Source organism: Lytechinus pictus, chromosome 5, assembly GCF_037042905.1.
Source record: "Lytechinus pictus isolate F3 Inbred chromosome 5, Lp3.0, whole genome shotgun sequence".
Lineage (NCBI taxonomy): Eukaryota > Metazoa > Echinodermata > Echinoidea > Temnopleuroida > Toxopneustidae > Lytechinus > Lytechinus pictus.
Window position 1 is genome coordinate 34684695 of NC_087249.1, and position 144179 is coordinate 34828873.

At 36.9% G+C, this 144179-nt stretch overlaps 2 protein-coding genes across 4 annotated transcripts; both read left to right on the forward strand.

Annotated features, from left to right (window-relative positions):
• Positions 1-33496: 33496 nt before the first annotated feature.
• On the forward strand, positions 33497-51160 carry LOC129262038 (sterol-4-alpha-carboxylate 3-dehydrogenase, decarboxylating-like). Of its 2 annotated transcripts, none has more exons than XM_054900073.2 (8): positions 33497-33645; positions 34471-34646; positions 35162-35235; positions 37926-37998; positions 38499-38627; positions 40708-40850; positions 41379-41484; positions 47840-51160. In XM_054900073.2, the coding sequence occupies exons 2-8, from the start codon at positions 34491-34493 to the stop codon at positions 48170-48172; spliced, it is 1014 nt and encodes a 337-aa protein (XP_054756048.2). In that variant the 5' UTR covers positions 33497-33645; positions 34471-34490; the 3' UTR covers positions 48173-51160. The 2 variants fall into 2 exon arrangements, with proteins under 2 accessions (XP_054756048.2, XP_063956386.1); XM_064100316.1 differs by having other exon boundaries at positions 33503-33531.
• Positions 51161-52799: 1639 nt separating this feature from the next.
• LOC129261499 (alkylated DNA repair protein alkB homolog 8-like) lies at positions 52800-84320 on the forward strand. Of its 2 annotated transcripts, XR_010293739.1 has the most exons (11): positions 52800-52981; positions 62038-62278; positions 62933-63058; positions 64602-64802; positions 65761-65831; positions 68151-68257; positions 68625-68749; positions 74438-74496; positions 79410-79578; positions 80437-80758; positions 81425-82850. XR_010293739.1 is itself a non-coding variant. In XM_064100318.1 (10 exons), exons 1-10 carry the CDS (start codon positions 52823-52825, stop codon positions 80595-80597), a joined length of 1419 nt encoding a protein of 472 aa, XP_063956388.1. In that variant the 5' UTR covers positions 52800-52822; the 3' UTR covers positions 80598-84320. The 2 variants fall into 2 exon arrangements, 1 of the variants encoding a protein (XP_063956388.1); XM_064100318.1 differs by having other exon boundaries at positions 80437-84320.
• Positions 84321-144179: the final 59859 nt, after the last annotated feature.

The following is a 144179-nucleotide window of genomic DNA, read 5'->3' on the forward strand; positions in this document are numbered from 1 at the left end:
TCACTGCTGCTGGTAGCGAGCGGGACGCTGCTCTAATTTTCCCCGGAACTGTCGGGCTGGATGTAAGGTTCTGTTGGCCCCCCACGGGTCGTTTGGAGAGCGAGAGGTGAGTATGTACCGGAATGTCATGTGGTGCCATAAATACTAGTTTCATGTCCTAAATTCTTATTGTAGATTTTGCGCCGTTGTAAATTTAGCTGAATTAGATTTTTTTTAGCAGAGCACTCAAAAACATGAATGATTTGAGCATATCTTTGTGCTTGTTTTTAGTTTGAGTTTGACTGAGTGGGCCCTTAATTTTTGTATTTTTTATTTTATTTCTGATATTTAACATGTTTAAATAGGCCACAGGGCGGCACATATCATCAACTTGGTTGTTATCCATGTGGCCCTATTAACAAAAAGTAGGCCTACAGCAAAAAATGTTTCTAGATCTAGTATTAATAATTAATACCAAATAGATCTAACCATAACGTTAGATCTAGATCTACAGTACATGCAGTGAGTTGAAATAAACATGACAAAATGTACAGGCAAAAAATGTATGCAAACATGTTATAAGAAAGATTATTGGTATCCTTAATTGGGAATTATGTTCATTTAATATTAAAATCAACTATGAGTGTATGACAATTTGAATCAAGCTTGTGAATTTAGATTTTGAAGATGAAACATATATTGCCTATTAATTGATGGAAAGTGAGATAAGTGCTGTGCAGAATGCAGATATTCAATTCTACTAACCTTATTTTTAATAAGAACAAAATTAATTTTAAGAATTCAATTCATTTTGGGGGCTTGGGGCCAATGCATAAAATGAATTTACAACCAGGACTGTACCAAATAGTGAAGAGCTTTATCCAGTTTAGATCAAAAGAACATAAAAAAAGAAAGTAAATATTTATTCATTTCAATCACCACACAGCACAAGGTTTACAGGATAACGTTAGGTTACTTAAATAAAATTTTACATTGGATAAGTGGTCTTGTCAGTTGTCACCAGAATAAGGCTAGTGCTAGTTTCCCCTTATAATAATTATATTCCTATCGCTACAGAATTTTTCATAGCATTCTTAATATTTCTACCCTTTATGCCCTGTAAAAACATACCATGGTGTTCTTTGGATTCTATACCATTTCAATGCCTTAAATACATGTACCTCGTTGCTCTCGAGATCAACATGCTTTATTTTATTTTCATATATGATACAGGCCAGGGTTATCCTTATAGTTGCCACCGTGATGTAAAACTATTCCGAAGGAAAGTGAAATACCCAAGTAGGCCTAGTACAGTACTAGACCAAAAGCTTTAGTATCTGTCTTTGGTTGTTTTGATGAACTGTGTTGGCTTCTCTCACTTAGTAAAATGTCAGAAATTGTTAAATAAATCCCTAGAAATGGTTATTCCTGTCTAGCCTAGTACCAATTTGGCTATAAACTCTTTGTTGTGTACTGGGTGAGTTCAATTCTCACGAGGCATATTCGAACATCATTGACCACCAAGTCTATGATAACCCTAAATGCTTTCATGGTGTCAGTACATGGACAAATGAGTTTAGTAATCCAGTTGGTTTGCATGTAGCTTCTTTTTTTTTAAATATTACTTTCATTTCTGCACTGCCAATACTTTGCACATTTTCTAGACCAAAAATCTTCAATCTCTGTCCCATCTCAGATGTTGTTCTGGAAGTGTCCATGGCAAAAAAGAATAGTGTAGCAAAAAACATCTGAGATAGTGTAGTAGGTTTCATGGTCATCATGTATCTTTCTTGGGCAAATGTTGGTCCTGAAAAGGACCACCCAATCTTGACGTTGCGACAAGTGTGTTCTTGTCGTCCTACTCATGCCTTGTGTACTGAAAGCCCTCTAGCTCAGACAGCAAGTATTGTATGTGCTAGTCCTTGCGTGGAGCCACACTTAGAACAAGTTTCATTCGGTCTGTGCCTGCAGACTAAACTAATGTGGCCATGGCACCTCCTCACCCATCCAATGCCATATAAAGTTCATATTGGCATTAAAATGTATTTGCTTAATAAAACAACCTCTTTACAACTATCTAAATTAACGCATGATCCAACTATATTATCATTACATGTACTCTAAATATGAAATAAAAGAAACAATAGGTAGAGAGTGAGAGATTGACCCTCATTTTATGCTGTTGCCACCAATGAAAGTTCTTAATTTAAATTTGGAACTTCATGAGAGTTGAACTCATCCAACATTGCACAAAATGCGGTCAGAAGACAGGCGGAATGATACATGATGAAAGATTTAAAGGAGAACATTTCAAGGAAATAAGAAAGATTGACTGCACAATGTAGCCCTACATGTATGTAATATAATCACATCTTATTACAATCATGATGGAAATCAAACAATCGTACTTACACAGCTTACTGGCTTATCCAGTAGTTCCTCTCATCCAAAACAGATCAATCGGCAGCAATTACATGTAGGGCCTATTTTATTTTCCACAATCAAATTGAAAAAAAAATCTACATTGAGATCTAACTTAGATAAGTTTGGTGCATCAATGATTATCTTGTCAACTAAGCACGTATTATCATTGGCTTTTGTACTTACTTAGTTATCACACCATACATATCAACAGAGTAGAGGTCTACATGTGCATGTATGCTAAATTAGGCCTTTAAAGTTTCTCAGAAAAACTACAAAGAATTGATTTTAATTCCAAACCATTTCAAATTACTTGGCCTGGTTGAAGAAATTTTTGGTCTAGATACCCAACCTGTCCGGACATGCAACTAGTGGTATGATAGGGGCACTTGTCCAATACTACAAGGTTGTGATAACATCCATGTGGTCTTAAACCACTTTTAAAAAATGCAGTGCTAAGCTAACACCACTTTTATCACAAGGTTGTGATAACCTTGTCCACAGTTAATAACCTGTGTGGTGAACAAGATTGTCAACAAGATTGTCAATTTTCTCTTGATCTAGACTGGATGAATACTTGATATTTTGGAACAGTCAATTTTGACCATACAGTGAATTCATCATCATAAAAAAATGCCTTGGCACAAAACTAAATTGAATTCTTGAAATTTATAATTTTTTTTCTAATTAAAAAGAGATTAAAAGAGAGTCTGTGGAGATGAAAATCTGCATCAGTCACAGAGGGCCTCACAAAAATATGCTCAAAATTAAAAGTTTTTGAGCGCTCTTGTGAATAAAAAAGATCTCTAAGTCTAGAATGAAAACAGATAACTGAATGGATCTGTCTTTTTGAGTGTGCATTGTACATGAATGTTGCATAGACTCAAGACAGAAAGAGTGGTTGGAGAGTGCAAGAGGATGGGGTGCTTCCACTCTTCCCGCAATTCGAGAAATTTTTACTTTTTCCAGGAAAGGTTCCAGAAATGAAAAAAAATTCCAGGAAATTCAGGGAAATCCAAAAATTACAAGGGGGGCCCCTTGAGAAGCAAAATTAAAAATTGTAATGTAGAAATGCAGAAGTGTGCCCCCCCCTTTGAACTTGAAGTCCCTTTTATTTTTGCATGTCAATTTTTTCCTCAGGAAAATGTGCCTCCCCTTTTGGAAAATCCTGGATCTGTCCATACTCCATGATTAAAATTAAATGACAATTTACCGTAGCAACTTTAAAATATTAATGTAATATTTTACAAAGATTTAGATCTAACATTAGATCTTCCTCCGGATCCAGATATAGGCTCCATCGTCGGAGCTCAAAATTTTCTGCGCTCGTCATTTTGTAATTTTGTTCCCATTTTTCAAGAGGACAAGATGACCAAATTTAGGCTCACTGTATTAATTATTATTGCCAGATTTTCATTAAAAATCAAAATGGAAAATTCCAGGAATTGTCTATGAATTTCAGAAAATTTGGGATTCATTTTCAGGAAATTTGTTTTGGATCTGTGGAACATCGATGAGGGGTTTGGTGTCCGGACACTGAAAAATGAACTTAATGAAGCCTTGTATTTGTAGAAGTTTAGGCTTGCTGTTGTTTATCTCACTTGTTTTTTTTTTATTTTATCTCACTTCTCAGCAAAATAAAGCTTGAATAATGCTTATCACCATCATTATTTGTTCTTTATAATATTTTCTTACATTCTGTGCTAAAAAAAATCTAAGACATTGCTTGTATTTTTGTAAACTTTTCAAAATTAAAGGAGATGTCGTGAGTCCGGACACCCAACCCGTCAGGAAACACAACCACAGCGTATATCGGGCTACTGAGCCAGCCGCACTGCCGGCTACGGTTGCCAGTCCCATACCGTATCTTTACTGTCATGTTTACGCCGTGGAACTATTAAAAATTAGTAAAAAAGCATGTTAAAATTCAAAATTATTGCAAACCAAACATATCAAAATGAAGCACATAAAATTCTCTTTAAAAACTATCATCCATGAGCAAATGACGGCTACTTCCGGTGTCGCAACCTTGTTTATATAGGGCCTTGACGCTTGTGTGTTGCTGCCCTCTACGTTCGTTGGTTGAGTTTATAGTGTGAAGGTGGCGCTATCCATCGATATACGATGATTTCCGCCAGGCTAAGCGAGAGGGATTCCACCCTCCCCTAGCCCTGTACAGCTCTAGTCATTCGATTTTGCTATTAATTGCACTGTGTGTATTAGGAAAGGCGTTGTGGAATATTCAAATCTTATGAGTATTTTGTTTAAACGTCATTTGTTAGATTGAACAGTTAGTACTCGTGCTTGTGTTTCCTTTCGGATGTGGGTGTTAGTTTATTGGTTTTAATAATGTGTCTTTCAAAAGCATTTATAAGCGCTCCTTACTTCGGTTTATTAAAAAACCGAGTAAAAATATAGAAACAGAAGTAGAAAGAAAATTGTATCTATATGGAATTCCCAATAGAATCTCCAGATATAAATGTTTTTTTTTTTTTTTTTATTCTCTTTTTTTCCCCTCCCTATTTACATATATATACATTATAATGCGACATACTACTACAAAATCGCCTAAAAATAAGCCTGAATATATACACACAACAACAAAATAATAACCAGCCTCATATATAGGTATTCACATGTATTAGTACATGCACATATATGTATGTTTATATATTCTCTACAGTTGATTATATTTTCCGCTGCCTTTTATAAAGGCTTAAATGGCCGGAAAATTTTCTTCTTTGGCGAATAATGTCTTTAGGTTCGGGTTCGTAACTTTCAATTTGCGATAAAGTCGATCCCTTTGTCTGGCATATAAAGGACAAAATAACATGAAATGCTCAATGGTTTCATCCCGGGGGGGCCACTTCCATTCACGAGTGGATACCATGCGCGACCATGGGGTCTCGAAAAGCACCCTAAACACGTAATTTCCATATTCTGAAAATGCGCCCCTTAACAAGTATTGGCGTGTGAAACCCTACCCTTAACAAGTATTGGTAACAAAACGATACTCTTGGCAAATGTTCCCTGAAATGAACCCCTAAACAAGTACAGGAATGTTTTATTGTTACGGGTCCTTAGGTCGTCGGCTTTACCTTATTTGGTTTAGTACGACCCCACCTTCTACAACTCGCGCAAATCGGACTCTAAACACGAAGTGTTGGGGCAAAAAGGACATCCTTTATAAAACCTTTTAATTTTATTTTATCATCCCCGCGAATTCGACCCTAAACACGTAATTTTCCTAGCGAAATAGATACCCTTTTTTCATTATTTTTGTGTTTTTGACACCCTTATCACGTTACGTACGTAACGTGCCCTATCGTGAAAAAGACATCCTTTTTACGTGTTTTTTTGGTCGCGCATGGTATCCATTCGTCAATGTAAGTGGCCCCCCCGTGTTTGACAATTATTACAAAGTCCTGTATCGTGTTTTTTCATTATATAATTATAATAATTTAATCTGCATTTACCCGGAATTGATGCAATATTCGTTCATCTTTCCTGCAAAACCCTTTTATAATACATTTATATTTCACCTCTGCATGGTTGTATGTTAAAAAGGTGCCTGCCTTTTTCCGTGTTTTCCCATGAACTCTGTCATTCATTTTTATAAAAATCTGACCTTAATTCACTCAAGTATTCTTGTTTATTTTTGTTAATGTAAACATCAATGTTATTTTTTGAAGCCGCATGTTTTGCTAAAGCGTCTGCTTCCTCATTGCCTGCTAGGCCACAGTGTGCTGGTACCCATTCGAAATTCACTTCTATTCCAAATCTGTTTATTATCATTAATTTTTCATATATTTCAACTATCATACTACTTTCCTGATTTGACATCATTGAGCTATAATAATAAAAGGAGATTAGATTTGAGCTGAGGGACGATTTGACGCTACTTCTTCAACCATTTGCAGACACCCAAAATGGAGGAGAGGATGGGAGCCCCAAATAGGAATTCATATGTTTTCTGACAATAAAAATCTGAGTTTCATATCCATAAGAGTCCTTATAAGGACACCTATGAATATTAACCTCCACATTAGGCTTCAAAAATATAGTTTCAAATTTATTCCAATCGCCGGCCGGAGCTGGATCCGCCCCTGAATTACTGTTAAAAGGGCATCCTCGCGAGAAGTTGCGAGCGCGAATCGCAAGCTCAAACTTTTGGACATTCCATTTGATAAGACATGAAAATTAAACATTCCAAGCAGTTATTGTCATCATGAAAAACTTGTGTATCTAATTGAAGATTACTGACGCGAGCACGATCGAAGCGCGAGCTGAAATTTATAATTATACTGACCCAGAAAGGGACCTGAAAAGGACTGCATTTAGTGACTGATAAATATATAGGATAGGCCTACATAATTATCTTACCAATCAAATAATGCGAGCGCGAAGCGCGAGTTTAAAATTCGTGAGGATGAGTATTTTACTAAACAATAGTTGATGCGATGAGCGCGAAGCCAAATTCTAACCTAAAATGTATTAGGCCTATATGTTTTACTTAAAAAAGGGTAAAAAGGGCACATTACCCGATTCTCAAATAAGCAAATTGCAGAGAGTGCAAAACACATGTGCACGTTTTATCTGTCGTCTCAAAGTTATCTCAAGCTAGTCACCCCCATTCAAAAATTACAGTCTGGTAACCTGTCCGCAGGGGCGGATTCAGGATTTTCCAAGGGGGGGGGGGCACATAATTATTTCCGAGGAAAAATTGACAAGGAAAACAAAAAGATTTTCAACCAAAAAATAAGGACATTTCGTCTACAAAAAGGTCTTCACTTTCAAGGGGGGGGGGCACACTTCTGTTTTATAACGGCATTTTTACATTACAAATTTTAATTGTGCATGCCTCTCACGGCAGGGGAGGGGCGCACGGGTCGGCTGTTCCCCCCTAGATCCGCCAGTGCCTGTCCGGCAATCGAATTACAGGCAGGGCCGTAGCCAGAAGCATTTTGTTGGGGGGGGGGTGTACCAGCTAAATTTGCCAACTAAATTTGGCGTAACAGCGCCAACGTGAGCACAGGGGGAGTCTGATGGGGGATGTGCCCCCCTTCAATAATCACATGCTAAAAGATTTTGAATTTTCAGAATTGAATTAGTGTCATTTGGTGAATACTTTAAGGTAAATTATACAAAGATATACAAAGATATTTGCAATAAAAAAAAACATTTTGGATCAAAATAGAAAGGCTAGAGTGCCGTAGTTGCTAACTTGCAGTATAATCATGGAGCTATTTGTTAATAGCTCTATGGTATAATGATATACTCTATGCATTAACAATATCAAAATCAAAGATTTGTTAATTTTTAATTGACCTTCTGTGCAAGATGTCTCAACTAAAATTTCAAGAGTGCTACGGCTAACAGTGGCGTACCGTGGGTCACGGCATGGGGGGGGGGCACCAGCAAACATTTTGAGTCATTAAGTGGGCGCGCGAAGCGCGCTCAATTGCCAGGTATACTGACCTGATAGAGACATTTTAAGGACTGTGCCATTAAACGGATATATATCTTAGTGATCAAATAATGCGATCGCAAAGCGCGAGCTGAAAATGTTTGATATTCAGTCTTAAAAAGGGACGACATTATAAGCAAAGTTTTGTAATCATGATACTTACCTGTCTTACAAAACAAACAATGCGAGCGCGAAGCGCAAGCTGATTTTTTTTGTATAACTTAACCCTAAAAAAGGACATTTTCAGGACTATCTTTTGGAATTTATGAAGTGCGTACGTATCTCATCATAGTCATCTAATGCGAGCGCCAAGCGCTTGCTGATTTTGTTAGAATTACACTGGCACATGAAGCACTTTTTGTGGTCATTGTAATCATGAACATGATATGTATTTCACTAATGAAATATTGCGGGCGAGAAGCGCGAGCTGACAATTTTTGAAATTCAGACCTGAAGAGGGGCATTCTATGGCTTGTTTGTAGGAACTATTTCACTAATTAAGTGATGCGAGCGCGAAGCGCGAGCTGAAAATTTGTTATAATTAGATCAGAAAAAGGGAAATTTTAAGGACTGTCTTTAGGAATTCGTGCACTGCAAAAACGCCGGTGTTGATTTAACACCAGCCCGGCATCTATATCGGTCCACACCAATGCGAACGTAGGCACAGACTGGAAATGTTTTATTAAGGCCTTAAAAGGGGGCAATCACTTTAAGCAGTATATAATATAGTCATGAAAAAAGCATATGTCACTACATAAAACAATGATAACTTGAAGTGCGAGGAGATAATTTGGTGCATAATCTTTATGGACTTAAAATACAACAGGACTATACATCTCATTAGTCAGACAATGCGAGCACCAGGAATGATGCAACCCCAACCTGCCCCCATCCCCACCCGAAGCACATTCTGACACCATAGATATAAAAAAAAAGTTTAGTGAAAATAACATTTTTGTGTTTTTTGCCAACTGCAAACTTGTAGACAAGTCTAGAAGTTGTAGATGTGTCTTCATGAATTTACCAACTGCAGAGTTACCAGTTTTTTAAGTCTTGTGTTCTGTTCTTTTCAGGGGGGCGTTTCATGAAAGGACTTGTCGGACGTTTTATCCGACAAGTCCCATTTTATCCGACAGTTACCATAGTGACAGTACCTCTCAGCCAATCAACATCAGAGAAAGATGTCAGATCTGACAACTTGTCGGATGAAAATGTTGATGAAACACTCCCCAGATCTGAAACGGGGCAGAACTTGTACATCACTTTGCTGACTGGTGGAGCGTATAGTGTTCTGCCACTTTAATAGGCCCACTTTATAATTTGCCAACTATACTTTGGCTTTGATTATTCAACTTAAACCTTGGAAATTCATCCCACCCAATATTTATGTACCTTGTCTTGCCTCTAATTTTACAAAACTAATGTGTTTGTTAAATCGTCAATAATTGTGGTATAATTTGCAAACTAACAAGCTTGTTCATATTGGGGGAGGACCGGGGGCTTACTTTGTGTGTTATTATAGCTCCCTCTGTTTTTTGTCCTTTGTATTTTGCTGACTAGTAGGGCCCTAAGCCTGGCTACATGGACTTGGATTTGCCAATTGGTTGTCTTTACTCTAAAAGCAGGGGCCGCGAAACGGTTTTCAAAGTGGGGGGGCTGAGCCAAAAGTGGGGGGGGGGGGGGCTGACCATGCTAAAAATCACAATCATATGGTAATTTTTACGTTTTTGTACACGGTTTTGGAAAAAAGTGGGGGGCTGAAGCCCCCCCAGCCCCCCCCCCGGTTCCGCGGCCCCTGAAAAGTCGTAACCTTCTTCGAAGTCAGTTAGTTCCCCTATTTTTCTTTCCTTTCCTTTCTTTCTTTCTTTCTTTCTTTCTTTCTTTCTTTCTTTCTTTCTTTCTTTCTTTCTTTCTTTCTTTCTTTCTTTCTTTCTTTCTTTCTTTCTTTCTTTCTTTCTTTCTTTCTTTCTTTCTTTCTTTCTTTCTTTCTTTCTTTCTTTCTTTCTTTCTTTCTTTCTTTCTTTCTTTCTTTCTTTCTTTCTTTCTTTCTTTCTTTCTTTCTTTCTCTCTCTCCCCCTCTCTCTCTTTCTTTCTTTCTTTCTTTTTCTCCCCTATCCTCCATTTTGCCAACTGGTACATGATTTTGCCGACTGCCACGAATGTTGGGGGGTGTCACACCCCCCCCCCATACCCCCCCTCTAGCTACGGCCCTGATTACAGGCCCCAAGTTATATATCAGATTTCTTGAAAGTAAAATCCCGATCTCATATGCCCATCACCTTCGTATAGCTCACAATTAGATACAAACTAAAGCAACACTATATGAGATAGGCCATTTGCCTCACAGCTATGGAACAAACTTCCCCTTGACATTAATTCAACAACTTTACCTGATTTCAAACTAAAATTAAAACCCCATTTATTCCAGTAGTTTATGTACATCATCTGGGGAGCATGTATAGAAATAGTTTTTGTGCAGGCTATAATAGTAAAGGCATGTTAGCATTATATTATTACACTGAAGAGCGAGCTGACTTTTGTTTTCATTCAGACGTGAAAATATAACATTCTATCACTTGAAAAGCTTAATGGGAGCTGAGATTTCTCATCGAACGACTGGCGAAGGAATAAGGGGTAGGCCTTCTCCGCGGCTGAAAATAATTTTCTTTTAATAAAATCAGTTGGCCTAAAAAGAAGAAAGCTGATATCCACTAAAATCTAATAGGAAAGTTATTTAATTTTAAACTTTTGTGAAAACAAGTATGATATGCAGATCGTCATAATCATATTCAGGGCTAATGATATCATGTCCCTACCTTCCTTTTCTTATAATAGAAATACATGAAATCATAAATATTTGATATTGTAATACAAGGTTATGAAATATCTTCCTTATAGTAAAATAACCCAGAAGGAAAAACCAGTTCCACTGGACCAGTTAGACCAGTAGAATTTTAACTGGTAACTCTGGAAATTGGAACATCGGTTTACTGGTCTAACTGGTCATACTGGTCCAGTTAAAAATTAAACTGGTCTTGAATAACTGGAATTGTATACTGGTCTTTTTTCTGGTGGTTGTTACTGGTCTCACTGGTCTTCATACTGGTATCCAATTCAAGCTGGTCTTTACTGGTATTTTTTACTGGTCTGACTGGTCCTCGAACTGGTCCTCGTACTGGTCTTACTGGATCAATTTATTACATGCATTTGGTTTGTTATATACCATGGTCAGTGAAATGTGATGGAAAAGATGGTTAATAATTTATGTTTCTGCTGTTATTTTAAATGTGATATATGAAATTACACGTTTTCATTGTGAATTAGTTCACACACTTATTTGGAAAGTTTTTAAACAACAATGAGTGCCATTGCAAGGATATTCCATTCTAAATCCTGATTATTCTTTTTATAATAGGAAATATGCAAATGAGGTAAACCACGTGATCAGCATCATCAGAATTACTGGTATTACTGGTCTTGACCAGTTCAATTTCAAACAATGAATTATTTTAGACCAGTTGACTATATATCAGAGGATTATATCTTGCTTTGATCTTAATCATAATTAAAGGAAATAATTATTTTAATGATAACGTTAATACTTGATAATTATGATAATATTAATAATAATAATTACAATATCAATAAAAACGATAACAGTAATAAGAATGATAAAAACAATGATCATAATAATCATAATGATAATAATTATGATAATTATAAGAAGAATGATGATAACAATGATAACGATAATAACTTTCTCTGAATTGCAAGATTCATATTCCATAATTCGTCAAATTATCTGACTTGAAATAAAGTCATTATTTATTGGACCAGTAACACCAGTTTGATGAAAAACAATTTAACTGGTATTACTGCTTTGCTTCAACTGGAATGCAATTGTTTGAACTGGTCTCCAGTTGATTTTTACTGGTCCAGTTAAAAATCAACTGGTCCAGTAAACATATACTGGAAACCAGTAAAAATCTACTGGAAACCATTTATTGGACCAGAAACACTAGTTTGGCGAAAAAAAATTTAACTGGTATTACTAATTGCTTCAACTGGAATGCAATTGTTGGAACTGGTCTCCAGTTGATTTTTACTGGTCCAGTTAAAAATCAACTGGTCCAGTAAACATATACTGGAAACCAGTAAAAATCTACTGGAAACCATTTATTGGACCAGAAACACCAGTTTGGTGAAAAACAATTTAACTGGTATTACTAATTGCTTCAACTGGAATGCAATTGTTGGAACTGGTCTCCAGTTGATTTTTACTGGTCCAGTTAAAAATCAACTGGCCCAGTAAAAATATACTGGAAACCAGTAAAATTCTACTGGAAACCAGTAAAAATTCTTACTGGTCTTACTGGTTTTTCCTTCTGGGAAGTTGCAGTATAGTCTATATTTCCTTAATTTTTTAAATTCCTGACTGGACTCGAAGAAACAATTGAATAAAGAAAGAACAAGTGGCGAAGGCATCACGGGTTTGGTCACCAACTATTCATGAATAAATGCCAAGAACTGTTTCAATTAATTAATTAATCAATGAATTAATTGATAAATTCATTGATTAATTATCATTATTGTTATCATAAAATACTTTATCATTTTTTTTTTTGGGGGGGGGCATTGCATATTGTGTAGGCCTACCAATGCCTATTTATTTATTTATTTAGTTAGTTATTTATTTGTTTATATATTTATTCATTCATTCATTTATTTATTTGTTTATTTATTAATCTATATATATTCATTATTCTATTTTATCTGTTCTATTTTTTTTTTGTGGCGACGCTCTGTCCCCTCCCCCTATAGTAAGGCGCCCCAAATTCCTCCCAAGATATATAAACACATTCTCCGAATCCAGAATGGGAGATAGGATAGTATAAACTCCCCATTCACGTTCACTTCTCTTCCATTTTCCCATTAATATTTTCACATGAATCTTAATTTGTTTTTTTCACCAGAACACTGTGTTGACTCGGTTGACTCCGATCGATCACTGGCAAGCAATGCCTTGAGCAATGTTTTCTAGCGCCCTCTAGCTGTAGCTAGCTGTACCGTACGCGTACTATACTAGAGTACGAGCGAAGACGTCTGCTAGCGCTAGTTATTGCATAATAGTCGATAGGGCTCGATCACGCCATGCGAGCTGGGGTCGGAAGTCAAGTCAAGACAAGCCAAGCCCAAGGATCTCTGTCTTTAATTTCTTGGTCAGTGTAAGTTTATTTATTTATTTTATTTATTTATTTCGTCTTTATTCAACAGGGTAGCCCCATCAGTAATTACAATACTGTTATACTTGGAGGCCTAGACAGCTGGCAGCCGTCTGTTTCGAGGAGTTTTTTAACATTTTTAAATTTCTCCTCATAGTCATACATACACAGACGGCTCGCTATCGTGCAGCCACCATTAGGGGACTTACAATGCAAAATCCCCCCGTCGGGGCTCTTCAATTTTTGTCTTTAATGAATCAAACTTTTGAAAATTAACGCGACCGAAATGCAAATTAATATTCCCTCTTGGCATTAATTGCCAAAAAACGGGGAAAATCAAGTTAAAAGGAACAAAAACAGTGACTTACCTCGGCTGTCGCACAACTTCACTGCCCTGTTTTATCCAAACTTAATACACATAAACATATGGCCATTGAGTCCCCTGTACAGATCGCGCTAGAACTTCGGTCTCTGTATTTGGTGAGTGAAGCCAACGGAGTTCAGCTGAACAACCAACATAACAGAGACAGACTGAAGCTTTTGGTCTATTGGAGGCCCTGCATAACATTAAAATACATATACCGGTACATAAATATACATGAAAAACATTCGAAGGTGATATGAAAGATCAGTACAAAATGATATAATATTGCATGCTAATTGTCAATGCGTAATGATAGAAAACAAATATTTACAACATAATTCATGACTACAATAGATGTTCATTTTTGTTAAGTTATGGTCAACGAAAATATAAAAAAACAAAACAGTTCATTTTAGGCTAGCAACAAAATAAAGTATAACTATAATAAGAAAAAAAAAGACATTTGGTAGGAGCAAATCCGGTCTAAACTAGTCATGTAACTGATCATATTACAATAAGCTACTTTCAGAAATAATATTAATGAATGATATAAATTAGAATAGGATATGTGTGATTGTATACAATTTGTAGTTAATTGTTATATTTACCTAATTTCTATTTCATCCATCGTAATTGCATTTATATGGCAGGAAAGGCATGAAAAGGGATTCTTTGCAGTGTGAAAGATGATCAAAGTAGAAGATTGGACAGAAGGTATAACGAGAATAATAGAGAAGTGACATAGAAAGAATATAAGGAGAGTGAGAAAAATACAATAGAGAAAAAAGGTACGTGGAGATAAGAAGAACATGTATCATCCAGTTACTAAGAGACTGAGTTACTAGCATGGCTCAATAAATAGTCTTCACTTGGAAGTTGGATAACTTGGAACACGAAACATTAGCATATACGTATCATGTTAAAATTTGATTAAGCCTGTATCGCCAATACGATGTTGTGAATGAATTTATTGACGTCGAATTTCTTACATCATTGGGGAGTTGGTTCCACAGGCACGCCCCATGGTGAGAAAAGGCTTTCTTACCGGCTTGGGTACGTGCCTGTGGAACCAGAATACCACAATTAGTAGCATTTCTTGTATTATGTGAGTGAACATTACTCGATCGGGAAAACATTTCTGACATATAAGTTGGTGCCTCAGCCAGTAGTGAGTTGAACACCATTCTACAGGTATGGAAGCGCCACCTCTCTTCTATAGGCATCCAGTTCAGTTTTCGAAAAACTTCAACAGTTGGCACATTATGGTCAGTTTGCAGTACAAGACGAGCAGCTTTCTTGTGTTGCTTTATCAAAATATCCTTCAGGTTTTGGGAGCAATTTACCCAAGCGAGACTACAATAGTCCAAGCAAGGTAAGATCAAAGAATTCGCCAGTAGTTTTGAGCTTGAAATTGTCATGTACTTACGAAGTCGACCCAAAAGTGCCAATCTGTTAAGTTAAGTTGAAATTAGCAAATTGTGCAAGCAATAATTTTCTATTAATTTTGGTATTGAAATATAGAATTAGAAAAGTGAGGGATGGAGGTAGGTTAACTGTCCCTGATACCTACTATCAGGCAGTATAATTAGTTAATTACTAAATTAGGGCCTAGGCTAGATCAAGAATGTGGCGCCGGTCCATAACCTCGCAGACGCAGTGCCGTGAAGTATATAGTCACGTATTGTATTACCGGACACTATTATGATTCCGGACGCGCATATTACTGCGTTCGAAAACCATTTCGTACGGTAAGACTTCCGCAATTCAATTTCACAGAGCAATACATAGAACAGGATTGCAAAAACAAGGGCTTGGTCAAGGGAAGCTTGAAATAGGACTGTCAGAACAGGTGCGAGTTCGCGGTCCAGGTTTTTCAATAGCCGTGAAGACAGTTCATCGGGCCCAGTGGCTTTATGGATTTGTAGGCCAGACAGAATTTTCTGCACACCATCGGCATCGGATTGTATGGTGATGGGTTCCATACAGGGATAGGGAGAACTTCCCATGTCCTTCATGTTAGTCATGTCTTCATTTCTAGTAAAGACAGATGAGAACTGTCTATTCAGGATGTTACATTTTGAAGCACTATCCGAGTATGTAAATCCATCGCTTGACTTCAGCGATTCTGAGCAGATGTTGGTAATAAATTCGTGTTTGATAACTTATTTTATTTTTTCTTGTTAGCTGCATGTTTCATGGAACTTTCCAATATTATGCTCGTTCGTATCGTGACGCTCATCAAGTTCTATCGATGCGCTGCCGATCGTCGACGGCTCTATAATCACGGTAAACCTCGCGCACGGGTACCTTGAGAACTAGCCATCGACGATCACCCATTATTTTACACCACACCTCATCATTCGATCGAAGGATCTAGGAGCGGACGAGATTGAAATTCGGCAGATCAGACCCATATTTCCGTTAGAAAATATATCAATTGTTAATGCAAAACTATGTTATTTGATATTTTAAGCATTTTCTGTCATTTTAGAGATAATAAGTTAAAAGTTTGATTTTTTTCGCCTTGACCAAGGAGTTGTTCCAGCTGACTGGAAGAATGCAAACATTGCCCCTGTCTTCAAAAAGGGTGAACGATGTAAGCCAGAGAACTACAGACCGATCTCATTAACATCAATGACATGCAAAGTTCTGGAACACATTGTCCACAGCAATATTATTTATGGACCATCTTGAAGACCATGACATACTCTCTGATGCTCAGCATGGTTTCCGTAAAAAACGATCCTGTGTCTCACAACTTGCTCTTGCGGTCCAAGACCTTGCGAAGGGTATAGACAACAGAGAACAGATCGATGTCATCCTGCTAGATCTTGCCAAGGCCTTTGACAAGGTGCCACATGGGAGACTTCTTCATAAGCTCGATTTTTATGGTATACGGAACTCTACCCATGAATGGATAGCCGACTTTCTTGACAGTCGCACGCAACAAGTACTACTTGAAGGAACCATCTCTACCAAGACCCAAGTGACATCGGGAGTTCCGCAGGGTAGTGTCGTCGGTCCGATGTTGTTTCTGATATTTATCAACGACCTACCAGAGTACCTGTCTAATGACACCACTGTTAGGCTTTTCGCAGATGACTGCCTAGTCTATCGCAAGATAAGGTCAGAGGAAGACGGTGCTCACCTGCAGGAAGACATCAAGTCCTTGGAGCAATGGGAGGCTGACTGGCTGATGGAGTTCAACCCCAAGAAATGCCAAGTCCTCCATGTAACCAACAAACGGAAGCCTATCATATTGCCATACATCCTTCATGGTTACACCTTGGACAAAGGAGACACAGCAAAATATCTTGGAATCTACCTCCATCAAAAGCTCAGCTGGAATCATCACATCAGTCAGGTAGCAAAAAAGGCTAATTCCACCAGGGCTTTTCTTCAAAGGAACATTAGATCATGTCCTCGCAAAGTCAAGGTGCTCTGCTACCTCACTCTACTTAGACCAGTCATGGAATATGGAAGCATCATCTGGGATCCTTTCACTCAAGCTAACATCATGAGGCTTGAAATGATACAGAGAAGGTATGCTCGCTTTGTTTGCAATGACCACCGCAGAACAAGCAGTGTCACCTCCATGCTCCAACAACTGCAATGGCCATCCCTGCAAGAAAGGAGAGCCCAGGCAAAGGTTGCGATGATGTTCTGCATTAAGAACTCGTTAATATCCGTCCCCGAGGCGACTCTGATCCCATCTCTCCATTCCTCACAAAGAGGTCATAACCAGAAATTACAAGTACCATTTGCTAGGACACAGACACTGCAAAAAAGCTACTTTCCTGACGCAACCAGGCTATGGAACGCTCTTCCACAGGTCGCCGTCTCATGTACCTCTCTTCCAAGTTTCAAAAGGGAGGTACAGAAAATCCAGCTCCGTTAACTTTCTACGGATGTCTTTTTAGCTGCACACTCTTGAGTTTATTTTAGACCCCTCATTTGAGACACTGTACATACATTGCACCTGCACAACAGTACGACAATACGCCAGACGGTGGCCTGTACTTATAGAGAAGAAGAAGAAGAAGAAGAACAGCAAACAAAAACTTAGAATTTACTCATGATATGATATAAGAAGAAAAAATCACACAAATCTTACATCATTATAATCAAGAATATCTTTACCCGTCCGGCGCGCGTCCGGAATCATGATGTAATTTGTCACGCACGAAAATAACTGTTTTTCGTGGAGGGGTATGCGGCAAGTGCGATGCAAAGAAAATAATTGGTAAATATAAAATAATTTTACCATATTCATAATTTTCATAATATTTGGAATATTTGGAAGTGCGAATTTTTCTTGATTGTATTTCCTCTAGTTGTTATTTTTAAAGCACTGAAATAAAGGTGTCCGGCAATAGGATACACTGCCATACGTGTGAGTGGCGCCGGTGTGGTAGAATATTTGGACCGGGGCCCGCCAGTCCAAAACGGCTAGTACCGGTACTATACACTCACACAAGCATGCGAGGTTAGTTGTACTGAGTACTATATTTGGGCTGCCAGTACCAAACGACTAGCCGATTGGGGCTGCCAGATCCAAAACTCAAAAGACTGGTTGAAATTTTTGCCGATACGAACGGAAAGCCGCTGTTTGGTTCCGTATTCGTCAGAAGGTTCGAATGTACCGTACTAGTGACTAGTACTACTACTAGTATATTCTATAAATATCTGCTTTGGTGAAATGTTTCTCAATATACCATATATATTGGTGTGATTTTTAATGTAATTTCATCACAATTATAATTCGTTCTAAAATTAAAAATGTTGGTCTAGGTATAGATCTAGATAAGGTATTTCAGCCTCGCGTTACGGACGGTACACGATGCGATGTACCGCGGTACCTTTTTTGCGCACGTGCAGCGCTGGACTGCCTGGACAGTTGACACGTCACGTGTTATAAAGACATATATCCTGTCGTCGGCTCTTCAGATCCATGGGGTTAATTAAAGCAGGCTGGTACTCAGTAGAGGCGCACGGCCAATATGGGAGACTCTCTCCAATAGGGGAGACAATCTCCCACATTGGAGACTTGCTTTGCAAAAGGACAAAAGAAACAACACCAACAAAAGCATGATTTTTTCCACCCAAAATTTTGTCTCACTGAGGTCAGAAGCCCATTTGTTTTGTGTGTGATTGACAACAAAAATCCTTATCAAAACAAAAGTAGATGGTGAATTTTTAAAGTAGACGGTGAAAAGGGGCAATTTTTCATGAGGAATCTCCTAATCACATTTTTATTTGCCGCCAAGGTAATCCTTTTGCAGCAAATGTAAACAAAGGAAATTGGTCTCCAAAACTGGAGACTGTCTCTGAAATTGGATACCCAAATTCTTAACAAAAGTCTCTGATATTGGAGATAATCTCCCACATTGGAGACAGTCTCCAATATTGGCCGTGCGCCTCTACTGGTACTAAAGCGAAGAGATTCCTATCCTTCCTAATATCCCTGGTCTGAATATTACGTCAAAATCTATAGATCACAAATTATATTTTTTTTATTAAACAGTCAAAATTTTGCTCGCACCTTAAAAAAAAAAAAATGCGTTGTAACGTTAGTTGTACGCCATGTCTGGCCCAAACTTTTGCCTCATTATGCCACTGGGGTAGATAGTATACTATTTTTTTTAAATTGTTCTTCATATTTAAGTGCACTTTTTGCCTTTTTGCCCTGTGTCCCTCTCCCACTTAAAAATTTGCCCCGTCGCTCCTGAATACTTTCCTCTGTACGTCTTCATATTTCTATAAATTTGGTAAAATATATAGCGTGAGAAACACGCGCAGGCATGTTCACTCAGATACGCAGCTTGTTTTGGGGGTACTCCGGGCTGAAAATATTTATATCAAATACATTTTATCAAAATGAGCAAATTTTATCAAAATCTGATAACAATTAGTTAAAGGGTGATCCGGGCTGAAAGTATTTATAGCTTAATAAATAGAGTAGAATTCACTGAGCAAAATGTCGAAAATTTCATCAAAATCGGATAACAAATAACAAAGTTATTGAATTTTAAAGTTTAGCAATATTTTGTGAAAACAGTTGTCATGAATATTCATTAGGTGGGCTTATGATGTCACATCTCCACTTGTTCTTTTGTACTTTATTATATGAAATTAGGTTTATTCAATTTTTTTCCTCCAAGAACTAGAAAAATTGGATTGACAACTGATTTAGTGCATTTGATATTTAATTATTTCATTATAATGGAGACATATTATTCACACGAGTATGAAATAATAAAAAAAAGATGATGTTATGTAATAACATAAGAAAACGAAAAGTGGAGATGTGACATCATCAGCCCACCTAATGAATATTCATGACGACTGTTTTCACAAAATATTGCCAAACTTTAAACTTCAATAACTTTATTATTTGTAATCCGATTTTGATGAAATTTTTGGCATTTTGCTCAGTGAATTCTACTCTATGTATTGAAATATAAATATTTTCAGCCCGGACCATCCCTTTAAGTTATTTAATTTTAAAATTTAGCAATATTTTGTGATATTCCGATCTGAAAAGGGGTGAACTTAAACACTATTTAAAGTACTGTGCCAGATTTCCAGGAGGTGCTGCCTATGGAAAATAACACACGCAGCACACCCAAAGTTTGGGGGTGCTTCACCCCCCCCCCCGTTGTCTGCAGGCACAGACCCTGATTGAAACTTAAATCAACAAATGTGTCTCCACGCAAACACTAGCACATACAAAACTTGCTGTTTCAATTCAGGTGAGAGGGCCTTTAGTACACAAGGCATGAGTAGGTTGCAGTTCAGACCCTTTACTCGAGTGAAGGGTTTGCACAACAGACTAGCACCCATGTCCCTCCCTGCTTGATTGAGTCGCGTTAGGAGGGATACATGTTATTGGAATATGTGAAAGACAGTAGTAAATGATTTGTGATTGTCTTGTTTTAAAAACAACATACTTTTATTTATATGAGAAATAATAAAAAGATTTTTAAAATAAAAAAAGCATAATTAAAAAAAAAAAGCAGAAATTGTATTTAAATTGGAAGTACAAAATATGTTTATGACTAAGATTTTATAGGTGGGGAAAATGATGGCATCACTCACTATTTTTTTTTTCTTTTGTATTTTATTCTATGAGAGAATATTCATTTAAATACCAAGGGGTCTATGCTTATTTTTTTATTGTCGGAAACAATGTTTGATTCACCCCTGAACATTGCTGCACCTACCGTGATTTGGCAATCTCATTATTGTCAAAATAAAGTGCAAAAACAAAATACTATATGATGCTAATAAAATAAAATAAAGAAAAATAAGTCATATTTCCTGTATAAGTACACAATTTCTGTTTCCTTTTTCCCTCTTTTCTAATTTCTTTATTACCAAATATAGTCCCTATTCCTTATTTTACTTGTTTCTATATACCACCTTATTTCCCTTAATTATATTCCCTTTTTATACCTTTCTCCTTTATTCTCTTCCTTCCTCCTAATTTTGGTCGCAGTATTAAACCGATTTCATGATATTTATACGAAATGAAAGCCACATTTAGCAAGAGATGATGAGGCTTAATGGACCTCTTATCACCATTATCTTTCCCCATTGGAAAGTCCGCTAATTGAGCGCTATGAGACTTTTCAGAATACCAAAAGTCTCGTAACTGCTCAATTAAGTCTTCGCGCGCTCATAACGCGTACTATTGCGAGTGCGCGTAACGCAACCCTGCCAAATAAGGAAAGGGGCACTTAAGTGACTTTTCAGAATACCAAAATGCTAATTGAGCTTTCAGAATACCGGCCCTGGCCTGCATGTCAATAGAATCGGCTCAAATTTTGATATTTTGCAGATCAATAGTAACAGAAAGAGTAATTATCCCTGTTTGGAAACATATGAATCTACTTACCATTACAAAATTTCGATCATTTACACATCAAAAAATTTGATGGACTTTCAAGCGGCGATATCCGTATTTGACAAGTGGATATCCATATTGAAACTTACATGTACAGAAAGTGCACATCGTGCACTGTCTGAAAAAAGGCATAAGATCGCATGCCACTATGTGCGCATATGCAGTAAAATCCATTTTCAAGGGGAGAGCCAGACAGAAGCGATGCCACTTGCATGGAAACCGCGCTCAGCCGATGCAGCCAAAACCAGCGCTCGCGATGCGGCGGCATTTGCACATACCTTAGATAAGGGGTTTTTAAGGGGAGGGTGTAATTTTTACAGCTTCTGCTGGTTATGAACAAACAAATCTGCATAGGTAAAAAATCCCTTTTTCTAAAGGGAAAATTCCTTTTTTTCAAAATGAAATGTGCCCTTTTTCGAAATTGATTACTCTTTTGAAGTACAACATAATGTATTTTAGGTTAGAAAATCCCTTTTTTTGCTCGCACTCGCCTCAATTATTATGTAGTAAGGAACTCACCATTTTTCTGTTTATAAAAATGCTCAGAATGTCCAAAAAATAGTGAGTGGGGGACATCATCGACTGTCTCATCTGCATTTCACTGAGTTGTGCATATCACTGTTTTGTGAAAAATAAGCGAAACTTTAAAATGTCATAACTTTCTTATTTACCTCCGTTTTAGATGAAATTTTTAGTGTTATGCAAGTTTGATTTTTCTCTATATATTCTAATCAACATGTTGCTGGGGTGGACATCTTTTTCATGATATTGAATTTAATTTCTTATTGAAATTTCCAAAAGTTTGAGCTAGCGATTAGTGCTCGTAACATTTCGTGTGGGATGCCATTTTAACAGTATGGCCTAATTAGCCCCATAATTGACCAATAAGCGAATTTTGGATCTTCAGATTCGAAACATTTTCCAAACCTTGTAAAAAAGCCTAAATACATAATGATAAAATTAATAATCATAAATCACTTCAAAAAGGCTTTGCTCAGCCTTATTACAACAAAACATACAACATCACAGTCAGACTGCAGGTCCCAAGAAAGTGGCTTCTTTCATCCAAGTGATATTCATGACTTGAGATGTTTTGCATATTTAATGAGCTTGATGCGGACCAAAACACCTCTTTTCATTTGGTCATTGCTGCTCTAATTATGCATCGAATTTCATGAATTTGGTACCATTGAAAAGAAGAAGAATCATTCTTTCAGGTCATGTGTTTGGATTTATTCAAAGATTTTGTAATATAGGTTAAAATTTTGATCTAAAATATGCTACAAAATAAATATTTTCACCTGACAAAAGCTGCTATTTTCACACTTTATTTTTGTTTGAGCCCAAATGATTTTTATATCATGATAAAGCTGAATATGTATGCTTTGAAATGATATAGGTTTCAAAATAAGAATTGGTTTAATCGGGTCAAGATCACACTTTTCATTTGCCAAGTACATAAAGCAGCTTGAAAACAAGTATACTGCACTCTGATTGGTCAAAAAGACCACACAATGGCAAATTCCAACGGTTCCAGTGCCTGGGTTCGTGGGAAGGTCACACTTCCCATGTGGAAATCTCCTCAAATACCCCGCGCCTGTTGTTCTGTGAACCTTATCCAGCCAATCAGAACTCTGGATTTCATGCAAGTACAAAATTTCAGAAATCTCGTCTTGTACCTTGGTGGGAAAAGTGTGATCTTGACCCGATTAAAAGGTGCCGCATATCAAGAGTGGCATTGTGAGAAAGTACAGAAGTTCAGCTTTATGGTGATATAGATATCATTGAGGCTCAAAATAAAAGGTTTTGCACAATTTGCAAAAGAAAACATAGGAAGAAAATTCAGTTTTGAGGCACAATTTTAGGCCAGAAATTTACTTATTTAACAAAATATTGTATACAAAATAAATGACCAATATGAAAGAGTACCGGTAACTTTTACTCTATCTGATGGTGCAATAATATTTCATTTAACTTGAGGTTAAAACAGGTAAATTCTTAGAGAAAGAAAATCTCACGAATCACGAGATTTTGCAAGGAGGAGGATTCAGCCACGAGATGATTTGGATGAATCTGGCCTTTTTGCTCATTAGCATAGGGACCTGCGGTCTGACTGATCACATAAATGATAATCTTATGGTGAAAATAACACCCAAAGTGTGTGTGTGTGTGTGTATTTGAGTTTTGTCAGACGTGTATCAATCAGATATGATTATTTACGTCTGGGACCGACCTTTAACGTCACCATCCGAAAGACGTGACCAGGGCTCGAACCTTGAACCTCTGCATCAATTTGTAACTGCCCCGCATAGCTTGGATTACAGGCGCACGCCACAAGGCCCATTTTAACTTGTAATTGCCCCTTTTTGGCTCCCCCAATAAACTTTTCTACAGGGTGCACTTTCCATTTAATATTTGGATAGTTGAAGTCACCCATGGAGTTGGGCTGCGATAGATAATTCCTAGTAGCAAAGAGTCTCTTCCTCTCAGTTGCACCTTGATCCAAACGCATTCAGTGAAATATGTACTATAACAGACTTATCTAACCTGATCTGCAAAGCTTTCATGAACATAAGTGACAATTCCACTGACACTTTTTTCTCCAATGTTTGTAAAGACAACATACGTAGGTGTTTATTTGGAATTTTTTTGGTGTTGGCTTAACCGCATAATTTTTTTGGAAGGCATTCACAAACAGATACAGGGCCTGACCTTTACTTTTTGTCTCGCCCACCAGAGGTGAAGCGAGACTTAGGGATCCAAATGTCGTCCGTCCGTCCGTCACAAACCTTATGACACATAACTCCACAACCGTAAGTCGCCTCTCAACCAAACTTGGATGGTAGATGGACTTGGGGGACCTGCATGTTATTCTGCAATCGGAGGTCACATGGTAAGGTCTAACAGACCTGCCAACCAGTACGTTTTTGCAACCAAAATACGGCAGTACGTTTTTTCTTTAAAAAATATGTTTTTTTTTTTTTTTACAAAATCGTAATTTATTGAGAAAAATCATCTCTATATGTCTCTATTTCATAAAACGTACACAAATATTGTTATTAGATCAATGTAATTTCAGGTAACTTGTTTTTTTTTTTCAATCATTTTGTAAAAACCAGGGTGAGATATACACAACTGGGCGTTGTGGCGTGCGCCTGTAATCCAAGCTATGCGGGGAAGTTACAAATTGATGCAGAGGTTCGAGCCCTAGCTGGTCACGTCTTTCGGATGGTGACGTTAAAGGTCGGTCCCAGACGTAAATAATCATATCTGATTGATACACGTCTGACAAAAACTCAAATACACACAAGTTTCAATTTTTTTTTCATCGGCAAGAGCAGTGCGCATTTTAGCTTGCATGCAGCTTGAGCGCCGTGATGGGCGAGTGCGCCAAGCATTTTATTTTGAAATACACCTTTTTTTGGAAAAATACAAAATATTTGTCTCAGACGGTAAAAATACTGATATTTTGTCAAATACTGATTTTGGGGGATAAGAATACTGAAAATGCAAAATACAACTTGGCAGCTCTGGTCTAAGGTCATTTTCAGGTCAACGTTAAAGTTTACATGCAAGACACTCTTATGACACCTAACTCCGCAACCGTAAGTCACTTTTTAACCAAACTTGAAAGGTAGATGGACTTGGGGGACCTGCATGTTATGCTGCAGTCGGAGTTCACATGGTAAGGTCAAAGGTCATTTTTAGGTCAATGTTAAAGTTTACATGCAAGACTCTCTTATGACACCTAACTCTGCAACCGTAAGTCACTTTTCAACCAAACTTGGATGGTAGATGAACTTGGGGGACGTGCATGTTATGCTGCAGTCAGAGGTCACATGGTAAGGTCAAAGGTCATTTTCAGGTCAACGTTAAAGTTTACATGCAAGACTCTCTTATGACACCTAACTCCGCAACCGTAAGTCACTTTTCAACCAAACTTGGAAGGTAGGTGGACTAGGGGGACCTGCATGTTATGCTGCAGTCGGAGGTCACATGGTAAGGTCAAAGGTCATTTTTAGGTCAATGTTAAAGTTTACATGCAAGACTCTCTTGACACCTAAGTCCGCAACCATAAGTCACTTTTCAACCAAACTTGGATGGTAGATGGACTTGGGGGACCTGCATGTTATGCTGCAGTCGGAGGTCACATGGTAAGGTCAAAGGTCATTTTCAGGTCAACTTTAAAGTTTACATGCAAGACTCTTATGATACCTAACTCTGCAACCGTAAGTCACTTTTCAACCAAACTTGGATGGTAGATGGACTTGGGGGACCTGCATGTTATGCTGCAGTCGGAGGTCACATGGTAAGGTCAAAGGTCATTTTCAGGTCAACGTTAAAGTTTACATGCAAGACTCTCTTATGACACCTAACTCCGCAACCGTAAGTCACTTTTCAACCAAACTTGGATGGTAGATGGACTTGGGGGACCTGCATGTTATGCTGCAGTCAGAGGTCAAATGGTAAGGTCAAAGGTCATTTTCAGGTCAACGTTAAAGTTTACATGCCAGACTCTCTTATGACACCTAACTCCGCAACCGTAAGTCACTTTTCAACCAAACTTGGATGGTAGATGGACTTGGGGGACCTGCATGTTATGCTGCAGTCGGAGGTCAAATGGTAAGGTCAAAGGTCATTTTCGGGTCAACGTTAAAGTTTACATGCCAGACTCTCTTATGACACCTACTGTAACTCCACAACCGTAAGTCACTTTTCAACCAAACTTGGATGGTAGATGGACTTGGGGGACGTGCATGTTATGCTGCAGTCAGAGGCACATGGTAAGGTCAAAGGTCATTTTTAGGTCAATGTTAAAGTTTACATGGAAGACTCTCTTATGACACCTAACTCTGCAACCGTAAGTCACTTTTCAACCAAACTTGGATGGTAGATGTACTTAGGCGACCTGCATGTTATGCTGTAGACGGAGGTCACATGGTAAGGTCAAGGGTCATTTTCAGGTCAACATTAAAGTTTACGTGCAAGGCTCTTATATGACAAGTGTTATTCCATACCAGTCATTTCACAATGCAGTTACGATACAATTCTGTTGCGTACCCTCGCAAGTCACGATATTTCTGGTTATTTTTATAAGTGGGCGAGACACAAAATTGCTTTTGCCTTGTTTCTTAGGGAGCCAGCTGGGCTCCTCAATCACTTTTTAGGGAGCCTGCAAGGGTATGAAGGAGCCCAAGTTTATCACTTCTTTTTTTTGCATCATACTGGTCATTTACTATTGAAAAGTTAAAACACACTGTCACGATACGTTTTTCAATAATCATCACCACCCAGTGTATTTATTGAGGGTAAATCAGATTTTAAGTGTTTAAGTGTATCCAACACCATTACAGTTTAATACACACCCGTATACAACACAAAAAAAGACACTAGCTTATTTTTTTCCCCCTTTTAATGACCCCACCCCCCAAAATATGTATTTAAGTGTATTTGACACCCCAACACCCTTATACAGTGCGTATCAAAAAAAAGTTTACACTTAGGAAAAATCCTGTAAAATTATATATTTGTAATATCCTGAAGATTTTTCCACATTTTAGCATTGGTACAGATCCATTTAAACAAATGACGATATAACTGTCGAAAAACATTTCCGCTTGAGTGAGCACCACTTACTTTTGAAAAGTTAGTGAAAAATTATTTGCGCAGAACTTTGAAATAGTTATGCGAATAAAAGTAGACCTTAATCATGAAGAACACGTGGAATTTAGCTAGTAAAATTGATTTGATGATATCTTTTACCTTGTTTAACTTGTTTCCTTGCCCAAAACACTTCGAAGAGTGCATTGCGCTCCACCTCACTCCCCCACACACCGAAGCCATTGTGGCGATATTTGCTTTACACTGAGTTGTGATTTACATGAAATGGCTTAGGCTTCATTTTCATTTTGTTAATCATTGTCAAGCTTGGGGAAAAGTGTGGAGAAACAAGTATCAAATGAAAAATGAAATGTAAACCCACTTTAACCCTAATTCTCCCGGGGGGGGGGGGCCATAATGGCCCCCCCCTCAACAATTTTCACGATATATCTGCTGCGCGAAATTTTTTGACCTCGCTGCTCACTGACTTTTTACTTTCAAGTCTCGTGCAAATTTTGAGACCAAATTTGTGACACCCGGGTACGCGGTTACGACATTACGCAACATTATGTAAGTGCATGTCAGACCCAAAATTGCTCATAAACGTGATTTCATGTACAATCCAATGCAAATTGTGTATTTAGCCAAAATTCATAAATGTATCATTATTTCTACTTTTACTGATTAAACTTAATCAATTTTGCTTTGTTTATGATCAGAATTAAGTCTGGAATGATTTCCATTGAAAAAACAATAAAAAACAAAAAAGTAAAAAAACAAAGAAATACATAAGAAATTCATAAAACAATAAAATACATAAGAAATTTATTACCAAACCAAAGTTTTTTTTAATTGCGATTGTTAAGAATGCTACAAAGAATATTTTTACCAAAAATTAGCATTCTAGGAGCTTTATTTAGTGAATTAGAGCAATAAGTATGATTTATGCATAAATTAGCATAATTAATTCATATAAAATAAAATCTCAATATTTTGGAAAATTTTACCATACAGCCTTGTAGATTACATCGCACACTACCAGCGTGCAATTTTTTGCGTCGCTCGCGCGATCGGCGGCCGAGATCTTAAGGGGGGGCCATAATGGCCCCCCCCCCCCGGGAATGACAAGAATCAAAATACCCCGGGAGAATTAGGGTTAAATGATACAAACTTAGTGAAAAAATGCTGGAGATGTCTGATATAAACTTTTGTTCATATTCAGTTATGTCCTCAGATTCAGCTGGCACAAAAAACGGTAAAGGTTTTGCTTACTAATTTGGATGGCAAAATTGTTACAAAATGCTTGAATGTATCCGTTTTATTTCAATTGACTAAAAGTGCAAAGGAAATGTATGAGAAATGTTTTGCAGGGTAAGTTTGATTTCGCCATTTCCCCTTTACACAGCGTGAAAACGAGCATTTCTGCGCAAACAGATTTCTGCGAGCTTTACAAAAATGGACAGTGCTCACTCAAGTGTAACATTCTGTCAAAAATTTTACTTTCATTAGATAGATGAGACCCAAACCCAAGATTATATGTGAAAAAAATACCCACATGTTGTATATTTTTTAATTCCCAGGGCTTTTTCAAAGTGTAAACTTTTTTTGATACGCACTGTATAACACCAGTATACAACATGAAAAAGACAATGGCTTATTTTTTTCATTTTTAAAGGCCCCCCAAAAGATAAATAATTATAAATACATAAACAAAAATGAAATAAATGAACAAATTGAATATATAGAGTCTGATCTACTACTAATGAATTATGATAGATCTAGAACTCTGAATCATTTGTTAAAAATGATTTTTTGTGGGTTGGTGTGTGTTTGTGACTGTGAGGTGGACTTGGATACATGTTTGAGTTAAGGAAACTAATTTATTATCTAATTTCTACTCCATAATATCCTGTTTATATCAGTACAAAACCACAGAGGCTAAGTATGTCACATGTAGGCACATGTTACAAGTACATGTACCCTAACTTTTCCTGCAGTTCTTTGAAAATCCTGATTTCCACAGAAATTGTATTTCTCTTTCGAGGAGTCTAAATTCAGTGAAAAAGTATTCATTAATCACAATGAAGAAATCATCCAACGTTATCGGTAGCAAAAAAACATTTTTACTTGAGAGCAACGCTAAAAACAGAAAGAAAACTACGAAGGAGGTATTATACCCATGTTTAATTTACGGCCTCGTTACGGCCGGCCCAATCCCCACAGGCCTACTCGCAGTTAGTCTGCAGGCACAGACCCTGATTGAAACTTTGATCAGCAAGAGTGTCTTCATGCAAAGACTAGCACTGTAAACAAATCTTGCTGTTTCAATTCCTGAGCGAGGGCCTTCAGTACAGAAGGCATGAGTAGGCTGCATATTCTGACCCTTAACTCGAGTGAAGGCTTTGCACAGCAGACTAGCTCGCAGTTGCACCACATTCTGTTGGTTCACATGACTTGTAGGCAAACCACGCTACTGCAACTGCGCGCGCATCAAGACATTCTCCTGCACATAGGTCTCTTGCACTCCATCAACGGCCGATATGCTCTGCATAGGAGGATTACCATATGCTCACAAGTAGGCCGTAAAACAATTCAAAAATGCTAATAAGATGTCTGGTTTTCAGGTCTTGATAGCAACAGATTTCGAGCTCTCATTAATATTGATAAATAAGGTAACAGTTTCATGAATGATATCATGAATGCCATGATGCATTTACTATTTATAAGTAGACATAATAAGTTGTTTCTCTTTTTGACGAAATACTATTTTGTTTTTGTTTATCCGCTTATATTCCTTAAATTGTATATTTGTTTTTTGTATTATTTTGTACCTCTTGTTTTGAACAAAATATTGGCAAATGCCAGTGACGTTATAATAAATTCAATTCAATTCAATTCATGAATTTCTAATAATGAAATTGTCCCTTTTTTCAGAATGAAATATTGATATCGACAAGTTCCATCTCGCGCTTAGGAAGAGGAAAACAGTCATTGTATCCCCCGAACAGAGTTCGGAGGATACTATGGATTTGGCCTCGTCGCGCCGCGTCTGCCACTGCGTCCACCGCCGCCGCAAAGATTTCCTTGTGATCCTGTCAGCTGCATTTCTTCTCCGATCATCTTCAAATTTGGCATGAAGGTGGAGTATGGTATAGCGAAGCCGCCTATCGATTGTGGTGTGGGCGGAGACATCGTTGCCATGGTAACAAGAGTTTTTGTAGAAATAGCAGAGATGTCCTTGTGAGCACTCTACCAGCTGCATTTCTTCTCCGGTCGTCTTTGAATGTGGCATGAATGTCCATTATGGAAAAGCAAAGCCGCCTATTGATTTTGGTGTGGGCGGAGATATCATTCCCATGGTAACAAGAGTTTTTGTGGAAGAGCAGAGATGTCCTTGTGAGCGCTCTACCAGCTGCATATCTTTTCCGATCATCTTTGAATGTGGCATGAAGGTCCATTATGGTAAAGCGAAGCCGCTTATTGATTTTGGTGTGGGCGGATAGGTTGTTGCCATGGTAGCAAGAGTTTTTGTGGAAATAGCAGAGATGTCCTTGTGGATGCTCTACCAGCTGCATTACTTCTCAGATCATTTTCAAATGTGCATGAAGGTCCATTATGGTAAAGCAAAGCCGCCTATTGATTTTAGAGTTGGTGGAGACATCGTTGCCATGGTAACATGTTTTTGTGGAAATAGCAGAGATGTCCTTGTGAGCGCTCTACCAGCTGCATTTCTTCTCCGATCATCTTCAAATGTGGCATGAAGGTCCATTATGGTAAAGCAAAGCCGCTTATTGATTTTGGTGTGGGCGGAGACTTCATTGCCATGGTAACAAGAGTTTGTAAGAAAATAGCAGAGATGTCCTTTTGAGCGCTCTGCCGGCTGCATTTCTTCTCCGATCTTCGTCAAATGTGGCAGGAAGATCCATTAAGCAAAGCCGCCTATTGATTTTGGTGTGGGCGGAGACATCGTTGCCATGGTAACAAGAGTTTTTATGGAAATAGCAGAGATTTCCTTGTGAGTGCTCAACTGGCTGCATTTCTTCTCCAATTATCTTCAAATTTTTCATGAAGGTTCATTATGGTAAAGCAAAGCTGCCTAATGATTTTGGAGTGGGTGAAGACATGGTTGCCATGGTAACCATATTTTTGTGGAAAATTTGGTAAAACCTGTAACTTCTGTTTTTTCCCAGTTTGTCATAACAGTTGGCACACAGAAGCATTATTAGAAGGTGCCTATCATTTTTGGTGGAGGGTGTTAGGGTTAGGTTGACAAAATATATCCAGATTACTCTATAATTGTATTCCCCAACAGGTGATACAGGACATTACATTTGGTTCTGCAGAGTCATGCTACTACATCATATTATTGTCACCAAATTTGTTACCCACAAAATGTGGGCAGGGTCATTGTCGCCATGATAATTGTATTTATTTGTCAAATTTCTGCGTGAGCTCTATCGCAATGACGGATGACGCGGTGGGTTCGGGGGATAAATGTGCTCAGCTGCGCGACCCGCCGAGCATCTCTAATTTTCATATGATGACAAAATGTCCTTACAATTTCCCCGGATGTTTGGTCTAAATAATAATTTTAAAAAATCGACTCGCACTTCATGCTTGCATTATTTGTGAAGTACGATCCATATCCACTTCACAATTTTTCTACGATGCTTAAAATAGTGCTTAAATTGACCCTCTTCAGATCACCAATTTTTTGTCTCACCTGCAAAGCAGAGTGAGACTGTAGGCGCCGCTTTTCCGACGGCGACGGCGGTGTCAACACCAAATCTTAACCGAAGGTAAAGTTTTTGAAATGACAGCATAACTTAGAACGTATATGGACCTAGTTCATGAAACTTGGCCATAAAGTTAATCAAGTATTACTGAACATTCTGCCTGAGTTTCAGGTCACATGACCAAGGTCAAAGTTCATTTAGGGTCAATGAACTTAGACCATGTTGGGGGAATCAACATCAAAATATTAACCTAAGGTTAACTTTTTGAAATGTCATCGTAACTTAAAAAATATATGGACCTATTTCATTAAACTTGGACATAAGGTTAATCAAGTATTACTGAACATCCTGCCTGAGTTTCAAGTCCATGACCATGGTCAAAGGTCAATGAACTTTGGCCATGTTGGGGGTATCTGTTGAATTACATTCATGACTTTGAAAGTTTATGGATCTGATTCAAGAAACTTGGACATAAGAGTAATCAAGTATCACTGAACATCCTGTGCGAATTTCAGGTCACATGACAAAGGTCAATGAACTTTGGCCATGTTGGGGGTATCTGTTGAATTACCTTCATAACTTTGATAGTTTATGGATCTGATTCACGAAACTTGGACATAAGAGTAATCATGTATCACTGAATATCCTGTGCGAGTTTCAGGTCACATGATTGAGGTCAAAGGTCATTTAGGGTCAATGAACTATGGCCAAGTTGGGGGTATTTGTTGAATTACCATCATAACTTTAAAAGTTTTTTGGTCTAGTTCATAAAACTTGGATATAAGAGTAATCAAGTATCACTGAACATCCTGTGCAAATTTCAGGTCACATGACCAAGGTCAAAGGTCAATGAACTTTGGCCATGTTGGGGGGGGGGGGTATCTGTTGAATTACCATCATACCTTTGAAAGTTTATTGATCTGATTCATGAAACTTTAACATAATAGTAATCAAGTATCACTGAACATCTCAATTGAGTTTCAGGTCACATGACCAAAGTTCATTTAAGGTCATTGAACTTTGGCTATTTTGGAGATAAGATTGCTGTCATAACTTTTAAAGTTTATAGATATAGTTTGGATATAGGGGTAATCGAGTATCACTGACAAGTCTTAAGTCGCATGATCAAGGTCAAACGTCATTTTTTTTCAATGAATGTAGTATTGTATCATTATACGAATGTTTTTTTGTGTGAATAATTTTATAGTAGTTTTCAAAGTCAGCACTGCTGCTATATTGAATCGCGTAATGCAGGTGAGACTGCCAGAGGTGCTCCTCTTGTTATATACATTGCCATAAGAATTACCATGGCTCAACTTGCCCCATGTTGGCTGGCTCAACTTACTCCAGTCCGAACTTAATGCGATAATTTTGCATCCACACATTTCTTATGCATCCATCATGTAAAAGACTATGACAAGAATGAAGATCCATGCCTGGACTAACAATGTTGTTCCTATGTCTTTATTACGTGTGTGTGTAAAAAGCACTTATCTATTTCACACCCTTTTTTTACTTTTTTGGCTGAAATTTGTATTTTTCCCTCTAAAAGAGTTGAAAACAATGTGCTGGGGTTAGGGGTTATGCAATGGGTCATCAACACATGACACCATCACTATGTCTGACTCATTCATTATTGGCCTGGGGGTGGTGGCTCAACTTGCCCCTATGCTCATCTTACCCTGCCTTCCCCTACTGTTAGGGAGTGTGGCTTGATGGTAACTCTCCCATGCTTTAAGTTTTGAGATTGCTGGAGTGTTTTGTAATTTTACTCCCATTATCTCTTTCTATTTCAATTATAAAAGGACTACTTTTGGAAGGAGAAGGAGAACAAGGTACGTGTATCCCCTTCAACCTTGCCTTGGCTTCAGTTGACTTCGACTGCAATATCTGTCTTTTCTGGAGATTTATTTAATAATTTCAGACATTTGACTACCATCCTAGACTAGGTGAGTGTAGCCAGTGTAGTTCAGCATAGCGACTGATTGTATAGACTGAACTTGAACAGCCGAAAGGTACACAACTTCCAATAACGGCTTTCTATTTATGTTTTTTTTTTTTTTGGGGGGGGAAAGAAATGGAGAATAACTGCCTATGATATGATTCAGTTAGACTGGAATGTTATATGGTACTTGGTACTATAGATTAGGGCTGAGTCAAAAAGTATGAATACCGTTCATACAACATTAAAAGCATTATGAACAAATTCCTATTTTGACAACCGTTTGACCAAAAGTTCCTGAAATACTGCTAAGAAATGTAAATTTATTTCCCATATTTTCTTGGAAGTTGGAATGTATCAATAAAAATGAAGAATATTATTTCCTTTCATGCATAACATCACAAACAGCTTTATGGAGGCAGTGTTGCTATATCAGTTAGAGTGTGTGTTTCGGATAAGATTATATGATTTCAATGAGAGGGATATGGGTCCCGCTCATGCAGAAAGACGTCTAAAAAATATCTGAGGCTATCGCATGTGTTTAGCTGTATTCATCTGTGCAGGTGTGACTTTTGAAAACGCTATCAGAAAGTATGCCAATGTTGGTTCCATGTGTGAGAGAGTCACAACCTATGCATGTTCAAACCAAACACTATTTATCAAAGAGTAGGGTGTTCATCCGATATATTGTACCTGCCAATCCCTGGCAAAAATTCTCAGAAGGTCAAGTCAATATTCAAGTTCAATTACCACAATAATACTATGATTGTGGGCATTAATTGTCCAAAAGACAAAGAATCCATAGACTAGTAATTCTTTCTCATTTGTACAGATCCTGTCTTGAGTATCATCATGTTGTGCCTTGTGATTGGAGGATGTGGATTCTTAGGAAGACACATAGTAGAATCTCTACTGGTCAAAGGACACACAGTTAATGTCTTTGATATCAGAAAAACTTTTGAGAATGACCAGGTGAGATTCTTCATTGGTGACCTGTGTAGCAAAAAGGTAAGTGTACAGTCAAATCAAACACCTGTCTGCCTATCCACAGTTCAAACTCACTGGCATTAATCCATGCAACTTCTTAAATAATATGGTTGGATATGAGAGATTGAAGTGGAATGCTTTTTAGTAGAGGGGTCTATCTGTTATCTTGGTTTTGTGGGATTACAAATAATAAGGAACTTTACTGCATGTTGAAAATGAAATAGGATAGAAATTTGGAACAATTATAGGTGGATTCAAGCAAAAAAGAAGCCGATTGTTCTTGAGGATGAGCATAATTTATTATTAAAAACTTATATTAAACTATTCCTCCAGTCATCATATATATTCAGGAATTCTACTCCACAAATAAGTGTTCTAAATTAAATTAATGGTATGGTAATTATAATTGATATTGTGTGAGAGAAAAGACATTCTATTTATTCACTCTTTGACCTTGTGCAATCTTTGTATCACCTCACACATGTCTACTTGTATTCAGTATGTATGTATTGTTTGATTTGTTCTTTCTATCTAAGGATCTGAGTCCAGCATTGAAGGATGTAGAGGTTGTTTTCCATGTTGCATCTCCATCACCACTCAGTAATAACAGGTATTAACGGCTCATTCTCTCTTTCAACCAATGGGGATATTTACCAGTTTACTTGTCGCTTAAACATTACAGATCCACAACACAAAAATCGAATTTCATGTTCTTAAATTATATTCAATATCCCAGATTTAATTCATCATTACCTTTAATCTCATAGGTTTATTCTTGTTATATCAACTGTTATGTTATATTTTGTTTTTGCTCATATCCTGCTCTTCTATGGGTATCTTTAACATAACGTCTGAATGAGATGTTGCCTATCACCAATAGTGATAGCTGGGCAAAGCCTGTAGATTGTGCGTATTTAATACTGATACACTTTGCTCTTTGTGATGAATTGAATTAAGATAATTGAACCTCATTAGCATTTGCCAATGTTCTCCCCCCCAAAAAAAAATACAGTACAGAAACATGTAAAATACACAAAAGATATATATAATTTGAAAAACATTATTTTGTGAAAAAAAGAGGTAAGACAAGCGATTTTCAAACATTAAAAATTGGATCAATTATATGTACTCATAGAAGAGCAGGATGAGTGAAAACAAAATAAGCAGGTTGTCCATCTTGGACAATGCATAAAATTTGTAAATAACTTTCATAGTACATATGAACATAATACAATGTATAAGCACGTTCACAGACAGTTCATATGAACATGTATGTAATAGAACCCTATGTTCACACAGTATGTATGAACATACTAAGACAATATGTACAGTGAGTAGTAACAGTGAGTTTGTTCACACAGTACATAATTACATATGGACATAATATTCACACACGGTACGAATTAAACATACGCATGGTCACACATACACAGTACGTATGAACATTGTACAATATAAGCATGTTCACACCCACACACTACATATGAACATAATACAAGAATATATAAGCATGTTCACACCCGCACAGTACATATGAACACACAGTACTAGTAATACAACAACATATAAGCATGTTCAATTACAGTACATCTGAACATACAGCAAAATATAAGCTTTTTCACAAATAATACCTATGAACATAATGCAACAATATTGACAGCTTTTATTATTATTATCGTTGTTGTTATGATTATAACTTCTTGCTGATATAATCATAATCATCAGGAATTACCCCTAAGAGCAACTATGTTTCGAATAAATGATAGCAGTCCTAGGGACAGTGATTTTACGCGATCACGGAAAATGGACGGAATTCACTGAAACAGCCTTTTGAAATGGAAAGTGACTTTTCAAACGGAAAATCAAGAAAAGCGTAAAATTTTTCCTCAAAATGCACAGTGCATCGATATTGGTACACATTACCACATAGATGACATGAAGACGAACACAGCAAGGAGAAACGAGTGAACAGAAAACATCACAAAACCAACAAATAATACAGAACACAGCCAAAAAAAAGGTATCCATAGCAAAGACAACAAAGCTCAGAACAGCAACAGAAATTACTCCCAAATCCTCAACGAAATACGAATACCAACTGGCTACAAAACATGATCTCACTTTGCTACAATCATGACAATCCACACATTGTGACTGCACTTGACTCCAACCGACTGTGTACTGTTGTACACTCAAATTTTTTTGTACTACATGTATGTATACGAAAGAAATATGTTCTTACTAAGAAATCTGTTAATATTTTGTAATATTTGTATTGATTTCTATGTGAATGGATTTGTCTCTTTTTTCATGTACACAAAGTCAACAGGGAAATGGAATTTCTGTTTTTCAGACATGCTGAAATGCTAAAATGGAATTTAAGATTTTCTGAAATGGATAAGGCCATTTTTTTAAAACGGAAAATCACCGTCCCTTAAGTCCATATCAATAAACCTTACATCCATAGTATTAGGTAGTCTTTTCAAACAAATTTTACTTCAATTATTAAATTTTATGTAAATATGTCACATTTCATTATAATATTTAGCGCAATCGGACACATTCATGTTTAACATCAAGAACTTCAGTATTTGGTGAATTTCTCTAATCAATATTTGCATACCTTTAGGAGATTTCAAAAGAAAACAGGATCATCAGCATATCTTATACAATTATCATGTAGAGTTACTGGATCGCTGGGTGATTGTATCAGTAATGTCATATTTCACCATGGACAATATGCATTGCCATTGTGATATGTTATACAAGTATTTCATAATGCTGTCGATGAGGAGCATGGAAGATGTAACCTATTGCTAGTGGTGATATGACATCATTAATGATCACCACTGGTGATTGATAGCACTAACCATATTACTCTTGCTGGTAACATCTGAAATAGGCCAAAGTATTCCTTTTATTTCTCCAATTAAGATAATGTCAAGTGTGGAATATGAAGCAAATAATGACGTTTTGTTTGGATGAGACAAATCATCACTTCCTTGTCAATACAAATGTTCATCAGTTTTATTCATCTTTTTCAAAAAAGGAACCATTTTATATTTGATCAGTATTGTAAATGATCACTCTTGATTTAGGAATAAAATCTTCAATTACTAACAAAATCACATTCATCATACTTAAAAGTGATGGTAAACATTGCAATTACCAAATAGTTCTGTATTTTTGATTGTCTTTGCTAAGCCTTATTTGTTATCAGGGTTGAAAACAGGTCCCTTGCAGATAGCATAAGACTTCATTAATTGTTGTGTATGTACATGTATTTTATTATTGCTACAGAGAGCTATTCTACAAAGTGAATTATACTGGAACCCAGAACGTGATATCAGCTTGCAAAGACTTTGGTGTCAAGGTATCAGCTTTGATCAAGTCTTTATTTGATTTTTTTTTTCCTTTTGAAAAATGGGCATTATTGATGCATGTTGTTTTCTTTTTAATGTCTACATTTTAAAGGTTTACTTCAGGCTGAAAACAATCATGTCTAATTTCTAAGTAAATAGAGTAAAACTCAACAAGCAAAAGGGAAACACTGACAATTTCATCAAAATCTGACAAAGAATGTAGAAGTTATTAAAAAGGAAAGTTCACCCTGAAAAAAAGTTCATTGTAAAGTTAGCAGAATTAACAATAAAAAAGATGTGAATGTTTGAGGAAAATCCATCAAAGATAAAAAAAAAGAAGATTATTATAAAATGATGAAGGACCATGTTTCACAAAATGGGTATAATGAAAATTTTATTGCCATCCCAATGAAATGTGTGACAAGCCTTGTAATACAACTGTATCAATTGTGGTGGGTAAAATCGTACCTCCAACTGCTTTGTGAATATTTCTCCTTTCTTTTGTTTTCAGAGATTAGTACTAACAAGCAGTGCTAGTGTGGTATATGAGGGTGCTGATATCAAGAATGGTGATGAGTCTCTACCATATGCAAAGGATTTTGTAGATGCCTACTCAGAAACAAAAATACTTCAGGAAAAGGTGTGTAACAATTTTAATAGGCAAGTAATCCTCATAACATAACATGGCTTTAAAGCCCAGGGGGGGGGGGGTCACTATTCACATGGACTGCTACGCACCCGCGTCCAGAAAAAGCGTCGAAAAGGGTCCCGTTTCAGGCACTCGGGCGTCGTCAACGTCTTTGGCAAAAAGGGTTGCATTTCAGCACCATTCACTGGTAAATCGCCTTTTAGGGTAGCCTTTTCTCTCTCTCTTCACGCCGTTTAGGGTTGCTAATTTGGCTATGAAGATGATGCCATTGAGGGGTGCAAATATGAATAGGTCCACGCCATTTAGGGTTGCAAATTTGAGATTTGGGAGCAGACCTAAGCCATAAACACCATGAAGGGCATGATTTTAAGGGATACAAAATAATCCTCGCACACGCCGGCCAGCGCATCACTTATGAGAGAATACCCCTGTACAGTATAGTCTCTAGTCTTACACCCGGCTCTATACTAGGCAGCACGCCTATAGGGTTTAGGCCTATTTTTCTATACCATTTTGTTTGATTCATACCGGGGATTCCTATATTGATTTGTTTTTTTATTATCAATTAAAACATAAAAAAGAAGATACAGGCTTAATTAATGTACATGTATGTATTTTTCAACACATTAACTGGTATGGATTCCATTTTTTCAAGTTTTGATGAAATTGGTAAAACGAATGGTAAGTGATGCATCAGTCAGTCAAGGCAAGCAACATTTTTCACTTGCATTCATTAATTTAGGCTAAAAGATGGCTATTCAAAGTGGCTAAGAGATGTGTCATTGAGAGTAAATTATGCTGGCCTTACTTGCAATAACTTTTGAAAAAATGGCGAAAATTTATATCTGTTGTATGTAACATCAATTTAACATCAGTAATCAGTATGGTATCAAATTAATCGATTTCAACATGTTTACGCCACTTAGGGTATCAAATTAGGGGGTTATCCCTGTTATCGCCACTTAGGGTGGCTTTTCTCATGGGTTACCCCAATTATGGGTTGCAAATTTAGTTAAAGGACAAGTCCACCCCAACAAATAGTTGATTTGAATAAAAAGAGAAAAATCCAACAAACATAACACTGAAAATTTCATCAAAATCGGATGTAAAATAAGAAAGTTATGACATTTAAAAGTTTCGCTTAATTTCACAAAACAGTTATATGCACATTCTGGCTGGTATGCAAATGAGGAGACTATGACGTCATTCACTCACTATTTCTTTTGTATTTTATTATATGAAATATGAAATATTCTAATTTTCTCCTCATTGTCAAGTGATACAACGATTAATTCCTCCCTGAACATGTGGAATTAGCATTGTTTAATACTATATGGTTCAGTCAAGTTGGTCTTTAGTGTCAATCTATAAAAAATGAAATATTGTATAATTCAAACAATAAAAACAAAAGAAATAGTGAGTGATGGACATCATCGACTGACTCACCTAGTTGTGCATATCACTGTTTTGTGAAAAATAAGCGAAACTTTAAAATGTCATAACTTTCTTATTTTACATCCGATTTTGATGAAATTTTCAGCACTATGCTAGTTTGATTTTTCTCTATTTATTCAAGTCGGCATTTTTTCTGGGGTGGACTTGACCTTTAATGTAGTTACGCCGTTTAGGGTGCATTTCTGAGGTTGTCGGACACGGGTGGGTAGCAGTCCATGTGGTGAGTGACCCCCCCCCCCCCGGGCTTTAAAGAAATGTGATAAGATTGTGAAATTGTATGGTCGTTGGAAAAAAAACATTCATTTTGAGGAAGACAATATTTCGAAGATATCACTCAAGTTTTGTGTTCCTTTTAATTCACGTGTCTCATGATGAAATTTGTGTTTGATATCCTCATTTTAAACCTACCTAACATAGCAACCTCATTCGTCATCGCGACCTTATTCCCATTGTCGGTTTCGATCTAAAGCTTATACCTATATGTGATGATTATATCTTTTCAAATCACATCATCTCAATCATTGTCATGGGAATGTATGTGTTGGCATTGAAAACAAACAGTATTTTTGAAATGTAAAATATATGAATGAATTTTTTTTTTGCATGATTGTCTGAGGTTGTATTGGAAGCAAACAACCCAGGTGATGATTTCTACACAGCAGCCATCAGACCACACTCTATCTTTGGACCTGGGGATGTACACATGGTACCAACATTGGTCCAGACTGCTAAAGCTGGCAAAACAAAATGTATGATTGGGTGAGTGCATTACTATGACACAATCCTGGGAATTACTTATATGGTAACAATCATAGGAAATAATTAAGAAAGGGGGGGGGGGGGAAATCACCACCCAAATTCCAAAAAGAGACCTGGGAATGCTTAAGAACCAGTCAAAATCAAGAATTGCATTGAAGTAATGGTTGGATGACAATTGGCAAATGAGCTTAAAATTAACCTTCATGCTACAGGCCCAGCACTTTGGAAAGTAAAACATGAATTAAAACATTGTAGTCCAATATTCTGAACTTGTGTTTACCGTAAGTAACGGTGTATTAACCGCACCCGTGTATAAACCGCACCCCCAACTTTGGACTAAAAAAAAAAAAAAAAAAAAAAAAAAAAAATCCTCACATTTACATGCATATTTGAGGTACGAAGAAACAAAACAAACCTTTTACACTACAGACTCTACTCATATACACATTTTTGACATCCTATTTCAAACTTCATTCCTGCATGCCATCACTGTAGAATATTATCCCTGATTGGTTATGTATTTTACAGGAATGGTGAAAACTTGGTTGACTTCACCTACGTGGATAATGTTGTTCATGGTCACATCCTGGCAGCTGAGAAGCTTCTATCACATCCAGATAGTGTAGGAGGCAAGGTAAGCTTTACTGCCTCAAATATATACATGTACCTACCAGTGGTGGCAATTTCATCTAACAAGCTGGGGTAAATTCCTTCAGCACGCATCATAATCACCAAAGTATGTTTATTATAGTGCATGCATGCTTTCTTTTCCATTTTAGGTGTTGGCAGTTGTCTTTCATGAATTCATGTTTATTAAAAGCTGAAGAAAGTGTTAATCCTCCCTCTAGCATTAAAAAGCTTAATTTTATTTTCATCGCATTTATCTTTTAGACACGTGGGCATAAACAAAATCAAAGAAACCGATAAGCTTTTGAAAATCAAAGGGGGGATGATTCCTCCCAGAAAAAGAAAATTGAGAGGGAGGGGGCACATTTCCTTAGTCTCACTGAATCTATGATACCTACCATGATTATAAATTTATGCCAATAAGTTCCCACTTTACTTTCACAGTAAAAAAGTGTGGAAGGAAAATTCTATCTGTAATCTTTGCCAATTATAAAGAAATAGTTGCTTATGTAGTCTATATCACTATCATCCTAGTATATAAATCCTACTGTATGTACATGTTTAATATGTTCCATGGTAATCACAATTTGAAATATTGAAATAGTATACATGTAAGTAATGATTGTGTTTAGTCATATTTGTCTCGCCTGCATAGCAGAGCGAAACTATAGGTACTGCTTTTCTGACAGCGGCGGTATCGTCAATATCAAATCTTTACCAAAGGTTAAGTTTTTTAAATGTCATCATAGCTAAGAAAGTATATGGGCATAGGTCATGAAACTTGGACATAATGGTTATCAAGAATTACTGAACATCCTGCCTGAGTTTCAGGTCACATGACCAAGGTCAAAGGTCAAGGCCAATTTGGGGGTGTTTGTTGAGTTCCATCATAACTTTGAAAGTTTATGGATCTGGTTCATGAAATTTGGACATAATAGTAATCAAGCAATCAAGCATTACTAAATATCCTTTGTGAGTTTCAGGTCACATGACCAAGGTCAAAGGTTATTAAGGATCAATGAACTTAGATTATGTTAGGGGAATCAAAACGAAATCTTAACCAGGGTTAAAGGTCCAGTCCACCCCAGGAAATTGCTGACTTGAATTAATAGAGAAAAATCAAACTAGCATAGTGCTGAAAATTTCATCAAAATCGGATGTAAAATAAGAAAGTTATGACATTTTAAAGTTTCGCTTATTTTTCACAAAACAGTGATTATGCACAACTAGGTGAGTCAGTCGATGATGTCCATCACTCACTATTTCTTTTGTTTTTTATTGTTTGAATTATACAATATTTCATTTTTTATAGATTTGACAATAACGACCAACTTGACTGAACCATATAGTATTAAACAATGCTAATTCCACATGTTCAGGGAGGAATTAATTGTTGTATACTTGACAATGAGGAGAAAATTAAAATATTTCATATTTCATATAATAAAATACAAAAGAAATAGTGAGTGGATGACATCATAGTCTCCTCATTTGCATACCAGCCAGGATGTGCATATAACTGTTTTGTGAAATACAGCGAAACTTTAAGATGTCATAACTTTCTTTTTTTACATCCGATTTTGATGAAATTTTCAGTGTTGTGCTTGTTGGATTTTTCTCTTTTTATTCAAATCAACTTTTTGTTGGGGTGGACTTGTCCTTTAAGTTTTTTAAATACAACTCTGAAAGTATATGGATCTAGTTTATGAAACTTGGACCTGCGAGTAATCAAGCATTAGTGAACATCCTGCGTGAGTTGAAGAATAAGTATGTACTGTATACAGTATGCACAAGTCAATTTTCTATAAGCTATTTTTTTCACCCAACTTGAGAAATTTAACCAAACTAAATTTTGCAAACATGTGTTTTTTTTTCTTGTAAGTCAAATTTCTCCCAAGCCAAACAGGTTTCTGCTTCCCCAAGAGACTTGACCTTGATAGATAGAGTTACCTGCATTTACTTCTATATCTTTTTTGTACTAGAATGAGGAAAGCAAATATTTTAGTGTCAGAGCAATCATCATTATCATCCCTCAAAATTATGTGCAGACTTATACTTTTAGGGCTCCTTAACCGCATTTATGAACTCTTTCAGACAAGGTTTTATGGGAGGGGAGAGCGGTGTCAGTTTGACCCCCCTTCAGATCTTGAATGCCGATAGCGTGACCCCCTTGAAAATTTGCATGTGCGTAGAGCCCTATCTAAACTACAAAACTGCATGGTAACAATTTCGAAAAAAAAGTAAATGTATAAATACCTAGCAGAATGCTAATTTTGGGTGAAAATATTAATTTTGACATATGGAAGAAAAAAAAGATGCTGAAAATTGTTCCTAAGTATTTCCATATTTTTGTTTTGCTTTTGTTTTATTTTTTAAAATGAACTATGTCAGTGACCATTTTGTGATCATAAACAGCAATATTTATAAATCCATTTATACCAGTAAAATAATTAATCGTTGTATGAGCTCACTTTTGACTTGTATGCTGGTCAATGGATGCAAATTTGTGCACTTCATCTAATCACAAGTAGCATACAAACAATATGCATCACAATTACTACACTGAAGATAAGATAAAAGAAAATTATTTTCAGAATACTTGCCCAGGAACAAAGAAGAATTATTCTTCATATTTTCAATTCATGGTAAACCACCTTCTCCTTCCCCTTCTTATCTTCCTCCTCCTCCTCTTCTTCCTGTTCCTCCTGTTCCTCTTTTTCCTCCTTTATTCTGAACATATTTGTATAGTTGCAAACCATGCTCATCATGTAAATGTATTGCTCACAATTTACGTTCAAGTGCTTTATAGATGTACATTATTTTAGTTTTTGTCTCACCTGCGAAGCAGAGTGAGACTAGAGGCGCTGCTTTTCCGACGGCGGCGGCGGTGGCGACAACACCAAATCTTAACGGAAGGTTAAGTTTTTTAAATGACAGCATAACTTAAAAAGTATATGGACCTAGTTCATGAAACTTGAACATAAGAGTAATCAAGTATCACTTCACATCCTGTGAGAGATTCAGGTCACATGATCAAGGTCAAAGGTCATTTAAGGTCAATGAACTTTGGCCAAGTTGGGGGTATTTGTTGAATTACCATCATAACTTTTAATTTTTATGGATCTGATTCATGAAACTTTGACATAAGAGTAATCAAGTATCACTTCTCATCCTGTGCAAGTTTCAGGTCACATGACTAAGGTCAAAGGTCATTTAAGGTCAATGAACTTTGGCCATGTTGGGGGTATTTGTTGAATATAATATCATAACTCTGTAAGTGTATTGGTCTAGTTCATAAAACTTGGACATAAGAGTAATCAAGTGTCACTGAACATCCTGTGAGAGTTTCAGGTCACATGACCAAGGTCAAAGATCAATGGACTTTGGCCATGTTGGGGGTACATGTATTTGTTGAATACCATCATAAATCTGTAAGTGTATTGGTCTAGTTCATAAAACTTGGATATAAGAGTAATCAAGTATCATTGAACATCTCATGTGAGTTTCAGGTCACATGACCAAAGTCAAAGGTCATTTAAGGTCATTGAACTTTGGCCATTTTGGAGGTAATTATTAGATTGCTGTCATAAGTTTATAGATATAGTTTATAAAATGTGGATATAGGGGTAATCAAGTATGACTGACAAGTCTTTGGTTGCATGATTAAGTTCAAATGTCATTTATTGTCAATGAACGTAGTATTGTATCATTATATGAATGGTGTTTTTTTTTTGGAATAATTATTAGGTGGTCTGTCTATGACAGATCACCTCTTTATTTCGTCAGAATTTTCTTTCTTTATTTCTTTATTTTTCGCACCTATGTTTGTCGCCAACTTTTCTCAGAATCGGCTTTATCAATTTTGCTGAATTTTTCATCATATATAAAGTCTATCATAGAGACCCTCTACTAAGCTTTTCAAGGTCATCTGGTCATGATGACGTCATCTACCCGCCATTTTGTAAAATTCTTAATTTGATCATATCAACATAACGGATCATCAATAATCAATCATATTCACATCAAATAAACTTTAGGTCAAAGGTCAACTATCAATGTCATCAAAGGTCATGTAAAGATCATGACGCGCGCTTCAAAGCTAAAAAAATTCTCAAAATGGCCTATAAAAATTTGTGGGTACGTTTCAGGTCATTTTAAGCATTTCAACATTTTGCGCACGCGCACATATGTGCGCGCGTTTTCGTGCGTAACAGCGTTACGCAGCATAAATTCGCTGTTTTTTCTATGCGTATCTATTATTAATATAATTCTGATCAAATTGATACCTCGATCACTGAGCTCTCCACGATCATTAATGAGGGAATGAGCACCCATTAAAGTTTGCAGCACGCGTGCGCGCGAGCTATTTCCATAGGTTCTATATGGGCAAAAACATGCCTATTAAAAATTCACTGTAGCTCTTCAGAACGAACGGGGACCCCCAATTTTTGTCTCGCCTGCGTAGCGGAGCGAGACAAAGGTATCACTATTTCCGGCGTCGGCGTCGTCGTCGTCATCAACAATTGTGTTGTACACCCAATAACTTTCTATAGCTTCGAGGTAGTGGGATCACCAAATTCATACCAGAGGTCTATCTCCTGAAGGCACAGGTCAAGTTCGAATATGAGTCAAATTGGAATAAGGTCAAAGGTCAAAGGTCAATGAACTTTCCATGACTGGCACTGTGCTGTGTTGTACACATAATAACTTTGTACACCCAATAACTTTCTATAGCTTCGAGTTAGGATTGCAAAATTCATACAAGAGGTCCATCTTTTGAAGGTGCAGGTCAAGTTGAAATGTGAGTTGAATTTGATTAAGGTCAAAGGTCAATGAACTTTCCATGACTGGCACTGTGCTTTGTTGTACACATAATAACTTTTTATATCTTCGAGGTAGGATTGCCAAATTCAAAGAAGAGGTCCATCTGTTGAAGGTGCAGGTCAAGTTCGAATGTGAGTTGAATTTGATTAAGGTCAAAGGTCAATGAACTTTCCATGACTGGCACTGCTGTGTTGTACACACAATAACTTTCTATAGCTTTGAGGTGGTATCGCCAAACTCGTAACAGAGGTCCATCTAAGTCATATAGCATACATGTAGTTTTGACATGCAGTCTCTTCATGACTGCAATATGCAGGCGAGACAACGCTTGGCGTTTGCCTTGTTTTTTCATATTCTGATAGAGTATGAGTCATACATATGATTTCATGTCTCATTGGACCCTAACGTATATTATGACGTCATCAAAATGGCGTCGGAAGTCAAAATATCCATTTTGCGTGTTATGACGTCATTATAATTATGAAAATTTGGCTCTAACTCCTTGAATATTGGTCAATTTTCGCCCAATTTTGGATATGTTGTAGCTTAGGTCTTACTCTTTCTGAGTTATTGCCTTTATTTTTCATTCTAATAAACGGATCATCCTGAAAAATTGCAAATTAAAGGCATGTCATTTTAATTCATTTTGCGTGTAATCTCTATGGGACATGACTTTTTCTCAAAACAAGATTCTACATTCCTCTATTTCGTGAGCCATATCTCTATTTTTTCTTGTCAGTTTTCCCTAAGCTTTTAGTATGTTGTAGCTGAGATTCTAAGCTTTTGTTAGTGTCATTTTTGCCTTCATTTTCCGATCAGATGCCGGGATCATGCCCGTATTTCACTTGCAAAATTGGATTTGAGATTCTCGTATTTTGCATACGTGTAAAGTCTATGGGAAATATTGTAGCTCAATCTCATTCAGTCATGTGGGCGGGGGTTTGAGTCCGAGGGTGAACATCATTTATAAGAATTCCAATAAATAATAGTTAAAATATTGCAAAATAAAACAGATTATAATTACATTTTTCATATTATATCTATCTAATCATATACGTTTATCTATCCGCGATCTATGTTATAAATCTATCTTTCTATCTATTTATCTGTCTGTCTTTCTATCTACCTACATGACATATCTATCTATCTCAACATAATACATGTATCTGTCTGTCTATCTATGTTTTATTAATATAACCACCTATCTTTTATCTCTCCATCCATCACTCCATCCATCCATTCATCCATCCATCCATCCATCCATCCATCTATATATAAAATTATCTATCTTATATGTATCTGTTTGAATATGTATGTATGTTTTTTCTGTTTATCTATCTATACGACAGACCACCTAATTCGTCCGCATGACGAATTAAAATCTAGTTTTATAGTAGTTTTCAAAGTCAGCACTGCTGCTATACTGAATCGCGTGATACAGGTGAGACTGCCAGAGGCGCTCTACTTGTTTTACAATTATTTATAAGTGCATGCATCATATTTGATCACTCTGCTTTTTTTTTCATTTCTTACCCCAGTCATTCTTCATCACCAATGATGAACCTGTTCCATTTTGGTCGGTCATGACTCGCTTTCTAGTCGGCCTTGGCTATGATGCTCCGAAGTACCACCTCCCCTTCTGGCTCATTTACTACATCTCTCTCGTCATTCAATTTATCTGTACCCTACTCAAGCCATTCACCAACATCAATGTCACCTTCACACCAATGAAAGTGGCTATAGCAGGGACCTACCATTACTACAGCTGTGAACGGGCCAAGAAACTCCTAGGGTACAGGCCTATTGTTAGTCTGGATGAAGCCATTCAAAGGACAGTAGAGCACTTTGGGTATCTCAGAAAAGGAAAATGATATACATGTAGCTTAGGTTCAAGTAACTTGGACTTTTGGTATGAATGTTAAGAATGTCATTCAAAGGACAGAAAATCATGTTGACTAATCAAGATGGAAATGTATTGATGCAATGTTTTGCTATATATAATATTTATTTATGGATTGGGGAAAGAAACGTTCTGTCAGCTAACTTCTAAATTTGCTAATTGACCTAAGTAGATATGAACAGAATGTCAATGCCAGATTAAATTGTGATCAAACTTTTTATTGAAATTAACAGGCCTTGAATTTCAACATTTTAAGTTAAGGACAAGGCCACTTTTCTTTAGGGTACACCTATATATTGCAAAACAGAAAAACAGGCTCAGCAAATCTTCAAGGTCAATGAAAAGGACATCTTGGTGTTGACCTTGGATGGCCTTGGACTGATTTAAGACCTGAATCAATATATCATAAGCGTTCATGCAGTAAGTCTTTGGACTTTGAACCACAAGGTCTGGGGTTCAAATCCCGCCGCAGCACTCGCATCCTTTGGCAAGGAGTTTATCTAAATTTGCCACTCTCCACCCAGGTGTAGTAAGCGGGTACCCAGTAGGAAGGAATTCCTTGAATGCTCGAGCGCCTGATCAGGGTAGCTGTGCTAAAGCTGGGGTAATAGTATGCAGCGCTTAGAAAAAATTGTATTAAGCGCTATGTAAATTTTGCATATTACTAAAAATATTATTCAAATCTCATCCGATTCTAAAGAAACTTTAAAACCTAATGTCAATTAATATCGTAGTAAACTTCCTCAATGAATCGCGTTGTATATTCATGTTTGATTTTATATTTTTCTTCTTTACTGTGTATTATGTTGAACTGTTAGGTGCCTTGAGCATTCCTTGGAATGATATGTGTGCTTAAAAATATGATTATTACTAGTGTAACAAATATTTGTTGCTTTATTGATGGCCCAGTTTGTCAGTAGTTGGCTCATCAATTTCATTGAATAGTTAATCCTGTTTATGACAAATAGAAAAATCTAAATAATTACCTCATTCTTCTATGTACTGGAGAAGCTGAATATTGGCTTGAGTGATTGAAGGAAGTAAATAACTTTGTCCATGATTGTGAAAATTAAAATTCAAATCAATAGTCAAGCTCGGAGTTATCTCATGGGCAAGTTTATTCAAATTGCCTTTCCTTTCTTTTGTTAGGATAGTCAAATTTCAAAGCAAGATATTGGGCCAGATGCATAAAAAGTAGCAATTGCTGACAAGCAATTGCTTCAAGCACAAGCAATAGCTAGCCAAGCAAAAGATCATGCTTCAGCGATTGCTTTATTTCATATGCATGACCCTTTGCTACTGCTTGAACCCTTTTCTTGCCTTCAGAAAGCAATTGCTAGCGGTTCGAACAAGAGCGACGTCACCCTGGTGCGAACACGACTCACAGAAAAGGCAGAGCTTGAATGCAAAGGTGTGGCAGTGCAAATTACCGCTCCTTTCCTATAACATCTCTTCCTCATACGTGTCAAACTAAGTTTTGTTTTGATAGATTAAAATATTTGGCATTTGGTTTGCACTTATTTGGAAGAAAACATGTACATGTAGGTTATGGTACACCTTGGGGTTCTCTGTCAGGTGCATACACATGACAAAAAGTTGAGAATGCCCTGATCAAGCAAATGCACAAGCTGCTCTAAAGGAGCTTTAAAAAACCCAAGCAAGTGCTTGAACGCACAAGTTAAATGTTCGCTTTATGCATACACTTTTTAGCAATGGCTTAATCGTAAAGCAAATACTAGCAGGCAGTTAGCCATTGCTTGAGCTTACTAGCACAAGCATTTGCTTGCTCATGTTTATGCATACAGAATCAAGCAAAAGCCAAGCAAAAGCCTAGCCAAAGCAATTGCTCCTCTTTATGCATCTGACCCAACATGTGAGCATGCCTGACATAGCAGGATTAAAAGATTGCATAGACCTGGTGATTAGAATAGCATATCATTGAACAATTTATGAAGGTCTTTGTTGCATTTCTACTTTAAAGGCATATGGTGTTTCTATTAAAAGGTGAATGTACTTATCCAACACTTTAATACCAGTCGCTTATGGCTGCATCATTACTTTATACAGTGCATATTAATAAACAGTTTACACTTTTAAAAAGTCCCCCTAATTTACTAAAATACAACATGGGGATATTTTTCCAGTTATATTGTTCTGCCCTGATCCCATCTACCAGATAAAAGTATAGTTTGTGGCAGAATGCATGAGTGAGCACTGTCAATTTTTCTACAGCTAGCAGAAATCGGTTTGCAAAGAAATGATGATTTTTCACGCTGTGTCAAAGGGAGAAGGCCAAAAGTCAATAGAATTTTGAGTCAATAGAATATAACAATTCGCAACTTTTTATTACAACCCTTTTTCACTATTTAACATTATAAAGTCTAGGTGAACATAATTTTTACCAGAATTGAATAATACAATTGTAAAGGTAATTTATTCTTCTATTACTCCTGTTGACTCTGCAAGGAACTTGGGGATTAGGTTTGACTTGCATCTGTTATCAGTCCAGGGATGTGATTTTATTTCATTTATTTCCCATTTCCAAGAATCATTTACAATAAGTTTTGTTACATACATCTTGATATAATTATAATCAATAAAACAAGGAAACTTTATATGCATAATAATCAACTCAAGATAACCATGTATCAGGTCGGAAATGGAGGAAGCTGCTAAAAAGCGAGGCTTGTAGAATGCAGCCTCCTATTACATATTCGTATGAACAATGTAAACAAATCACAAATACAACATGGTAGAAATTTGAGCATGAATCCATTTGAATGTCTAGATAAAAAAAAATTATGAAGCTCTATGCATTTCCATTAGATAATCTGTTTTTGTCCAAAATGAACTAAAAAAACAAATTAATGTTTGAGATGTCAAAGATTATTTACAAATATAATTAAGAAGAAATGGTTATTTTGATGAGACATTAAAGAGAATTATGTCTTGTATGAAATCACCTGTGTGTTCTGGTAATCATTATGACTTGAATGACATCACCTGTGTGTTCTGGTTATCATTATGACTTGAATGCAAACACCTGCTTTATCTGGTAATCATGATTTGGATTGGATGCAATAACCTGTGTGTTCTGGTTATCATCATAACTTGAATGCAATCACCTGCTTTATCTGGTGATCATGATTAGGATTGGATGCAATTGTCTGTTTGTTTTCACAAAATATACTCATTTCGAACACACACAGGTCACAGAGGGACCTTGAGTGCGATCAGCTGACTGTGTTTATAAGTTTAGAGTGATACACTCTCAAAAAATAGGGGTGATCACACTCTCTGGAGGGACTTTTGCTCACTCCTAACACAGAAATGTTCATTATTATGATCATGTTGTATTCTCTGCTCAAAATTGAATCACATGAATTCACATTCATTTGAAAGAGGGGACAATATACAGTGCGTCTAAAAAAACTATACACTTTTGAAATGGCGGCCAAATAAAAAATATATTCCTTTTTGGGGAAAGGCTTGTATATATATATATGTATATAGAAAGCCAGATGACACCAAAAAAATGGAGAACTATTCATGCATGAGTGAACAATGCCTACTGAAATAAAGGGTATGAACATTTGGGTGGAAGGAAATCGCCTTCCAGCTTCTTTAAGTTTTTGAGAGACGAGTCCTTTGGAACTTGGAAAGTTGAAGGTAGGGTAAATTGTTGGTGATAGAGGCCTCAAATGTGGCCCAAATCCAAATTGACTACTAGTTACATCTTAAAAAACATGGACTGAATATATAGGCCTATGCACACTGGCCGATCCAAGGAGGGGGAGGGGGGGGGGACGGCCGTTTTGGTCACGTGTGTGTACAGCAATATATTTGACTGGCCCCCCCGGGATAATGCAAGTGTTTTTGTTAGAATTACAACTAAACACATGAAGCACTCTTTGTAGTCATTGTAATCATGATCATCATGCGCATCTCACTAATCAAATATTGAAATTTAGGAAATTCAGAACTGAAGAGGCACATTTTAAGGCTTAATTGTTTGTAGGAATTCACGAAGACCATACGTATTTCACTAACCAAATTAATGATGCAAGCTGAAAATTTCATTATTTTCAGATCACAAAAAGGGACATTTTAAGGACTGATTTTAGGAATTCATGAAGAGCAGACATATCTCACCAATCCACTCATGCGAACGTAACAGCAAATGTTTTAAATTAAGACCTTAAAGGGCAATCACTTTAAGAAGTCATAAAAAAGAAGCATATAATACATAAAACAATAACAAATATAACATTATAATGAACAATAATTTCTTCTTTCCTACTACATTTCTCTTCCTTTTTTTCTATTTTTCCCCGTTTTTTTTTTTTGCCAGCCGATGGGGGGGGGGGGGGGGGGCGGGGGGCACGTGTTCCCCCCCAAGACCCCCCTCCCCGTAGTTAAGCCGCTGATTTCTTGAATTGGTTTTGTATAAATTATGAATATTTTGTGAACAAATTGAAGCCTGATGAATATTTTTGAAAAGTCCGCGAAGTTTGGACGGGAGTTTGGACACCCCATCATATTTCATTAATGTCTTTTTATTTTATGTACAAGTATCCCAGCGCGGCTTTTCCTTTTTCAATTTGTCTCATTGATCTTGAGCATGGCGGAGCCGGAGGAGAATTCCCTGACGTCCGCCTGCGGCTGCGACACGCCGACAAAACTATCAAAATCAGAAAGAAAACTTGCGAGAAAGCAGGCAAAAGCATGCCATGTGTTACTGAAGCATGATGGAATTCTTACAGTTACCAATCCAACTCCCGTAAGTTCTTAGATTTCATTCTATTTTAAACCAAATTTGGTTTGGGGTTCTCGTTTTGTAATTGTAGTACTTGTTGTCTTGTACCCACGTACTCATTTTCACGTCATGTTAGAAAGAAAAAAAAAAGATTTCGGTGTGATGCCTAAGTAAGGCTTAGGGCTAAGGCTATACTAGGCGATAGACATCGCAAATACTAAAATAGCGTTTGTCGCGTGAGGGCGTATGTCACCGCAAAGGAGGGAGCGGCGCTATTGTAGTTTCGCACCTCCCCGTTTAATGGTTTTCAAACGTACAATCTCACCCTAAATAATTCACAACCTAAAAAATACTTGCATCTGAGCCTCCAAAGTCCAGTAGAAGTTGAATATTTGCCATTTTGACACTTTTTTACAAAGACAAAGTTTTACACCTATTTCGGAATCACTCGGTCGCTTGATCAAGCTCAGCGCTGCACATAAGCAGTCGGTACGCGTACAGTACGTACCACCTAGTGAAGTGCAAGGAAGAGCGAGTTTTTCTACGGTATCTTCAAAAAGATTTTTTCCCCTCTTTCAGCCCTCACCAACTTGTATTACGGTAGTGGTTGTGCAGAGTGGTTGATGTTTGTTGTGTGAAGGTATGTGTGTGGGGTGTGCGTGTGTTTGATTTTTTGAATGAAATAAGAAATGTGAAAAATGTGAATACACGTAGATTTAGCGATGAAAATTGAAATAAGAAATAATAATGTAGATCGAGCCTTGTTTTGAACTCTAGGCTAGCCTAGGTCAGAGAACTTTCCTTCAGTTTACAATTGTATGCTATGTTGATTGTATGCTATGTTGATTTCATGCTAGTACTAGTAGATTACATTTTTCAATTTTTCACACGCCGTACCATCTCCATCCATACCACCTGGGACATGCAATGTACATTTCATCCTTTTGTTTGCATGCGCATACACTCACTACATGCAGGGAGGTGATCATATTACGTGTATGTCATTACTCTCAGTCTCGCACACTAACTGCACCTGATATCCATTTAGGTTTACCCTTCGTATAACTTTGATGATTTCTGATTGGTTCCTTATACTCATCCATGCTTATGTTCATCTATGATTGGTTGATTATATACAAATGAATATTTATGTTTGTGCAGTCGGATGGAAAAACAATAAAAAGTGGCAGAGAGAGCCAAGGCCCTGGGAACAATTTTTTTTTCACCGGGGTGCTGAGATTTATATACATGTATATCAAGGGCGGATCCAGGATTTGTGAAGGGGGGGGGGGAGGTGGCGGAGACCAGCTTCCCTACCTGTTGAGAAACGTGGGCATGAATCAGTACTTGAGCGTAAAGAGGTCACAAACAGCCGCTCAAGAGCTGATGAGCGGGGGGGGGGGGGGGGGGGGTGGGGGGGGGGGGGTGGTAAGCATAAAAAAAATAATTTTTAACCGTCAGTTCGTAATGTTTTCTGCAAAAGTGACCAATTAGAAATTCTGTCAGTGGGGGAGGGCAGGGTGGGAAAACAATTTTTTAAAAATTGGTAATTATTTTTTTTTTAAAGGGGGTCCAGCGGATTTTTAAGGTCTAAAAAAGGGACTTGGGCGCAGCCGCAGCCGATTCGGCCCCCCTCTAAACAGCCTGAACCCCTCAAATCAGCCTGAAAGGGGGAGGGGGCGAATCGCGGCCGATTCGCCCCCCCCCCCCCCCGGATCCACCCCTGTGTATATATATATATATATATATATATATAAACAACACATTTTGCAGGGGGTTGCTGTGCATCCCCTGAAAAATCTGCAGCACCCCCATCACCTCCGCTCCCCAGGGCCCTGGAGAGAGTCATATGCTCAGAGAGAGAGAGAGAGAGAGGCCACAGAGCCGTTGCAACCTGAGCTAGAGAGTTGTTGGACTAATTTTTATTCGTCTCCAAAGTATAACACCTATGTAGTGAACCCAAAACGCATAAACCATCAAAGCAATCCCTAACAATAATTAAAAAACACATGAAAACAAAATGTTTATTAGGGCCTTTGGTATATTAAAAAAATAAAGAGAAAGAAATAGAGAGAGAGAGAGAGGGGGGCGGAGAGAGAGAGGCGGGAGAGAGAGAGAGGGGCGGAGAGAGAGAGGCGGGAGAGAGAGAGAGAGAGAAGTGACGAAGAGAGGAAAAAAGACGGAAAGAATAAGGAGAAAGGACGGGGGAAAGAGTAAAAAAATGTAAATACAAAGATGGCACTAAAGAGAGAAAAAAATAAAACAATAGATTTACAAAATACAAAATAGCCTTAAAAGGAAAGAACGAAAAGATATATAGATAGAAAAAGAAGAAAGATAAATTTGACAAGGGAAGAGAAAAAAGATGAAAAGATAAAATGGAAAGGAAGAAAGAAGGGAGAGAGAGTGATTAGAAAGAAAGAAAAAGAAAGAAAAATAAGGAAAAAGAAGAGAGGGGTTGATTAAAATAGAAAGAAAGAAAAGATGGATAGGAAGGAAAGAAAGAGAAAGAAAAGATGGGTAGGAAGGAAAGAAAGAAAAGACGGATAGGAAGGAAAGAAAGAGAAAGAAAAGATGGATAGGAAGGAAAGAAAGAAAAGATGGATAGGAAGGAAAGAAAGAAAAGATGGATAGGAAGGAAAGAAAGAAAAGATGGATAGGAAGGAAAGAAAGAGAAAGATGGATAGGAAGGAAAGAAAGAGAAAGATGGATAGGAAGGAAAGAAAGAGAAAGATAGATAGGAAAGAAAGAAAGATACTTAAAAAGAAAGGGAAGTTATATGCTTCTGTATGTGTGGATGTAAAGGTGTGTTTGTGTATGTGCGACATCATCATCCCCCTCCGCCCCCCCAGGTCTGAGGACGTGTCTACGCCACTGCAATCATTCTGTCTTCTAAACATACACTTTCGAAATTCACATTTCAATCGTAGCCGCTAATACATTTACACTCACAAAACAAACACATTCATCAGTGATCAGCACACATCTACAAATATTGCAAATCAAACGTTTAAATGAAATAATGACTGCAAACAAAAGACAAAATAACACAAAATATATTTGTCTCATTGATTTTAGAAAATATATATTATTGATGAACCTTCATGGAAGGAATATATAAACTTTGAGCAACAAAATGCTGAAAGGAATTATACAGATGGTTCTAATAGAATACACGAAAGAAAAACAATATAGATCATGTCATGAAGAAAACAATATGTAACTTTAAGACGTATACTGTAACATAAACATAGGTTTTTAAAAAATGATACGTAACTAATTACATTGAGCAAACTTTAACCGAAAACATCATGATGTTGTAATGCCCGACCCTTAAAAATGATACATGAAATTATGTCTACAACTCGTGTCCTTTCTGAAGCTGATATCAAAATTAAAACTGATCAAGTACTTCGCAGAATGAACTGCGGATCACCTAATAACAATGTCAATAATTATTGTCATAATGATACTAAAAAAGTAATAACAAAATATTGGTATTTGGAAAATCATAACTGGCAATATCAATAATAGTAAAAAATAAAATAAAAATGATTAAATAGGAAGACGAGCATGTAAGATAAAGTTAATTGACGGGGTACAAGTCTGTGGCAATCTGTGTCCACAAATGAAAGAGTGGACTTGCCGAAAAGCGCTGTGACCACATGAACTCACAAAGGTAGTCGCCTATCATGGCTCTGTTGGTTGGACCTTGTTGTGCCTTGAACTTCGCCTTAGCTCTCTGCCACATTGACTCGACTCTGTTGGTAGTCACACCGGTGTTCGGATCAACGAAGTTGAGTGTGTGGTTTACCACCCCGTGTTGGTATTGTCCCGGCAAGTTTGGTAGGTTGTTGTATGCTCTCCACATATTGGTCCAGACAATGCTGCCGGGTGCCACCCATTGTTTGATGATGGGCAGCAGGGTAGCCGTGTCCCGCTGCTGGACCTCGACCAGAAAGCCTATCTTGCGGGCGGGCTCGTAGCCACCGAGGACCCACTTTTCTGGTCGGGCGCGTCCTAAGTTGTTTTTCCTTCTCGCAAAAAGAGACTCGTCAATCTCAACTAGGACACCCGGACCCCCGATCTGCTGCTGGTGGTTTTGGAAGTACTGGACGCAGATGTCGCGAAAAAACTGCATCCAGTCCACCGTCGTTTTGTTCGAGACTCCAACTTCCTTCGTGATGATGTCCTGAGACAGCCCTCGAGCACGACCGCAGTTGGTTGACCATACGTAGGAAAGGGCAACTATCTGCCAGAGTTGAAGATGGCTCCTTTCAAAGAAGCTGCCCTTTCTGATGTTCACCGTCTTCCGACAGGGATTTGCGCAACGCCATGTGATGCCATCAACGGCCCTGTTATATGCCCCTTCCCGACATGGATGACCGCAGGTAGGACAGTCCATATGTGTTGCAAGAAGTCCATGGTTTCGGCACCAGAGAACCATGCCGTCGATGTCGTATTTGAATCTATGCCCAATCTCGGTCAGACTGATTCCCTCAAACTCTGCCTGGTCAGGCAAATTGCCGCCCTGAGGCTGAGCAGCAGCCATGATAAAAATTCAACTCGAGTTTTGACGCCAAAGATGTTTGGTCAACGACTGATCTGACACTGGGTTTTCTCGAGGGTTTTTATTTGGAAGTGGGGGGGGGGGGGGTCATTTTTATCATTCATCTTTGGAGTTTCTCTGATGATAACATTTTTGCCGCAATCAAAAGGTATCCCGCTTCATTCTCACGCCCCTGGGGGCCACTCTATATACAACGCTGTAACCATGCGCGTGCACAAATACGCGGAATAAGTGGCATTTTTTTCGGGCAGGATCCCTTTAAGGGTATCAAAATCGCTCATTTAAGAGAAAAGGGTTTTTTCAGAGCAAATTCCGCGCTAAGGGTTATCTTTTCCCTATCTGAAGCAAAATAAAAATGTTCCTAATTGATAATTAAAAGTGATTTTCACTCCTTTTTCACTGACTTACAATTTATATACGGTCGCATCATATATATATTTTTTTTTTACAACAATGCAAATTCTTCTATAGTTCTATCATGCAAAGTTTTTAGGTACTATGTAGAAACAATGTTACCGTGCACAAGGTTGGGGGGGGGGGATGAGGGCGAAGATAGTAGCTTTATCGGTGGGAGCAAAGCATTTTTTTTTCTTCTTAGCTTCAGTGGGTCCTTTCCAAAGATATAAAAAGTAATATAGGCACTAGAATATAATAATGTTGTACTATAACGATCTGTAAAGAGCTGTGCCCAAAATGCAAACTTTCTATATACCAAAATGTAAAATGTATAAAAATTGAAGGAAATAATGTGCTTTCAGGACAGGGGGAGGGGAATTAGGGGCATGGTTTCCAGGTTATCTGCAGGGAGTAAGGGTCGATACATATCGGAGCTACATTTTGGGGATTCTTTGAGATGACCCCCCCCACCCCCATGCGCGTATCCAGTATTTTATACCCCTGGGGGCCCGACCAGATTTTGGGCGCCCTTAGGTAAAATTTGGAAAATGCCGCCCCCCCCACATGCATGATCAAAGTAAACTATATCTCGACACATTTTTTTCAAATTATAAAAAGATTTAACCCTAAAAAGGCAGAGTAATGTTTGTTTGGTTTTTATTTTTGGGGGGGGGGGGTGTTCTCAGACATGGAGCGACAAACTGTTCTGAAACTTGGCATGTAGTGTACATAGAGCATTATATATTAAATAAACCTATAAGGTCAAACGTCTCTCTGAGCACATGACTCTCTCCAGGGCCCTGGGAAGCGGGGGTGATAGGGGTGCTGCAGATTTTTCAGGGGATGCACAGCAACCCCCTGCAAAATGTGTTGTATATATATACAGGGGCGGATCCAGGGGGGGGGGGCGAATCGGCCGTGCCCCCTCCCCCTTTCAGGATGATTTGAGGAGTTCAGGCTGTTTAGAGGGGGCCGAATCAGCCGCGGCTGCGCCCAAGTCCCTTTTTTAGACCTTAAAAACCCGCTGGACTCCCCTTTAAAAAAAAAAAAATCATTACTAATTTAAATTTTTTTTTTTTAATGCTTACCACCCCCCCCCCACCTGCTCATCAGCTCTTGAGTGGCTGGTTGCGACCTCTTTACGCTCAAGTACTGATTCATGCCCACGTTTCTCAACAGGTAGGGAAGCTGGTCTCCGCCACCTCCCCCCCCCTTCACAAATCCTGGATCCACCCTTGATATACATGTATATAAATCTCAGCACCCCGGTGAAAAAAAAATTGTTCCAGGGCCTTGGCTCTCTCTGCCACTTTTTATTATTTTTTCATCCGACTGCACAAACATAAATATTCATTTGTATATAATCAACCAATCATAGATGAACATAAGCATGGATGAGTATAAGGAACCAATCAGAAATCATCAAAGTTATACGAAGGGTAAACCTAAATGGATATCAGGTGCAGTTAGTGTGTGAGACTGAGAGTAATGACATACACGTAATATGATCACCTCCCTGCATGTAGTGAGTGTATGCGCATGCAAACAAAAGGATGAAATGTACATTGCATGTCCCAGGTGGTATGGATGGAGATGGTACGCGTGTGAAAAATTGAAAAATGTAATCTACTAGCATGAAATCAACATAGCATACAATCAACATAGCATACAATTGTAAACTGAAGGAAAGTTCTCTGACCTAGAGTTCAAAATAAGGCTCTACATTATTATTTCTTATTTCATCGCTAAATCTACGTGTATTCACATTTTTCACATTTCTTATTTCATTCAAACAAGCACACACACGCACACCCCACACACACCTTCACACAACAAACATCAACCACTCTGCACAACCACTACCGTAATACTTGGTGCAAGCTGAAAGAGGGGAAAAAATCTTTTTGAAGATACCATAGAAAAACTCGCTCTTCTTGCACTTCACTAGGTGGTACGTACTGTACGCGTACCGACTGCTTATGTGCAGCGCTGAGCTTCAAGCGACCGAGTGATTCCGAAATAGGTGTAAAACTTTGTAAAAAAAAGTGTCAAAACAGCAAATATTCAACTTCTACTGGACTTTGGAGGCTCAGATGCAAGTATTTTAGGTTGTGAATTATTTAGGGTGAGATTGTACATGTTTGAAAACCATTAAACGGGGAGGTGCGAAACTACACTAGCGCCCAAAAATGTTTTCTCCACGGAATTTTTGCGAAATAAAGAAACTGTTGAGGATAGACAGAGAGAGTTGGTCGTGTCAGCGCCAGATGCCACAACATTCGCCAAAGTTTTTTTCATCGCATCTGAAGAGATCGTGGTACAACAACGTTAAATGCATATGCGTACTCGGGCCGCAAGGGGGCGCTAAGCTTATTTTCACTGTGAAACAGCCGTGATGCAGGTGAGACCGCTAGAGGCGTTCCACTTGTTTTCTTCTCCTTTTTGTCTCGCCCACCAGAGGTGAAGGCGAGACTTAGGGATCCAAATGTCGTCCGTCCGTCACAAACCTAATGACACATAACTCCACAACCGTAAGTTGCTTTTCAACTAAACTCGGATGGTAGATGGACTTGGGGAACCTGCATGTTATGCTGCAGTCGGAGGTCACATGGTAAGGTCAGAGGTAATTTTCAGGTCAACGTTAAAGTTTACATGCAAGACTCTCTTATGACACCTAACTCCGCAACCGTAATTCACTTTTCAACCAAACTTGGATGGTAGATGGACTTGGGGAACCTGCATGTTATGCTTCAGTCGGAGGTCGCATGGTAAGGTCAAAGGTCATTTTCAGGTCAACGTTAAATTTAAAAGACTCTTATGACACCTGACTCAGCAACGGTAAGTCACTTTTCAACCAAACGTGGATGGTAGATGGACTTGGGGACCTGCATGTTATGCTGCAATCGGAGGTCACATGGTAAGGTCAAAGGTCATTTTCAGGTCAACGTTAAAGTTTACATGCACGACTCTCTTATGACAACTAACTCCGCAACCGTAAGTCACTTTTTAACCAAACTTGGATGGTAGATGGACTTTGGGGACCTGCATGTTATGCTGCAGTCGGAGGTCACATGGTAAGGTCAAAGGTCACTTTCAGGTCAACGTTAAAGTTTACATGCAAGACTCTCTTATGACACCTAACTCCGCAACCGTAAGTCGCTTTTCAACCAAACTTGGGTGGTAGATGGACTTGGGGGACCTGCGTGTTATGCTGCAGTCAGAGGTCACATGATAAGGTCAAAGGTCATGTTCAGGTCAACGTTAAAGTTTACATGCAAGACTCTCTTATGACAACTAACTCCACAACCGTAAATCAATTTTCAACCAAACTTGGATGGTAGATGGACTTGGGGAACCTGCATGTTATGCTGCAGTCGGAGGTCACATGGTAAGGTCAAAGGTCATTTTCAGGTGAACGTTAAAGTTTACATGCAAGACTCTCTTATGACACCTACATTGTAACTCCGCAACCGTAAGTCACTTTTCAACAAAACTTTGATGGTAGATGTACTTAGGCGACCTGCATGTTATGCTGCAGTCGGAGGTCACATGGTAAGGTCAAAGGTCATGTTTAGGTCAACATTAAAGTTTACGTGCGAGGCTCTTATGACAAGTGTTATTCCATCCCAGTCATTTCACAATGAGTTTCGATACAATTCTGTTGCGTGCCCTCACAAATCACGATATTTCTGGTTATTTTCATAAGTGGGCGAGACACAAAAATCGCTTTTGCCTTGTTTTTCCTCCTCTTCCTCCTTCCATTCCTACTCCCACTTCTCCCTCTTCATCTTTTCCTTACCCCTATTATCATTCCTATTTTCCTTTATATTTTCTCTGTCCACTCCTCCCATTCTTCATGTACATGTACATGTACTTTCCCTCCCAACTCTTCACTTTCTTTTTCTCTTTTTTTCTCTTTTTTATTAATCCTCTTTTTCTTCTAGTTCTAGTTTCGAAATATATTTAATACTTTCTCTGTTTTGATCTATTCCTATTATCTTGTGTTTACTTTATTTTGAGAACAATGAAAGTTGATGCTGGACCAACAAAAGGTTTTTTAGGATTTTATTATCAGCCATTTCAATACCTTACTATCATACATCTGTGATTACAGAATCTGCTGGTTGCCAATGGAGGCCTAGGTAATGGGATTCAACGAGGTGAAATTCTCAGTATATTCAGCAGTATAGGCCCTGTGGAAGATGTTGTAATGCTGAGAGGAAAACCCTACTGCTTTGTGAAGTATAGAAGCTCATCTCATGCAATATCTGCCATTCAACGACTAAATGGCTACTGTATGAGAGAAGGCCAGGGACCATCCAATGTTACACTCTATCTTTCCTTTGTTCAAAGTGGTGAGTTTCCCTACAGATGATAAAATGAAAATTACATGAAATCAATGAACCCTGTATGTCAAGCACATTTTATTTGTTTTGGGGGTGTATTTTTTTAAAGAATTCATTCATAAAAGGAAGGATTAATTTTGTGTAAAAAAATGATTCTAAAGAAATGAGAGGTATCTCTCATAACTAGCGTATCATCAAAAATAAGGAATAGAAATCATTAACTACTTGAAAAATGGGCTATGTAGTCAAGGTTGTTCTACTCCTTGTGTGAAAGCACCAAACATCCCCTTGTAGGTCTCAAAGTTGCTTTTGCTTGAAATCTTCAGCCACAATTCAATTATAATTTTTTTTTGGATAAATATCAAATTCTGAGATTTAATTTAATTCAACAAAAGCTTAATCTGCATGAATGTATCTCTCTTTGTACATGTTTGGTTTACTGTATTTTATCATGGCTATACTCCAGCAATGTAGAAAGGTACTCAGTTTTCATGTTGATGGATGTAAATATACAGATGTGTGGTCTGGCATGTTCTATCTGATTGGTTTAAGCCAGGAGGAAAATAGGTTTTCTTTCCAGTTCTGCCCTTCCTGTGGTTCTTCTGTATTAGGTGCACTCTTTGTTTGTATGAAGTTTTCTTGTTTGATTGTTTTGATTGACAGTACCAGTTGATAAGCCTCAGGCCATGGTACCACCATTAGGTCTTGTAATTATACCTGACTTCATAGATGAAAGCTTGGAACATAAATTAGTGAATAGCATTGATTGGCAAAGTTCTTCAGAGAAAGGTAACTGTATTCTTATCTGTTTATTAATTGATAATGATATTCTTTATCTATTTCACTTTATTTGTTGAAGTAAATCCACCCACCATAGAAAGCTGTGTATGTTTACATGTTTCCTCTTTTAATAATCCTATTTCTTCATATCAAGCATTCCATTCATGATATCTAGAATGACATTTTTAGCTCATCTGGCCCGAAGATGGGCTTATGCCGTGGCGTCCGGCGTCTGTCGTCAGTCCACAATTTTAAAATGCTTGGAAAATTCTACTCAAACAGAGGCAATCACTCATTCCAAACTGATAATGTTACAGGTCACTGAAATGTTGAGCCTAGCATTGAGACCAGCACAACATTATTTATGCTAATTTATGCAAAATTTATTCATAAATCACAGAAATGCCTCTTCTTTATTTGTTGACCGATTTTGATTTTTTTTCTTCCATCTGGTAGAGCTTCATGAGGTTCACCAAACATGTACACAAAATTTTGAAATTTTGTCTAGAAAATTATTTATGCTAAATTTATGCAAAATTTATTCATAAATCACAAAAAATGTTTTTTCTTCATTTATTGATCAATTTCAATTTTGTTTGCTTTATATGATAGCTCGAGGTGGTGATACAAAATTTCAACACAGAATTTTGAAACTCATTAAATATGCTAATTTATTCATATATTTTCTAAACTCACAAAAAATAATTATTTATTTGTTGATTGATTTTGATTATTTTTGTTCCATCTGAGAGCTACATGTACATAAGGTTCACGAAGGTTCTACACAGAGTTAAGAAATTTTTACTAGAAAAATATTTATGCTCAATTTATATGAAATTTATTCATAGATCACAAAAAATTATTCTATGTCATTTCTTCATCAATTTCAATTCTATATCCTCAATTTATGTCACCAATATAATTCACTACAGTGTCAACTGGGCTGAAATTAAAATTGTGTTAAATTTCGTTGCGAGATGCCGGATGAGCTCCACATCATTGATGTGCTAGTTTGAAAAGTCTTTGCCCACTTTGATTGACTGTACAGCGGACTGCTAACTTTGAATCATGTTTCATTCACAATACACACAGAGTGCATAAAGTCTGTTTGACATGTATACACCCAAACTTAATAGTGATATGTGCATCGCTTATTTCAGTATATACAGAAAGCCTTTTGATAAAATAAATCACAAGGTATTAACTATAAAGGTTGCATTCTAAAATTAATGTGGCACAGGAGGGAATATGTCCTAAAGAATTAACAATAAAAGATATCAAGATTCAAATTATTTTTATGAAGAATCATTGGTGTTGTTACATGTACAAAGGGCAATTCTTGATAACCAAAGAAATGGGATTATGAAAACAGCTTGCAATTGTTTTAATCATTATACGCCTGCATATGCTGGCTAAACGTTCATCTGTGAGGCCCCATTTATCTCCATTAGCCTCATTAAAAAGACAGTACATATAGTATCTGAAATTGTGTTGCATTTGTGCCAAATGTTAATTTGAAAAGTACAATCAAATTGTTTGAATTCCCTCACAGTAAACCAGAGTTTGAAGCATCGTAAGGTAAAACATCACGGCTATGAATTCAAATACACTACCAACAATATAGATAGAGATCAGCCTTTACCAGGAGGAATGCCAGAACTATATGATCATGTGATTAATAGGATCATGGAAACCGGTCATGTGCAGTTCAAACCGGATCAGCTCACTATCAACCAGTATCAACCAGGTCAAGGTAATTATATGGTATATTGAAATCAATGTCTGTATTGTTTAAACTGCTAGTTACTGCTTTCTGAAGGCAAGAAAATGGTTTAAGCACAAGTGTAAGGTTAAGCATGCAAAATAAAGCAATTGCTAAAGGCATGATCTTTGGCTTGGCTAGCAATTGGTTGTGCTTGAAGCAATTGCTACTTTTTATACATCTGACTCATAGTGTCTTTCTTCATATTGTTGTGGGATTTTCTCATTCCCTGAAACTAAAAGGTGATCGATTGTTGCATACTTGTTTTCCATACCAAATACAATTTACTTATGATTTAAAAAAGAAAAGAAAAAGGAAGCATATTCTTTTGATAAACACCTCTATTGAAATCATATGGCTAAATTCAGATCAATCTCTCCCTGTCTCTGATGGGTGCTCCTGATTACTTTTAGTGCACACATGTGTTTGATTTAAATCATGCAAGTGTGTCATGCAAGCTTTTTAAGTGCACTTATGCTACCAACCTTATCCACAACGGTTAGACGTGTTCATTTGGTATACAAAATGAAATCTGGGCTTTTTGTGGTATAATAAGGAAAAGGTTGTGGTTAGGAGGGTGTTTGGAGAAGGTGATGGTGGACAACAGCAACTCTTTAATACTTCTATAATATAAATTTCATTTGTATCGTAGTTGTATGTGAGTACAGAGTGTATATATATAATTCATTAATGTTATTTTTTTCAACGAGACAAATATTTTGTATTTGAGCATTTAAAGGTACCAGACCCGACTAGCATTCATGCTAGTTATTGGTTCCTGTTATCCTGTAAACTATTATATTTCAATATACATGTACTTCTTTGATGTATGGTTTTTATGCTCTAATTCTTTTTTGGACAATAAGATTCAAGTTCAAGTTCATATTAAATACAATAATCTATAGACAAATATGATACTGTAATTTTTCAAAATTCTTTCTATGTCCAGGTATTCCTCCTCATGTAGACACACACTCAGCCTTTGAAGATGCTATCATATCCCTCAGTCTGGAATCACAGGTAGAGTTTCTCTCATATTTTCCAGCTCTTGGTATGCTCCTTAGGGAGTGGAAAAAGTTCTTACATTGTGTGCCAGCACGTCATCTGCTGACCAGGGCAATAGTTACATGTATATAATATTGACTGGCCTTGAGGGGAACATCAAAGATCTTGCAAGCAACAGAATCATATTGGCCTGAGTCTTTAGATGAGGGCAATATGGTTCTTTTAAGGGCAATATATTTGATAATCCTCAAAAGAAGAGCCAATCAATATTTTTATTTTCATGCTATATCAGGGGCTGGGCTCTGCACTTTACCATTATGACGTACTTGTAATTATAAGATCGCGTCAGTAGGGACGCATATCCATCAATGCATAAGGTCTATTTTTCTTATTGTGATTTTAATAATTTTTAACCATGATAAGTTTTTATTTGGGGGGGGGGGGGTGTCATAATGTCATCCAAAATACATGATCAGGGTTTGAACCTTGGACCCCTGCATCAATTTGTAATCTCCCATTTAGCTTGGATTAGAGGTGCAGGTCACAATGCCAAGTTTTCCATTTAACAATAAAGCTATAATAAGAACCCCAAAAGTTACCAGGGGGGATGCTTGATAGGTATTATAATACAGGTAACCCAAGTCTTTTCAGGGTTGTGACAATAAAGCAATATTGACTGGCCTGGGGGCGATATGACAAATCGCCCAAACTAGATTTATATCGCCCGAGTCGTAGCAAGGATGATATCAATTTAGTGAGGGCGATATATGTCATTTTGCCCTCAGGCTAGTCAATATTGCTGTTCTTAACCAAATCAGACATCGAGAGCAAAAATCATGAAAATTTTGATAATTTAGAGTTTAAGAACGAGAATCGATTTTGTCATGTTGAGCAGACTGGGCCTCTGAACTTTACCATTTCGACGCACTTGAAATGACGCGTCACTAGCCTGGGACGCAGTGTCCAGCGTTGTCTCAACTTGATTATCATTATGACGTATAGCACTGCGCGGTTCAAGGACGCGTTCAAAAACGTGTAGAATACCCGGATGTTAGCTCTGCCTTAGTGCCTGCTACATTTCCAAGCATTTTCTCATTGACTTTCCTGAGCGGGCAATAAATTGGGTTCGTGGATAAACAATTGGAAACTTATTGACCAACCATTTGATCACAGTCATAAGCAGGCAATAATGTATTAAATTTGCCCTGCTCAGATGTCTGATACGGTTAATAATAATTTTTATATCCCTGTTATGAATATTCATGAGTATTCTAGATAAAAGATTGGTCAATTCGTGATCATGTGACAAAGTATAATTTCAATAGGAAAACACATCGCTGCAATTAGCTCCGTATAGTTTTCTTGTAGCTCCGTTTATTTTTCGATATACTTTCATGGGCAGAACTGCGCATGCTCATGCTCGATATTTTCTCTCAACTTTGAATTGCGCATGCTCCCTGACTTGACCCAGATATCGATCATCCGCAAAAAGTAAATAAAGTAAAATACAAACTCTCGCCCAAATTACCGTACCGACAATCTGAAAAACAGTGTGGAATTTGGTCTAGATTACAGTGCAGAAAATCTAATTCCGACGGCCATTCATACAGGATCCTTTAATTTTGAATAAAAATACCTAAAAGGGTGAGTCAAGATCCGATACTAATTTTTAGAGCATATATTTTAACTGCGCGTATTTTATTTTGAGTGCCACTGCAGCAACGGCCAATGCAGCACAGCAGGCGGGTAGAAGCCGCGCGCAGCCTACCCAGGAACTGTCTAGCATTAGCTCAACAGGCCTAACTTAGAGTAGGACTAGGTCCGGCAACGTTAGATTTGGTCGAGATTGTTTAGAAATCTAGGTTCACAAAGTTAAAGAGGGATATAAAACAAATATATCAGGCGTTTCTTTCGAAAGCATAGTGGGAATTATTAATCCTCGGTTGGACTAGCAATGTAACTATTTTCCCCTCGGGAAAAATAGTAATTGCCAGTCCAACCTCGGATAAATAATTCCCACTATACTTTCTCAAAGCCTGATATATTTGTATAATATTTATCATTATAATTTTATTAACTTCTAGACTACCACTCATTGTATTCCTTGAATATCATGGAGCTCAATAATATCTCAGGCTGTCATTGTTATAAGTCATCATGTTTCAAGTTCAAATACATGTACCTCAATAAAGTTTAACAATGATCGCAGATCTGGATATTTTCTTACATATGAATGGTCAAGACATGGCTTATTGTAATATTAGTGCAATTTTTTCTGTGATGTATTTTTGTCCTCGTTGAGATGATCTATGAATTTCTCTTTCTTTTTTTCAGGTTGTAATGGAGTTTACCGATCCTGAAGGTCGTCAAGTACCCATAGTCCTTCCAAGGCGTAGTCTTCTCATCATGACAGAAGAAGCAAGATATAAATGGATGCATGGGTAAGAGACTAGCTGCACATCTCTACCAACTCTTAAGACCTATGTTACTACGTGTTGATGCTCAGATACCCCATGTGTTTATCTATCAGCATTTGTGATTTACCACTACTTCAATTCCCATTTATATATTGCACAGATGTCATAGGTAATCAAGTAGGAAATAAGATAAGATAAGCATTTATAAAACAGTGTGAAATTAATTTGACAAATAGTTTGTAAAATAGCGTATGATCTTGCACAAGTTTAGGGTAGATTTGTTATTTGTCCTATATGATTAGTTCAGGATAAAAATCTGTCTGCTGTCAGGACTATGAAATTTGAATACTGTTCTATTTTTCGTTCATCCATTTAACATTTATTATTTCAGGATAATTCCCAAGAAGACAGATATCATACCAGATCCTACATCACCTGAGAGTCTTACGTTGCATCCAAGAGCACAGCGGACATCCTTTACATTCAGAGCTGTCAGAAAAGGACCATGTAATTGCAGTATGTAATCTTTTATAAAATCCTTGTAAAGGTTGATCATCTCATACCTGCCAACTCTTTCTATTTATTAGTAGGAGTGGGCTATACATGGGTCAAAAATACTTTTAAAAAAAATTTTAATATGGCAACAGTTTTTTTTCTATCCCTTTTAATGTATCTGAACATGAAATGACAATATTTTTTGTCTCAGGTCCGAGAAAAAGTGTGCGGGGCCAAAATCCAAAATGGCCGCCAAAACCCCCCAAAATCACATTTTTGGCCACAACTTCTTCATTTGGTGGTCTTTTTCTCTGGTTTTGGTGTCTATTCATATGTTTTGGGGGGCAGGCAATTTGTTTTTCCCAAAATTAGTACTTTTAAACCATTATTTATATAGTTAAAAGGTGATTTTACCTAAATTTACAAGTTTTTAGAACCTTTTTTCAGCAAAAAAGTAGGTTTCATCGTCTTGTGCTTCTTGGATATTAGACGATGTGAGTTCAACAATATCAAGCAGTTTCATATACATGTAGCTATATTGCTTTTATTCCTCTACTTTGGGTTTTACGGATATTTGCGAAATATATCTTATTAAATAAAGAAATGTCATTTATCCATAGGGGCTACATGTACAGTATACATGGGCGGAAATCCCAGGGGGGACGCGTCCCCCCTACCCAAAATACAATGTAGTAGGGGGGACACAATATCAAATGTCCCCCTGCTATTTTTGGTCATCATTCAAAATCGAAATAAAACCTGTATTTTGGACGAGGTGACCTTACTTTTTGGGTGATAACCATTTTTTTGCTTGTCAAATATATTTTGGTTGAAATGACCATACATTTAGGGTGATAACCTTTTTTTTTTTGCTTGTCAAAATTTTCCAGCCCCTGGTCCTCCAAACCTTTTGGGAGAGATTTCCGCCTTTGACAGTATATACAATATACATACATGTACTGCGTTGCATACATTTATGTCCGTACATTGGCAACCATGACATATAACAAGGTCTGTATATCAACTATAGTGTCATAGAAATTAGCTCTTAGGTTAAGAATTAGATGCCCAAGAAATGGAAGATATGTTTTGTCTCAGAAATTGAGGACATGTTTTGTCAAATATGCTAATTCAGGGGCTGGAGAGAGGTAAATATTATCAACAATGGATTATAATCAACCCCACATTACGGCATTTACACTGACTGTATCTGTAGCTATTCTGGGCCCCTGTTGCATAAGTTACCATTACGGTAACTTTTCCATCCATTGGTAACTTGCATGGAATCCTTGATTCTGATTGGCTGTTGATCAGCGTGACCATGGTAGTAACCTGACCCCATAAACATAGGTTTAGACACCACAACTAGTTAAAAACTCTCAAAAAGACCAAATGAAGAAGATACGGTATGGCTAAAAATGTGATGTACATATACATGATACATGTATGTGATGTTTATGTGCAATTGATGTTTCATCGGGTTACATCATGTAAATCAGCTGACAAGCAATCAAATCACAATATAATTCTAAACTTCTGGCTCAGAAGCTCATTTCTATGACACTACAGATAATACAGGCCTTCTTATGTGGTGGTCAATGCATGGATATATGCAGTGTAGTATGTACAGTACATTGTATACCTTAAGCCCCTATGGATGACATTTTCTTTTATTTGATAAGATATATTTCGCAAATATCAGTAAACCCCAATTTATAGGAATAAAAGCAGTATAATCGCTAGAGGGTATTCATTTGTCTCGCAATCTACTATGGTCAACAAGGAAATTCGTGATCACTCTCGCAAAAAGTGTTCACTGGCTTTCTAGGAAATTCGTGATCACTCTCGCAAAAAGTGTTCACTAGCTTACAAGTTCACGAGCTTTCGAGTGCCGCTGCAACTCTTTATCAAGTGACGAAAATTATCTGATGACGTACTCTATTTATACTAATCTCCAGGACCGTACGCACGAACGCGAGAACAATAGGTGGGTATTGATCCGTTGCGTCGGTATGCGGCGCGGCCGGTAATCCGTATATGCAAATAAGCCGGGGGTATATGCAAATACGCCGTGGGTCGGCGATATGCAAATTAGACAAAATTGGCGGGCTCGCTAGTTTCCCGTGGGCGGGGGCTGACTAGCTGAGCGGTCCCTCGTTCGGGGCCGGGAACGATCGGGTCGGCGTGCACTGCCAGGCAAGGGGGTAACCGAATACCACAAGAGAGATGCGTGATGCTCTTAAGACACTCAAGAATGATGATAGCATCACAATCCTCCCTGCGGATAAGGGTAGTGCCACAATCATTCTAGATAGTACCGCCTACGAAGACAAAATGACCGAGCTTCTGAGCTCTGGTCCGTATAAAATGCTAAAGAAAGACCCCACAGATCGAATGTGTCGCAAACTGACCAGTACGTTACTGGCACTAAAGAAAGACAAAGTTCTAGATGAGGCTACATACAAAAAGATAAAGCCCACACAGAAACAGCCACCTAGAATATACGGGTTGCCCAAAATACACAAACCCGGGATACCTCTCAGACCAATAGTATCATGCATAGGTTCATTTGCCTATAACCTACCAAAGTACCTGGCGGACATCCTGTCCCCTCTCACTAACTGCTCAGAACACACGGTTTCCAACTCCAGTGAATTCGCTGAATTCACATCGGAGCAGACAGTTAACGAACAGGAATCCATGATCTCTTTTGATGTAGTCTCCCTCTTCACTAACGTACCGATAGAGGGCGCATGCAGTACGGCCCTGCAACGCATGCAATCCGATCCCACATTATCAGAACGTACCACACTTATGCCCGAACAAATAGCCGAACTCCTGGAGTTCGTCCTCAGATCCACATATTTTCTGTACAGAGGCTCTTTCTATGAGCAAACAGAAGGAGCAGCAATGGGTAGCCCAGTCTCAGCGGTTGTGGCTAACCTATATATGGAAGGTTTTGAACAGAACGCTTTGCCCAAGTGTCCTTCCACATGCCACCCTCGGGTGTGGAAGAGATACGTCGATGACACTTTCATAATCGTAAATAGATCCGAAACAGACAGCCTACTCTCATACATGAATAGCCAGCAACCGTCCATCCAGTTCACTCTGGAGACTGAGCAAGGAGGGAAATTAGCATTCCTTGACACGCTAGTCCAAAGACACGAGGGCGGGAAACTCTCCACCTCTGTCTACCGCAAGCCCACTCATACAGACCAATACATACCATTTGATTCTCATCACGACAAATCGGTCAAGAAAGGTCTTGTTAAATGCCTGTTCGACAGAGCAGCACGTATCATAACTCACCCACCTGAACTCCCGAAAGAAAGAGCACACATACGTGGCGCCTTGTACAGCAACGGCTACCCACGCCGTTTTATCAAGAACACTTTCAAGAAAAAACTACCACCAAGGGATCAGAAGGTTTTCAAGACTTGCACAGTCTTGCCATACATAGATGGCCTCTCACAACAACTTAAACGCCGATTAGAAGGTCACGGTATCCGAACGGTTTTCCGCTCGGACACCACCTTACACAAACAGCTTGTACACCCCAAAGACCCTATCCCTGATCACAGACGTGATGGCGTAGTATACAACATTCCTTGCCAGGGATGTGACGGGTCTTACATCGGAGAAACAGCCCGACCGATAGTTGAACGCATTTCTGAACACAAGCGCGATGTTCGGTTACAGCGAACCGACACATCCGCGGTGGCAGAACATGCTTGGGAGAAACAACACCACCCAGATTGGGAGGGTGTACATTGCATTGCCAAAGAGAGACATTGGTATACACGCAGGATTAAGGAGGCTATTAGTATACGTCTTTGTCCTAACAACTTCAACAGAGACAGCGGGATCGACATCCCCGACTTCTGGATGCGAACCATCAGACAGCACAATACCCCCTTGCCTGGCAGTGCACGCCGACCCGATCGTTCCCGGCCCCGAACGAGGGACCGCTCAGCTAGTCAGCCCCCGCCCACGGGAAACTAGCGAGCCCGCCAATTTTGTCTAATTTGCATATCGCCGACCCACGGCGTATTTGCATATACCCCCGGCTTATTTGCATATACGGATTACCGGCCGCGCCGCATACCGACGCAACGGATCAATACCCACCTATTGTTCTCGCGTTCGTGCGTACGGTCCTGGAGATTAGTATAAATAGAGTACGTCATCAGATAATTTTCGTCACTTGATAAAGAGTTGCAGCGGCACTCGAAAGCTCGTGAACTTGTAAGCTAGTGAACACTTTTTGCGAGAGTGATCACGAATTTCCTAGAAAGCCAGTGAACACTTTTTGCGAGAGTGATCACGAATTTCCTTGTTGACCATAGTAGATTGCGAGACAAATGAATACCCTCTAGCGATTATTTCAATCCGCAATAATGAACCTATTTAGTATAAAAGCAGTATAGCTAGACAAAGCTGCTTGCTACTTTTCAACTGGTATTGTCTAATATCCAAGAACCACAAGACGATGATACCTACTTTTGGGCTGAAAAAAGGCTCTAAAAATTGGTAGATTTGAGTAAAATCACCTTTTAACTGTACATATAATTGTTTTAAAGTATTAATTTAAGGAAAGACAAATTGCCTGCCCCCCAAAACAAATGAATAGACACCAAAACCAGAGAAAACGACCACCAAATAAAGAAGTTGTGGCCAAAAATGTGATTTGGGGGGTTTTGGCAGCCATTTTGGATTTTGGCCTGGCACACTTTTTTTCTCGGACCCAAAACAAAAAATATTGTCATTTCATGTAGAGATAGGGTAAAATGAAAAAAACCAAAACTGTTGCCACAGTAAAACAACAAATCACCAATTCATAGCCCACTCCTATTATTTGGGAAACTCCTTATTTTGGGTGAAATAAAGACCAGTGTGTCCTTATGCATTAAAGTGATAAACAAAGAAATATATACAAAATGATAGGAGAAGAGATGAAGGAATACATAAGGAATAGTTTACTGCTTATTAAACATGAAGTCAGGCCATGTGAAATCACTAAATTAGGGATGCAGATTTTAATTCGGTGGATTCACAATATAGTGCGCCATGATTTATCGGTTGCAGCGGGCAGGCCGAAATTCGCAATGACTCATGGGAAAAAGTCTACATCTGTGTTGTGCGTGCTAGTACTGTAGTATAGTGCATGGATGCGATTATTCAGCTCTGGCTGACGCGGTTCGACCGGCTTGCATATATATTCTGATTACTAGGGTCCAGGAGGTGGGAGAGAAAGTTGCTTGCATATTTCTTTGTGAAATTTAGACTGTTTTGGTGAATTGTTGGCATATGGTTTTCATTCTTGAAGCATCACAGTCACATTACACTACTGTGCGCTGCCTGCGCCTGCACGCGATGTCTTCCCCGAAGTTAGAAATTTTGCCTGTTTGCTGCAACCAATAGATGGCGCACCATATTGTGAATCCTCTGAAATCCTGAAATCTGTCACATGTAACTTGGGTCAATGTCCAACAGGTCTTCCCATTGATAGCCTTCACTCTTTCTACTAATCTTTTGTATATGTAGACATTGTGACAAGACATGAAATATTTCTAAATATGTCATCATAGTAACCTAAAATTTAAACGTCAAGGGGAAAAGTCGAAAGTTATATATATATATAAAAAGACAATGATATTTGAAAACAACTTTGATATTCAAAGAATGTGTATGATTATCTTTTTTTAGAGTATCCAGAACAATGTGACAGTCAGAAGTCTAAATCAGAAGTGACAGCACCACTACAGGTAAAATGATAGTGGATAAAACTTGGTACATCTACAAGTATTTATAGGAGAATGAAACCCTTGAAACCAGCCAGATTCGTAAAAAAGAAACAAATATTAAAGAAACAGGTCAATCAAGTTTGAGGAAGATTGAATAAATAGTAAGAAAGTTATTAGCATTTTAAATATATCTGTCACTAATGCTATGTAAATCCTCCCATTAGTTATGCATCCAACTCTGTAATGTCACACATACATGTACATTTATGTGTATAACTTCCCCATTATTTTAGTACATATTTCTCTTGAATTTTCTCTTTTATCTAGTCTATAGCAATAGAGGTTGCAGAATTCTATATCATGGATAAATATGTTTGTCATATTAGAATAAGCAAATGGGGGAGAAGTACATTGTGTGATATCATAGATCTTGTTTGCATTGCCAATGGTAGGATCTCCATAGCATAGTCACTTTGAGATTCAAATGCTGACAACACCATTACTTCTCATACAACTTTACACCAACTTTTGTTGATCTTATTCTCCAAGGGTTTCATTCTATTTTAAATGGATTGATTAGCAGACAAATTTACATTTGAATGAATGGCAGGTTTCAACCATGCCTGGTCAGTATCCTGTATTAAAAAGCAGTTTGTGTGTTACCATGGACCAAAGAAGAGATCATCAATAGATGTCTGTCATTGTCATCTGAATAATATTCTCTTCATATTGATAGTTATTAATAGTCTACTTTGACTCTATGATCGTCATCGTGAACGAGGTCTGAAGCAGTTCTTGATAGCATTGATATTTCGCAAATTGAATGCGCAGAAGATAATAAATCAACTACTGGAAAATTGATGTGCAGTTCTGGTTTCCCCATGTGTTTTATTTGGGAAAATGTATGCATATTTCAATATATTGGCGATATTGTGATTGATTGTTTATCAATTCTAATCCCATGTTTTCAAAGTTTCTCCCAAATATTCAAGATATACATGGCACAGCGTGAGTAGACATTGATTTTCAGTGTACGTTATTAAGATTGAGGTCCTTACGTGTGAGCCGAAGTTTACGGATAGAATAACAACACTTTTAATATCATAACATCATCTGCTTCTCATTTTGTTGCTCCAAAATACGACCAAAATGTTGAAAAACGGCATATTCTGAAATAGGGCATTAATTAACAAAAATCAAGTCCAGGGAAACTGTTCCTTTGTAAATGATCAGATAAGCCTTGGTAGTCATGGTAGTAGCTATTGTTAAAACACCTCTATGTTCTCATTAAGATGCAAGTAATCAGGTGACAATGACTATCATTGCATCTAAGGAAGGCTTGTGTTAATCTCTTCATAGGTCCGTGGTGTTACACACGACTTAACGCACATTTTTTATGAACAACCAGTGATCTCGGAAAGTGGGGAGGACATTTTATAAAAACTCTTTTGGGCCTTAGGGCGATGAAAACGAGGATATTTTGATAAGCCTACTTTCTCTTGATATTAACAATATGACGCAGTGCAAGTGCAAAATATCCACAATATGTATTGCTAATTTATTTCATAAAAAAAAAAAATGGATGATTACAAAATGATGACTGTCAGTTAAATTTGTAACGAAGTCATTGCTGTTGCTTGATTTTATTTACAAAAATGAGAATTGCATGGTATTTTTGTGACATAATCCAATTCCGTGCCCCATACCAGCAGGCAGACCATGCGGTGTGCTCAGTAAAGCAGCATGCAATACATGGAGACTATGCCTGCCAGAAGAATTAGATGGTACCCTGATCACAAAATCATCTTGATTAACCCTTTGAACCCGAAAAGCCGGAATACCGGCTTCAAGTCATGTGATTCGAAAAGCAAGGGTTGTAGACATAAGGTGACATTAAAAAATGACATGATTTTAGAGATATTCAGTCGATAACTTCAGTTTATAATTTCTTTGACGATTGACTTTCATTTATAACGTTATAGCATATAAAGGACCAGAATATCCTACCCTTCCAAGGAGGCTCATGCGATAATACACTGCGAGTCGTATACGGACTATGCGTAAGCTATTGTTGACTTTCTTCCGTCAAATTAGTGATTTCGAGACAAAATTTGAGATTATCGTTATTACGGGAAGCTAAACAACATCAGCCGGGCAAGACTTGGTACAAGTGGAGTAAGGTGCCGCTGACATTGCTGGGCTCGAATCATGACAATACTAGATTCATTTATTTCAAATGTCTCATTTTGCAGATACAGCTTGATATTGGCAAATAATTCACAGTCAGTCTGTAAGCCCCTATGCTAATGAGCAAATGAGCAAGATTTATCCAAGTCCTCTTGTGGCTGAATTCATATCTTTACAAAATCTCGTGAATTGTGAGACTTTTTTCTCAAAGAATTTAACCATTTTCTCCTTGAGTAAACTTGATTATTTTTATACCATAGGATAGAGTAACGTTACTCTTTTATATTGGTTATTTCTTTTGAATAAAATATTTTGATAAATAGGTGAACTTCAGGCCTGAAAAGAGGCCTCAAACAGAGTTTTCTTCCTCTGTTTTCTCTTGCAAATTGTGCAAAATTTTGTGTTTTGGGCACAAACATTATTTATATCATCAGAAAGCTCAAACTCTCTACTTTCATACAATGTCACTCTTGATATGTGACACCTTTTAGATGGGTCAGCAGCCAGCCTTTTCCATCAAGATGCAAGACGAGATTTCTGAAATTTCTGAGTAGCATAAAATCTAGAGTTCTGATTGGCTGAATAATGTTTTCAAAACAACAGGCGCGGGTAATTTGAAGAGATTACCACATGGTGAGTGTGACCTTCAGAGGCCCAGTATGGTGAACATTGGAATTTGCGTGGGTGTGTGTTCTCTATGACCAATCAGAGAGCAGTATTCTTGTTTTTGAGCTGCTAAATGTACTTGGCCTATGAAAAGCTGGCTGCTGACCCATCTAAAATACCTCTTCTTATAAAAATTATATCATATTACAGCTTTATCATAATCTAAAAATCATTTGTGCTCAAACAGAAATTAAGGGTAAAAACAACAACTTTTGTTGCATGAAAATAATTATTTTGTTTCATGTTTTAGATCAAAAGTTTCCCCTATATTACAACATCTTTTTAAAAATCCAGACACATGACCTGAAAGAATGATTTTTCGTCTTTATAAAGATACCGAAAACATGAAATTTGGTTAATATTTAGAGAAGCAATGGCCGAATAAAAGAGGTGTTTTGGTCCGCACCAAGCTCATTAATGATGCAAAACCACTCTAGTCATGAATATCACTTGGATAAAAGAAGCCACTTTTTGAGGGCTTGCCGACTGACTGTTTAGGGTGAGGCTCACGACCGTCCCAATTAATTTAGGGATGAAAGGGCTGTTGTGACCACTTGGCTTTAATATGAAGCTATTCCTATATGACCCACAGGATTGATTGCAATCAATCAAAGAATTTTGGTTTTATTTTGAATCCTTCATGTGTCTGTAAATAGCCATCATGCCCCTTAAAGGTTGACTGTCCTCTGAGGAGACTAGTCACAAAGTAGGTGGTCTATCAATAGGTCTATGTAAAGACCGGTATTAGTCTTTATGCATGCACCTTGCCATAAGAAATCAGGAAATGTTTGAGAGCATTAGGAATTCTTTTGTTCCTTGACAACACATTTTTGGTATAAATGTTGTACCGTGAAGCAAAATTTAGGTCAAGTATGCCAACATGAGCCAACAAAATGATAAAAGTATTGCATCATGGGTCAGATACAGAATTCAGAATAAGTCAAAGTTGTGAGACTGTTGGTGGTAATAAATCTGGTTCATAACAGGTTTTTTTTTATCAGTATCTGCTTGTGATTTGTGGAGACCGGTAGACAGGTAGACAGGTGAAATAAAGAAATTCAGTGCCCCAAAGACTGAAAATTAACTACATGTACTTTAACTCGGACCTGAACTTCCTAATGTGCTGTAGTTATACATTATACGTGAATTAGGCCTTGTGGTACTGGAGTATCTAAATTGTAAGCATCAGAATTGTAGTGATGCATCAAAAAGGTATGGCTGGAGTGGTGCACAGAATTAAAAAATAGTTGGCCTCATGCCAAAAGGACCTTAACCCAATTTTTAAGTGATTTGAATTATTCATATCATTGTGTACATCTTGACATGCTTTTAAAATGATGTCCATAATTTTTCAAAATTCATTATAACTATGTATTCCATAAAGCCCTAAAACGAGTATCCCGGCTTTTCCGTCTGCCAAAAGGGCCTTAAGTAGGGCGACATTGAACCCAAGGGTATTACCATTCATAATGCATCACAACGGACCTTTTGGCATGATTATATTCATCGCATCTTTATATTTCTTTGCCAAAGAGTCACTATAGTGCACGCACACTGTTTAAGGGCCTTTTTGAAGAAGACACATGCCAGTTGATGCCTCATGCCAAAAGGGGGCAACCATAAATACGCTTCGATTACGGCCCTTCTGGCATGTCTGGCGTAAATATGCTTCGGTTAGACCCTTTTGGCATAAATACGCTTCACTCAACGCATATGCCAAAAGGCCCTTAACATGTTTTTTTGCTCATAGCATGAAAATTATTCAATATTTTTCCAAAAATGCAATACAATATGATGTAAAATGTAATAACTGAACATATGTATTGAAATTGACCTTCAAAACGAAGTAATCATAAAAAATTGCTTCTTACACAAGCCAAAACTTTAAACACGTTTATCTTAGAATGACAAAAAAGTTAAGGCCCTTTTGGCATAAGGCCGACAAAATATCAACACATGACTTGCATTTGCATTATGATTGGATACATGTACATTCTTGAACCTGTTTATAAATCATCCTGTGATCGGGTGATTAGAATAACTCAAAGATGCTTTCTCTTATAATTATTCTTGTTTAACAGGTATCCTACCCTAAATCAGAGCAAGAGGCAGCAAAGCTTGAGACTGAGCAGGTTCATGTAGTGTATAACAATATTGCTCAACATTTCAGTGGTACACGTTACAAACCCTGGCCTAGAGTAGTAGACTTTCTGAATCGATTGGAACCAGGATCTGTAGTTCTAGATGTTGGTAGGTAGAATCAAACTTATTAACTTATTGGGAAACAGTGTCTTCTTTCAGAGATAATATCTCATTATGCCAAATGATAGCAAGTAGGAATGGAATATGGTAAGAAAGAAAAAATGTATCAAAAACTTGATAGAGTACATGTACCATTCCCTGTAGCCATTCCTGGATAAAAGCTGTTTTAACTAAGCTTATCATTGCACACTAAAAATTGACAATGTGATGAAGTAAACAAATTAATTGTTTAAAAATGCAAATTGGCTACTTTTCAAATGCAATCATCAGTAAACTAAATAAACTCATGTTATATATTTTTAAGTAAGGAAAGGAGATGATTGTTTTGAATTTGATTTATGATGTCGTAATGACGTGGTTATGATTTACATAATTTATAACATGATTTATAATATGAATCATGGTATTGGCCTTCAATTCAATGGCCCGTATTATCAAAAGAGGTTTCAATTGTACCATGGTACAAAACCATTTGCAAATTTTTGTACCAAATTATGCTAATATATCATTGCTAATACCAGGAAGCGATGTCACTCGCCCCCCAAAAAATGTCAGTATTATGCTTGTTTGATATTTTGATTCAAATCAACGTTTTTTCTTGGGTGGACTTGGCCTTTAAAATACTAATTTACTAGTCTTCCACTGAGTATCCATGATGATGTGATGTAAATAGGTTCCACTCGTCACTTGGCTTGTACGCATAATAAATGTAAATTTGATCTCTTTTCATAAAATTCCTACATGTAGGATACTTTCATTTGTTTATAATAGGTTTTAAAGAAACAGATAATCATCTAAAATATATTGATCAATTAAACCATTTTAAAAAATTTTCTTGCATGGCAGGTTGTGGTAATGGCAAATACCTCAGAGTAAATAAGAAGTTACACATGGTGAGTACCAAGAAATTGCTTGATATCTTCCCCAAATTTTATTTCCATATTTTTTTTTCATATGGGCAAAGTTTTGCATTTACAAATGTAAAATCACTTAAATTATTGAAATAATTGTTTCAATGTACATGTACTCCATTTCAAAATATTTTTTTCTCTTCCCATTGGAAACATAAATGTTACAGCAATATGATACATCTTATAATACATTTGATGTAATTTTATGCTTTCACTATTGGTCATTTCAAACGTGAGTGACACGACAATCGGAGAGGGTTAACCCTAAGAAGACTGGGGGGGGGGGGCTGATTCAGCCTCCCCGTCAACATTTTTCGCGATAAATCCGACGCTTGAAATTTTTTGACCGCGTCGCTCGCTGACTTTTTACTTTTAAGTCTCGCGCAACTTTTGAGACCAAAATTGTGACCTCCGGGTACGCGGTTCCGAAATTACGCAACATTTTGTAAGTGCATGCAGACCCAAAATTACTCAAAAACATGAATTTGTGTACAAATCCAATGCAAATAGTGTTTTTAGCCAAAATTCACAAATTTATCATTATTTTTCCTTTTACTGCTTAAAATCAATTAATTTTATTTCTTTTATTGTCAAAAAGTCAAAAAATAAAGAAATACATAAGAAATTTAGAAAACAATAGAATACATAAGAAAATAAATGTGATGTTGAAATTTTTGAAAAATAATTTTGATCAGATGCCTATCTAGAGTATGTGAAACAAAAATTAGCATTTTAGGGGCATTATTTTATTAATTAGAGCAAACTTATGATTTTTTACGCATAAATTAGCATAATTAATGAGCAATGAGATTTTTCGCAGAATTTGATATAGTTTTGTAGATAATGCCATGGGTAACGCGCGTGCCAATTTTCGTCGCTATTGCGCGATTGACGGCCGAGATCATAAAGGGGGGCTGAATCAGCCCCCCCCAGTCTTCTTAGGCATCGAAATAGCCCAGTCTATTTAGGGTTAAGGGCTCATATCTTGAAACTTAAAGGTTATGAATCAATCATGACTACTATATTATATACAATGTAGGGCTGGCATGGGCCACTACCAGTTTGATTTGAATTCTACAATTTGTTTAGTAGATACATGTATGATTGAAAAATGGTGCGTGAGTGACACGGCAAATATTGGACATGGGTTTCTGACCATTATCGCTTATGACTGGATTCGTGCCCAAGTAGCTGTCCAGGAGTACTGTGAGTACCAGTACATGTACATAAATAGTGTACCTATCTAACACATATAGTCAAAATCAATCAAACCTTCTCTATGGAAAATGGTGCCCTCCTATATACCGTGAGTGACATGACATCCAAAACGTGAGTGACACGACAAGTGCAGAAATACAACATTTATCTCAACAATGAAAGTATTTTTGGCATGATGTATAAGAGCGAAATCCAACCAACCAAAAAACAAGCTTAATTACATAACAACTGCCTTCTTCAAAGTTGATAATGCGCCACTCACATTCCCTATACCATACCGCATCATTGTCACACTTGGGCTTCTACCACTCTCCTGTTTGGAGGAGGAGGCACTTGAAGGAGGTATTATGTGGTCTTGGCAATGACATCAACTCAAACATTCTTTTTGTGGCTTGATGTCATTCAAAACTTTTACTCATTCTCCCTATCTGCATATGACAGTTTACAGGTTTACAACTCAACATCCACACTGATGGAATAATTTTTCCTTGTAAGAAAGGGGTATTCTCAATAGTCACCCACATCATCTGACATGGTCTGGTAGCCAATGATGTCATGTATGACTCCTTTTTCTTAAAATATTGGATTACAATATTATCCTCCTAATATTTTAGGTATTGTCCAATAGGACTTGGCAGCTTCAATGTCCTTTTTCATACCAAACCACAATTATTTGGCTGCACACTTCAGATGGACTATTAGCAAATCCTTGAGAAACTTAGGGTTAAAGTTCAACTCATCAAGCATTTGTTTTCTGCTGAACACTGCTTGTATGTGGACCCTCCAAACTGTACCTAATTTCAGAGCTGTAATTTTCAGCAGGAATCTTGCAAGCTGCATTTTATTGCTAATTACCATATTTGATAATAAACCAAATCACCGGTAATACAGGAAAAGCCACGAGGTGAAAGACGCATAGTCAGTACCTCATTCTTGCAAAAAGCCACAGCTCAGTCTGTTGGTAAAAAAAAAATTACCTACAACTACAAGTCATTAGCCTTTCCTTTGCTGAGCCCTTGGATGTTACACTGAAATTCAATTCAGCTTCCCCAACCATCAAATACTCCCCCTATACATGTACCTCCATAGCTTTTTCCCCACGAGGTCTGGCTCAGTTCTAACCAGGGTACCAAAAAAAAAAAAAATTGATCTGCATGAAATCACGGCAACCCACCAAAGTTGCTCAAATGCAAATTCGGTCTTGGTTGGGACTTGTTGGGACCTAGATATATACTTTATCATTTTGTTGTATGTGTAATGCAAATCTGCTCTGAACCCACATCGGCCCGCTCACAGTAGTTTGCTGTTCATACCCTACTTTATCACTAGTGGTATGAATGGTAGCCGAACAAAGAATGATTTTGAACCAGGCATGTGCATGTAGCTACTTCAAGCAATATCCAAAATGCTCTTTCAAATCTCAGTACATTCTCACCTGAGATGTTCTTGCAAATTTCATGTCCTCGAATACAAGCTTTGTGGCAAAAAAAGTTAATTTTAATTAATCATCAGGATAAGAATTTTTTCTGATTTTCTTATTTTTCACAAAACAGTGATATGCACTATTCAGTGACATGCAAATGAGACAGTCAATTATATTCTTCACTCACTATTTCTTTTGTTTTCATTTTAACTGTGTAGTGAAATGAAGCCAAACTTTGAAATGTCATAACTTTCTTATTTTACATCCAATTTTGATGAAATTTTTATTGTTCTGCTTGTTAGATTTTCCTCTTTTCATTAAAATCAAAGTTTTGTTGGGGTGGACTTGTCCTTGAGATAAGCATATGAAATTTGCCCTAAATTTTGTTTTTTGTGTATGTTTTTGCCTTTATCTCACTTCATATAGCTAGTAGAGTGCTTATTTTTGGTGAAAATATAATTTTCTATATTTCTAACAAATATCTACAAAAAATTGCCAAAATACAATTAATTTCCATTAATTGTTTTTTGTCTCGCCTGCATAGCAGAGTGAGACTATAGGCACCGCTTTTCTAACAGCGGCTGCGGCGACGTCGGCGTTGTCAACATTGAAATCTTAAACAAGGTTAAGTGTTTGAAATGCCATCATAACTTAGAAAGTATATGGACCTAGTTCTTGAAACTTTGACATAATAGTTGTCAAGTATTACTGAACATCTTGCCTGAGTTTCTGGTCACATGACCAAGGTCAAAGGTCATTTAGAGTCAATGAACTTAGACCATGTTGGTGGAATCAATATCGAAATCTTAACCGAGGTTAAGTTTTTGAAATGTCATCATAACTTAAAAAGTATATGGATCTACTTCATGAAACTTGGACATAGGAGTAACCATGTATCCCTGAATATCCTGTGTGCATTTCAGGTCACATGACCAAGATCAAAGGTCATTTAAGGTAAATGAACTTTGGCCATGTTGGGGGTATTGGTTGAATTGGCAGCATCACTTAAAAAGTTTATGGATCTACACATGTAGTTCATGAAACATAGACATAAGGGTAAGGTTATCAAGTATATTTTGCACACGTGTTTAATAGGTTCAGTTTAATTCAATTCATTTATTTATTCAACCATCAAAAGGATAAAAACAGTACAATATACAGTATTAACAAAGTATCAGAAAAAAACAAAAACAAAACAAATAGATGGTTCGGAGACCCCGGAGAAGTGATGCTTAAAAAAGGGGTCACCACGATACATTAATACATTACAAATAACAAGTGTGAAGAAAAGTATTATTCACATTAGATGGTTAAGGTCATGTCGGGCAATGGACATAGTATTTTATCATCATATAAGTGTTTTCTTTTGTGAATAATAATTTAATAGCTGTTTTCAAAGTCAGCACTGTTGCTATATTCAATCGCGTAATGCAGGCGAGACTGCCAGAGGCATTCCACTTGTTTTACTGTTTATCTCACCTGCATACAAGAGGGAGACTATAGGCGCCGCTTTTTTGACAGCGACAGCGGCGTCGTCAACATTGAAATCTTAACCAAGGTTAAGTTTTTGAAATGTCATCATAACTTAAAAAGTATATGGACCTAGTTCATGAAACTTGGACATAAGGGTAATCAAGTATTACTTAACATCCTAAATGAGTTTCAGGTCACATGATTAAGGTCAAAGGTCACTTAGGGTCTACAAACTTTGGCCATGCTGGGGTTATTTGAGGAATTGTCATCATAACTTTGAAAGTTTATTATTAAAAGTTCCACTTGTTACATGTATGTATTTATTTGTTTTTAAAACTTGTTCTTTATTGTTTTTTTTTCAATGAACTTTGTCGGGTACCATTTGACAATTACAAATAGCACAAATTAAATCCATTGAAACCAAGAAAAGTAAAAATCATCATACATTAATTTGATTCTTGGTTGAAAAACACAATTTGCCTTGACTTTGTACTCGGAATCAAATTTTTGAGCAATTTTGTGTCTGACATGCCCTTACAAAATGTTGCACAATTTTGGAACCGAGTACCCAGACGTCGCAAACTTGGTCTCAACACATGCGCAAGCTTGAAAGTAAAAAGTCAGCGAGCGGCGCGGTCAAAAAATTTCTCACGGCAGCATAGTGACTTGTAGTCAAATTTACTCCCCCCCAATTTAATAAGGGTTAAACTAGGAAGGGGTAACAAACCATGGAATTTGCATTTTTGGTAATAATAGCATATTTACCCAGGGTAGCCACTTCAGTTCTGGAAACTGTTCTCCCAGCGGGCCCTACTATTATTATTACCCGGCTAAGCTAGGCTACCGATTCAGGTGCACACAGATTTTTGAGGAATTATTTTCTGCCGGTTCCCATTTACCTCACCTGGGTTGAGGACAGCACAGTGTGAATAAATATCTTGCTGAAAGAAAACATGCCACGGCTAGGATTTGAACCCATGACCGTCTGTTTTAAAGGCGAGAGTCAGAAGCACTAGACCACGACACGCCTGGTATACATACCTGTGCTCATTTCAGCACGTAAACTGATAAAAGTCCATTGGCAATGTCATGCTTTTGGCAAAAGGCACTAAATGATGCACGATTTTTGTCTCGCCTGCATAATAGAGCGAGACTACAGCTGCATAGTTATACAGGTATGTTACATGTACTTTATACTAACAATTATAATAACCATTGTGACATCATAAAGTCTAAGCCAAATGATGCGCAATGTACATTTATGTATTTATCTGTGCACAGCAAGGTTGGCTCTGTTGACCTTGCGTATGTACATGTACACTTTATAAACTGCACACAAGCCAGATGTATGCCAGGTAGGGGCTGACTTAATAGCTTTAAGCAAAATACCTAGCTCAAAATAGCATTTAAATAGCAAATATGGTTATGCATTTTTTTAAATTAAAATTCTGGTTTAAGTATTGAATAACGGCCCTGTTGTATTGAACATGTGATAATGTTGTTTTTATGATTATACTCTTCGTCATGTTATTGTTTATTTCATGTTTGTCTCGCCTGAATAGCAGAGATATGATAATACTCTTCTTCATGTTATTGTTTATTTCATGTTTGTCTTGCCTGCATAGCAGAAATATGATAATACTCTTCTTCATGTTATTGTTTATTTCATGTTTGTCTCGCCTGCATAGCAGAGGCAGACTAAAGGCGATGCTTCTCCGACGGTGGCGGCGGTGGTGGCGGCGGCGTCAACATTGAAATCTTAACCAATGTTAAGGTTTTGAAAAGTCATCATAACTTAGAAAGTATGTGGACCTAGTTCATGAAACTTGGAGATAAGGGTAATCAAGTATTACCCTTATCTATCATCATCATGATCTATCATTTGTATCAGTTTGATATGTTTTTTACTGGTCATGTAGACCAGTAAATCTGGCTATTTCTGAAAAGTTGTTGGCCCGACAGCAATGTTTACCAGTCTGGGACCATTGGATCAGTATTTTCTCATCATATGAGTGTTTCCTTTTGTGAATAATTATTCAATATGTGTTTTCAAAGTCAGCACTGCAGCTATATCGAATCGCGTAATGCAGGAGAGACTGCCAGAGGCGTTCCACTTGTTCTTCTATATTCCTCATCAGATCTAGTAGTATATTGTACAGTTTATTTATTTCCTCTATAAAATAGCATGCTATGTTTGTCATAGAAGTCATGGTTGGTTACTTTGATAATTGTAATTTGTATAATTAATGATCATTTTATGAGAAGTTGAATTGAAATGAAAAAAGGTGGAGGTTGAATGCACAATTTCGACTCATGTTAGCTATGACCTTCTCTTAAAAGCAGATGGAAATTCTTGATCTGAAACTGATTGAATCAGCCTTGAATGCAGATCAAACATTTTCTGTCTCTGTTCCATTTGTTTTAGTTGCGATCTCACAACCTCTTTCATGCATTCCGCCACTAACTAGTGTGAATTGGTTCTCATGATGATGATGGTGATGATGATAATGATTGTGGTGATGATGATTGTGATAATGATGATGATGATTGTGATGATGATGATTGTGATGATGATGGTGATGATGATGGTGATGATGATTCTGATTCTGATGATGATGGTGATGATGATAATGATTATGGTGACGATGATGATGATAATGATGGTGATGGTGATGATGATGATGATGATAATGATTGTGATGATGATGATCATAATGATGATTGTGATGATCATGATGGTGATGATGATGATGATAATGATTGTGATGACGATGATGATGGTGATTGTGAAGATGATAATGATGATTGATGATGTTAGAATGGTGGTGATGATGATGATGGTGATGATGTTTGTGATGATGGTGATGATGATGAATATTATGATGATGATTATGGTGATAGAGTGATGTTGATGAGGAGGAGGATGACGATGATGGTGATAGAATGATGATGATGAGGATTGTGATGATGATGATGGTGGTAATAAAATGATGGTGATGATGAGGAGGGGGAGGAGGAGGATGATGAGGATAAAATGATCATAATTATGATGGTGATGACAAGGATGATGATGATGATGAGGAGGAGGATGATGCTAAAATTGACGGTGATGATTCAGCAGTAATTTGATTTCTAGTGAGTTCTTAATTGTGAAGAAAACCACACCAAGAATAGTCCAAGATAGTTTTAAGTGGATATTCTCAAGTGAATGTTGATCATCTTACAATCCTTTATTTAGGGAATACTGTCTAAAATTCAACAGCATAATTCATAAAAAATTATGATTGAGGGAATCAACCACCTTTTGAAAATCAAAGGTTAACAAAATTTGGGGGATATTTTTCCAGTTTGAAAAGAATAGAACTTTTTAAAAAAAACCATAATAATGGTATTCAAACGTTGACTCGCTTGGGTAGTCATTTTCAGGACCAAGAACGATACATGGTGGACTGTGGAACCAAGGAGATATCACCTATCTCCTTGGTGAAACTACCCAGGGTAGACACTCAGTTCCCATAGGCGCTCAACTATTCAAGCAATTTTTGTCTCACCTGCATAGCAGAGTGAGACTATAGGCACCGCTTTTCCGACGGCGGCGACGGTGGCGGCGGTGGCGTCAACACCAAATCTTAACCGAAGGTTAAGTTTTTGATATGACAGCATAACTTAAAAAGTATATGGACCTAGTTCATGAAACTTGGCCATAAGGTTAATCAAGTATTACTGAATATCCTGCATGAGTTTCAGGTCACATGACCAAGGTCCAAGGTCATTTAGGGTCAATGAACTTTGGCCAAATTGGGGGTATCTGTTGAATTACCATCATAACTTTGATAGTTTATGGATCTGATTCATGTAACTTGGAGATAACAGTAATCAAGTATCACTGAACATCCTCTGCAAGTTTCAGGTCACATGATTAAGGTCAATGAACTTTGGCCAAGTTGGGTGTATTTGTTGAATTGCCATCATAACTTTGAAAGTTTATTAGTCTAGTTCATAAAACTTGGACATAAGAGTAATCAAGTATCACTGAACATCCTGTGCGAATTTCAGGTCACATGACCAAGGTCATAGGTCAATGAACTTTGGCCATCATGGGGGTATCTGTTGAATTACCATCATAACTTTGAAAGTTTATGGATCTGATTCATGAAACTTGGACATAAGAGTAATCAAGTATCTTTGAACATCCCATCCGAGTTTCAGGTCACATGACCAAGGTCAAAGGTCATTTAAGGTCAATGAACTTTGGCCATGTTGGGTGTATTGTTGGATTACCATCTTATCTCTGTAAGTGTATTGGTCTAGTTCATAAAACGTGGACATAAGAGTAACCAAGTATCACTGAACATCTTGTGCGAGTTTCAGGTCACATGACCAAGGTCAAAGGTCAATGGACTTTGGCCATGTTGGGGGTATTTGTTGAATTACCATTATAACTCTTACGTATATTGGTCTAGTTTATAAAACATGGACATAAGAGTAACCAAGTATCACTGAACATCTCGTGCGAGTTTCAGGTCACATGACCAAAGTAAAAGGTCATTTAAGGTCATTGAACTTTGGCAATTTTAGAGGTAATTGTTAGATTGCTGTCATAACTTTCAAAGTTTATACAACTGTAGATATAGTATATATAGGGGTAATCAAGTATCACTGACAAGTTTTAGGTTACATGATCAAGGTCAAATGTCAATGAACGTAGTATTGTATCATTATATGAATGGTGTTTTTTGTGAATAATTATTTTATAGGAGTTTTCAAAGTCAGCACTGCTGCTATATTTAATCGCGTGATGCAGGTGAGACTGCCAGAGGCGTTCCACTTGTTTACTACCATGTACCCACTCACCTCACTTGGGTTGAGTGCAGCACAATGTCTTTAAATTTCTTGCCGAAGGAAAACATGCCATGGCAAGAAATCAAACCTATGTCCCTCAGATTGAAAGACGAGAGTCATAACCACTAGACCACTAGCTCTCCTATAATTCTTTCCTTTATAAATACAACCTGATTAAGGTACTTTAAAGGGGTACAAATGTGATTAGAACATTATAAAGAAAAATCCGACTAAGAAAACACTGATACTTTCATCAAAATCTGACAAGAAATAACAATACTATGATATTTTCAATTTTTACATTATTTTGGTGAAACGGTTATATGTATATATGCATGTCTATTCTATGAGAAAACTGATTATACCTATCCCCACTTGTTCTTTTGTATTTTAGTATATGAAATTATATTTAGTCAAATGTTTTTTCAAAAAATGAAAAAAACTTTGACTGGCAATGAGGAAGATGATCATTGCTGCAACTGGTTTTGTTACAATGAAGACTATTAGCACCTGTATGAAAGTATGAAATAATGGATGATTTCATGTAATAAAATATTAAGAAGAAGGAAAGTAGGGACATGAGATCATCAGCCCCACACATTGCATATACATGTACATGTACAAGTAAATATTTTCATGTGATATACTTCATTCAATAACTTTATTTTTTATCAGCTTCTGATGAAATTTTCAAATCTACTTTTACTGGAGTTATTTGCTAGATACTTTTCAATCATTTTGTCCTTTGTAAAGAGGTGGAATGAGAAAGCAAAAAAAAAACACAAAAAAACAATCAAATTGAACCTACATACATGTACATCATTATTCAAAATTGGAACTGAATTGAGAGAATTTGGGGAATTTGTAACTATACAGTGCGTATAAAAAAAAAGTTTACACTTGTATGTAGCTCGTATGTGATTGTAAACAAACCTTCACAAACACACATTGCTTGCTCGCCTTGGCTGAGAGAGTAGATGCACGTGTTGCACAGCTCTCTAATCGGCATTTTGGATGGTTTGTTTACAATCACATACATGTACGAGCTACGCATGTTGGGGATGATCTTTTACATCTAATTTCAATTTACCTCAACTTTTTGCTTCAAAAAAGGTTTTATCGTAATTTAAAAATAGTACGAGGTGTTACTATATTTTTATATAGATAAATAATTCCCTGAGTCTTGTAATTTGTCAAAATAATGAGGTAGAAATTAAATCTAACAGAACGAGTGACAATTCATCGAGTCCCAGCCACGTAAAGTTTATCGTCGGTGAATATCGTCTGCTGCTATTCGTTGAGTTGATTTGCCTTCAGATTCGGATATATTCACTTGTTTGTAAGTACAGTTATATCATTAGTTTCCTTCTTTAGAGCCTTGACAGAGGGAAGAGACTCTGTATGGCTGGTCAGGCTGGAATTTTCATGGATTTATTTTGGCCCGCGGTAGGCCTACGTGCAGCTAGCACTAGCAGCTGCATGAGTTGTTAGCGAATCGGCATGCAAGTTTAATTGTCCGACTCATCATCATAGACGTAATTCCCCTAATTTACCTCCATCCACGTCACTATAGAGCTAGAAACTTCATCATCATTCTCTTCATCTTCAAAATCATCAATTTGAAAATCCAAAATCTAGATAAACTTCTGGGTTTTCTTTCATTTTGTGATCGAAGTATTCAGTGACAGTGTGGGAAAACGTTCCCTCGCAACAGGTTTTGCACGCAAGTGGAGCTTGACGTGGGAGAGCCAATCACGTCTCTCGTACACTTATACACGTCATAAAAAAACCCAATTTCGCAGACGTAATTGAGCGTGTTTGAAGCATTCAGAGAGAGTACTTTAAACTATCAATTAAGTGAGTTTCATCGGTCTCCATGATAAATGATGTACACCATCATGTTCTTCTTACTTTCCCCTTTAATTTGATATATAATTCTTCATTTTTATGATTTTCAATATATTTCTACTTTAACTATAATGGCATACAGCTGGGTGTCATCAGCATTTTGTACATAGCATGACCAAATCCATATGCCCTGATGATATCTTTGAGGGGTGAGGAGTAGATTGTCATAAAAATATCATCTTTGATATAAAGTGGATTTTGTCTACTGATTATAAAACTTAAACTTGTCAGATCAAAAGTCATTTCTTCTTTTCAGAAGTTATTTGTTCCAAGTTAGAGAAATGTGCATTTGACAGTCCGCAGCCCGTCCGAAAGTGCTCTATTTTATTCAGCGGTATGCATAGCCGTCCGTGGTTATGCGTACGTAATGAGCAATGAAGACGAACTTTCCGATCGGTGTTTTTTGCTCTTAGAATCGTTTATTCCTCACAAAATTGGTCTTATTTATAGATAAAACTTTGAAATTTCTGAACAGTTAAATAAAATGCACATTTAACGTATATTGAAGACCAATATTTAGCTTAGAAATTTTTTTTTTTTTTTCAAGAAATATTTGTGAATAAACGGAGTGTATTTTTGCATAGAAATCACACTTGCGTCAAATTGATATAAAGCGTAGACATTCTTATTTATGACTGAAAAAGAATTTCATGATGTAGCGAAGTCAGGAACCACAAAAAAACCACGGCAATGTCCATCGCAAAATGATTGGAATTGCAGTAGAATTGCCAACGCGTTCTGATTGGTCAACAGCGGCACACAGACTTACAACATTTCATATAGCATTAAAAACCCGGAAGTAGTACGAAAGCGGTCTATGGCGACTTGCGTAAACGCAATGTATTGACATGTGCAGGGACCCGCCGGGTTGTGTTTTTTTGTTTTTTTTTCGGGGGGGGGGGTGGTGGTGGGGATATGTTTTTGCTTTTTCTTTAAATCTTATTCCTTCCCCGTTCCTACCCAGCTTTATTCTCTTTTTACTTTCATGTGAATTTCTATTTAGGCCTGTATTTATTAAATCATGGAGCTATTAGTATTAATAGCTCTATGATTAAATCTTACTTCTTCTTAATCACTTTTGATTTTCAAGTTCTTGATTATACTTATTTGGGCAGGGGTGGGAAGGGAAGTGAGTTAAAGGTCAAGTGCACATCAACAAAAAAATTATTTGAATAAATAGAGAAATTTCCCTTTTTTAACACAAAACAGTTATACATGTATACACAAAACAAAGGTATGCAAATAGAGTTGATTATGTCACTCACATCACATTACTTTCTTAATTTTTGTTGCATTTTATAATATCAATTTTAGCAAATTTGATATAAAAACTCTTCATCGAATCACAATAGGTTACATTCATGGAAACTATGAATGTTAATGGAGGAATTAAAATCCCTCCCAAAATTTGAAAATGAGAATATTAAAATAAAATATACATGTCATGTACATGTATCAAACAAAAAAATACACAAGAAATTAGAGTGTGTGTGACATAATCAATTCTGTAATTTGCACATTGACCAAGATGAGCATATAATTGTTTTATAAAATTAGGCAAATTTCTCAATGTCAAAATAGTAATTTTTTGAATTTTGAATCATAGTGTTTATGAAATTTTCTGCAATACTTTATTTTTCTTTAAGTTCAAATTAATTTTTTGGTGGGGTGGACTTCTCCTTTACTCTTTGCATGGAATGTAGGGAATGCACATTAATATTTATCCACGAACAAAATTGTCTAAACATATGCAAATCAGTAATTGGACACACTTTCACTTTCGTCCAGGCCACTCCCTCACATCCACCAGGTTTACAGTCTTATAACAAAAATGATGAATTAATTATAATACCATTACACCATAGCTCCATGATCACACAACATTCACACTGCTTCACAACAAATATTTCACTTCTGTTCATACATGCAATAATTACTGTGGAAAACAAAAACAAGGCGTAACCACATTCGAATACCGTTTAAAAGGATGAATATATTATACCTTTCGAGAATTTTTTTTTTAACATACATAACACTCAACCTTCAGCTCAGTAGATAACATTTAACAGAGTTGCTTGAGAACAAAATATAATTATGGGGCATTGCAAGAAACTTATGTTCAATTGCAAATCAACTACATGTTTGTGTTTAATCAAAGGACTTACCCTTGATTTTGGAATGTGTGATTGAGTAGAAAGTTTCTTGCAATGCACTATTAGTAACATTAAAATGTTCTTTGGTTTTAAATTGTGTTTTCTTATTTTTGTCAAGCTGTATTCCTGTCCAAGTCAGTATTCTTAGTCCTCCCCAAAACTGTGCTCTAATTTTTTTGTTTCCAATATCGATAAAGATCGATTTTCTGTTGTATCATTATCAGTTCAAAATTTGCAAACGAAAAAATGGCTTTGTCCAAATCACAGTCTGACCGTTATAGTACATGACGGAATCTCCCAGAATGAAGTAGCAAGGAGAGACCAGAGTCAGCAAGTGTGCAGATCTGTGTGTAGAAGAGACAAAAAAAGAGAGAAATAGTCTAAATTACTAAATAATCATTCAAAGTACATGTATGAATTATGTTACATGTACATGTAAGTCAAGAGACTGATAGTAGTCTGCGACAGCCACAATTTTTTTATTTGAACAAAATGGTTTATAAATACTACTGAGTATGGTAGTAACAGACTTTTTAGTTTGACTTTAAACTGTTTATAGTCTATAGAGTAGACTGTCTAAGCTAATCATCATTTCATTCTTAACCGCAGCCTGGGGCAAAAATCATCATGGGACTCAACTTCGACTAATTAAGAAAAAAGGTTAACAATTTTCAACATAAATCAAGAAATATCTCAATCTATAAAAACTTGATGGAATTCGGAAACCTGATAATCATTAAACAAAACTTTAGAAGAGATCTACTTATTGAGCTTCGTTTATATTAAGTCTTAATTACAAAAAAAAAACCAGGTCCACCGTCCACAGTCACATAAATAATGCGAGCCATCTGTCATCATTACAGAAGTTTCAACGTTTGGGACCAAAGGCGAAATTCTACCAACCCGCGACGAACGTAATTTATGCATTTATTTCGCGCCGTCGTAGAGTGAACGAGAAGGTTGATTTTTAGGGTATCATTTTCTCTGAAATAAAAATATAAGGTGAGTTTGCGTCAAATTGGTTCTGACATATTTTGAACAGTGACTTTTCTTCTTTCCAAAAAACCCGATCGAAACAATTTGGTTATGTAGCAAAGTCAGGAACCAAAAGTGAAATTCCGACTACAAAATCGCCGTTAAAATATTACTAAATTAAGCATCAATTAAAAAGGTAAAAATGGTAGGTTGAAAATGTCGAAATATGGAAAATTATATATCAAAATGTAGATGAAGGCCTTGAGAATAACTTATCACAATTCGTTTCCACGTAAACTGAAGTTAGCGACCAGTACAGAGCTATAACTACAGCCCCTCCAATTCAGTGGGAAAATCAAGCCAAATTGATCGCACGTTTTCCTTCGGAGACCGTTAGAGTGCCGCTGAATAAATCTTTGTGAATATGCTCATTATCGCGCAAGCTGCAGCCTGACTGTGAAGGGAAGTGGATCATGATTAATTATATTATATTGGATGGCTAAGAATGGAATACCAGAAATAAATCCAAGAGTTTGGGCAAATATTCCACGAATCGAAGATGAGTGGAATATTGTCCCTAACGAGTAGAATATTTCTGGTATTCCATGAAATAAGCCATCCAATATGATTATTATCACCTATCCACCCCCCCCCCCCCAATAAAGGGAGAAATTTGGTTGTGATATCACTTATCACATTATGGCATCATCACTTTATTAGGATCAATTTTGTCATTGACATGTGACACATGTACATGTAGTTCATAATGATGTCATTGTGCTCTATGCTGCGCGTCGCATTGCTTTCATTGTTGTACGTGTTGTATATTTCATGCATTCGCGCATGCGCACTATACTGTTGAATTCGGTCTTATATTCAATGACAAATTTTGTACAAGAGCCAGTGGGATATTCGTCGGATTTCGGTCCTTTTAGGGATACGCTCTGATAATGCACATTGGCAATTGATGCAGACCGAAATACGCATTTTTAATGCATTGCTAAAACGCTCTATATAGATGATAATTGATATTATTCTTTGATTTGTCTGCTCTTTGCAAGGGTTTCATTCTCCTTTGAAAATATATTTTCCCATCTCTTTATGATGAATTTAAAATAAAGTAGGTTGATAAATATAAACACAAGAAAGTTCTTTGATATTAAGAAGATTTTGTTGATATGCTTTTCGGAAACAGAGGACAAAAGAGAAATTAATGCGTGAAATGTGAAGTTAACCTTCAGAAAAAATAATCTCCTTACGTAGAGTAAGTGCAGAGAATTTGTTTCCCATTCATTATTATGATCATGATGATTATATATTTATTGGAATTTGCAACCTTGGGGGAAAGCTTATTACTTTCTTTGATGATATTATAATACCCATTCACTGAATGCCCAAGGGAATCTTGAAATGATAAATTTGCTTTGGAGAATACCTTCTCAAATGCTTATAGACTGGTGAATACAGTGGAATTAGTTTGACTTGCTATGAACATCTGATTCCTATAGGGGTTTCTGTATGTTTTGTGATGTGATATTATAATTTTAGCTAGGATCATATTAAAAAGTATATTGAGGGATTTGCCAGGTGGGTATTACAATTCTGTAATTCATAATTTCTTTTTCTTTATTTTGGTTGTAGGAAATGTAATATCTAAGTCGTCGTCCTTCATTTTAGTGTACTTCTCAGTTGCCGACATTGGTGAAGTTTGTAATGTAAATGACTGGGAATAATAGCTGTTAGCTGAGAAGGTTGAAAAAAACCTGTAAAAGTCCTAACTAATTGCATACATTTATAACATATTTTTTATTGAAAAATCATGAACAAATGACTTGGGTCAATTTATACGAATATCCTCTTTTTTATGTGATCAGAAAACTAACCCTGTGCCTTGTCTCACTTACAATCTCCATGAATCAAACAGAATCAGCTGGAATGAACAAAAAACAAAAGATCTGGAAAAATGAAGGGGTCTGGGAATTCAAATCAAGTTCAATTTCGTCTTCATTTATCCATATTGGAAATTTGTTTTGTTCACAATTTTGAGTCAATAAAATACCATTTTATACATATAAAGTTGTTATTAACATAAAAATTATATACAATGAATGTGAATACATGTTTAAAAAATGGCTACAAACAAATAATGTACATAAAGCCTCCATTTGATAATAGATGACAATACTTAAAATTCAGTAGTAATGCGAGTACTAGTACAGAGATTACTAGTAATCATTATTTCAGTGCAAACAATTTAGTATTTTATTCCAATAATAAATGCATGTAGTATTAACATAATTCCAAATGTTACTGTATTGCCTCCAAAAAAGGTTTAGATTAGATGGGTGTATTTATTCCATTTTTAATTATCATGAGAAAAAAGAGAAAAGTTATGAGATAAAATAGTCTGAGCCAAAATTATTTCTGTATCTAGACAGATTTTATTTATAATAAACAATTCAATCATTTTAAGCCATATCCAACCTCTTTTAATTACAATATCATAAAATTCAGGTGAGATCTTTGAAAGTATGCTCTACGTTAGTGGTTTCATGATAAGATGGAAAAAAAAATTAAAATGACTCAGATAACATACATGTAGGAACAAATGCTTTACGGTATCTTTCTGTTCGACATATTATCACTTTCAGTCTTCTCCCAGATTGGAGGTATCGGAGTACTTGTGCAACACATGTCTTTTGTTTTTTATGATTCAAACTGGACTATCTGGTGGTCAAACAACAGTCATTTCATTTTGCTAATTCTGCCTGATTCCAAATAACTGTATTGAGGGTTTGTAGAAAACGTGAGAATCAATATTTTTTTGAATATTTTGACCAAGATAGTAAGCAAATAATTACCGTTGATGAAAGTATGGGACAATCAATCATGTCTTAATGTGATTTCATTTGCCTTCCATGTGTCAGGGAACAATTTTTGATAGACTTATCTCTAACTTTCTGCATTTATTTTGTATTTCAAACTTTTCATAAAAATAGATACCATCTTTAATTTCCTCCGATTTTTTGGTTAAAAATAAATAAGTGAATTGTAATATATATTATTGTGGTAACATATGCAATTGTTCTATGTGACCTTTATTTGCTTGCATCGGGTGTATAAGAGAGAATACTCAAATGAATGATATCATTAGAAGAATTATTGACTTCTCATACACCTAGAGTGATTCTTTTCTTCTTCTACTTGCTATTATTCTTTCTTGTTTTACCAATTCTCCTTTTTTTTTTGCATTATCACTTCCGTTGTTTCTTAGTACCAGTCTCAGAATCACCTGTATTACCATCGTTATAATTACATGTACTGTAATTGATATTACCGGTAATAGGAGTAATTTGTATTTTCACTATTGTGATTGAAACCATATATCAAAGAATTATGTAATTCCGATAGAGATTTGATTATATTTAATTATGTTCCAATATGAATGTTTAGGGGTATCCTCTCCCAATTCATTATGAAAAGTATAAGTGTGATCCATTATATTCCTTTCCTTTTTTTCTTCTTCTTGTTTTTATTCTTCCTCCTTTTAGCTCTTTTTCTTCTTTTCCAAATATAATTAAGTTTGCATTGAAACAAATAAAACCAACTTACAGAATGAACTACAATATTTACAAATTATTCAGATGATCAGTGAAAAAGAAACAATAAATAACAAAGGCAAAATACAATTGTAGGGGAGAGAGGGCAATTTGAGCTCCCTAGAGAATTTTTGCTCAATGCTCAAATATGCAAATGCCAAACTTACCACTAGATGTATGGTAAGTAAGGCATGCATGATCTCTTCTTATTTTTTTCTCTTTGTTTTCTTCCTCGTCATCTTCTACTTTTGCCTTTTTACCCTTTCTGCTTCTTCATCTTCTTTTTCTTTAGTCTTCTTCGCTTCTTCCATTTTTTTGTTTTGTTGAAGTATACCTCGATCTTCCACTCTCTTATGATGTTATCCAACTTTCTTTTGTCTTGACTGCTTCCAGCATTATCTATCCCTTAGCGCCCTCTTTATTCCATTGTGAGTCAGGTCTCTGTGGGTTTGATGTTGTTTCTTTATGGTTGACATGAGAGGGGTAATCCGCTTAGACAACTGAAGTCATGGTATCCCCTGCACAGGGTCACTGTCATATCAAAAGCACCCTGTTCACATTGACAGGGAATATCAATATTGGAAAATAAAGTGACACTTGTAGACAGGGGAGGGTGTAATCTATATGATAACAGAAGCACATTATTATTGACCAACTGTATGCTCTTTACATTTTAATGGTTTTATTTTATAGGTGAACTTGCAAGAAAGCTATTTTGCATTGAGTGATGCCCTATGCTCCTATTATTAGAATCTTAGTTCTTAAAACAAATAAAGCCACCAGACTATCTCTTGGGAAAGTCTACCCCTTTGCATGAACGGGTATAAATACTTCCATGTTTCCCCCTCCTGAGAAGCAGCATTTTTATTTATTTTGGATTGTTGATATATTTTGAAAAAAAATAATTTTTATTAATTAGTTTATTTATTTTAATGATCAATTTATAAACCCATGTTAGGAATAAATTAATTGGCCAAATAGTCATTTAATTATTTTTTAATCATTGAGTTCATGTATTGCACTTCAAAAGAAGTTTGTTATCCAGGATATTCTTTTGATTGAAGGAAGACTGATCTTCCACAAAGATATATGAGCATAGTTCACATTATTTCAGTTGAATAATTTATCCAGAGAATCCCAAAATATCTGCCATTTATTAAGAGTAGTGAACAGTTGTAATTTGTGAAGAAAAAACCCCAAACAACAGACATGTACATGTTGGTATTCTTTAGCCAACAAAAAGAGAAGGAAGATATTTACATTTTTCATTCATAATTACCATGTTTACATGTGATCGGCTTTTGGTTCAGAACCGCGAGCCGATGCAGAATCAGCTTTTGGGTTTATCTTGCTCCGCGCTTACACGCTGCATCGGCTCGTGTGTCAAATACCTGAAATGATCCTCGCACCAACAAATACGTCATAATAAAGACAACGCTGGATCCGTGCGCTTTGAAGTATGTCATAATGATAAAGTAAAAAGGAAATGTGCTCCAATTGCCGATGCAGAATCGGCTTTCTGTTTACACGTAGTAAAAAAAGCCGATTCTGCATCGGCTCGCGGTTCTGATCCTACTACTTTGGTGGTGCAAAATTGCCGATTCTGAACCGAGAGCCGATGCAAGTTATACAGAAATGTTTGTATACCAACCGTGTATGAAATGTGCATTCATATTATCAACCAGAGAATGTGTGTACCTATCCTACTCTATATACACTCTAAAAAGACAGGGATTTAAAATAAATCCATTCTGGCTGTGAATAGTGACCAGTCGATATTGTGATTAAAAATCAATCCTTAGATATTTAAATGTAAATCGTAAAGATTGATTTAAAGATTTAAATGTAAATCATAAAGATTGATTTTTAATCCAAATTTATTTGCATTTAAATCTTTATGGATTAATCTTAAATCCCAATATCGACTGGTCACTATTCATAGCCGTAATGGATTTATTTTAAACCCTTGTAATTAAGAGTGTACTCATTGTGCAGATCCTACACTATCTCTTGCCCTGTGGTGATTACAAAATGGTACTGCTCTTTGTTCCAAGTGTATTTATCAAGCTGAAATAGTGAGATTAACTTTCAGAATTTATCTCTGGCAAATCTCATGGAATAATTTTGCTACCAAATTTGATTAGCATATAGTATTTGGTCATTACAGAAAAAGCTTTCAACTGCTGTAGTTTTTTACAGTCCTGTATTTTTGTGTAGCAGTATTCGATAAATGTGGAGAAAATGTGATGAGATACAGTTAAAAGTATTGCCTGAACCCGATCTCTGGTTTTGCATAGTTATGGTTAAACCACAGTGGATTAGAAGAGTGAGCAATAATTGGAGATTAAGGCCTTGATCTGTATCCTGAAGTCCACCCTGTCTACTTTGTGCTTAAATTGCACAGTAAAAAATACGTTTATTATGTTGTTTAAACCTTCACTCCAACAAGTTGTTTTAACTTTTACACAATTGTTTAATCTTTTTTTGAAATTGTTTAAACCTTTTCAACATCTTGTTAAAAATATCAAACAACTTGTTTCAAACTTCCAACAATTGATGTTAGAGTGACGAGCTTAAACAACCTGCTTGAAATTTTAAATAGCGTCTTTACAGTGTATGGGAAGCCAAAATATGAAAATCATGTTTAAATTTTATCTTTATATACTCTGCTCCTTCCTCTTTATAGGGAAGAGAAATATCGGCAGTTATCAATGATATGGGTGTTTAACTAAACCTGTCCTGTTAATATAGAATTTAATATAGAAGACCAGATTTTGAATAAACCAGACTTTAGAATATGAACCCATGTCTTTATTAGAGTAACCAAATGTGAGATAAAAGACAGAACTTTACAAATTGATACAATTGCAAAAATCATCAAAATACACTGGATGCATATTTTGATGAATACAAATAACTAATTTTCTACCAGAAAGTTATTTTGCTATCATTAAAGGTCAAGTCCACTAAAGAAAAAGAAAAATGTTGATTTAAATTAATAGAGAAAAATCAAACAATAATTCTGAAAATTTCATCAAAATTTGATCTAAAATAAAAAGTTATGACATTATTAAGTTTCGCTTATTTTTCACAAAACAGTTATATGCACAAATCAGTGGCATGCAAATGAGAGAGTCGATGATGTCCCTCACTCATTATTCCTTTAGTTTTTTATTTCAATTATACAATATTTCAATTTTTGCAGACTTGACATTAAGTCCAACTTGTCAGCACCATAAAATCTTGGACTTGTCCTTTAACTACCAATTTAATAAAGATGTTCAAGCTTGTCTCAAAAAGTTTGAATCATTGGAATACTGTACATCATACAGGCCAATAACAAAACTTTCTATAAAAAGCACCCCAAAAATCTGATTTAGGAGACAAAAAAAAATCAATGAAAGAAATTATTCAGCTCATACATTTGCTGATTCTATCAACTTTGTTATTAATTTTGTTCCTTTCCCAAGTGGTCCATTTTTCAATTCATCTTCAAAACTAACTGATTTTGTTGATCCGCTTTTCATTCATTTCATGAGAGAAATTAAATTTTGTCTATAATACGCTACATGTATCTACTGATGCTTATTCTACATTTGTTCATTATATATCCTCACAAGTCATCAGATGTGGATCTTACTATACCAGGTTCCAGAGGGGGCCAGTCAAATATATTGCTGTACACACGCGTGACCAAAACAAATGCGTTTAAAGGGGTGTTTTTTTTAGTTTTGGACGCGGGCTGCGCGTGCACTTGTTAAGGGTTTCAAAAACACCGATTAAAAAAAAGCGGTAGTTTTGAAAGACTGGTCAATGGTCAATCGCAGGGTCAAACGTATTTAGGGTATTTTTTTTTTCAAAGCTTTTATTTTTTAAGACGACCCAAACGTGTTTAGGGTATGTTTTTTTTTCCCCAAGCTTTTCCCCGCGCTCATATTCTGGCGACAACTTGTTTAGGGGCCAAAATGGGTAAATAAAGCCCGCAAAAAACTTGTTTTGGGGGGTTATTTTGCACACAGAGAAAAACTCATTTAGGGGGTGTTTGGAAATAATTTGGCCAAGCGTGTGTACAGCAATACATTTGACTGGCCCCCCTGGGACCATGTTTTTCCATTTATTGTGTCATGAAATGGAGCAAAGCCTTTTTAGGGATTCACTCAACTGGAGTGCACAATCATAAGAAGTGGAACATCAATCAATAGCTGTGGTGGTAAAACCTCTTATATCAAAATTTTAAAATGTCCATGGCAGCGTAGACAAATCTGTATTTCAGAAATAGTACGTAAATGGTGATAACATCATGTTATTTCAAAAATGGTCTCCTAATTCCTATAGAGAAACCTATATACACTGTAGGCAAAAGAAGCTTGTCGCTCTTGTCATAATCTTACTTTTTTTAGAGCTGTACATATCTTTTTAATCATAATTTGAGATACGAGGCTTTAACCCCCTCAGCGACATCCAGAGTGGTGCCTTCTCACCTTCTCTGTGCCCCTAATCTCCTCATCTCTAAGGATACCCTGAAATTATTTTAATATTTCAATTTAGAGCTAGTGGTTCATGATAGCATCATAGCTAAAGGGCTTCAATGGCAGCCTGCTGATAGTGGAGATGTCTTTTAGACTCAAGCATAATTTGTAGTTTTGTATAATTATGTCATCTTAATATGTTTGTTATATTTTAGTCTTGTTAATATAATTTCAAAATTCTCATGGCACCCATACATGGATGACCAAACAAATGGCTCAGCCTTAATTTCTTTGAAGATGTAGATTTAGGGGGTTTATCTTAGTTTGAGGATGTGGTGAAATAATTCAAGTCATATTTATCATGGCAGAGGCATCATGTGGAGTTGACAATTAGAGGGGTTTAATCAGCATAATCAGCATATATCATGAAATCTTTATGGACACCAAGTATGCTTATTTAATTGATGAAGTCATAATTGTATCATTATAAATCTCATGTGATATAGACCATGATGGATATGAGATGCACTTTTGTTTTGTCTCAGTTATTTTCGTAAATGAATCATCTTGTAGATTCTTTAATGGGTATTTGAATTTCGAGTTTGAATCTCTTTCCAAAAGTTGATTCTTTGTTAATATTGAAAATTTAAAGGTTTATATAGATCTAGCACTTGACATTGGTATCTTTATTTTTTACATACGGCCAAGAATAAGAGAAAATATCACAAAAGAACTACATGTACATGCTTGTAATTTTGGTTTGAGCAATCAATATTTTCCCTGTATAAAAACGCCATCTAGGGGATTCAACAACTCTGAGTGTGATTTCAAGCTAAATGTTGTACCACTCTTTCATGTGCAAAGTCAATACAGTACAGATAAAATGGTTTAACTGACAGCGCATTTGCATAAAGTGCACGCAGCTGTTGTTTGCTTTGCTACAGTATACCTTTCCAATGGGATTTGCGCATTTTATAAAAAAATTTGTAAGGCATCGCTGTGAAAAATACCTTCATATCAGAAACTAAAATGAATTGCTGCCTAGAAATTTAATTACATGTATGAATAGAATAGGATTTGTACTTTCATTTTCTGCAAAAATCTCAAAATAAGTTTTTGTACCAAAATTGACTTGATAAAAGGGTTTGGAAGAAAGCCGATGAATTGATGGTGTTGAAAAGTAATGATATAGTGCTATTTTTGTTAATTTTATTTGACACTAAAGCTGCTGATATTCATCAATTGATTTGGTGTTAATTATAACACTATCCTACCTGTTGTGTTAGTTTGGTGAAAATGTGTTTCCATCATCAAGCAGTTGAATGAGAATTGTTTTTTTTTGGGGGGGGGGATGGGAAATCAACAGTCATGAGGAATCCTCCCTAGAAATTTTCGGAAGTGGCATATATGGTGTTAGTTTAATATAAACACCAGTTTGGTGTCACATATTTAACACTTGAGTTTTTTTTTCAGTGTACCCCACGAAAGTACTGATATGCCGCATCTCTACAAAGTCCTGAAGAGCTATGTTTTCCTGGAGAAATTTTTTTTTGCCACCTTTTTGAGATAAAAAATCATCATTTACCAAACCATGTATGAACTGGACATTTTGACTTGGAATTGACTGCTACTTTATTTTGTCGTTGCCTTTTTCATGTCAGATTGGCTGTGATCGGAGCAATCAGCTAATCGATATCTGCAGGGTTGGTGGTCTTGAGGGGTTAGTTTGCGACTCATTGGCTCTACCCTTTGGCAATGATAGGATGAGTGCTTGTATCTGTATTGCTGTCATCCACCACATGTCAACAAGGGTAAGCACTAATTCTCAAGGCCCATTCAAACTGTTCACATTAGATTCTCTCACTCCATCTGGGTTAGAGGCTTATTTCAAGCTTGGTTTAATCTGCTTTTACTTGTTAAATTGGATGAATTACAATATTTCTGTCATTGCTCAGTTGTATCTTTTAAAGATTATATCAGAAAAATAACGAAGAAAAATTGGCAATGTCCATGATTTTTGTTTCTTTAGTGAGTTTTCATTGCATTGCCAATTGGTACTTCCGGTTGAAAATAGTTTATATAATAAGAGTAAAATTCACTGAGCAACACTGAAAATTTCATCAAAATCTGATTATAACCAACAAAGTTATTGAAATTTTAAGTTTCGCAACATTTTGTGAAAACATGCAGTACATGTATATGCATGAGTGATGCCTTCATGAATATTTTTAAGCTTGGCTGATGATTTCATGTCTCCATTTTCCCTTTTCTTATAATAAAATCATGAAATCATAATTATTTCATATTTTCATACATGTGTGTATGATATGTCTCCCTTCTAACAAAATAAGTTCCTTCAAAGATTATTTTACACCTAATGTCAGTTGTCAATCCATTTTTGTCTCGCCCACCAGAGGTAAAGGCGAGACTAAGGGATTCAAATGTCGTCCGTCTGTCGTCTGCCCGTCGTCCGTCCGTCCATCACAAACATGACACATAACTCTGCAACCGTTAGTCACTTTTCAACCAAACTTAGATTGTAGACAAGGAGAGTGCTGTCTACACGTATTTTCCTCAGTCGTCTGAGGAAAAAGAGCCTTTGATTCTGTACAACACTAACATTACTTGACCAGTCTAACTTAGATGAAAAGGTAGTGTCAAGGTACTTTTACTCACTAACCTGCTTGACGGCAGTGTCCTTGATACAAAGAGGCATGTGATCTATCTGGGTGTTCTTATGAAAATCTATCACCATTTCTTTCATGTTGGCTACATTTAGTTGTAAATGGTGGTTATCGCACCAATCAATGAACCGTTGAATAGTTGAAAAGTATGAGTCTGCATTATCATTTGATTGGATATACCCCGTTATGACTGTCGTCCGCATATTTTATCATTACACAGTTGTCACCTGCGCAGACAGTCATTTGTATAAATTGAAAAAAGCACTGGGGATAGTACACAGCCCTGTGGTACAGCAGTGCTGGTGACATGAACATTCAAGACTAAGTTCACTATTTTGACCTGCTGTCTTCTGCACAATAGTCAGGTCCACTATGTTCATATTTCAGCTTTTGCCTGATTTTTTTGAAGAAATTGAAAACTACATATTTTTGGAAAGGTTATTGTATGAGCAATCAGAAAAACAATGTTTTCATTTGCACCAATCCCTTTATGGCCGCCATCTTGGATTTTTCAAAATGGCCGCCGTGAAAGGTTTTTGTCTCGCCTGCATAGCAGAGCGAGACTATAGGCGCCGCTTTTCCGACGGCGGCGGTGGCGACGGCGGCGACGTCAACATCAAATCTTAACCTAAGGTTAAGTTTTTGAAATGACATCATAACTACCTTAGAAAGTATATGGACCTAGTTCATGAAACTTGGACATAAGGTTAATCAAGTATTACTGAACATCCTGCCTGAGTTTCAGGTCACATGACTAAGGTCATCATAACTTAAAAAGTATATGGACCTAGTTCATGAAACTTGGGCATAAGGTTAATCAAGTATTAGTGAACATCCTGCACCAGTATCAGGTCACATGACCAAGGTCAAAGGTCATTTAGGGTCAATGAACTTTGGTCAAGTTGGGGGTATTTTTTGAATTACTATCATAACTTTGAAAATGTATGGATCTCGTTCATGAAACTTGGACATAAGGTTAATCAAGTATTAGTGAACATCCTTCCTGAGTTGCAGGTCACATGACCGAGGTCAAAGGTCATTTAGGGTCAATGAACTTTGGCCATGTTGGGGTAATTGTTGAATTGCCATCATAACTTTGAAAGTTTATGGATAGAGTGAATGAAATGTGGACATGGGTGTAGTTGACAAGTCTTAAGTCACCGTTCAAATGTCATCTATGGTCAATGAACGTGGTATTATGTCATTATATGAATGGTGTTTTTGTGAATGATTATGTTATAGTAGTTTTCAAAGTTAGCACTGCTGCTATATTAAATCGCGTAATGCAGGCGAGACTGCCAGAGGCGTTCCACTTGTTTTTCTCAGTATATCAGCTTCTAAATAACCTAGAATCAGAATTTTTGCACCTAAACCACCATTTATGAGGGCAAGGATCTTTGTTGAGAAAAATTGTGAATTTAATTGTATTTTCTGTCTTTTTAACCAATTACCAGACTCAAAACTTACATTCAATGTCAAATTGTGTGTTGCAAATGATGTGACTTTTCAGTAAGGTAATGATACACCAGGATGTCGTATACGCTTTTCATTAACCATTTAGAGTGTTTTCCATTCATATGATCAAGTTCAAAAGTCAGTTAGTGTCAATGACCTTTGACCATGTCGGGGTATTACATTTTAGGTAGGTTACTATTTTTTAAGTCATCTTAACTTCAAAAGTGTATGGTTCTATTTCATGAAACTTAGACATGAAATATCAAGCATTAGTGATCAGCTTGTATGAAACTTAGGTTTCACGACCAAGGTCAAAGGTCATTTAGGATCAGTGAAATTTTACCATGTAGGGGGCATCAATATCAAAATCTTGTGATGAAGGTTAAGTTTGTAAAATGTCATAGGTTTAGAAGTAATCGAAGTAAACAGACATCATGAAACCTTGAAATAAGGATATTCAATTATCATTGCCCAACAATTTCATTTGAGTCAACATGAGAATTGATACACTAAAAATGTGATTTGAAAACATTCCCTATGTTCATTAAGTATTTAAACAAAATACAATGACATTAGCTTAAACTCTTGTATGACTATGATTTTATTAAAATCTGGATTAATTACTGAATTTGGGCCTTAATTTGGCACAAGTTGATTAACAGCAAATGATAACTCCTGCTTACTCAAGCGTAGGCATATATCGCTATGAAGACACTCTCTTTATAGGATATATTTTACGCATTCATGATTATTGTTCTTTAAAATCAAATCGCCAATTTTAGCTTGTATTGTCCTAGCAGCTGTATTGATATAATATATGATAATATTTACAACATTACAATATTTAATTTTAGCGCTTTAGCACGGCTACCCTGATCGGATGCTCGAGCATTCAAGGAAACAAGACCTTTGACCTTGACTGAGAAACTTGTTCTTCATTCCATAATATTTGCTATATCAAATAACAATCAAAGGTTTCATTTTGAAATGTTCAACAAAATATCAATTCTTAACGAAGTTAATTAAACTAAAATGACTTTTGACCTTGGCCCATGCATTACCCCCACCCCCAATGCTCATCTAATTTTCGATATTTGTTGATTATTACAACCAAGTTTAACATAATTCAAATTTATAATGTTGACATTATCTTGAATTTTTTTAAATATTTTGGTTAAGCCCTTGTCAGTGGATATCGATTTATTGACTCACAAATGATCTTTGACCCTCGCCTGGGAACCAGAAATGTTATTCATCAGTTTGCTGGTACTAAATAGCAATTATCGTAATGGGACTTATTCAATTTTATCTTGGAACTTAGACATCACTCGATGTATATGTCACAAAGCGGTCATAGTCCACTGATGACCTTAAATGACTTTTGACATTGATCATCTGACCTTACTCAGAACAGATGATAAGTGATTCTTGATTGTAATCTTTCCAAGCTTAATAATGAAATAGGTTCCATACTTTTAAAGTTTTTTTTACTAAGAAACCTATCCTTAGTTAAGTTTTAAGTATTAATACCACAGCAGTGGTCAAAGTTCATTATAAACAATAAATAACATTTAACCCTGATCATGTGATCTGAAACAAGACAAATTACTCATCAATGATACCTGATTACTATATATACCCAGGTTTTACACACCAGGCTGGTGATCCAAATTGCAGAGTTATGCTGATATTTCAAAAACTTAACCTTGGATATAGGATTTTTCAATGTTGATACCACAACATGATCAAAGTTCATGTACCCTTAGTGACCATTGACCTTGAGCATGTTAACTGAAACTCATGCTAAATGACCAGTGATACTTGATTACCCAATGTCTAACTTTCATGAAATAGGTTCTTTTACTTTTAAGTTTTTATGTTTAAAGTATCTTAACCTCGGTTAAGCGTTTAATGTTGATACCGCAGTATGTTAAGACTCCAATGACCACAGAGATCTTTGACCTTAATCTTGTGACTTCTGATCAATGATTCTTGATTAGCCTTGAATGTGATCCGGGTTTCATATAGGCCCTAATATGTGTAAAGTTATGATAATATGTCAAAAACCTTAACCTTGGTAAAGACTTTTCATTGTTGATACCACAAGGTGGTCGAAGTTCATCGACCCTTTTGACCTTTGACCACGGTCTTGCTATAGCTCGCAACCATACAGGGATGATCAGTGATACCTGAATTTCTTGATGTCCAGGTTTCATGGTAGAGGTTTGTATACTTTTTAACTATGATAAATTTAACATACTCAACCTTTTAAGATTTCAATGTAATTAACATGGCATGGTCAAAGTTCATTGACCTAAATGACCTCTGACCTTGATTATGTTACCTGAATTCTATGCAAGATGATCATTGGTAAGGTCAAAGTTTCATAACTTAAATCCCCATACATTTAAATAGCTATTTTACGTTATAAAAATCCCCTCAACCTTCAATTGATTAAGAATTCAATGCAATTACCACAGCAATACAGCATTGACAAAGTTTATCGAGCCTGACATTTGACCTTCGTCATAAGCGATACATGATTATTCTTATATAATAGTTTTATGAAATAAATCTGAAGATCAATACCTTTAAAGTTATGCATTTCAAAAATGTAACTTTGGTTAAAGGGATGGTCCAGTCTGAAAATATTAATTCTAAATAAATAGAGTAAAATTCACAGAGCAAAATACTGAAAATTTCATCAAAATCTGATGACAAATAACAAAGTTATTGAATTTTAAAGTTTATCAATACTTTGTGAAAATAGTTATATACACATCGTCATGAATATTTATTAGGTGGGCTGATGATGTCACGTCCCCACTTTCCTTTTTATTATGTTATTACATGAAATCATAAATGTTTCAATTTTTTTATACATGTGTAAATGATGTGTCTCCATTATGATGAAATAAGTTGCGGCAATAAATAACTAATGCACTTAATCAGTTGTCATTCCAATTGTTTTAGTTCTTGGTAGAAAATTTTTGAATAAACCTAATTTCATATAATAAAATACAAAAGAACAAGTGGGGATGTGACATCATCAGCCCACCTAATGGATATTAATAAAGACATGCCTAGAACTGTTTCACCGGAATAATGCAAACCTTTAAAATTCGATAACTTTGTTATTTGTTATCCGATTTTGATAAAATTTTCAGCATTTTGCTCTGTGAATTTTACTCTTATTTATTGAGATACAGGTATAAATATTTCTAGCCTGGACCATCCCTTTAAGACTTCAAATTGATACCACACCATGGTCAAAGTTCATTGACCCTAATTGACCATTTGACCCTGATCATGTGAACAGAAACACATGTTAATGATCAATGAAACCATTACGATACTTTGATGTAACATTTCCCTGACTGAAAGGTTAAAGTCTGGTCGAATCATTTCCTATACAAACTTTAAATTTTAACGTTATTTTGAGTCGGCTAATTCTCAGAAAAGACAGAAAAAAATTAAATTAAAATCATATTTTTTCTCAACAAAAGTTGATTATTTTGATACCACCAGATTCCTTGACCTCATAAATGGTGGTTTAAGTGCAAAAATTATGATTCTAGGTTATTTAGAAGCCAAGATATCGCTGAAACCCTGTTCACGGCGGCCATTTCGAAAAATCCAAGATGGCGATCTGAAAAATCTCGAGATTGTTTGCAATGGAGACGAAATTATCGCGCTAGTTCGCAGGATTAATCTCGAGATTGCAATCCCAAGTCAACTCGGGTTTATTTGCAAAATAGCGCGCTATTTTACGAATTATCCCGCTAATTCGCAGGTGCAGACGCACTCGAGATTGGACTCGGGGTAATTTATTCATGACGTCAGTCCATAATGCAATTCGCGTTCCACTTCCGCCTTGGTCAAAACATAAACACATCGCGATCGTACCGAACACATGCACTTTATACACGCGAATAGACCTTATCGCAAATAGCGTTCATCGTTTCCCCAATCAGCAACTATGGTGTCCCACCAGTGAATGGATTTTGGGAGAGACCAGACCGATGGGGGGAGGCGCTCATTATCGACGATGGTCATAGTCAATAACAACACTGACAGCAGTGTCGTCTTATTTATTTATTTATTTATTTATTAATCCATTGCAACCATGACAGTTGGATTATTGACAATGCAAGGTAGTACAATTAAATACACAATTACATATGAAAGAAATATTTAAAAACTGGTGAGAAATATGTAACAATATACACTGTACATTAATACCAAAACAAACAGGGAAATAACCAGCATAAAAAGGAAAACGGGAATGAAAACAAGAATATCTATTCAAAGTTGAAAAAATACTCACATGAAACAGGGGGGGGGGGGCAAAAAACCTGAACTGCATTTCTTTATAAATGGTCAAACCAGATCATTCAGAATATAGGATAGTTAATAGGTAATTCGGATGGGAAGGAGGAAGAGATGGGGAGAAAGTAATAAGGAATATGAGAAAGAAAAAAGAAAGAAGAAGAAAAAGAAGAAAAGGAAGAAGAAAAAGAAGGTGAATATGAAGGAGAGGCAGAAGAAGAAAAGAAGAAAAGGAAGAAGAAAAAGAAGATGAATATGAAGGAGAAGCAGAAGAAGAAAAAGAAAAAGAGAAAAAAGGAAGTTCAAATAAAAGGAAGTAGAAAGAGGAGGGGGAGTATGAAAAAGGGTAAGGGGTCAAAAAGGAGAAGGAAGGAGGAAAGAAAGAAAGAAAAGAAGGAGAGAGAGAGAGAGAGAAGAGGAGGAAAAGGGGAAGGGAGCATTAAGAATGAACCTGGAAGATATTACACATTGTAACACTTTCAAGTACATGTATACAGACTTAACATGATAGCAAATCTGGGAATACGCAATATTTAAATATAAAAATGTATGTATAACATCAAGAGACTGCTCGATCCTTTCAATTGGGTAATAAACAAACTCATTGTCTAATGCGCTAGAGACTATTCTTGTTATTGAAGGTTGTACAGACATCAGGGGATAAAACTCTGTTTGTACCTCTTTGTTTTACACGTTGGCAAGGGAAATTATTTTCTGTTCCTAAAATCATACTTATACTCTTTCTTTGATGGAAGGAGGTTATTTAAGATATGATCTGACTTTTGCAATTGGAGGAATTGCTTTTCACACATGATTTTCCTGCGGTAGGATAACAGTTCTAAGTTTAATCCTTTGAGTGCCTCAGTATACGATAATTGTGGGTTGATTATACGCATTGCTCGTTTTTGTACAGATTCCAGTAATTGTGATTGTTCGTTTGTTAACCCCCCTTCGCAAAATGTGAGCAAATAGCATTTCTTTCCTCCTCTCTCTCTGTCGTTGTAGTCAGGGGCCTTAGGCCCATAATTTGACGTTTTGGGGACAGAGTTTACAAAAGCACCAAACTTTCCCTATGTCACTATTAGGTCAATAGCTTCATTTTTTCCCACAAAACATGGTGTTGAAAATTGCATCTTCATGCAAAAATATGCTAATTTATGTAAATTAGCAGTAATTTATGCATGAAGCCATATCCCAATAGGAATTAATTAATAAAAGTTAATAAAAAAGATACCAAACTTTAGGAAAGTCTCTATCAGGTCAATAGCTTTAATTTTTCTCACAGAACATGGTGTTGAAAATTGCATCTTCATGCAAAAATATGCTAATTTATATGAATTAGCAGTAATTTATGCATGCAGCCATATGCCAATAGGAATTAATTAATAAAAGTAAATAAAGAGATACCAAACTTTAGGAAAGTCTCTTTCAGGTCAATAGCTTTAAATTTCCTTATCAAACATGATATTGAAAATTGTGTCTTCATGCAAAAAATATGTTAATTTATGTAAATTAGCAGTTAATTTATGCATGAATAGTAAAAATTAGTAAAAAGGAATAAAAAGAAACCAAACTTAAAGAAAATCTCTATCAGATCGATAGCTTTAATTTTCCCTACCAAACGTGCTATTGAAAATCCCGTCTTCATGCAAAATATGCTAATTTATGTAAATTAGCAATTATTTCATATGTATAAATTAGTCCCATTCCAATGGATACTAACAGTGAAAAAGGGGCCAAACTTTTGAAGTATCTCTATCAGCTCAAAAGCTTCAAATTTACCAGCAATATATTGACAGGAAAATTCAAAACTTTGGAGACACCCCACACCAAAGGCTATGTACATGTATGTATATGGAGACATATAGCCATGTACTATCAGTTAAAGTCTGATTTTTTCAATAGCTATAAAGTATATATGAATCACAGTTAAGCAAATTTTCAGTCTTTGGGAAACAAAATGGTGTCCAAAAATCTCTTTCAAGTTGTGTAATAATCACATCATGGGCAATGTATACGTAGGCATATTCTATAAATCTGTACATTATTACTATCTCCTCGCAGTTAGAGACCTATCCTATATTGTAATTAATTTGTTGGGATGTGAAGTAATGATTTTCAGTAAATATCAAAATCTACATCTTCACCGTGAGGAGGGATTGTAGACCAAGATATAATTCAAGCAGCAAACAACGAGTCTGATCGAGATATACTTCAACCAGGGTTACACGAGAACCGAATTCTCCCACATAAAGTTGGACTGATTCTTCCCTAATATGGCCTGATTCAGATGATTTCGGTGGATGCGCAACCTATTCGTCTCTGATTCGGGGTGCTCACTGAATTAGAGACGATAAGGTCTGGAATAAGTCCCGTATCAGAGTAGAATCCCAAAGAATTTACCCGAATCAATATTGACTGTCCCGCATAAAGCTGTATGCCAACCCGAACAGTGGCAACAATCGAGCCAAAGGTGGCCAGAATCAAGCCCATTTTAGCCCAAATCCTCCGATTATCGCCAAATGACGACCTGAATAACGACCCGAATCGGAACAATTATGCCCGAATTCGCCAAGTATGCCACCGAATTTCCCGAAATACCCCCAGATTCTTTTGAAATGGGCTATAATTGACCGATTCGGCAGCTATTCGGATGCCATTTTTCTATTTTCTGGCCAATTCGTCTCACTCGTCTACATTCTTATCTGTATTCAAGTAATGATTCGTAAGATATGGGGAGGGAAGACTCAAGAGTCGGACCTTTACTCTACGACTGATACGAAAACGTCTTAATCTTCCCAAAATACCCCAAATGCCTCCCAAAATCCAACCGAATTCCATCGGAATACATCCCGAATGTGGCCCGAATGAAATTTGTCATAGCCATATTCGGGAGTATTTTGGAGGTATTCGGCTGGTTTTGAACATTTTCATAACGAGCCGAATTCCTCCAAGAATGTTCCCTTATTCCTCCTGAATATTCCTGCATTCGGGAGGGGAGAACAGAGTGCTCCAGAATTCATCCTTATGTGTATTTTGCAGCTGATTTTAAGTAGGCAATCCGTTTCTAGACGACAAACCAGAATAGGATGCAACTAAGGTAAACACTCTGCAAAACATTCAGAGGATAACCAAAGTACAGTCGCAAGAATACATCACGTCAGTCCTGGTTTAAGCTAGGATTACACCAAAAATTAGATTCGGTACTTATTCATCTCCGATTGGGGGAGCTCCCGGAATCAATTCGGAAGGATCCGGGACTATTCTGTTCTCCCTCCCCATATACGAAAACATTCGGGAACATTCTTGGAGGGATTCTGCTTGTCTTGAAATGTTTAAAACCAGCCGAATATCCTCCAAAATACTCCCAAATGTAGCCACGACAAATGTTTTTCGAGCCACATTCGGGATGTATTCGGATGGAATTCGGTTGAGTTTGGGGAGGCATTTGGACAATTATTTTGGGAAGTCAATAGTGCTCTGATTCGGGACCTATTCCAGACCGATTCGACTCTGATTCGGTCTGAAATTGATTGGGAGAATTTGGTTTTGGTGTTACCCTAGTTTTAGTGATAAAGATCAATTCATAAGCCAATAAAGAAAAAAAATCACTGAAATTATTCAGGTCACCGTCAACCAAGGGACGACAGAATAAGAAAAAGGATCAGGTCTCTTTGCTCAAATCTGATGTGTCCTTGTTCTAAAAATGTACATAGTTGCCAGAGGGGCAAACATGGACAGCTTTTACTGACATGAGAACCATCCATATACACTCCTCTTTCTGACAGGAGAAAACTCTACTTGCTTTGATAAAAAAAGATAAAATACTGGTTTATCTTTTCCATATGATTTGGGTTTTTTGTCTCACCTGCATAGCAGAGTGAGACTATAGGCGCCGCTTTTCCGACGGCGACGGCGGCGGCGGCGTCAACACCAAATATTAACCTGAGGTTAAGTTTTTGAAATGACAGCATAACTTAGAAAGTATATGGACCTAGTTCATGAAACTTGGCCATAAGGTTAATCAAGTATTACTGAACATCCTGCCTGAGTTTCATGTCACATGACCAAGGTCAAAGGTCATTTAGGGTCAATGAACTTAGACCATGTTGGGGGAATCAACATCAAAATCTTAACCTAAGGTTAAGTTTTTGAAATGTCATCATAACTTAGAAAATATATGGACCTAGTTCATGAAACTTATACATAAGGTTAATCGAGTATCACTGAAGATCCTGCATGAGTTTCACGTCACATGACCAAGGTCAAAGGTCATTTAGGGTCAATGAACTTTGGCCGAATTGGGGGTACATGTATCTGTTGAATTACCATCATAACTTTGAAAGTTTATGGATCTGATTCATGAAACTTGGACATAATAGTAATCAAGTATTACTGAACATCCTGTGCAAGTTTCAGGTCACATGATCAAGGTCAAAGGTCATTTAGGGTCAATGAACTTTGGCCAAATTGGGGTATTTGTTGAATTACAGCCATAAATTTGAAAGTGTGTTGGTCTAGTTCATAAAACTTGGACATAATAGTAATCAAGTATCACTGAACATCCTGTGCGAGTTTCAGGTCACATGATCAAGGTCAAAGGTCATGTAAGGTCAAAGAACTTTGGCCACGTTGGGGGTATTTGTTGAATTGCCATCATATCTCTATAAGTGTATTGGTCTAGTTCATAAAACGTGGAAATAAGAGTAACCAAGTATCACTGAACATCTTGTGCGAGTTATAGTAGTTTTCAAAATCAGCACTGCTGCTATATTGAATCGCGTGATGCAGGTGAGACGGCCAGAGGCATTCCACTTGTTTTATTGTGAAAGGGGTATGCACAGGATTTATAATTTGCATAAATTTGCATTTTAAACATGATACCGTCCTCTGTTCGCATGGAAAGTCACCATAATGAATGAATTGTGTAACAGTGTCTCATATGCATAGTGTTGCGCTCGTCCCTCGGTTTAAAACCTCAAAATATGATAGTTGATGTGTTTTACACATCCTGTATGTGCATAAATTTTGCATAAATTTGCATTAATAAACATTGAAAATTGATTCTTATTCTGGAACTGTACAGAAATCAATCTAGATTTGATGCCCCATCAAAATAAATCCCAAATCCCACCCCCCCCAAAAAATAGGCTTCTAGAAATGTTTAGGTCTGTACTATACATATACAGTAATTTACGGTGAATAGTGTGATTTTGCATAATTTTGCATAAATTAGCACTATGAAATTGGATTCCAGTCATTGATATCGAGGTATCCTATCAAGAATTAATTCTTTTGGTACCAGTGACACATGTGGAAAAATAATTGTGATTTTGACAATTCTATATGTCGAGATATGATAAAATATGTGTTTTTACATATAATTTGCATAAATTAACCTTAAGAATTGATTCATACTCACCAAATTTATGAAAATCGACCTGCAGTTGAATATTTAGCAAAAGGAGACCCAAATACACAAAAATTGGGTATTTGAAAATTATTTTTTAGTGAGATATGGTGAATTACGAGTTTTTTGCATAAAATTTGCATAAATTAGCATTTTAAAATAGGGTGCCCTTCACTGATTTCGAGGCACCCTATCTAGAATTAATGCTTTTGATACCAGGGACCCACATGCAAAAAATAGCGCTTTTGTAAATTCTGTCCCCAAAATTTTGCTAAGGCTCCTTCTCCGCCATGACATTAAAACCATCATATTTAACGAAGAATACATCACTTCTTCACTCGCTGAGCGCGGCTGAGCTGAGAGGATTGTTGCATAACAACGGTCGAATTCGGCGAAAGTGCTAGTGAAAGGAGAACTGATTGCATATCGTGGGAAGTTATTTAAAAGCGCGCGCCGTTGAAACTCAAAGATCCGAAAGTGCGCATGCTTGGAATATCGGGCCTGTTGCCTCGCTCGAGCAGGAATCGCTCTTCTTGCGATGGTGGAGACGGGGTTTCTTGAATCTCGAGATTAATCGCGAAGAGGGCCGATCGGGCTAAAATCTCGAGATTGAGCAAACTCGGGATGGTGCAGCACCGCCTATAGTGAAACTTACTACAGCAAAAAGTTCAAACTGATCAATTTTCTTGTAAGCAAATGTGGTATGAGAGTGTTGAATGCAATTTTTTGGAGATCACTAGGAATATTTTCTCTGTAAAAATTACTCTTGTCAAATCAGCAATAAAAATCATTTAAGCTATCAACAAATGTCTGACTAACAATTGACTCGGGAATGGATTACTTCATCCTATAGCCTGTAACCTCATGTAAGACCTTCCATACTGTTTTAGGGTTGTTTTCTTGAAAACATCTTTCAATCTTATCTTTATACAACTGCTTAAAAACAATAACCTGTCTTTTGATTTCCTTTTGCACATTTTTTACTTCTATGCGATCCCCAGCGATGAGTGCCCGACTTATGGCTTTTAGCAATTCCCTAAATTCTTTGGAAACCCATGGTTTATTGTTCTGATAAACCTTTTGATGTTTTACGTGGAATGTTCGAGTCAATACAAAAGTTGATATAGGCACTGATGACCTCTGTTGCCTCATCTAGCCTAGCCATAGAATTGAACAGGACGTCCCAGTTCGTACAATCTAAGCAGGCTTGTAGGCGCTCTGTTGCATCATCTGGCCAGTCATACCATTGCCTAGAAACTGGAGACGCCTTCTTTAGTTTCTGTACTTACATGTATGTTGGCACAAGATGAATGTACAGATCATCAGAGCTGCCGAGCTGACAACATTCTTTACTAGTGTATGCTTGCGAGATATTTCCATAACAAAGATCAAGTAGAGCTCATTCCTCGATGGAATATTGATGTATTGTTCAAAATGAGGAAGAATGTTATTGAATTGACATTGACATAACTGCTAAGTCCTCCACCTCTTTATTTCCCTGATGCCGACGTTCTATCACTTCTTATCAGAGAAACGTTCGCCAATTCTACAGCATGATCTGTTACATTTCATTGAGCCATGTTTCAGCGAAACACATCAGGCTCGAACATGTATTTAGATAATAGTCAGGCAGCATATGTCATTTACTTCGACAAATTGGCTAAGTCTGATTTTTGTCTCACCTGCATAGCAGAGTGAGACTATAGGCGCCGCTTTTCCGACGGCGACGGCGGCGGCGGCGGCGGCGTCAACACCAAATCTTAACCTGAGGTTAAGTTTTTGAAATGACAGCATAACTTAGAAAGTATATGGACCTAGTTCATGAAACTAGGCCATAAGGTTAATCAAGTATTACTGAACATCCTGCCTGAGTTTCATGTCACATGACCAAGGTCAAAGGTCATTTAGGGTCAATGAACTTAGACCATGTTGGGGGAATCAACATCAAAATCTTAACCTAAGGTTAAGTTTTTGAAATGTCATCATAACTTAGAAAATATATGGACCTAGTTCATGAAACTTATACATAAGGTTAATCAAGTATCACTGAACATCCTGCATGAGTTTCACATCACATGACCAAGGTCAAAGGTCATTTAGGGTCAATGAACTTTGGCCGAATTGGGGGAATCTGTTGAATTACCATCATAACTTTGAAAGTTTATGGATCTGATTCATGAAACTTGGACATAATAGTAATCAAGTATTACTGAACATCCTGTGCAAGTTTCAGGTCACATGATCAAGGTCAAAGGTCATTTAGGGTCAATGAACTTTGGCCAAATTGGGGTATTTGTTGAATTACAGCCATAAATTTGAAAGTGTGTTGGTCTAGTTCATAAAACTTGGACATAATAGTAATCAAATATCACTGAACATCCTGTGCGAGTTTCAGGTCACATGATCAAGGTCAAAGGTCATGTAAGGTCAAAGAACTTTGGCCATGTTGGGGGTATTTGTTGAATTGCCATCATATCTCTATAAGTGTATTGGTCTAGTTCATAAAAGGTGGAAATAAGAGTCACCAAGTATCACTGAACATCTTGTGCGAGTTATAGTAGTTTTCAAAATCAGCACTGCTGCTACATGTATATTGAATCGCGTGATGCAGGTGAGACGGCCAGAGGCATTCCACTTGTTCACTTTTATGTGATAGGTGACATCACAAGGAACAACTTTCAACTTGGTGACAAATTTCTAATGGTCATCTTGACCATGTTAGGGGTCAAAATAAGGTCAGTTGGGGTCAATTTTTTAAATTGCCCCAATTCTGTCGAGTGACACATCAAATTGTTTGTCTTGTTATACTGAACAAAAAGATGTACACAACTATATACTCTTGACCTCCCGTTAAAAAGTTATGACCGGAAATGTCAAAGGTCAACAAACTTTTGTTAAACATGTTAAATGGCAAATTACACTGAAGGTGTTAAGAAAGCTCATTTTTCTGTGTTTTTATGCATGTGTGTACTTTTTTATTTTCGATTTAGTGATAAGTCCATCGTCAGAAGTCCTTATCCAGAAGATATAAAGGGTCAAGACAAGGTCAGGGAAAGGTCAAAAGGTCAACAAACTTTCATTGGAAGTCAAAATACACTTCTAAAAGCGGTGTTAGAAGTTTAGAAGTCTTATTTTTCGTGGGTTCTTTATTTTGAAAAGTCTCTATCTAAGAAGACATTATATATGAAGGGGTCAAATGTGCTTATTTAGGAACAAAATAGATAAACAGAGATAGACGTCGAATACATTCAATGTGGTATTATGGTATTGCAGGAATACCTTGAACGACTTGATAAACCCTAATGCCCTTAAAAGTCATATCATCTTCCTGATGTTATAAGTACAACCAGCTCTTTCCGAGTTTCTTGATTTAGGAATTCAATTCAAGTTCAATTCATTTTAAAATACAAATTAGTAAATAAATTTACTAGTCTTTAATATGTAAAGATACATTTCATCCATTTGCTTTGTACATAATATTTTAATCAACAGAAAGCATTGTAATGTATTGGGGTATATATGTGCACTATATTAACAGACACATGGATTGATCAGTGCTCCCAGCTCCTAAGAAAGATGCCTAACATCTTATTTGGATTAACTAGTTATGTTAGGATTGAGGATGATGATAAGTTGACTTCAATTGCTCCTTAATTAAATCTAATATGTGACGGTTATATTATTTCCGAGTTCTGACAAAGAGGTAACATCATGCAAGCATGCTCATTGTAGTCAGTCATGGGTGTCCATCATGATGATGTGATATATTGTGACCATTACTCGATCTCTGGAGCCAAGAAGGACTACACATTCCTGATTATGTGCTGCCATCAACACGGCTTGTACAATTTTATCAAGTGTGTTTTTTTCCAGAGCATACAACGTGAAACTAAACTTAATACCAGTTCTCACGATAGTGATGTGCGTAGATGCAGATTTTGTTTTTGCTCTTTTGTCGTTCGTGTTTTTTCCTACTTGCTGAACTACTTGTATGTTACTAGAAAGAATAACTACATATGTCATTGAAGTACCATACCGCAGAGGAAAGGGGGCAGCTGCCCCAAGATAGTGTGAAGACTTGCATTTTTACTGAAAAATAAATATAATTGACCAAAAGTATGCACGAAATCCTTGAATTTCACTTTACAAAATGCAAAAGTGCCCCAATGATAAGCTCAGAACAGCACATGCACCAGAAATGTGTAGTCCTTCTTGGCTCCAGAGATCGAGTAATGGTCAGAATATATCACATCAGCATGATGAACACCCATGACTGACTACAGTGAGCAAGCCTGCACGATGTTACCTCTTTGTAAGAAATAATATAACCGTCATACATTAGAATTAATTGAGGAGCAATTGGAGTCCAACTTATCATCATCAATCCTAACCTCATTATCCCATTAGCAAGATAATCCAAATGAAATGTTAGGCATCTTTCTTAGGAGCTGGGAGCACTGATCAATGGATGTGTTTATACTGTTAACATAGTATAATACTTATACCCCAATACATTAAAATAATTTCTGTTAATTAAAAAAATTTATACAAAGCAAATAAAGTAAATACTTCTTTACATATCAAAGACTAGTAAATTGAAAATGAATTGAACTTGAATTGAATTCCTAAATCAAGAAACTCGGAAAGAGCTGGTTGCACTTATAACATCGTGAAGATGATACGACTTTTAAGGGCATTAGGGTATGTCAAGTCGTTTCAAGGTATTCCTGCAATACTATGATACCACACTGAATGTATTAGACGTATATCTCTGTTTATCTATTTTGTTCCTAATATAAGCACATTTGACCCCTTCATATATAATGTCTTCTTAAACTTCTAAGCTTCTAACAGCTTTTAGACGTGTATTTTGGCTTCCAATGAAAGTTTGTTGACCTTTTGACCTTTCCCTCACCTTGTCATGACCCTTTACAAATGTATATCTTCTGGATAAGGACTTCTGACGATGGACTTATCAAAATCGAAAATAAAAAAGTACACACATGCATAAAAACACAGAAAAAATGAGCTTTCTTAACACCTTCAGTGTAATTTGCCATTTAAAGGAGAAATATATTGAAAATCGTAAAAATGGAGAATCATATATCAAATCAAAGGAGAAAATGGGGAGAACACGATGGTGTACATCATTTATCATGGAGACCGATGGAACTCAGTTAATTGATAGTTTAAAGTTCTCTCTCTGAATGCTTCAAACACGCAGAATTACGTCCGCGAAATTGGGGATTTTTTTATGACGTCACTTTCTGTACGAGAGGCGTGATTGGCTCTCCCACGTGAAGCTCCACTTGCATGCAAAACCTGTTGCGAGGGTACGTTTTCTCCACATTGTCACTGAACTTTACTTCGATCACGAAATGAAAGAAAACCCAGAATTTTATCTAGATTTGGATTTTCAAATTGATGATTTTGAAGATGAAGAGAATGATGATGAAGTGAACAACAAAGTGACGTAGTTGGGGGTAAATTGGGGGAATCGATGATGAGGAGTCGGACAATTCAACTTGCAACACGATCACATGCCGATTCGCTACCAACTCATGCAGCTGCTAAGTGCTAGCTACACCGCGCGTGCCAAATTGAATTCACGAAAATGACTTACCACACTGTCCAGACAGAGTCTCTTACTTCTGTGACTATGAAGAAGGAAAATAATGATAAAACTGTACTTACAAATAAGTGAATGTAATCCGAACCTGAAGGCAAATCAACTCAACGAATAGCAGCAGACGATATGCACCGATGATAAACTTCATGTGGCTGGGATAGATTGTCACTCGTTCTGTTAGATGTAATTTTTATCTCATTAATTTGACAAAATTACGAAACTCGGGGAATCATTTATCTGTATAAAAATATAGTAACATCTCGTATAATTTTTGAATTACGATAAAACGTTTTTTGAAGGAAAACGTTGAGGTAAATTAAAATTAGATGTAAAAGATCCCCAACATGCGTAGCTTGATTGAGAGCTGTGCAACACGTGCATATATTTACAAGCATTACGGCATGTTTGTGATTTTGATTACGATCACATATACGAGCTTTTAAAAGGTTTTATCGTAATTTAAAAAAATAATACGAGATGTTACTATATTTTTATATAGATAAATAATTCCCCGAGTTTCGTAATTTTGTCAAATTAATGAGATAAAAATTACATCTAACAGAACGAGTGACAATCTATCCCAGCCACATGAAGTTTATCATCGGTGCATATCGTCTGCTGTTATTCGTTGAGTTGATTTGCCTTCAGGTTCGGATTACATTCACTTATTTGTAAGTACAGTTTTATCATTATGTTCCTTCTTCATAGTCACAGAGGTAAGAGACTCTGTCTGGACAGTGTGGTAATTCATTTTCATGAATTCAATTTGGCCCGCGCGGTGTCGCTAGCACTTAGAAGCTGCATGAGTTAGGTAGCGAATCGGCATGTGATCGTGTTGCAAGTTGAATTGTCCGACTCATCATCATCGGCGTAATTCCCCCAATTTACCTCCAACTACGTCACTTTGTTGTTCATTTCATCATCATTCTCTTCATCTTCAAAATCATCAATTTGAAAATCCAAATCTAGATAGAATTCTGGGTTTTCTTTCATTTCGTGATCGAAGTATTCAGTGACAGTGTGGAGAAAACGTACCCTCGCAACAGGTTTTGCATGCAAGTGGAGCTTCACGTGGGAGAGCCAATCACGCATCTCGTACAGAAAGTGACGTCATCAAATTCAAGTCAATTCAGAGACCGATGCGAGGCATATTTCGGAGAGGCATTTTGAGCGTTTTTTAATCGGCGATTCTCACCTTATGTATTATTTTCGTTATTTTTGAATGACCCACTGATAATCCCCACATCATTACCTTTCCATTGACATATAATAAGACCACATTCATAATCAATATAGTTCTCCTTTAACATGTTTAACAAAAGTTCGTTGACCTTTGACATTTCTGGTCATAACTTATTAACGGGAGGTCAAGAGTATATAGTTGTGTACACTTTTTTGTTCAGTATAACAAGACAAACAATTTGATGTGTCACTCGACAGAATTTGGGCAATTTAAAAAATTGACCTTATTTTGACCCCGAACATGGTCAAGATGACCATTAGAAATTTGTCACCAAGTTGAAAGTTGATCCTTGTGATGTCACCAATCACATAAAAGTGAAAAATCAGACTTAGCCAATTTATCGAAGTAGCCGGTAAATCATGACATATGCTGCCTGACTATAATGTTTTTAGTTCAGTCATTTTATTTGGTAAGGAGCGAACATTACCCAAAATGATTGAAGGAAGTGGTAGTTTATTCCCCCTTCGTCTGATGCTTGACCTGACGCCCCCTCTCCTACCTCTCTTCCGTAGTTTGCATTCCTTCGGAAATGGTCGAAGCCGGTCGACGAGTAGGTGTTGAGGTGTCCCTTATCTTTAGCAGCTTGTCCCCTGATTACACGAGACAGGTGGGGTGTGGTTGGGCCTCGACTGATTCCACTTGTCGGATTTCCATAGATATAATCAGAAATTCCATGAAAAAAGCTATGATTATCCTTGAGTAATTGAACGCCTTCATGCTATTAAACAATCACAAAAACTACTTTAGGATGATTCACAAAATTTGCAATATTTCAAACAAATATGAGAGCACAAATAACCAGCAATGGTTGCCACAGAGCGTTGCCTTGGGATATAGAATGAGAAGGAGGAGAAGAAGAAGAAGAATAAGGGGAGAAGAACAAGGGGAAGGAAGGAAGGAAGGAGGGGGAGAAGAAGAAGATTAAGAAGGAGAAGGAGGAGGGAGAGAAGAAGAATGAGGAGGAGAAGGGGGGAAGGAGGAAGAAGGAAGGGGGAGAAGAGGAGGGAGAGAGAGAGAGGGAGGGAGAGGAGGAGGGAGGAAGAAGAAGAGGAGGGAGGGAGGGAGAGGAAGAGGAAGGAGGAGAATAGCAAAAGCATACAAACTTGATAAATTTATTTTTAGGTATATAGATCAATTCAGTTGGGGTGCTGATTTTTATGGTAATTTCCAACTTGGCTTCTAGTGTACCTAAAAACATGTACAAAACATAATATGTTAACTGACATAGCAACGAATCTAGCTCATTGCCTAATCCATTAATGGTGCTATTGTTGTTCTTTGGAAACCACCCCCTCCCCCTAGTTATGGCAGTCATAAGTTACAGAGCTCTGAAGTTGAATTCATGTGATTACCTCGTAGATCATGCAGTTGAAGATCCCATAATGTTCCCTTATGTGAACTGTAGTAGATATATTATAACTATTTTTGTCTCGACCACCCGGCGACCACCACGGGGTTGAAGGCGAGACTTAGGGATCCAAATGTCGTCCGTCCGTCACAAACCTTATGACACATAACTCTGCAACCGTAAGTCACTTATCAACCAAACTTGGGTGGTAGATGGACTAGGGGGACCTGCATGTTATGCTGCAGTCGGAGGTCACATGGTAAGGTCAACGTTAAAGTTTACATGCAAGACTCTTATGACACCTAACTCCGCAACCATAAGTCACTTTTCAACCAAACTTTGATGGTAGATGGACTAGGGGGACCTGCATGTTATGCTGCAGTCAGAGGTCACATGTTAAGGTCAAAGGTCATTTTCAGGTCAACGTTAAAGTTTACATGCAAGACTCTCTTATGACACCTAACTCCGCAACCGTAAGTCACTTTTCAACCAAACTTGGATGGTAGATGGACTTGGTGGACCTGCATGGTATGCTGCAGTCGGAGGTCACATGGTAAGGTCAAAGGTAATTTTCAGGTCAATGTTAAAGTTTACATGCAAGACTCTTATGACACCTAACTCCGCAACCACAAGTCACTTTTCACCCAAACCTGGATGGTAGATGGACTTGGGGGACTTGCATGTTATGCTGCAGTCGGAGGTCACATGATAAGGTAAAAGGTCATTTTCAGGTCGTTAAAGTTTACATGCAAGACTCTCTTACGACACCTAACTCTGCAACCGTAAGTCACTTTTCAACCAAACTAGGATGGTAGATGGACTTGGGGGACCTGCATGGTATGCTGCAGTCGGAGGTCACATGGTGAGGTCAAAGGTCATTTTCAGGTCAACGTTAAAGTTTACATGCAAGACTCTCTTATGACACCTAACTCTGCAGCCGTAAGTCACTTTTCAACCAAACTTGGATGGTAGATGGACTTGGGGGACCTGCATGTTATGCTGCAGTCGGAGGTCACATTGTAAGGTGAAAGGTCATTTTCAGGTCAACGTTAGAGTTTACATGCAAGACTCTTCTGACACCTACATGTAACTCCGCAACCGTAAGTCACTTTTCAACCAAACTAGGATGGTAGATGGACTTGGGGGACCTGCATGGTATGCTGCAGTCGGAGGTCACATGGTAAGGTCAAAGGTCATTTTCAGGTCAATGTTAAAGTTTACATGCAAGACTCTTATGACACCTAACTCCGCAACCGCAAGTCACTTTTCACCCAAACCTGGATGGTAGATGGACTTGGGGGACTTGCATGTTATGCTGCAGTCGGAGGTCACATGATAAGGTAAAAGGTCATTTTCAGGTCGTTAAAGTTTACATGCAAGACTCTCTTACGACACCTAACTCCGCAACCGCAAGTCACTTTTCACCCAAACTTGGATGGTAGATGGACTTGGGGGACTTGCATGTTATGCTGCAGTCGGAGGTCACATGGTAAGGTAAAATGTCATTTTCAGGTCATTAAAGTTTACATGCAAGACTCTCTTACGACACCTAACTCTGCAACCGTAAGTCAATTTTCAATTAAACTTGGATGGTAGATGGACTTGGGGGACCTGCATGTTATGCTGCAGTCGGAGGTCACATGGTAAGGTCAAAGGTCATTTTCAGGTCAACGTTAAAGTTTACATGCAAGACTCTCTTATGACACCTTACTCTGCAACCGTAAGTCACTTTTCAACCAAACTTGGATGGTAGATGGACTTGGGGGACCTGCATGTTATGCTGCAGTCAGAGATCACATGGTAAGGTAAGAGGTCATTTTCAGGTCGTTAAAGTTTACATGCAAGACTCTCTTCTGACACCCAACTTCGCAACAGTAAGTCACTGTTCAACCAAACTTGGATGGTAGATTGACTTGGGGGACCTGCATTGTATGCTGCAGTCAGAGGTCACATGGTAAGATCAAAGGTCATTTTCAGGTCATTAAAGTTTACATGCAAGACTCTCTTATGACACCTAACTCCGCAACAGCAAGTCACTTTTCACCCAAACTTGGATTGTAGATGTAGTTAGGAGACCTGCATGTTATGCTTTAATCGGAGGTCACATGGTAAGGTCAAAGGTCATTTTCAGGTCAATGTTAAAGTTTACATGCCAGACTCTTCTGACACCTAACTCCGCAACCGTAAGTCACTTTTCAACCAAACTAGGATGGTAGATGGACTTGGGGGACCTGCATGGTATGCTGCAGTCAGAGGTCACATGGTAAGATCAAAGGTCATTTTCAGGTCATTAAAGTTTACATGCAAGACTCTCTTATGACACCTAACTCCGCAACCGCAAGTCACTTTTCACCCAAACTTGGATTGTAGATGTAGTTAGGAGACCTGCATGTCATGCTTTAATCGGAGGTCACATGGTAAGGTCAAAGGTCATTTTCAGGTCAATGTTAAAGTTTACATGCAAGACTCTCTTCTGACACCTAACTCCACAACCGTAAGTCACTTTTCAACTAAACTTGGATAGTAGATGGACTTGGGGAACCTGCATGTTATGCTGCAGTCGGAGGTCACATGGTAAGGTACATTGTAAAAGGTCATTTTCAGGTCTACGTTAAAGTTTACATGCAAGACTCTCTTATTTCGTATAACTCTGCAACCGTAAGTCACTTTTCGACCAAACTTGGGTTGTAGGTGTACTTAGGAGACCTGCATGTTATTGTGTTCAGAGGTCACATGGTATGGTCAAAATTCATTTTGAGGTCAACATTACAGTTTATGGGCAAGACTCTTATGACAAGATTTATTCCATCCCAGTCATTTCACAATGAAGTCTTGATACAATTCTGTTGCGTGCACTTGCAAATCACAATATTTCTGGTTATTTTCATAAGTGGGCGAGACAAAAAATCGCTTATGCCTTGTTTAAAAATATCTTTCAATAATGAAAAAAAATAATATTGTTTCATACTTGGAAATACTGTTTTCCGCTAGTCCTAGAGAAGTTACAAAATAAAGAATATATAGATATTTTTTTATTAATGTACCCATTACATGTAGATAAGTTCTCATACTACATTTAATAGAGAACTGATGCCCAACAGAATTTCATGACGTCAACCATTATCAACTTATCTAAAAAGTAATCTTTTTCAATTTTAGATTCATTATGGATGTGACCAATGTGCATGTAGGGCTTAAATGGTTTATTACCTGGCTTCTTGTGATTCACTAGTCTTGTTCATTGCATGCAGTAATAGATTTTTGATGTTTTCAATATTCAAGTTCATGTATTTTTGGTCAAGGATTATACCCTCATCACTTAATGGGATCCTGTTTTATGCACTTACTTTTGTCATTCCCTTTTCTTTTTCTTTTTTTTAAAGATTGGAGCGTCAAGTGAATTATTACAGTATTAACAATTTTCTACATTGTCACTGACACTAAGCTGTTGATTTTTTTCTTTTTGAATTTGTCACACTTTACAAAATAAGTCAGCATTGATTACTGTTTTCCATGTTGTAAGAAACAGTAGGCCCCCTATAGAATTGTAGTGAAACTGGAGGATAAAATGACCCTTATTTTGTTTTCATTTAGTTTAACAGTAACTTTTAACAAAATTTACATATTTCAGAATGATAAGGTGTGAAATATGCAAGATAATTCCATATAAAGATTTAGCACTGCAATGGTTTTGCAGTAAAAATTTTCTTAGAGGAAAAGAGAGTAGCAATAAAAAAGACCCTTTCCCCCTTATATTTCTATACAGGCTCGCAGACTACAGGCTCTAAGAGAAATTAGCCGCGTGTTGTGTCCCGGAGGAATGGCTCTTATTACTGTCTGGGCAATGGAACAAGAACGCAAAAGAGAGAAATCCAAGTACATTTCAAAGAAAGGAGATACTATTAAAAATACCTTGAATTCTACATCATGGGATAGGGGTGATTTGAGAGATGAAACGAGAAGATTGGATGAAGATGGAGGAGGCATGGAATGTGATCCACCTAATAAGTCACATGCAGACAAGCCAATGGATGAGAAGAAAATATACTCAGTTAGGGAAAGTAACATGCAGTGTAACAGATGTCCTTTAGATGGAAGACTACATGGCCCAGGTCAATGCGACACAGGTCAATGTGACATGGGTCAGTGTGACACTGGTCAATATGACACTGGTCAATATGACACTGGTCAATATGAAGGATATAGAACTGATGGTCACAACATGCTGATAGATAATGGTAATTGTGATGTCAGGAGTGGAAAAGATCACAGTATGGGTGACAGTAGAAGGGTCTGCAATAAAAGTGTAATATCTTCAGAGACAAAAGAGTTACCCATTTACAGTGCAGATCATAGCCAAACCTGCCAACAGGATGCTAATGGTGCCAATAGTTCACCAGGAGATACTATTATTGTCCACAAGAATAGAACTCAGTTTGAGCAGCAGGACTTACTGGTTCCTTGGCACCTGAAAGGCCAATCACTAAAGACTCCTGGACACCTGAATGATGGATCAAAGAGCATTGACAAGGAGGTTTTCTTTCGGTTCTATCATGTGTTTGTGGAAGGTGAAATGGAAGAGTTATGTCAAGCTATTAAAGATGTTAGAGTGATTGAAACATATTATGATCAAGGCAATTGGTGTGTTGTATTTCAGAAATTATAACAAATCCCTCTTTTGTAATTGTTATATTTGTTGAGAGAGAGCAGAAGCATTTAGATCATTTAAAGATATTTAAAGTTTGATACAAAACCATGTGGATGATTTTCTCATTTGTGATATTTAAAATACTGTCAAAGTGAATATGATGATAATAGTCATGTAATCGAGTGATTATGATAATAATACATGTAGTTACATTTATATAGCATTTCATACTCTGTGCTTCAAAGCACTTTACATTTTAATTACTATTACCCCAGTCATTGGCTCCATCAGTGTTCCACACATAAAGTGCACCATCTCCACTCCCTTGGGAGAATCCTGGCCAGGCAACTGTTTTTGCACATATGCCAATCTAATCATATTGAAGTTCACATTAAAGTGTTCATTTACTCAGTGCCACAAATATGTTTCAGAGTACGACATGTCTACCCGACCACACTTTACACAGCTCTTTGTCAATACATCCATTGTATACGTTGGTTTTGATACTTGACACAGATTGGGGAGATATTTTTTTAGTTCAAAGTTAAATTTTACAGTATTTCATAAAAATTCATTTGTCATTACTAGCGGAATAGTTATCATTTGTATATGTAGAAGTGTGAATTTGAAAGTTAGCTGTGATCACTATTTTCACATTTTAAGTCTAATATAAATCATTGATATTAATTGTGTAGTTTTTGTACACTGATTTCCTGTAATTCTCATATCATTATCTTAATGTATCATATACAGGCAAAAAATAATTTGATTCCTAGGGGCTACTTTTTGCAACTTACTACCTGAATTTGCAACATTGGATAAGCTTTAAAATGAATGAGGATTTCCAAGGCTCCTTTTTTAGTTTCCAGTGCTTTTTTGAGCATTTCATGGGTGAAATCGCCCAGATCCCTCGCAAATTTTTTCCCCCCTGATTGAGTAGTGTATAACAACACACAATACTTCTCTCACAATATTGGCCAGAACAATCAATTGCCCATTCCAATTACATGTACTTCCACAAACTTGCTTATTTGGACGATTTTTGTATGAGTTTTGTGATAGCATTACATAGTAGCCTTCTTGAAACACAGATGACAGTCACCAAGGCCATGTGATAGTGAAAATGCTTGGGCATGTATGTGGTCGATGTTCATGGGTGGGGGTAGGGGTGGATGGATGATGACACAAATATTCTTCTCTGTGAGGGATTTTTGTTTAGTGTAAATGGGGGGGGGGGGGGGGCAGTGGCTTTACAAGTCTATTATTTATTTTCATATTTATTGAGGGGACCAGACATGGTAAAAATGGCAAAAATTATAGAAAAATGTGAGCAAACAAAAACTTTGTCCTTTTTTATACATCATCTAATTTTGTGATAGATTTTGAATTGATATTTTAAAATATATACTATGTATCACCTTCTTCTTTTCCTTTCATTATTATTATTTTTTTCTTTTTGTTTGAGCGGGGGAGGGGGGGGGGGCGTCTGGCACTAAGCCAACATCTGCACACCAGTGGGGGAGGGGGGGGTAATCCTTAAAAGAAAAGTTTTAAGTTTGATATTAGCTTTATTTCCACAACAAGACTAGATACTTTGTAAGGACCCTAGAGATCAATAATACGAAAAAAGCACAAGCTGAAATTTTGGGGAAAATTTTACATGAAAATTAGCTATTTTAAGGACTCTTATTGGTTTTTATGGGCATTTCCCTTTTGTACACTCTTATAAATTGTAATTCTCATTTCTTTTCTATGCTTTCCACTTATTTTACATGATGAACCTGAATAAAGAAAACTAAGAAAAATGAAGTGATATTCAAAATAATGGTAAAATAAATGGGGCACATTTCAAAAAGATAATGTCATGTGTATAAACATGGACATGTTATTTTATTCCATCCTGGATTTTTTTTTTCTTTCCCCATCCCTCTGTAAACATTACCAAAAGAAATGCATTCATTGGGAATAATCATAAGAAAACTATGAGAAAAACAATATCACTTCTTTCACCATGATAATCATGATCTTTATATTAATGATAACAATACTAATATTGATACTACTACTACTACTACTAATGATAATAATAAAAAATTATTATTATCATTGTTGTTGTTATTATCATTCTTGCCACATGATTCATATTAAAATATAGTGTTCAACCTTAAATTAATGAAGGATGATAACACAGGCCACCCCCCCCATTTGAGATACGGGGGGGGGGGGTGGAAATACCCCCATCCCCCGGGATCGACACCTATGTGCTTTGGGTTCAATAATGGACGAATTGTTCATGAATTTACCTTCTCTTGCAAATGTATTAAATATTTAAGTGAATTAAAAGAAAAGGAGCATAGATTCTTGTTTTGCTCTAAATTTGTGACTTACATGTAAGCTGATAATAGTAAAAGACCTGTCTTCATGTGATAAACATTGTTGTGAGCTTTTGTTGGAAAGTAAATAGATTTTTGTGATCAAGAGAAGTCAGTGGCGTACCGTGGGTCACGGCATGGGGGCACCAGCAAAAATTTGTAGTCACTTAGCAGCTTAGTGAGCGCGTGAAGCGCGCTCAGTTGCCAGGTATACTGACCTAATACATGTAATAGAGACAGTTTAAGGACAGTGCCATTAAACGGATATCTCACTGATCAAATAATGCGAAGTGCGAGCTGATTTTTGATATTCAGACCTAAAAAGGGACATTATCAGCAAATTTTTGTAATCATGATACGTACCTGTCTCGCTAAACAAATAATACGAGAGAACGAAGCGCGAGCTGAAATTTTTGTATATATTGACCACAAACGGACATTTTAAGGACTATATTTTAGGAATCCATTAAGAGTACACATATCTCACCATAGTCATCTAATGCGAGTGCCAAGCGCTTGCTGATTTTGTTAGAATTACATCTAAACAACATGAAGCACATGTGTTCATTGTAATCATGACATTTTAAGGACTGATTTTAGGAGTTAATGAAGAGCAGACATATCTCACCAATCACCTAATGCGAACGTAAGCACGGACAGGAAATGTTTTATATTAAGACCTAAAAATGGGGCAATCACTTTAAGCAGTCATGAAAAAGAAGCATATGTCACTACATAAAATAATAATAACTCGAAGTGCGAGGAAATATATTTGATGTATATTTACTTGAAAACGGGAGGGTTTAGTACAACAGGATTATATATCCTGTTAAACAGACAATGCAAGCGCCGGGAACAATGAAGACATAAGCCCTGAGCAAATTATGTTTCATAAAGTTATGAAAAAATGTTTCATATGCAATGTAACATAATATAATCATAATAATTATAATGAACAATAATTTCTTCTTTCCCACTACATTTCTCTTCCTTTCTCCCTCTTTTTATCCTTTTCCCCGTTTTTTTTTTGCCAGCTGATTGGGGGGGGGGGGGCACGTGCCCCTCATGCCCCCCCGTAGTTGCGTCACTGATCAAGAGTATGTGTGTAAATGAAAGAGAGTGAGATGTGAGAGAAAGAGAGAAAATATAAACTGCGTTCTAAAAGAAACTGATCAGACTTTACAACGGCACTGCACAAATTCCACTCAGTCAAAATGAACAATATTTTTGCACATGATAGCTTCAGTAATCTTTACTAAGCACATGTCAATAACATTGGTTCAATCGAAGAGAGGTAATAGCCCCTCACATCAATAGGTTTCAGAATCCAAAGTCACAAACTAGCAAAAGAAAGGCAAATGAATATTAGATGGGATTAAACAAACTTCCCAGTTTATCACACATGTCCTTTTACAACCATGTTTAAGCGTTTGGCTTAATTAATCAGAAGCGACAGTAAGGTAAAATCAAAATGTGAAATGACTGGAACAATGTGTGTGGCTGAGTGAGATCTCTTAATTGATGACATGTGTTTGGTAAAGATCATTGAAGTTAGCATGTGTAAAAATGTTGTTAATATCGGTTGAATGGAATTGGTACAGTGCCCTTTAAAGTTTGATCAGTTTTTGTCTCGCCTGCATAGCAGAGCGAGACTATAGGCGCCGCTTTTCCGACGGCGGCGGCGGCGTCAACATCAAATCTTAACCTACGGTTAAGTTTTTGAAATGACATCATAACTTAGAAAGTATATGGACCTAGTTCATGAAACTTGGACATAAGGGTAATCAAGTATTACTGAACATCCTGCCTGAGTTTCAGGTCACATGATCAAGGTCAAAGGTCATTTAGGGTCAATGAACTTAGACCATGTTGGGAGAATTATTTTCAAAATCTTAACCGAAGGTTAAGTTTTTGAAATGACATCATAACTGAGAAAGTATATGAACCTAGTTCATGAAACTTGGGCATAAGGTTAATCAAGTATTAGTGAACATCCTGCTTGAGTTTCAGGTCACATGACCAAGGTCAAAGGTCATTTAGGGTCAATGAACTTTGGTCAAGTTGGGGGTATTTGTTGAATTACTATCATAACTTTGAAAATTTATGGATCTAGTTCATGAAACTTGGACATAAGGTTAATCAAGTATTAGTGACCATCCTTTCTGAGTTTCAGGTCACATGACCAAGGTCAAAGGTCATTTAGGGTCAATGAACTTTTGCCAAGTTGGGTTTTTTTGTTGAATTACCTTCATAACTTTGAAAATTTATGGATCTAGTTCATGAAACTTGGACATTAGATTAATCAAGTACCACTGAATATCCTGTGCGAGTTTCAGGTCACATGACCATGGTCAAGGGCCATTTAAGGTCAATGAACTTTGGCCGTGTTGGGGGTCTTTGTTAAATTACCATCCTAAATCTGGAGGTTTATGAATCTAATTCATAAAACTTGGACATAAGAGTAATCGAGTATCACTGAACATCCTGTACGAGTTTCAGGTCACATGACCATGGTCAAAGGTCATTTAAGGTCAATGAACTTTGGCTGTGTTGGGTTATTTGTTGAATTACCATCCTAACTCTGAAGTTTATGGATCTATTTCGTAAAACTTGGGATATAAGAGTAATCAAGTATCACTGAACATCCCCTGTGAGTTTCAGGTCACAAAACCAAGGTCAACGGTCAGTAAAGGTCAATAAACTTAGGCCATGTTGGGGGTAATTGTTGAATTGTCATCATAACTTTGAAAGTTTATGGATAGAGTGAATGAAATGTGGACATGGGTGTAGTTGACAAGTCTTAATTCACTGTTCAAATGTCATCTATGGTCAATGAACGTGGTATTATGTCATTATATGAATGGTGTTTTTGTGAATGATTATTTTATAGTAGTTTTCAAAGTTAGCACTGCTGCTATATTAAATCGCGTAATGCAGGCGAGACTGCCAGAGGCGTTCCACTTGTTTTTTAACCCACGCAGTCTATATGAAATGGGAGGGAAGGTTAGAAAGCGAGAGGGAGGGGTAAATTAGAATGAAAACCATAGAAAGACAGAAGAATGTGATCAAAAAGGGAAAAATATGTGGAAGATGAAGATAAAATGTTGAATGGAGCCTTTATTTAAAGAGGCTCGCATTAAAAAATAAGTCGGTCGCTAATTTTCACCACTTTTATGAACTACTGACCGAAATGACTTTGACGACCCATCCCTGACAGGTGACAAATGAATAGAGAGTGGAAGGAAAGGGAAAATAAATTGTACATGAAAAAAAAAGAGGAAGACCCCCCCCCCCAACACACACACAAAGGAGAGAAAGAATAAGAAAGGTAAGGGGGCTAATATGCGATCCCAACCAACAAGCATTGTGTAGATTGAACGGGGACCATTTCCTCAACATGCACAAAGAGACACGAGAAAGAATTAAATTTAAGGAAATTTAGAATATGTTATCGTTAATGGACAATTTTTTTTTACATCACAACTTATCAGATATTAGCAGCTACCATGGAAATAATAACTGCTACTTTACAACACAGAAAATAAAGGTACACATCACAGTAATAATAATAATAATAAAAATATAGCAATGCAACTGCAAGAGTATTACTAATATACCACCCCGTCCCCTTTTCACCAAGGAATATTTAAATGATAATGACGTCAGAAAAAGAAAAATCCTCAAGATGCCAAGTAGGGCCTAAACACCCCTCGGATTCGTAATATGAATACCCTCAACTTTAAAGGGGAAGTTCGCCCTGACAAAGAGTTTATTGTAAACATAGCAACAAAAAATAATCAAAAATATTGCCGAAGGTTTGAGAAAATTCCATCAAAGGATAACAAGTTATTTGAATTTCATTTTCTTTTTATTTGTGATGTCATATGCGAGCAGCTTTCCTACATTTATGCTTTTTACTGTAACTTCAGTATACCAATAGAAAAATCATTTCACACCAATTTCTAAAAAGAAAACAAAAATAAGTCATCACAAATAATAAAAAAAAGAAATTTATGTATTTCATATGACATAACATATGGGGCAGCTGCTCGTTTATGACGTTACAAATCCAAAAGTTTAAATTCTAATAATTTTCTTAATCTTTAATGGATTTTCCACAAACCTTCACCAACATTTTTTTATTATTTTTCTACTATTTTACAACAAACTTTTTCTTCAGGGTAAGCTTTCCCTTTAACTTTCAACCCCCAGAATGCGTAAAACTTTACGTATTAAAAAAAAAGAAATTTTCCATATTATTTGTATTACTTACATTCAGTGGCGGATCCAGAGGGGGGCACATCAGGCCAGTGCCCCCCCCCCCACTCCTTGAGAGCCATAGTCGCAATGTAAATATGCCGCTCTCACGCAAGTGTGCCCCCCTTGATAGTTACAGCATGTATTTTTAGTGGGAATATGTCGTTCAAACATAAGTGAGGACTTGTTTTGCTTGTCAATTTTTTTTTCTCGCGAAAATGTGCCCCCCCCTTTGGAATATCATCGATCCGACCCTGCTTACATTAGTGACCCAGTTTGGCCCTTTATGACGTTCAATAACCTCTGACCTGAACGCAATAGTGCATATAATAGTGATCCTTATATTTACATATTATTTTTCCTTAACTTTCATTTGATACCAAATAGAAGTGTTTATTCCGTAAAAAAGGAGAGTCATGAAAGTTGGAGTGACATATGACGTCAATCAAAGATTCTCAAGAGTGGCTCCCGTCAGATTCTTGAAGTAGACTCCCTATACTACCACTTTCTTCAAATAAATTGCATACATACCCAACTTGACGGTTATGTTGCGGTTTAACTCGACTATTAAAATTGCCCAAATGTTACAAAGCAATTCGTAGTGAAGTGATGCATATTAAAGTCATATTAAAGGACAAGTCCATCCCAACAAAAAGTTGATTTGAATAAAAAGAGAAAAATCCAACAAGCACAACACTGAAAATTTCATCAAAATCGGATGTAAAATAAGAAAGTTCTGACATTTTAAAGATTCGCTTATTTTTCACAAATTAGTTATATGCACAATTTAGTCACATGCAAATGAGAGAGTCGATGATGTCCCTCACTCACTATTTCTTTTGTTTTTTTATTGTCTGAATTATACAATATTTCAGTTTTTACAGATTTGACAAGGACAAACTTGACTGAACCATAAAATGTTAAACAATGGTTATTCATGTTCAGGGAGAAATAAAACTTTGTTTCACAGGACAATGGGGAGAAAATTAGAATATTTCATATAATAAAATACAAAAGAAATAGTGAGTGAGTGATGTCATCAGTTCCCTCATTTGCATAACAACCGGGATATGCATATAACTGTTTTTGTGAAATTAAGCGTTACTTAAAAATGTCATAACTTTCTTATTTTACATTTCGATTAAATTTTCAGTGTTATGCTTGTTAAATTTTTCTCTTTTTATTCAAATCAACTTTTCTGGGGGGTGGACTTGTCTTTTAAAAGAGATAGCAAATGTCTAGGGATCGTTTAATTATATTCCGCTTCTATGTATAGCGCTTAACACATAATTATATATACATACATTCATGACATTACAGATTTGTTATTTCCATTTGATGAAATCATGAAGTCCTTATAGACCACCGCTTTTGCTTTAAACTAGAGCTATCGGCACGTCCCACATGCGATTGTTTCCCCCCATCAGTACTTGTGCACTTTCTGTATGTATTGACCTCAAACAGATACATTTTAAAGACTATTTTTTAGGAATTCATGAAGAGCATACATATCTCAAAATAGTCATCTAATACGAGCGCCAAGCGCTTGCTGATTTATTCATAGAATTACACATTAGAAACACCTAAAGCACCTTTTGTATTCATTGTAATCATGAACATGATCCGTAGGCTATTTCACTAATCAAATATTGCGAGCCGAAAATGTTTGAATTTCAGACCAGAATAGGGCATTCTAAGGCTTGTTTTGTATGAATCCATTAAGACTATATATGTATTTCACTAAACAAATAATGCGAGCTGAATTTTTTTTTATAATAAGACCAAAAAAGGAGCATTTTATAGACTGTTTTCAGGAAATCATGAAGAGCAAATTTATATCACCAATCCACTTATGCGAACGTAAGTACGGACTGGAAATGTTTTATATTCGGACCTTAAATGGGGCAATCATTTCAAGTAGGCCTACTCGTGAAAAAAAGCATATTTCACTAAATAGAATAATAAAAACTCGAAGTGCGAGGAAATATAATGTGTATATTGACTTGAAAACGGGATGTTTTAGTATCATGTGATTCCCTTTAACAGGATTTTTTAAATCTCACTAAACAGACAATGAGAGCACCAGGAGTGATTAACACTTAAACAATAAGCAAATTCTTTTCATAAAGTAATGAAAAAATATTTATTAAGTGATATAATATATCATAGTAAATATACTATAATTTATTCTTCCCCCACTACGTTTCTCTTTCTTTCTCCCTATTTCCCCCGTTTTTTTTTGCCAACCGATGGGGGGGGGGGGGGGCCCCCCCCCCATGCCCCCCCCCCGTAGTTACGCCACTGTATAGAGAGATAATTATTTTACTAGCGCACAGACTGGGTTTCGAATCCTGATCGCCTGATTGCGAGTATACCAACTGAGCTATCACGCACTTTTTTGTTATAGTCAACATTAACAATTATTGTCTTTTCCTGAGTTTAAATCATAGTTAATCTTTATTATCTGGCGTTTTCTTTTCTCCCAATCTAATGGCATGAATAACACTACAGGAAAAAGTCTGAAAAGGCAACGTATCTGTAAAGGGGCTTTCACAATTGCTCGTCCGATCGTTTGCGGTCATTTGGCCACAATAGAGACTTTTCACATTTACATCGGAGACGCTCTCTACACCGCATCGATTTCTTTGAAAATGCAGTTAAAATCACAATGGAGAGCTGAGAGGCTTTTGTCAAAAGTTGGTGGACTTACAGCAGAAGACTGGCACCGGACGAATAATTGTTAATATGTTGTTGTCCAGAGTCAAGAGATTCCGATGCTGTCCTGGTCCACCTACTTTCGACAAAAGCCTCTCAGCTGTCCATTGTGATTTGACTTGCATTTTCAAAGGAATTGGTGCGTTGGAGAGAGTGTCCCGTAGTAAATGCGAAAAAAAGTTCGGATATTGTGTTGCACACGATCACGGTTTTAAGCATAGCAGTCGCACCGCCAATATTGTAAAAGCCCCTTTTCGCGACAAGAAAGTGATCTAATGATATCGTATTAGCCTGGGCAAGTAATACTTTATTCGAGGAAAGGCAATAAGGAGCTTAAGTCCACTGGCGCGTTGTGACGCCTTAGCTTTCACATCGTTTCAACATGTTCGATTGGATCTCAGAGGATGATGTGAAAAATAGAGCTTCTTTGCGAGAATTTAGTTTCTTTTAATCGAAATTAGATCCCTTGATCAAGTTCACATCTTCAAGGACGAAATGATCACCAGTCTGTCTATTGTTATATGAGATGGGTTGGATACCATTCAAAGAGATTACAACCTTTGTGATCAAATGGCGTGTGTGAACGAAAAATAACAGGATTGTGAAAAATTGGAAAGATCCTAAAAAAATAAGAAATTGTATATTCAATTTCCTGCTTGCTTCCATTTAATGAGACCACATGATAAGATCTGATAAATTGGTCAGAAAAAAATCTTGGAATCTGCTGGATTCGAACCTCTCATCTCCTGATTGCGGGTCAGCGACTCTACCCACCAGGCCGTCTCTAGTCCATGGCACAAGGGGCGGCCGAACTTATTATTGGTTGGGTGCATGGGTGGGGGGCCCAAAAAGGGGCACTTATGTGTCAATGCGATCTTATTTACTGGATGCAAGCCAGAAATTGAATATACAATATCAAAACTTCCCCAGTATGCCAGCAAGCCTTAACATTCTGAGATTATTTGTAAACCTTAAATTGGTTAATTATTGGGTGGGGACTTTCGATAACTGATAGATCATTCCCTTTCTTCTTGTAGTTGATCGATATCATTATATCGTGCTTTTCTCCTGTAGGCATACACATTACTCTCCGGGGTCAGTAAACAAAGCGTCATAGAAAGCACGTTATTATGTCCTCATTTTTCTATGAAAAACATGGCTGTGGACGAAGTTTAAGTCATTTTTGCTCCATTTCATCCAGTGGCGCAACGAGCCAAACAACTTTGACCCCTACAACATTCCCCCCATTTTTTAAGTATAAAATTCCGCCCGCGAATTTTTTTGGACCGCGCCGTTCGCTGACTTTTTACTTTCATTTGAGACCATAATGAATTTGTGACGCCAAGATACGCAGTTATAAAATTGCATAACATTTTGTCAGACCAAAATTGCTCCCCCCTAAAAAAAAAGACCCAACATGATTTCATGTCAAAAGTCAACACTAAAGTGTTTTCAGCTAAAGATCATACATAAATCAGTGATTATTATTAATATTATTATTTTACTTTCGTGAAAACAGTCATTCAATGTTTTCATTTACAATTATAAGGAATGCTGTAAAGAATATTTTCACAAAAAAGTAGTTTTCTAAGATCTTTCTTTAGTGAATTAGAGCAAAATGTATGATTGGATGCCTAAATTCCCAACTGGAAAGAACAACGTGTCCCATTATATGTGCCACAGTGTGGAACACAATGCAAAATCACCTTCACACTGTTAAATTTGAACATTTTAACAGTGTGAATGACACATTCACATAGTTCTTTTCAGCAGGTTTATCACAATTAATAAAATAAACAAATGAATTTAGTGCAATTTACCAATGCAACCGCTTGGTAGTCTGCAGACACAGACCCTTGGTTTTCACAATTCGAATAGTGCATCATGCATAATCTGAAGTAGTGAGACTAGATTAACTATGTACTGTGGCTGGCTCTACCATATTTGTTTACATTTGATTTTCATTAGCTTTAATTTGATGCCAAAAATATTACGTTTATTCTGTAAAATTGAAAAATCATAATCAAGAGCAATAGGTAAAAATGGACGTGGCTTATGACGTCAATAGAACAAAAATGCTCAAATGTGCCAAGGTGGCACTCTTCGGAATTTTGAAGTAGATACCCTATACTATCACTTTGAGCAAAAAAACTGCATTTACCCAACTTGGCGGTCATGTCAAAATTTCGGTCATGTCGACCTGACTAAACAATACTATCCTTGTCTGATACTGCTTTTACATCAAGGTACGGTCTGGGGTACGGTCGCAGCGACCGTATCTATATAGCGACCGATCAGACGTGCTCTCACACCGCCGTCAAAATTTGGTCAGGCCCAGAGCAATCGGTCGCTGTAAGTTTATGCGCATCATTATCTGCCGATATTTCAAGCTATTACAAAGGGTGAATAGGGCATTTCAATCGGTCGCTGAGTACAGCTTGCTTCAGTCACGATCGGTCGCCGAAGTACCTCTCCGACTAGTCTGCTGGGCAAACCCTTCACTCGAGTTAAGGGTTTGAATGTGCAGCCTACTCATGCCTTGTGTACTGAAGGCTCTCTAATGGAACAGCAAGTTTTGTATGTGCTAGTCTTTGCGTGGAGGCACACTTATTGATCAAAGTTCCAATCAGGGACTGTGCCTGCAGACTACTCTCCGACCGCCTTACCGACCGATCGCAGCGACCGTACCTTGATGTGAAAGCAATAATAGAATGTTCGTTTCGAACGAAACGATATGATTTAACAAAAGGAAGGACTGCCCTATTCATGATTCCGTTCCCCTTCGTTCCTTTCCTTTAGGAAACTAGGCTTAATCCGATTTTGTCCTTTGATCTTTGTCTCAACCACATGCTTCTTAACCACATGATATACTCGGGATGACATATTAAAACACCTTATCAATAATGTTCGAATTCACTGAGGTGCCGTAGTGATTATTATTTTTGAGTTCTCCGATATCTGATTTATTTTGATCAGCTACAAGATGATTAAATCAAATTTAACAGGACAGGTGATGCAGGCACAGACCTTTGCGGGTTTTCGCAATTCGCATAGTGCATAATGCAGAGTCTGAAGTAGTGAGACTAGATTTGCTACGTGACCTGTTGGCTGTCTCTACCAAAGAAAAGAGAGTTTGGAATCTGGTATGGTTGCATGACATTTGCTCTGGCGACAATTGCTTCGCTCTAAATTCCACACACTAATCGAACGACCCACTTCATCCCTACCTACGAATCTAACATAAAAAACCTTATTGCAACCCTTACCCTAACCCTATATCTAAGACGAAAATAAGCCTGGAGAAATTGTCGCAGAAGCAAATGTCGTGTCAGCTCTGGTATTCACTCTGTGCTTGTTGCTTGTACCAGGGAGGTGCATGGCAGTTAGTATTCTTCCACTTCAACTGTCAACGTTTTGACTGAAATTCAACCTGGCTTTTCAATAAAACACATCAAAATAACATCAGGCCTTTGTTCTTTTTATTCAATATCTTAACACCATGTGGATATTTTCAAGGAAAGATAGACAAAAGTAATTAAAAGACAACAGGTAGTCTATTCCAGGTCATTACGGTTACTAGAGGCAAGTTGAAAAGACAGGAGCTCCGTTGAGAAATCTATAATACTATTTAGATTGCCTCCAATTCAAACACAGACGTCAAATCTGATCTCATCCCCAATAGCAATATAGTCAATGGAGCAAAATAGGAGAGGTCAACGAGGAAAGAAAAAGGGAATCGCTTTGTGTATGAGTTAGAAATTTGAAATATGACGATATGGATTATGTAAATGTATTAAACACACACACACTCACCCCCACACACGCGCACAATAACCCTCTCACACACACACACACACGCATCCTCCCACACACATACCAACGCACACTTTTCCTTTCTATGGTGGGCAGTTTCCTTTTAGGGGGTTGGATTTTAAGTCACACAAGTATAATGTGAAAGTATTCATTGAATTGAGAACAATAAAATATAACAATTCAATCTGCTTGTTCAGATAATCATCGTAATACGATGGATACCTGTACTCTTGTGACATTCGGTAATTCCGGCCCGAGCAGTGGGGGAAAGAAAGCAAGATATCAAGATGAAATTATGGTGCATCAAAAATTCAAGGGCCATTTCTGAGAGGGGTAGGGGAAACCTAAAATATGTACATAATATTAGCTTTGCCAAGTCTTTCACAATTTCAGGCATATCACGAAATGTTTGTAATTGCCGTTTTAATAGTTTTGGTGTGATAAAGGATAAAGTTCTGGATTTCGTGATAAAATGTACGAGAGAGTAGAACGAGCGAACAAATTTCGTTCTTTTAAAGACTGAATGATCGCCAAAACCGTGTTCCAAAAGGTGTGTGTACACACATAACTCTACTATTGTGAGCAACTGTTGTGAGCTAAATGTTCATTTCAGTTGTTTGAAATAATGCGCATTAATTTACGAGAAAAGGGGTCACGTATCGGTTACAAAATGAAACTTGAGCAAATAAGAATAACAATGCGTTATATTATCACGAGTAACTGAAGACGAAACAGTCGATATTTGTACAATCGACACTCATGGATTTTTGCAACAGCTACGCAGACACTTTCTGCTATAGTTGAAAATCTATGGTCAAATGATCTTCAAAACAATGAATACTTTGTCGAAGGTCGGTGAATTGAAACAGCGGTTTCGTTTATTGACTCCGAACAAACGACAGATTTGCGATTCTTCATCAGCTCTGAAACGTCGGAGGAAACTGCTGTTCCGAATCACTGACCCCATTCTTCTCATGATTGGAGTTTTCATTATTCGCTTTAGCAAGAAGTGCATATTCATAAAAGTAGTGAATATTAACAATTTTCAACTCACGCTACGTACATGCTCCCACCAATTGTTCAGTTAGATTAACCCACCCTGTTCATCGTTAAAAAAGTGCTTATAACGTCCAGCTATCATCTCAGGATATTACAAACTTTCAGCTCGCGCTTCGCACTCACATTATTTATTTGGTGACACAATTATGACGAGTCACTGCAAACAGTCACATGTCCCTTTCCAAGTCGATGGGGCCTATATAAAAAATTAAAAACTCGCGCTTCTCGCTTGATTTTGTCAAATTTATAGGCAAACAATTTCGTGGCTGTCTTTTCCCCCTCAAAATGTGTTGTTTTTTTTTGCCCTCAATTTTCCTCCAACTTGTTTTAAAATCCTGGTGCCGCCGACTAACTCCAGCCCTTCGCTACTGGTCAGTGGCGTAACTACGAGGGGGGGGGGGGCACGTGCACCCCCCATCGGCTGGCAAAAAACGGTTAAAGAATAAAAAGAGGGAGAAGAAAAGAAAAAAGTAGTGGGGGATGAAGAAATTATTGTATATTATATTATATGTTATAATATATTTATTACATTATTTTATATTACATAAGAAATATTTTTCATAACTTTATGAAACATGATTTGCTTAGGGCCTATGTGTTCATCATTCCCGGTGCTCGCATTGTCTGTTTAGTTCCTGTTGTACTAAAACATCCCG

Excerpts from the sequence above, each read along its gene's own strand:
- LOC129262038 (XM_054900073.2), top strand. The coding sequence starts at position 34,491 with ATGTTGTGCCTTGTGATTGGAGGATGTGGATTCTTAGGAAGACACATA. Across the intron at positions 35,236-37,925 it reads TCACCACTCAGTAATAACAG|AGAGCTATTCTACAAAGTGA; the intron begins GTATTAACGGCT and ends TTATTGCTACAG. Across the intron at positions 40,851-41,378 it reads AAAACAAAATGTATGATTGG|GAATGGTGAAAACTTGGTTG; the intron begins GTGAGTGCATTA and ends TGTATTTTACAG.
- LOC129261499 (XM_064100318.1), top strand. The coding sequence starts at position 52,823 with ATGGCGGAGCCGGAGGAGAATTCCCTGACGTCCGCCTGCGGCTGCGAC. Across the intron at positions 64,803-65,760 it reads CCAGTATCAACCAGGTCAAG|GTATTCCTCCTCATGTAGAC; the intron begins GTAATTATATGG and ends TTCTATGTCCAG. Across the intron at positions 79,579-80,436 it reads ATCTGTAGTTCTAGATGTTG|GTTGTGGTAATGGCAAATAC; the intron begins GTAGGTAGAATC and ends CTTGCATGGCAG.